Raw genomic sequence first — 144,179 nt, forward strand, 5'->3', positions numbered from 1 at the left:
CCCAGCGCTCGCAGGTGGCAAATGCATCATCATTTACTGGACTATCAGCTTCTTCTCCTCCGGCAAGCCACAGGCTGATCGCGAGACGAGACTTTTAAGCACCTGGGTTAGTGCCGACACGGAGCAAAACAGCAGCTTGTGTTCCGTGTCCATCAGACCACTGATCAAAGTCCATGAGCCCAGACCGAGATATTTATACCTGTCGGTACCACCTGAGGTGGTTTGACTTTGGTGGTTATAATTTCTTGATGTGACCAATAAAAGTGAATTATGTGATAACCATTTGAAAACAGTGTTTTTTGAAATCAAGTAATTTGTCCTCATTAGCCATGTTATTAAATCAGGGCTACTAAAGTTTGTGCTTCCTTTCGTGCTACCGATTTCTGCTGTGGCCCATGGGCAATAAAGAAATAGGATATTGTACAGCAAATATGACAGTTATATGATCTACTTCCAAGCCTCACTTTATATATCTACCTTGGGTTATTATTTCCTTTGAGCACCCCTGTCTGCTCTGACCTCAATTTCACGATGTCAACGCGGCAAATGATTAAATGTACTTCTGCCGACAGAAGCTACACTACTGAATCCTTTGATGTAAAATTACAACCAACTGTGTTGCAATTAGTTTTTTTTTTAAAGCATTACTAATTGCACTTGCTTTTTCACTTTTTATATTAGAACATGCAATATACTAAGAACAAGAGATGTGAGAAAAGTGGTAGATTTCTGCTCAAGCTTTTTTTCTAAATGGAAGCAGAAAGTGATAATATTATATTAAGCAATGATGCGTCCATGTATAATTTCAAATCAATTCTTAAGAAAATTATGGATATTCAAATTGACGGAGTGATAAATGATTGCTGTATTTACAATTTCTGCAAATTACAAACGAAGTTACATTTGGGATAATGGAGCCAACAAAACCATTCAAATGAAAAGAAGCAAAGTAAAAATGTAAAATTAAATACAGATTCACGACAGTGATTTTGCTGTGGCTGTTCCACCTGATGACGGAAGCTTGTGTTGCCTCCGAAACGTCGTGATTTAATTTAGTTATTTTCATTTTCTTATTTTTTATTATTATTTTTTATCTACGTGACTTTACCTAAAGAACCAAAGAGTAATATACAGATTATTTTTGGTCATTTTTTTTTTTCAGTGATGTTCAATTGGCATGAAGTCGCGAAACATTTAGGACCCCCCAAGATAGGAGTATATTGCCCTGTATCAGACAATGGTCATGGAAGATTCTATCACAAAACCTCTTCTGAAATCACTTCAGTAAGCCTCTTAATCCACAACAGGGGCCTCACCTCTGAACACACTGTCAACATTATTCATCTCCTCTCAATAAAAAATGTTTTGAGTCTCCGATCTGGAAGTATGCCAAATTAATTCAAGTCATTAATGACCTGGCCAAGTCTACTTGCTACACGTGTACACAAAATGTAGTTTGAATAGATAATTTGAAAGATATGCATAGTCTATGTATTGTATGCTCGTATGCCTTTAGGCTAAAACACATTTGGGAATTGATTCTCGCATTGAATCGTGACCTTAAATTGTGGAAATGCATTTAATCCTCAGGAGAATGACTGAATCATTAGAGGCTTACTATATAGAATGAATAATATATTATTTTAAAGTAAACTACTGTACTGTGTGTGTGTAGTATAACCGCGGGATATAAGAGAACACTGTATTATTTGACTCACAATCTTCAAATCAACTTTTTGTTTAATTCACATGTGAAGAATACAGAATATAAAAGACTGTATTTTGAAAACCTGGCAATTCAACTCCGGTAATTGCACAGTCGGCTGCATGTGGCCGCACATGCATTGTGCAATCACGCAGATTGGGTTGTGCACAGGAGATGAATACACTTGGAATATGATTGAAAAGATCCCGCTGTGTTATACAGTTGAATAAGATATTATATTCAAGCATCACACATTTCATCGTATCATCATCACTTCTTTCACACCGTACGTAACCAACCGTGCTAATCCAAGCAGTTCTAAAGGAATGAGTTTTCAAGATAGATGTAAAAGTGCATAGCTCCAGTGGCTTAGTAAATCCGAAGGAAGAACATTCCAGACGACCGCAGAATCCATGATCAATCTACTTCTGGACTAAGATCGCCCCAAGCCATCACCAACTCGCATGTAACTCTCCACCAAACACCTGCATTTCATTGCTCCATCTCCGCACTGGACGTATGTCTTGGGTGCTTTCTCTCCCTTGGCTGCCGCTCGGCGGTTAATTCGCGACCCCAGCCGTCGTTTCTTCCAGCTTTGCATGTGATGCCCAAGCCTTACTAATTTTTCTTAACAGTTTGAATTAGATTTTGATGTAAAGCTTTCGTGACTGCAGGGATTCATATTATTGGTTCTTTCGGTAAAGTCACGTAGAAGGGAAATAATAAAATAATAGGAATATAAAACTAATACAAATTCTCACGACGTTTCGACTGCAACACAAGCAATCATCATCAGGTGTGAAATCCACAGCAAGAAAATTTTCTGATGATGATTGCTTGTGTTGCAGTCGAAACGTCGTGAGAATTTTTTTTGTTTTATATTTATATTATTTTATTATTTCCATTCTACGTGACTTTACCGAAAGAACCAAGAATAGTTTTAATTAGGTAATTAATCGATGTATGTTCTCCATTCCATATGTGCCTCTTTCTATCTCAATGTAATCTCGACTTAAAACTAATTTCTTTAGAACTCGTTTTTGTGTTTGGTTTGTTGTTCTTCCCCCGCACCTCTTCATAGCACGGTTGGCTCCGTACGGTGCGAAAGAAATTCAACAAACAGGGTGGCCCAGATGTCTCGTGACCCCCAATTAATTGACGCCTTCTATATTTTTCTTTCGCTTATTCATTTGAATACATTTTCTTTAGTTGACCTGGCAATGTTGTGTAAAATTTCTCATAGGATACGGTACCAAATGCGAACCAGAAAATACTTACAAAGTTAGTACATGTCATTTTTATATTGCTGACATTACACACCCATTGGAATACAAACATATTAGGTTTTAGAGAATTAAATGGGGGTCACAAGAAATCTGTACCACCCTGTACAACTCTGCATACTTATTTGCACACCTTTCAGTTGTGTTTTCAATGACAGTGTCCATGTCATCGCAGGTAATGTCGTACGCATTCAGTACAAACTTTATTCTTGAGGCGTGTAGCTATATTGCATTTCATGATCAAGTGCAGCTTTACCAATGTTCTTCAACTTGGTTTCGTCTGCCTCTCATTTCAATTAGCTTTACTTTCGTCTACCTTCCATAATTGCCGTGGCACACGTACAGTACTCGACTTTGTTTACCAGCTGTGTCACCCAGACAGACATTTCCAATTTTTTCGCAAATTGTTATTACGTGACCTTTGTTTGGCCCATATTTATTCCCAGCCCACGTATAAAACTAGATACTTTTTTTTTATCTTAGCAGGTAAGGCCCACTGAACTATTTTAGAAGCGACCTGGCCACAAATGAAAGCTCAACGAAGTGGCTTATCGTCATGTGGAAATGTATAGCAGCCAAATACTCTAAACGCACGTTTCTAAATGTAGAGAAACCAGAGGACCCGGAGAAGAATCCTCACGACCACGGGGAGAGAGACGTGCAAGCTCCAAATATACAGCAGCAGGCGTCAGAGTCGGGATAGAACCCACGACCTCCTGCATACCAGGCGAGGTAGTTAACATATTCTTAGGTTTTTTCGGTAAAGTCACGTAGGTAAAACATTAAAATTAATAAAAGTAAAATAAAATAAAAATCACGACGTTTCGGAGGCAACACAAGCTTCCGTCTTCAGGTGGAACCGTCACAGCCACGACAGCTGTATCAAGTAAATGAGAAATTGCAGGAGCTGCCACTCCGTTTATATAATGGTTGGAGAAGGGGGGGGTAAGGGCCAAGTACAGCACACTTATTATTCATATGGTAAGGTGAGGCTTAAGAGGGTGAGCCTTTGTTATGGAGAGGTACGGTTGTGTTGCCTCCGAAACGTGATTTTAATTTTATTTTACTTTTATTAATTTTAATGTTTTACCTACGTGACTTTACCGAAAAAACCTAAGAATATGAATCCTTGCAGTCACGAAAGCTTCAAATCTAGAGGTAGTTAACATCTCGCCACCGTGGCGCCCTTAAAACTTCCTGCACGTACTTAATTCCCATTGAACGTTGTGATGAAAATGGTGGACGTTTTCAAGGCGGCAATAAACGCACAACATTCGCGAACCTATTTAGCTGCCACTCGTCACATTCTCCCCAAACTATAGACTCGCCGTGGGAGTACACTGAACTCATCATTTGTTCGAACCCTAAATTTAACTCCCAAGTATGAAACAAAGTGTGCAGATCACGGAGTCTCTGCTGCCTTGTCTGTGGCTTGAGGACAGGTGTCATGATGAGAAAAGCAGATAAAACTCGGCCGACCGAGTTATTCCTGTCTCTACGGGCATCCCAGCCGATGTAAGCGCATCAACAACCATCATGGTGCTATGTCTCACAGGGGAGCGCTAACAACTCTCATTAAGTAAAACTTATTGCCACTTTCATCTGTAAATGTGATTTTCCTTGACGTGCAGATGGTTTATTTTCTTGATATTCAACAGCATAAGGCATTCATCATTCATCACAAGGACGTGTAAGGGTGAAAGAGCACTTTACGTATAGTTAGAGGACATGCCAGCTCCTGCCAATACCAACGATGCTTTGCAACGTTTTCCTACACTGCATTACTGCTTTCAGCATGGCATTAATCCAAGCGGAAGTGTAATCTGTAGTACAAAGCTGCAACCGTAAATATAATACATGTTAACATATACCTTGCGAACTGTGCTATCGGCATCATATCGAGGGACACAAAATTCAGAATGCTCACACAGCAGAGCAAGCTGTGTGGTAGAAAACGGCGGGCGGAAACAGACGTTTACAGCCCGTCCTCTGAGATCTCTTTATGTGAACCTTTTTGTCCACAAAATCAAAGTGACTTCCCTGCTCATCTTCTGCTTACAGCCCTGAGCAAAGTGGTCGTAGGAATTCCACATTCCTATGACGAGGGTGAGTCTATTGACGTAAATCACTTTTGACTTTCCCAAAAGGTGGTATTCACTTTATAAACCCCCCCGAGGAATGATGGGCTCAGTCAAACACCAAGCAGGAGTTGACCTCGCAACCTTTCAACTGCGAGCCGCTCGCTCTACTGCTCAGCCATCTGGCCGGTTGTCACAATAAGGGCACAAAATTAAATAAATAAAAATTACAGGCCCATTAACCTCCTATAACCTGCATATGAATTGTTCACGAAGACTAGAGGGAATTAAATCATGGACATTTTACAGCAAGCTGGGTTTAGAAAAGGTGATGTATTATTGGCCATATAAGCACAATAAATCAGATTCTCGAAAAGACAAACATATGTCATGTACCATTATTCCTGGCTTTTGCAGACTATGAAAAGGTATTTGATCGTAGTTTTTTTTGTTTGTTAGCTTCGCAAGACCGTAAAGGATGGTGACAGTATGCGGTCTTCATTCGAGCAGTGGATTGGGAATTGGTGGTGGTGCTGATGATGATAATTATGGGGACTATTTATCATGCATCCTGCAACAAGAGAAATGTTTGTGTTCAAGTCAAACCAACATTTTTCAAATCTCAGAGCTGAAATTTCGCCAAATCAAGTGGAAAACTACATTTAACATAATGTTTTTGCAGCGGTCATTGGATGACGAGGCAAAGAGATCAACTCCCGTGACTTGTCAACCCATATTAATCATGGGTGATTGTCGAGATGTGAAACCACAAATCCCAGCAGCGCTGGCTCAGTAATCGAAACCCGTGAAACAAAACTACTCACTCTGTAATTATACTTTACTTTAGTACGCCTTTATTTTAGTACCACAGTAGTGCCCCTTTTTGTCTGCACTCACATGTAAGGATAACGATGCGATCACATCGATCGTTATACACACTGATGCGGCTTTGCTCCATGATGTGACGTGAATCACGTGATGTGATGGAGTAAGTGGGCGCAGTGGTGCCGAGTGTCGCTAGCACAATTACCGCATCCAATCACCTCTCTTTGGCCGCTCGTGAAACACAAAGGTAATTGCTTTCCTCTTAAGCACTGTGTAACACGCTGTGGCTCGTTTCATAGTTACAATGGGTGTCGCTCTTATCTGGAATGCAGTCATTACGAAAGATGTAAACCGACCAGAAGGCTTCAATGCCTGTCTCTCTCCATATACGGTATTAAGAGTTCCATTTCTGACAGTGGCCTCTTTTCACACATCCATTGCCGATGACATCATCATGCCACCTATTCATTAAACGGAACCTGTTTTGCACGATAATATCAAAAGACTGACTGACTAGGCCACATCCACCTACTGTTGTGAGCAATAAAAAAAAATGCTTCCCGTAGGCTACGTTCAAAGGGCTCAACATCTAAAATGACAGTACATTCTAATACCATTATAGTGACTTTGTAGAGGGCTGTCCAGACCTCCCTGGCGACAGACTCCAGCACTGCTACACAGACTCTCGCTCTTCCTGAGATATTCCCAGGCGTTCCCAGGTCCAGCCGGGCGACATAGCCAGCGTGTGCTGGGCCGGGTGTGAAAACAGAAGTGAATAAGCAAGGGAAGTAAATGTTAGGGGTCAATCTTTCGTGCCTCCCAGTTTGAATGTAGTTTATAGTCTCATTAGCTATGAATTTAAATTGCCTACTTTTTACTTGTTGAGCTGCATTGCCTTAATAAGTGCACACGTTATGTTTTACATCAATTTAAAACATGCCTGGACTAAGGACTTCCAAGTATTGCTGGCTCAGCCTTGTCTGGACTCCATAGTGTTAATGAGCAATCTTAAAAGCTTCCCAGATTGTCATGCCCATTAAAGCGTTCAAGATATGGTTGAAACACATCATTCCTTGTAATCTATATTATGTGCATTGTTTTAGAAGCATGGCTACAATCACCATCAGCCCTTGTTTAATCTACTGCTGGATGAAAGCCTCCCCAAGTCAGCACCCATCCTCCATGATCCCACGCAGTGCCGGATTATCCGAGTAGCAAAAGTAGCTACAAATGCTACGGGCACGGCACTTTAAGGGCCCCACGCTAATTGCTTTCAAGCTATCAATTCTGGTTCAGTGATTCTGCACTTGCTCTATTACTATAGTGCTATACAGTACTGCCTTCAACTTTTATGAACGACTGGGTGTTTAAGGTTAGCAATTTGTCGTATTATCTGGCTGTATAGCAAATGAAAAAATACAATTACTTGACTATACAAATAAAAAAAATTGTGTTTTAATATTTGTGTTTTTATTTATTTAGGGCCCCTTCCTAACATATGCCACATGCCCTGCACTAACTTAATCCAGCACTGGTCCCACGATATAAACAATCCTCCCATTAAATTTCGATTTAAAGCTTTCGTGACTGGGGCTATCGTCTCTTCTAGGGGTGCGTGCCAATCCACACGGTCCTATTCCCGTGTCTCCCCAATGCTTGCTTGTGTACTTTTTAGTTCATCATTTTCATCCGTGTCCATCTCTTTAATCTAGACATCATTGCAGGTAATACACACTGATTAATAACGTTCCGTTGCTTTCCACAATCAAGTTGAACTTAAAAAACTCCAAACCCGTTCTAATCCTAGTTTTGATTTAATTACTTTGACCTCGGTTCATTTTTCAATAACTGCCCTAGGTACAACACACTCTGTTGTGCTTTACAATTTTGTCCCTCTGACAGATGCATCTGATTGTTTAGCACACATTGCACATGAATGTTGATGTTTAGCTTGTACGCACTTATTGGGGTGGAGCGGTGGTATAATGACTATCAGGCTATGCCGTGAATGGAGAAAATAACCACGCAAGTATTCCCAAGGGCAACTAAATTGATAAAACATTTAAAAAAAAAACATTATTTTATTGTTTCAATATTCTCGTTACCTGGCATCTTAATTTTGTTTTATCTTAATACGTTGGTCATAAGCTACATATTGTAAATTGTTTAATGGTTATATATTGTTGAGATTAACTGGCAAATTGTATTTGTTTCATGTTACATTTCCTGACAGCAGAATACTTGCTTGGTCCCTAATATATTCGTGGCAAAGTTCTGTTTTCCATAAACGTACATGCTTTGGAAAGCACGATCATGAATCGAACAAATCATATTGTGAAATTATCACCTATTCTAGTATCAATTTTAATATACTCACGTTGCCGTTGTTTGAAAATATTGAAATGTGTCCTAAATGTTACCGTACGTATGTTGAACTTCTTTTCGCGCCGTACATAGCCAACCGTGCGAATCGGAAGAATAACCCAGACGGTCCTGATACATTGTTGTTCTTCGTCTTTAGGTGAGTCAGTTTTTTTTAATCCTTTATATTAAGTTCACTTGCTTGCTTACGACCGTGCAAATCTTTCGGTCGTTTTTTACCCCACTTCCCGTGATCCAATCGAGCTGACATTTTGCACACAGACTCGTTGTGCGTGACAATGTATTTTCGTGAAATTTTTTTTCCAAAATGTTACACCTTTTAGGATTTTTTTTTTTATATTTAATTACCAATTGCTTAATGGTGGCAGACAATCATCTGACCCATAGGTGGCAGCCATCTCAAGCTAGAGGACGAGAGGACTCTAGCCGCCCGTTTCAAAGACCAATGTGGGCTGGGTTGTGGCCCATTGAACACGCATATAAAGGATTTATAGTGAAAAACTTTGTTTTTACGGGTTAATTTTTTAATGAATGCTCTCCAATGCCTTGCTGAGTTTGCGTGGTTTGTCTGTAGAAGAACTCTGAACATCCTACACTGCTATTGGGTCGTGAGTGGGTGTGGAGCTAACCACTGTGCCTCCACTCCCCACATGCAAAAAAGAGTCAGAGAGTTGGATGATGCAGCAACACTGTACTGGAATATGTTTAAAGCTATGGTACATACAAACACAGTGAGTGCACGACACAGTCAATGTTATACGAGTTTTAAGCAAATGTTAAACACTGCAAAGAATGAGCAACGATATGATCTGCTGGTTTCCATCGTGAATATTGTTCTAGCTCTCACCAGCTATTGTACATAAGGAAAGGTTATTTATGTTGCTATGGCTGTTCTTCATTAAAGTAGCAAACTATATCAGAAAAACAACCGCGGCTGTTAAATATTGAGCCATTATTTTTGGACTTGACAATAACTGGCTATAATACAGGGCCAGTGATGCAGCCTGGGGTTGAAAATGCCACACTCCAAGTGATGGAGCGATGAAATCAGCTCATATGCGGGCGCTAAATGGATCGGTGAATCGCGAGACCCTGAGAGATGCTGACACATTGGGTAGACCGTCGTCCAGCAGCGGATAGATCATGACTGAAGACATGGACAGGACTACTACATAGCACTCCGAGCTGGGGCAATCCTTCACGTATGGTTTCAAGTGTGCAGAATAATAATAATAATAATACAGGAACAGTAATGATGTAATCAAAATTCTGTAGAAAGCCACTAAAGAATTCAACCCACTCCTTCATTGTCAAAGATAACCTACTTAGTTCCAATTTCATCATTGACACTCCTAGTATGACACCCTTGGGTGAGTGATATTGAATTATGCATCAACATGCCAAGAACATAATTGGATGAATGTAAATGTTAACATCTGTGTGCAGATATAATAAAGTACAAAAATTATCCATGGGCATATGTATTTTTAACTGTATGCATGTTGAACTTCTTTCGCACCGCACGTAGCCAACCGTGCTAATCGGAGGTGCCAATCGTGATAATTCAATGTACAGTAAATTGTATTATATAATGACAATATTAATGTCTGACCCTTTGTTAATTCACTGCTGGATGAAGGCCTCCCCAAGTCATGTCCGCCACCAGGGTTTGTTTGGCCATAATTCACTACACTGGTCAGTGTGGGTTGATGAAGGGGGCCAAGGACAGGTTCAGATACCACTTTGCCAGTGATGTTAGCCGTGACCAGGAATCGAACTCAGGTAGCCAGGCTCATAGTGTAACGCCACGAACCACTCCGTAAATAAATGTTCGTGAATTGTTTACTAAGGAAGATGTCAAAGTGTATATGGAACGCTGGGCAAATTTTGGGTCCAATGGTTTTCAACATTGCATGTTTACTGGCATAATGCACGATTGTGCTGTGTGCGCTCACAAGGGAGAATGAGATTCGGATTGGTTGTGAATTGAGGTCTTATGCAATGCTGCCACCCCATGGTACAATGCTACCACATCCAAAAAATTTTAGTCAACGAGAATTTCGGCGGTCCATGGCCGCCTTATTCTAGCTCCTGCCTACAAAAGAAGTCTGGACTCTATTGCATGTCGGTTGTGTAGGCACGTATGTCTGCAAAATACATTCCTTTTTTTTTAGTGCGGAGTGAAAATGTTGTTTTGGGGGTGGTCGACAATTTTTAGAAACCTGTTGGATAAACTTTTTAGCCCCGCATCTGGGAATGGAGGGTCCACTTTCTATAACTTTTTTATTCTGACCTTCTGAAATGCTCTAATACTTTAGTTGACGGACAAACGGACGGACAAACGGAACACATGGCTTTTATAATAGATGTTCGCTTTCAGGCCAAGCTTCTCAAAACCTCCATGAGGGCAGTGAATCGCAAATGCTGTACAATGTAGTGAACGCCTTTAAGATTCGTTCTCACTTGTTGAGGCTTAAGAGCAACAGCAGGAAACCAAAAGCACGTTAGGTACCAATCCATAGCTGGGTACAGATTTTACCTTATCCCCACCCGACTACGCTTTGGTTACCACCTGTTCGGTTTTTACCTGAACAGTCCGGGAATTGGTGTCGATGTTTGATCGGCATTAATCGATGTGTGCTGTACTGAGACCAGGTGTAATTGTGTTGAACTGCATTACAGTATGCTCAGTTTTAAACGAAACTTTTTGAAATATTTGACCAGGTAAATCCCACTGAGCTTTATAGGTATTTTCCCAAGCGACACGTCACAAATGATAGCTCGACGAAGTGGCTTATCACGTGGACATTTATAGCAGCCAAATACTCTAAACACGTGTTGATTCTAAATGTGGAGAGAAAAACCGGAAGACCCAGAGAAAAATACACGCCACCACGGGGAGAGAGAGATATGCAAACTCCAAATATACAGGCGTCAGAGTCGGGATCAAACCAACGAGCTCCTTATTGCAGGCAAGGTAGTTCGTTTAATAACAGACCTCGATCTTGATTTGAAGCTTTCGTGGCTGCAGAAATCCATACTCTTTGGTACGTTCGGTAAAGTCACGTGGGTAGAAATAAATTAAAATAAAACAAATCACGACGTGACTTTATCGAAAGAACCAAAAATAACAGACCTCGACTGACTGTTTCTGGCTTTGGTCAGTGGAGAAAGTGGCAGGCAGCCTTTGGTTACTTTACTCTCCACATGCATGTATGGTGATAGGTGTGTGAAGATCGCACTCGGAAGACATGGGAAGGGAGCATGTTGGTACTTTGCAGGGATGGGATGGTATACACCAGTGGCGGCTCCTGCAAAATCTCTCAGGGGGGGCAAATGTCTGGATGATTTATAAGGATAAGGTCCACCCATGCAAAGGATAAATTAACAGCTTAAGCATGTAAAGGCAACTTCACTTCTTTAATATTAATGAAAAATAAAGTGACTCTTACAATACATCTTGTTTGTTTCTATACTCACTATTAATACAATCCACTCAAGTTTATTTTATTAAAGATTCCACTAGGTGGCGACAAATTATATTGTTGGATGAAACGTGCTTACGTATGATGACGTAAGCACGTTAGTGCGAGCCCTCCCGGAAGCCATAGAGAATGCATTGCAGCGCCCCCCGTTCGAAAAAAAACATCTTTGAATGTAAGTCTATGGGACCACTCGGGGCGATTCTCAGCCGGAGTGAAATCGCCCAAAAAGAGGCGGTACTCCACAGAACGTGACATGACGCTGATTGGACTATATCCAGAGGCACAGTGACGGCTAGCGTGACTCTGTGGTTGAATGACATTGGTGGTGCGTCGCCCAATCGCCCTAATGAAGAAACCGCCCCTGGTATACAATATATAGTGTGACATGAAGTCAAACAAACATGCTACAAAAGGACAGAAGGCTGCCTTGTATTCAGGTTGATTACCGTTCATCTGACAGCACTGAAACTACACCTCACCTTCACTTAAAACGTAGATGTATTATTGAATTCTCGATAAACCTTATCCATGTTTTAGTTTCATATACGGCGTACGTCCTCACATTGTTTTTCTTATTAAAATTGGATAGTAAGGGCCAAACAAGACATTCGCATATACAACTCATTTTGTTTAAATGTCTCACGTCCATTACTCTACCCCTAGTACAAGGTTCAGGAATGTAGAGCAGCTGCAGTCCCCTTAGTTTCTTCCTATTCAGAATCATCATCTTGAGTTAGACTGCACAAATGTCCCGTATTGGTGGGTCGGCAAGTTATAGTATCGATATTATTGAAATTATAGAAGCACTTAGGCATGCAGACTCAGCGGATGATGCATTGACATCGCAAAAACTATTCTTCCCAAAATGCAATGTGCTAGTAACGTGTAGTAATTTTACTTTAAATACCAAATTGTTTATTTAGTTTTCATTACTGAAGGTTGTGTCTGTTACTCCACAACTACTAATAGGTAACTATTTATAAGCATAAAAAACTATGTTGATTAGGAAACATTTAAAATGGAATGCGTTTCATTCTGCATGGTGTAAAGTGCAGTCTGCAACTGGTATAGTCTGCCTGGCCTCCTTGTGCTATGAAGGGTCATAGCCTGAAACATCACCTGAGCATTGTTCCTTATAAAGCAGTGTAATTGATCTGTTTTTGTTGTTACAATATAGATGATTGTAATTACATAATTAATGTACGCACTCAGTTTTACCCTTTAGGCATTTCCGTTGAATCGAATGCATTTCTAGGAATCAAAATAATTATATGTAGAGTGTTGGGGAAGCGGCTTACCAGACAGGAAACATCTGGAAACGAGGCTGGCACTGTATTTGTGTGGGAAGGCAAAAAGGCAGCTCGCGACTGAATACTCGCCAGCACTCGGCAGGGTTTGCGGGCCAAATTTCGGTGGCTTTCCAGGTCGGATGTTTAGAAATATTCTGCACTTCCGTCAATTTAAATTGTACAGGAATGCATTATATGGAGCGTAACAAAAACCTTGCCTTGTTTTTCAATGGCCACAATATGTGACATGGAGACTGCAGACATTTTGAGAATTAAAATGGCAACATTCTTCGTCAAGAGTATAGAGGTTTGCAATAACACTTGGGAATGCTCTTCCAAAGCATCTTAATTATGCCGTGTGCTGCCAGCACTAAACATGTTGCCAACAATGATGTTGTTGTGGTAGTAACTTGTAATTAGCCATGCAGCCAATAGCTAATTTCAAATTAACGGGTTATATTATCAATTACAGAACTATAATTTGTAATTCTAGTTTTCTTTGGTTACTCTGTATTGGGTTTGAGTCACAAATTACAGTGCTGCAATGTGAGATCAGGATGTATTTTCCACTTGTTCAAATTCGCATAGCCAAATCAGAGTACTGGGTTATACATTGTCCATGGTTTCGTCTAGAATGTCGGCTAATAAATGCTTTCCACATAATTCTTGAAACACAATTCCTCCGTATTTTCTGAGTGGTGGTAATATGTATATGGATCTGAGAGGAGTAGTATTGCCACAGCCATGAAAACAAAACCTGTGTGGACCATCAGCGAAAGAGTTCCCAGTACAATATTTGAATTCATAAAAATACAAGCCCCCCTCTTTATGCGGGTTCAGTTTGTGCGAGTTTGCTTATATGCCGCGAACCTATGTCGACCCAAAATTTGAGCTATGCGGTTTGAATTCACACATATGCGGTTAGATGTGGGACATCTGTCCTGTATGCGATACCCGGCAAGAAACCTGTACTTAATAAATACTTAAAAAGTCGATCGAAGTTGCCTAGATGTTTAAAACGTATTATTCACAACAATCAGTGAAATGCAACGTCCCATCCATACTGAGCACGCCTGTGATCCAGTGCTTCGGAGGGAAGTGTTGGCGGATCACGTAGAAATGTGACTCTCACCCTGGGCAGCATTGTTTTACCCTGTGAATTGCAGTGATGTCGTGCCATTGACCAGGGCCAACCATTCCAATGAATTGTTCTCTAAAAGGGTTCTCAGCTACACGAACTGGAATCACTCTTAATGGCAATACATAGGTTGGAATTGGCTCAATTAACTGGACTTACTAATATCTAGGTTGCATTGACTTTTTTACATTCATCCAAACATGAGAATCGGAATGGGCAAATATTCTCTCCCAGTACAGGACTTTGTTAAGCCATATCTAGGTAACATTGTACACGTGACAAATCTTTACGATTTTTGGAAATATCCGAAGATTGGGATTAAATTGAAAATCGATTGTTAAAATTCAATGACCAACAATACAATTATTTAAATGATTGTATTGTGTATAAACTAATGGAAGTTAAGCTAGCCACTTAAAACCGAAATTACAAATAAAAGTCCGCAATTGAGTCAAAGGTTCCGTAGTCCCAAGTTATGTAGCTTTACGATACCTTGAGTCAACTAATTTTTTTTTATGTTGATAAAAAAATAAATTATGTATATTCAGGACTGTAAAATGATACTTGGGCCAATGAAGGCCCACTTGACACAACGAAGGGCCGAGCCGTTGCCTACTGTCTCACGTTTTCTTTAGTGCGGCGTTATTCACGAGTGTGCTGCGTGCTTTATTTAGTAGGGTCGCTGTTAAGATTCCATAGCGCCGTCCCGAGCAGGAAACACTCAGCCAGAAGTCCCTTCATTGTCAGCCTCCTGTGAGCAAACATAACCCAGACGCCGCGTGTCCCTGCCACGGCTGAACGTGAGCAATAATAGCAGCCCGGAATTGAAGCTTTCGTGACTGCAAGGATTGATACTCTTAGGTTTTTCGGTAAAGGCATGTAGGTAAAAAATAATTATAATAAAATAATAATAAATGAAAATAACTCAATTAAATCACGACGTTTCGACCGCTTGTGTTACGATCGAAACGTCGTGATTTGTTTTATTTTATTTCTACGTGACTTTACCGAAATAACCAAAGCGTACGCCTGGTTATGTTGTGCACCCCAAACACCCACCCCAATCCCAATCCGCCCCACGCCCACGTGCTCCCCCACCCACGTGGCTGCGCTTTCCCGCCATCCCGGCGTTTTCCCGCGTAAATGACGTCACGCGAACTCCACCTACGTCATCGCCATATGGTTTCGCCCGGGCTCGGGGGTCACGCACGCCGCCTGATCGCAGCCCCTCCCCCCCGTTTCGCCTCCTCTCGCTTTATTTTTTGCGCGTGTGGCTATTTGTTTTGGGTTGCCGCTGTAACTTCACGCGTAGTTTTTTTTTCTTCTTCCATATTCATTCCGCGGCGGCGATGTCCGACTTCAAGCTGGGCATCGTAAGGCTGGGACGAGTGGCCGGCAAGGTACGAGGCGCGTCTCCTTCGTTACGCCACGCGGTGCAGCCTTGACGTGTAGGCCCCATGCAAGCCGGCGTTGATATTCTCGCATATTCGCTGCGGTTGTTTTAACGAGTGCCCGTGGTTGTTGTCATTACGCGGCGCGACGTTGCGTTGCTTGCGGCTGTACGTTAATGTGTTAGCGCGGTGACTACAGTTTTGGGCGTTTTAAAATAAACGAATTCGCCCACGTTGGCCACGTGTAGTCGGCCATGTGTAAGGTGGACGGGAAGTCCCTATACACTTGTGTTGAGGCGTGCTATGGGCGTGCAGTTTTGAAGGGGTGTAGGGACTTCTCGCCCACATGTGAGAAACAAAGCGGATGTTGCGAGCCGGTGTTTTCCCCGAAGCGAGTGTCGCCGGCCTCGCCTGGTTCTCTTGCCGGGAAGCCTAAGCTAGGCCGCCGGCATGGGGCTGTACATACGAGACCCGATGTGTGACTCGCTATATTTCGTGCTGCTCTTGTCTAAATCTGTCACAGTTCGGCAGCAATCGTATGTTGCTTAACATAGCTTAACGCTCGGTGCATCGCCAATGATTTAACGGGAGGCAGAGTGAAAGTTGTTGGGATTTAAAGTTCATGTGTGCAACTCGTACACGTGCACCACGTGTACCACGCGCTTGGTTTGTCACTTTATGAGTAGACTCCTTTAATTAGTAGAAGGCCGATGAGTCTCGCCACGATCGAATGTTACTCGGCCGCATTTTAAATGTAGGTGGATAAACATAATAAGTTGCGTATCCGCATTTTGAGTCGCGTGCGTGTGTTTAGATAATAGCTAAATTAATTGTACCGGGCTTGAGTGGGATGTTATCATTAATGTGAAGGTTTTACATGGATTGTAGTGTATTGTTTTTTTATTCGAGAACATGGGCGCGCAAAACAAAATTGCGACACACGATCTTCTCGGTGGTGTAATAAATTAGAATTAAGTACGAGAATTGAGATGCAGATTCCTCCTGGCCTCGTGTGTCCTGTGCTAGGAAAGGGCCATTTCCCTAAAACGTCGTTTGTATGATCTGTGTAAGGAATTGGCTAATTGATGTTGCAGCGTTGTGGGATGCAATTACATGAATGGCTCTATATAAAATAATATGTTACGCATTTTTCGCACCGTACGTAGCCACCAACCCTGCTGATCGGAGGTGTTGGCATATTTTTCTTTCAGGGCTGTATTTTTATTTGCGTTGTGCATCACTGTTACCGGAGTATCACAATATTGTCATTGCCGTATAATTAATTAAGCCCCTCGTGTGGTCAGGAGGGTGAGTAGTATTGTGACATAGGGCGGAGAGGAAAGGCAGATGTATGCCTGCACTTCTTTCGCGCCGTACGTAGCCAACCGTGCTTTATCGGAGGTATTACAAACTATACAGTACAGCTGTAAATGAAGACGTTACATAGAGACACGGCAAGAGAGGAGGAAGACGAAAGCCTTTGGCTGGACGGGGAATTGCTACGATGCTGGTTAAGCATTGAGGGGTCTTGTAGCTTGTGAGCAGACACGTGGGCGCATGACTTGCCAATGACAGCATGGGAGGGGAGGGCCATTCACCAAAACGTGCGTCAAACGTTACCGCTTTTTATCGATGAAATCACGTGAACGAATTGTTTTGAATGTTGCCTTTTAAAGATGGCAACAGTTGGCGACACGATGCCGTGTTCACGTTGTCCCTTGTCTTCGCAGACCAAGTACACGCTCATCGACGAGAGGGACATCCCGCTGGTCGAGAGCTACGCTTTTGAGGTGAGCTTTGGCACATCACAATGTTGAACCCATGACTAGCAGCGCTCGCGATGCTGTCAGATCTTGGGAGCTAAGCAGGTTAGACTGAGCCTGAATATGACTTGGGACAGGCGACCAACCAGATGACATTTTGGCTGCCAGGCTAAGTTGTGGGCAGCAAGACGTCAATGCAGCGAAATCCATTGTTTCCTGCATTATGTGCACACATATCGCTCCCCACTTCACCAACTTGCACTGGCCAATGCAGTGAAGAATTGTCAAATTATCCTCCACGGAACTTGTAGAGAGGCCCTCGCCTAACAGTGGATTGACACAATTGCTTTATTTGTGCATGTTTAATATCAACGCAAAGCCTGCTTTGGCGGCCTACGCCAGTCATCTAGGGCATTTTTGGGCTGCGGATTGGTAGCGCACAGATTCGTGAATCTCCTAAACCTGCTGGGCTGTGAGGTGATCACGAAATGGTGGTACAGCAAGTGGGTTCACGAGCCAAGCTGTGCAGTATTTGAATGTTAGAATCAATTGCAGGTTTCGCCAGTTACTCTGGTTTCCTCCTATGTGCAAAACATAATTTAAAAGGAAATTGGATGATCTTCCAGAATATGGGAAACCTTTAAGGTCCTAAAATTGTGAGGCTTTCCTGTAAATTATGGGTTTTATATACATGTTATAATATCAAACATTTCAGTTTCTGGTTAATGCATGCATATACTGTGTATATGTATCTTATTGCTGTACATTAGTGCTTGCAATTTTTTTCACGTATTAATTGGAATTTTATAAAAGTGTTGATTACTTGGTTACAGTTCCTAATTTTAAGTTGCCTGCTGTAGTAGACGTGGAATATGTCAATGGCTATTAATAGAAAACGCCATTTAATGTTGTTGATGGTGTGTTGATGTTGATTGCTGTAATGACAGAATTCGATCTTTGCGATGCATGTGCGTATTTGTCAGTATGTAAATTAATTTTATTTGATCAAACCTCATGTTCGTATTCTGTAGGCAAAGATGGAGATAGACGCAGATGGGAACGGGGCACGAATCTTCGCTTTTGTCTTTGACCTGAACAAGGGTCGTAGTTCGGGCTGCTGGCTACACGAGATGCTGTGGTGAGTAGCACTGGGTGTCGCTGTTACTGTGGCTTGGAGCTAAAGCAGCTGAGAGTGTCATCGAAGCACGGTGCTATACCACTGACATTACAGCTCACTTTCACAATAATGCACTTTCACAGGATCACTTATCACCGTGGGATGAGAGTCAAGGCATGTAGCAACCTTGGTGAAATTCCATGAGAATTGTATACTCAAAAACACTGCTGCGTAGGTTTTACCGGATTGTGCTGTCTGAAGTGTTTTTGGGTTTGGTCCATGTGTTCGGCACGATGTCAGACGTTTTGCTGCACATTCCTGGAGCTCCTTCTTAAAAAGAAAACCTAGACAGCAGTACAGGCTTGGAGAAAAGTTCCCAGCACGTGGAATTAAACTTTGGACGTCATGCTGAACAACAGTCGGTTCAACGCTAAGAGGCATAATTGTGATGCTTTTTTAATGCTCTGGCGTGTTATTGTGTGAGCAGACTGCTTTGTGCAGCAGTCGTTAAGGTATAATTAAAAGTACACAATGTGTACACCGTTATCATGTAGGTAATGTGGTGTTTTACATTCGGTACTGTGTTCACTACAACAGATAACTTGGCCATAACCTTTTTGCAACTTACTGCCTAACGTAGTCTTTAGATGGAATGTGCGCAGCTGCAGTCTTACATTTGGCACACACACACACCCATATCCAAAAAGGCATGGGCTTAAACAAATGAGATCGAGCTCTTTATGCTTTTGTCAGAGTGGCAGATGGTGGGTGGCATGGGCTGTTTAAAGGCTATTTGTGTAAACTTTTACAGGGGCACATGGATCATTGCCAGGGCCAACTAATCCCTATTGACCAAAGAAAACAATGAAATGGTGGTGCATGCTTGGAGTGAGAAATAGTTTAGTGATTTGCAATGTGTGGTAGGGAATGTTTAGAATTTTATTTCTGCTATTTTGGCAACTTAAAAAATTGAGCAACCATTAGAAATCTGGCATTATGCTTTAGCCTTTTTTACAGGTGCATGATTTGGCTTATATTTCCCTCCTTTGGAGAAGAGTGGTGGGAAACAGTAAGATTTGTCAATGACTAATCATGCACTGGTTACATTAAAGGGGCAATATTTCGCAGTGGTGAGGACGTTAATGGTGTACGCACTGGTTAACAAAGAAGTGTTATTACTTGGACATGTAATTCCCAATATGTTATTTGAACTATATTTCTTCCTGCCTTAGCAGTCCGCCTGCTGTATTTTTTCACCTGAAGACGATAGCTTATGTTGCGATTGAAACGTCATGATTTTGTATTATTTTTCTATCTACATGACTTTACCGAAAGACCTAAAGAGTGTGAATTCCTGCAGTCACGAAAGCTTTAAGTCAAGATTTATACAGTACAGTTAAAGAAAATCTAGTATCTCAGAAAATAACACAATGTCCAATAAATACTATAAATGTAATAAAATGAAAACCATTTATATTTTAAAGAATGTCAGCTTGGAAATAGTCGTAAATATAAATGATAAAATATTCAAATAGTGCAACTACATTTGCTACAGTACATTGCGGTGTCCATGTAGATTATAACCTTAAAGTGAAAGATGCTATGACAAATGTGTGTGGAGTGCGTAAACGAACGACAGGCTGAAACTGACACGCTTGTGTGCAATAGGGAGAGGCACCAAGGAGGGATTGCCACGGGGTTCACGGTGGTGCACAAGAATGGAGTGACTGTGGACAACCGATTGGACAACTTGGAGCTGGTGCACACCAACATGAAGCCGGTCGTGGAAGAGATCCCTAGGAAGCAGAGGCAAGTACCTCGTGTTCGTCCATTGTATTACTACTGTAGTGGCATCGCGGATGTCACTGTGTGGTGCCGGCCCGAGAGGGGCACGGCGTGCGATGTACTCGCATCGCGGGCATCACGTACGTAGCGACATCGTGAATGTCACTGAGTAATGCAGGCTCTAGCGAGGCACGGCGTGCGATGCATCGTCATCGTGGACACCCCGTAGGTGGGTGTAGTACCAGCCCTAGAGGGGGCTCTTTGAGCGCTGGGATAGCGCTCAGTGGCACCACAAATGGCGTGCAGTGCTGACTCCTACAGGAGGGAGTGTGAGAGTGTCAGCCATGGGATGAGGTTACCCTAGGCTATGACACTCTGGTTGACCCTGGAAGGCATGTGACAAGTAAGATCTACACTGGGGCCCCAGGTGGGGGGCTAGGGGGTGGTCACGTGTCAGGGTAAGATCCTACAGGAAGGGTCGAGAAACGACGAGATGTTTCTCGAAGTTGGACGTGGCCAAGGGCGGGGCCAGCCACGACTCGGGAGCATATAAAACAGGTCCCCACAGCGACCGGGGCTCGGTGTTGCTGTTGCCATCTGAAGATGTACGATCTACGTTCTACGTCCAAGAACATCACCAACACGTGGACGAGGACCCAAGCCAGGGTCCTGTCCATTGTAGCTACTCCCAGTAACTAGCGTAGTTAGCCTGGTGATCCACCACCACAGGTTATCTGGTAAAGGGGCAGTAGTAACCCCTTTGTGTTAATGTGTTGGTGTTAATAAATGTGTTGCTTCTAATAAGTACATCTGAATCCACGACACTACTACTGAGCCAGAAGTCTCGTTATTGCATGGGGTGGTCAGCTGCTCGCATTTTTATTCTTCCTGTCTCTTTTCCGATCCGTTCCTGTTGTCATCCAATGTACTCATCTTCTTCCACCACTTCCTTCCATCGAGCCCTTCTAATCTGTAATTATACACTGCTCTTTAAGTCACATTAAGCAGACTGGGATTTTCAGCTGCAATTAACTTGTTTTTCGCAGACTATAAATTGCTATCTTGTCTCAGCAACTGATGAAAACATATATAACAATTTCATCACTGAATTGGTTAATGTCCTTGTGTGGTGCTGCTGTTGGGCTGCAGGGAGCAGAGTTTGTATTGGCTGGCCATCCAGCAGCTACCGAGTGACCCGATTGAGGAGCATTTCCCCGAGCTGGGAATCCTGCGGTACTACAACGCCAATGGAGAGGCAGTAACGGAGGGAGAGGAGGAGAGTGGGGCCTACTACGAGTGTCACTACCCCCCTTGTACTGCAATCGAGAGACAGGTGAGTTCGAAGCTGTTTTTGGGCAGGGAAATAACTTGATGTTGAAGATAGTCGTGTAATTTATTTTATTATTTTGCTACCCTCCTGGACCCTTGAGTTAATTTTGTGTATTTATTGCCTCTCCTGGTCTAAAAAACTGGTTTTCCAAAGTGCATGCCTTTCTGCTTGAGAAGAGGTAAACGACTAAAATATTTTTTTCCTTGTCGCTCTTTTCTCTTGCAATCTGTGTAGCTGCGAGAATTTCACATCTGCGGGCGCTGCAAAGCCGTGCGCTACTGTGGCTCACAGTGCCAGCAGCGCGACTGGCCGGCGCACAAGAAGCGATGCCGAGAGCGGAAGCGCTCGAGTCACCCTGCGCTGGAGCCCGAGCGGTGACTTCCCCTGCTGCGTATTTCTCCTTGCGTCGTTGAGCAAGGCCCGCGGAGAGTGATGGGAGGCGGCAGCGGTGCCCGCCCACCGTGCCACTTCACCCTTCCTGGACTCTGTTACTTTTAATGAGAAGAGGTTTTCGCTGGATTTACAAATGCTGCACTACTTATGTTCGCGCGTCCGGGTGGCCTCTACACAATGTGCGCTGTTGGATGAAGGATTTTAAGAATTGTTCAGCAGCCATACTGCGAAAGTTTTGAACTATTCGCAATTCCCTCAATTTCACAACTGCTACCTTCATTGTACATAACAAGCAATGGTTTTTAAGCCGAAATAATAAGTACAGTTTTTTCATACGCGTTATTGGGAAATGTTATTTATAAGTTTCAATTTGCATTCTGATATTTTCAAATGGAATAAATCACTTAAATTATTTGTAACTTGCGGATAGAACATCCAACTTCCTTTTTTATTATTTTAACTTGGGAGCAGTTTTGAATGTTGTAAGCTAGTTGTGGTTATCTTGGCAGTAATGGTTTTTTACTGCAGTGTTGATTATTGTCAAATCGGATCGTCATTTACAAATGGTGCAGTTGACGAAAGTGTTTCAGTCGGCTTATATTCCCTACTTGGATTAAGATGTGACCAAGTGAAACTGATTATAGTTCACTCGTGCTGCACAAATTGTGGCTTTTGACACTAAGCAAATGTACTTAAAAGTTCACAGCGTTACCGTTTGCCAAAGTATGTGTTGGGTTGTTGATTGTTATTCGCAGCCATTGACAATGTTGCATATGGCATCAAACGTGGGTACTTTTGCAGATCTGTTAACGATTTCCACTGGAAGCAAGAAGCAACAGTTTTAAGAATCGATCGCTGGATTTGAGCAATTTGATATTTCATACATGTACCATCATTACACAGTGCATACTTTCTCTGGGTAAAATTATGATGTAAAAACATAATCGGTAAGGTATGATGGCTGCGTAAGGGCAAAGGGAAAGTTGGCCATGCATAACGCATTGTCTGGTTGGTTGGAATTTGACTGTCAGGGAATTAACAAGTTTGTCTTGTTGACACGTGTCACTTTTTGAGCAGAAATCTGCACCTCTGCTGGCCACTTGAAAGGCTCGTAAACGCATCTGTTGGGCATTTATTTTGCCTGCACGGAGGTAAATAAATGACCTGTGATTTGCAAAAGGCTGGTGCTTGTATTGAACGGGAAAGTAAGTAAACGTTTCTTGCCGTTTTTAAACAAGGGTGCCTGCTTTGCATAGTGGTTTTCTTTGTGCGTATTGGATGTTGGCTCATTGACCCGTTGAAACACATTCGCTGCTGTGATTTTATTAAAATGTCAGTAAAATAAAGAAGGTAAAATATCTGTTTTGACTCTTTAAAAAGTAGAAATTTCAATCGAGTGCATATGAGGTTTGCTCTTGCGATTAAAAGTTGAGGGATATAACTGCATGGTCTTCTGGTGACTTAGCATGAGGGATTAGCAATGTTCTGAAAATATGGAAACCTAATAGGTTGTGGTAAACCCAACAATACTTTTTTTGAAAACAGTCTAGCGTTTATCATTTCTATGTGACGAGACACATTTACGTGAGGGTTATACGTATTTGGAATGTTTTTTTTTGTGCATTAATGTTAGTGAGAAGCCTTAATTACAACGTTTTGGAGCAAACGGAAAGTTAATGCCATCGTGTTGACACGATGTTTGACATGTTCAGTTCCTTAAGAAGCTCTTAGCAGGTAGAGTGACAATGTCGGACATCGTGCCGAACAGCATGGGCTAAAACCTGGAATGCATTGCGCAACTGCTAAAACCGACTTCAGTTTCATGTCATTCAGGGAAATTGATTGTTTGATTTGAAGGGTGGGACTTTGGCTACGTTTAGGTGTTGGCTTCCACTGAAATAGGTTACGCGTTAGATGCTCGTTTACTCCGCAACACGAGCGCTTCAATTTGACGTTTCACTTGAACCAAAGTGACCCAACTGGGAATATCTCGCACGTCTTGATAACAGTTCATGGCTTGGATATCCCTCCTGCAGAGTACTTTACAGAATAAGAAAAAAATTTACCCGTAAAAACAAAGTTTTTCACTATAAATCCTTTATATGCGTGGCGGCTAGAGTCCTCTCGTCCTCTGGCTTGAGATGGCTGCCACTTATGGGTCAGATGATTGTCTGCCAGCATTAAGCAATTGGTAATTAAATATTTAAATTTTTTCCCTAAACAGTGTAAAATTTTGGAATTTTTTTTCACGAAAATTAATTGTCACGCACAACGAGTCTGTGTAGAAAATGTCAGCTCGATTGGATCACGGGAAGTGGGTTAAAAAACGACCGAAATATTTGCACGGTCGTAAGCAAGCAAGCAAACACGCAAGCAAGCAAGCGAACTTAATATAAAGGATTTAAAAACATTGCGCGTATCTGTGTGACCGATTGGATAATGGATTTAGAATTAACTGTTAATACCTGTGACTGATAATTAATTGAATGCAACGATTAAAAATCTCGTTTGGTCAGTTGCGCATGTGGGATACACATTGTGGGTTTATCCAGTCACGAGCCACGCCTTGTGAATTTATGTAGCCATGCTTCTAACCACAAATGGGCGTTGTTCAAGGCGAGTAATCTTCCGTTCTGCACGGATATGCAGACATGCCTAATGCCTATGCTGTACTGTATACACTTGGATTGCGAATCTATTGACCTGATGGAAAATCACTTTAGTTACATTTGAAAACAATACGATTGTATCCCAATAATTGGCTTTGTAAAGTCCATTGCACACGTCACCACTTTTAAATGGGAATTGGATTGGGATCCGTGCCAAGTCTGAGTTAAACTTTAACAAGAATCCTAGCCGCCTATACCGAAATCACCGCTTCTGGGTTAATTACTCCAATTATGCAACACAAGGACGTAGTTTATGTTTGTGCTCTGAGGATCAAGTGGAATGCAAAACTGCGGAATCAATGTCAGATTGTGATTTATCTCGTCATTGAACATTTCGTATGTAGAATAATGTATAACTATTCGCAACCAACGAGAAATATGACTTGCTGCGCATGTCGGTCAACATGCATACTCTTTCAATAACCTGTGCACACTGTGATCGTCTATGTAGCTGGCATCAGCCTGTGAGATTACATTCGTGAGTGCAACAGTAAATGGAGAGGCTGTTGTGTCTCGTACTCTGTAAGGTAAAGGTGCAGCCCTACAATTGCTTTCTAACGCCACTGCTGGCGGAAGGAGCCTCCCACTAGAGCGAGCTCTGAAGAGCCAATCTACAGGATGGTCCAGATGTCTTGTGACCTCCAATTGAATGACCCCTAAAAAATATAGATTTGAAGTTTTCGTGACTGCAAGGATTCACGTAGGTAAAAAATTAAAATAAATTAAATCACGACGTTTCGGAGGAAACAAGCTTCCGAAACGTGATTTAATTTATTGTATTCTTTTTACGTACGTGAATTTTACCCAAAAAAATTGTTCCCTTTGCTTATTCGTTTCTGTTTTCACACTCGGTGGTATACAAAAAAAACCATTACGTTTTACAGAAATGGGGTTCCCAAGACATCCGTACCACCCTGCAGAAGGGCATTTGTCCTACTCCACACTGTACTCTGGTTTTTTCGTTAAAGTCACGAAAAAAACAAAGAGTATGAATCCTTGCAGTCACGAAAGCTTCAAATCTCGCCTCCACAGTGGCCAGACGACTTGGAAGAGGTTGGAGTTGTGTGAACATGGGGTTCGTTTTGACCAGAACTTCACCGCTGGTCATGGCGAGTCTGAACTGTCACTGACCCTGTCCTGTTTATTCCGTCTGTACGGGTGGTATAACCCACACAAGACGCTAGGGTTGTTTTATTTTCGTATTCAGTGTACTGGTACCGGTATGCAAAACGATGAGGAAATGGGACTTCCCTCGGACGGACGTCGCTGCCCACATGTTTCGAGGATACTGCGAGTAGGAAAGACGCTTGGTGAGATTCAATCATTGGCACTCAACAATTCACTGCCCTCTCCACCCACCAAGATTCGATTGTAAATATTCTGTGTAACAATATTATCTTGTGGGAGTCTATTAATTGTGTGTAGTAGCATCATTTTGGGGTGCATACACTTCTTGACAACACCATTGTCTCGATCAGAGGTGGGGCAAACTTTCAAAGAAGAAGAGATAGTCTTTGGTTCTTTCGGTAAAGTCACGGAGGTATAAAATAGAATAAAATAAATCCGACGTTTCGGGCGCAACACAAGCGTCCGTCATCAGGTGGGAAAGCATGCTTGTGTTGCGCCCGAAACGTGATTTATTTTATTATATTTTATACCTCCGTGACTTTACCGAAAGAACCAAAGAGTATGGATTCCTGCAGTCACGAAAGCTTCAAATCAAGAAGAAGAGACTTTTTTTTGTCTTTGACCAAGTTATTTCGAGAGCCTCATCACATGCGGGTCTATTTGTACACAAACAGTCGGTGTACAGCAGCTGACAAACAAACTCTGAATTAAACAAAATAGGTTATAGAATAATTTAGTATTCTTGGTTATTTCGGTAAAGTCACGTAGAAGGGAAATAATAAAATAAAATAAATATAAAACAATACAATTTTTTTTGCTGTGGATTTCACACCTGATGATGATTGCTTGTGTTGCAGTCGAAACGTGATAATTTTTATAGTTTCATATTCATATTATTTTATTATTTCCCTTCTACGTGACTATCGAAAGAACCAATAATATGAATCCCTGCAGTCACGAAAGCTTTAAATCAAAATAATAATTTCGTCTTTATTATTTAACAATACAGTTTGTACGTTTTGTCGTCACCAAAACGGCAACTTTGCGTCTATGGGACAAGGTCCGATTTACGACGGGGTTTTTCCAAAATTGCGTGTGGGGCAATGAAGTCGGATTTACGACGATCATATTTACGACGGGGTTTCAACATTGCGTATTTGGTGAAAATCGGGTCCTATTTACGACGATTCTACATATGACGGGGTTTCAACATTGCGTCTATGGGGAAAAAACTAAGGTCCTATTTACGACGGGGTTTCCAGGAACGCATTGTGACATCATGAAAGTGGGGGTAGGGGGCGTCTGTGCAAAATTTTAAGAAGCGAATAAATTTGATTTTAAGAAGCGAATAAATTTGATTTTAAGAAGCGAATACATTTGATTTTAAGAAGCGAATAAATTTGATTTTAAGAAGCGAATAAATTTGATTTTAAGAAGCGAATAAAGTGAATTGAGATATAAAAAACACAAATACGGCGAGCCCCCCCCCCCTGTTTGAGACTTCAGAATTAACGAATCTTCCCATGCGCCTGTTGGCAACTCCCCCTTCACTGAATCAGAATTATGACGTTTTTTTTGCTCGGGAGAAATCCGGTGTGCTATAAAGCTCTGTAAAAACTGGACAAGTACGTGTGGGGTTTTTTTTGTTGTTGTTTTGATTGTTAACGGGTGAACAATAAGCAGTTTGGGTCATCGAAACGCGTTTGAATTTTTCAATTCGCTCGCCTAATTAATATTCATGAGGTGGCGCGCTTTGCAATCGGAACACCTCGGAGCAAATGGGATTTTGAGATCCTCCGATTGGTCGTCGTTTAACATAAATTATTCCCGTGTTCAATTTGTGAGCTCATGAATATTAATGACCTCCAGCGCCTGCGTGAGATCCGATTGGTCGGCGATTAACATAAATTATTCCCGTGTTCAATTTGTGAGCTCATGAGTAACTAGATTTGAAGCTTTCGTGACTGCAAGGATTCATATTCTTTGGTTTTTTCGGTAAAGTCACGTAGGTAAAAAATTAAAATTAATGAAAGTAAAATAAAATAAAAATCACGACGTTTCGGAGGCAACACAAGCTTCCGTCTTCAGGTGGAACCGTCACAGCACGCTTGCTGTATCCATTTACTTTATCCATTTACTTGATACAGCAAGCGTGCTGTGACGGTTCCACCTGTTGACGATAGCTTGTGTTGCCTCCGAAACGTCGTGATTTTTATTTAATTTTTATTTTACTTTTCTTAATTTGAATTTTTTTTACCTACGTGACTTTACCGAAAAAACTCATGAGTAACATAAATTATTCCCGTGTTGAATTTGTGAGCTCATGAATATTAATGAGCTCCCGCGCCTGCGTGAAATCCGATTGGTCGGCGATTAACATAAATTATTCCCGTGTTCAATTTTTGACCTCATGAATATTAATGAGCTCCCGCTCCTGCGTGAAATCCGATTGGTCGGCGATTAACATAAATTATTCCCGTGTTCAATTTTTGACCTCATGAATATTAATGAGCTCCCGCGCCTGCGTGAGATCCGATTGGTCGCCGATTAACATAAATTATTCCCGTGTTCAATTTTTTACCTCATGAATATTAATGACCTCCCGCGCCTGCGTGAGATCCGATTGGTCGGCGATTAACATAAATTATTCCCGTGTTCAATTTTTGACCTCGTGAATATTAATGAGCTCCCGCGCCTGCGTGAGATCCGATTGGTCGGCGATTAACATAAATAATTCCGGTGCTGATGGGGTGTTCAGCTTCCTCGTTTCCCTTCGGTTCCCCCTCTTCTTATCACGAGTCGAGGAGGTGGCCGGCGGCAGCACTTTTGGTGGTTCGCGCTCTTCGTGAATTAAAAAACAAAACACAACAAAAATAACCAAACAACGAACAACAATTACTTAGTCGCATCGAATCGTCGAAGTCTAAGGAGCAGGTGGTCTGGCTTTGGCCCCAGCCACGGTTTTCTCTCTCTTCTTTTGGACGGGAGCCGCCTTTCTCTCTCTGGGGGTGGTGTACGGACGCTCTGGTGGGGACGGTGATGACCACTCGTGACAACAACGACAGCAACACCAGCAAGACGACGATGCCACTCGGCGAAGAAGTTGAGCAGGACATTAAACGAGAGGTAACACAGACTCCAGTGGCTGTGTGTTGTGTGTGTGTGTCGGTCAACACGCTTGCCACTACGGTGGGGATGGTGGTACAGGCAGAACATGTTGTGGGGGGGGGAGGGGTGTAACTAGCATCGCTAACTCTTACCGTACTTTGCATGTTGGGGGTCACTAACTAGGCATCGCTAACTCTTACCGTACTTTGTGTGTATGTTAGGGGTCACTAACTCACTAGGCTCTCTAACTCTTACCGTACTTTGTGTGCTGGACATGTGGGGGGGGGGGGGTCACTAACTAGGCTCGCTAACTCTTACCGTACTTTGTGTGCTGGACATGTGGGGGGGGTCACTAACTAGCATCGCTAGCTCTTACCGTACTTTGTGTGCATGTTGGGGGTCACTCACTAGGCTCTCTAACTCTTACCGTACTTTGTGTGCTGATCTTGTTGGGGGTCACTCACTCGGCTCTAACTCTTACCATACTTTGTGTGCTGAACATGTGGGGGGGGGGTCACTAACTAGCATCGCTAACTCTTACCGTACTTTGTGTGCATGTTAAACTTCCTTAGCACCGTACGTAGCCAACCGTGCTAATCGGAGGTGCTGTTGTAAAGGACAACAAACTAAACACACACACAACACAAACAGTTCTACGGCAATGAGTGTTCAATCGAGACGACTTAAAAGTTGCATCGCTACCAGCGGCTTCCTAATATCGGGAGTAAAGGAGCGTTCCAGACGGCCACCGCAGAATCTGCGCATCTGAGAGGGCGAGCGATGCTGCTGCGGTGACCACCGCCTTTGTGCGATGGCTTAGCCAGAGAATTCTGGATTTGAAGCTTTCGTGACTGTCAGGATTCATACTCTTAGGTACGTGACTTTACCGAAAAAACCTAAGAGTATTATTAATGCCTTAGAAGCCCGCTGCTGTTGCTGTTGCCGTGATGATGATGGCTTGTGGCTCTCATTGACGAGATCCGCAAGGTATCGTGGTTCATTTGTAGCAGCACTTTGTACTGGGTGCGACCTTATAATTATGATGAAGTACAGTAATAATATATATTCTTGGTTCTTTCGGTAAAGTCACGTAGAAGGGAAATAATAAAATAATATAAATATAAAACAATACTAATTCTCACGACGTCTCGACTGCAACACAAGCAATCATCATCAGGTGTGAAATCCACAGCAAGAAAATGTGAATAATGTTGTACTGTAGTATCGCCACACTCCGTGGTGGGCAGATGGCAGTGGGGAAAAACATCCTTAAGTCTGCTCTGACGTACCTTGCGTGTGGTGAAGTATGGTCAAATATCACGGTTCTAAGATGTTCATCACGGTTCTAAGGTGTTCATCTAAGGTGGTTTAACCTACAGTCAGGGCCAGATTAAGTCATGGGCTTTAGGGACGGCAAGCCCAGATGCCACCAGAGATGAAGTGAAAAGTTGTTTAATTTGTGAATGCTGGATTTTATTTGTTGTTAGCCTTGTAAAAGTAAATTTTATTTTTCTTTAACTTTGTTTTCTTTTTGAAAACATTACTGTGGGCCCTCCACAGTACGTGTAGCCCAGGGGCCTATAAAATCTGAATGGGGCCCTGCCTACAATGTTCACATTCGTAGGCAAAGTGGGTTTAATGTGTGTACATTATTAGTCCTGTTGGCTCGCCCAGTTTGCGTTACAGTACTATAGTGGAGTATAATACTTTAAACTTGTAAACGTGAGCGACCCCCCAACTGCAAGGCAGCAGCCAGTTGTTGAGCTGGAGCCAATTTCCCTCCCATCATCAAGATTTGCGCTTGTGTATGTTCAGGTGTGATCGGCCAATTAATTAGTGTTATGTCACGGAGGAAACGGAAATAACCGGAGAAAACATGCGACCATGCATGCGAAGGAGAAACTTTCTTATCCGATAGAGTTGGACATTAGTCCAAACGTGTTGCTTTACACTCTGCCTTCTGGCAAGACTTTATTTTAGCACAGGTAAAACCCATTGGGCAATAAATGCTCATTTTCGATGGAGGTCTGGTTACTACGGAAAAAAAAAATAATCCAAGGTGTGATAATCTCGACAGCCACGGGAAGGGATTTTCGGATGTTTGTGTGAACCACCAACTCTTGACTCCACGGAGTTGGATTACAGGCGTGTGCCACCGCTGTATCGTCATACGAATGTTGAACCTCGATTGAAAACGAACTTCTTTAGAACTGCTTTTTGTTTAGTTTATTGTCCTTCCTCCGCACCTCCGATTAGCAACGTTTGGCTGCGTACGGCGTGAAGGAAGTTCAATACACATACGTATTTTACTTTATGACGTTAAGGCTTTACCGAGTCAACTACTTTTAAGGCATGACCTTTGACATTGAAGCGCACTACAAAAAGCTCGCGCACCAACTTTCAGTAATACGTACTGTACTTCAACTCTTAATTCTGCAGTCACAAGCCGGTAATTGCCTACACTGTACACTTTCTAGGCTTATTAATGATCCTTGAGCTGTGTTGAATGAAAATGAGTGCAAGGTAGTTAGTGAGATGAATGGCATACAAAGCATTTACTTTTTGTAAACACTTAACATCGTGTCTTATTCATAATTATAGAACTCCTCAGCTCAAGGCGCTGTACATAGTTTACAAAGCGGCGACAAAAGAGAGTGACTTTGATTGCAAGAACCTAGGAATGAGTGACAACAAAGGGCATATAGGGGTCACGAAAGGATTAGTGTGGGGGAGTGACGGGATGAAGTGGAGGGGCGATGGGAGGGAATGAGCAATAATGGTACTGCTTTTAAATACAGTACAACTTTTTTGCACGTTTTGGGGTAATGAATAACACGTGGGCCAGAGAGATAGTGACTTTACCGAATGAACCAAAGAGTATGGATAATAATAGTCGGAGACTTTACTGTACACCATTTTTTGTTCTGATGACTAGTTTTTTGTAATTATCCTGAATAGTTACCTATTATCAGCTTTTGGGTAATAGCCAAAACGCGTGTCAATGGCCGAAGCAGTATTACTCCATAAACTAAGTCGTATGAAAAGTTGCAGGAATATTGCATTGTGGGAAGATGTCTTCTTGTGAGCACATGGCACAATCCACTAAGCAATTAATTCCTGGGCCCAATTATTACAGTAATTGGTGCAAAGTACAATTCTGTACTTCAACTCTTATCTACTCTGTTTGACCTTATTATCCATCTCTCTGGCCTTTTCTGTGATATGAAGAGGAGTTATTGCCCAAAGCATCATGTATTATATATATGTTTTAAGGCAGTGTTATTGAAGAATTCCTTTTTTATTTGGTTTATTGCACACCACTGCCAACGCAGCATCGAATTCTATAATTAATTGCTGTGTGTAATCCATATTGGAACTTAAACAAATAATCAACTGAAACACAACCACAGTTTACTTAATCGGAGTGTCAAATAATTAGTAACTGGTCCGTGGGGTGGCCTTTGGCCACTCGGCTATTGCATCATAGTCCACTACAGGTGAATTCACTTGGTTCGCAGATAATGTTTACGATGTAACAAATATTGCTTCTGAATGGGGTGAGCAGGGTGGCGCAGTGGGTAACAACGCTTGTTGTGTGAGTTTGTTCTTAATGCTCTGCGTGTCTTTCCTGTAGGTTCTGCGGTTTTCTGCCAAAGTTAATAAAAAACACAATTTGTAACTGATACTTACCAAACATCCCAATGCTGAAAAATTACCTGCAAATTGTTTGATTTGGATTAACATGGCAACAAACCACGACAAAAAATTGGCAGATCGCTCCTGTATACTTCATGAGGAAAAAAAATTGTATATAATCTGTTTAGCACAAGACTTGTCCCAACGCAGAACTTGAGGCTGACCCCACCCTATGAGTAATTCCAATCGATGTCTGCCCTCTGAGTTTTGGTGCCCGTTTTTCTTTTTTTTTCTTTTTGGAGTTATAAACATCTGACAAACTTAAATATGTGTGACATTCTAGACATAATTACAATTTACATCGGTCGCAATAATATGTATGTAAGAGATGCACAAGCCACCTTTGTTATCATGAGCACCCATTTGTCCACTGTTGGATGAAGGCTTCAGGCTGTCCACTATCCCTCTTGTCTTGTGATATCATCAGTGTCGCTCCTGCACATGATATAATTGTATTTGTGTAGTCTCGGCAAGCATTACAGTATATACATCTTCTACTTTCCAGCAATTTCTGCAGTGCACAATTAAGTAATGTTTTTTTCCAGTAAACTGTAGTACTGTAATAATTAGTATTGTAGTATGGGACTGCTATAGTGGTTCTGATGTTTGCACTATTGCTGTAATAGACTGAAATAATTTAACTGTGATATCCCACGCCTCTATACCTTGCACTTGCCATGAGGTTACACCCACCTGACATTCATTTCAACTCTGCCTCCAGGTGTTGACCAATCTCTTGGATTACTTGACTGAGCGGATTCAGGCCGACAGACACTTCGCCTTTCTGCGTGCACGCAAAGTGCTGAGCCGCAGCGATACGGAGGAAATCTCGTACCAGTCGACGCGCCGACGGCAGGCCGAGCGACTCATCGAGTTCCTAGAGCTGCATCCGTTCGGGTTGGATGGCCTGCTCAGCTCGCTTCAACACGAGGGCACGCAGAAGCACATCGTGGACCGGCTGAACAATGAGTGGAAACGGCTTAGGCTCACCAGGACTGCACAGAACCCAGGTTAGTGGTGTTGGAAGTGGTTAACTTTGGATGTGGAACCAGACAGATCTTTATAGCTTCATGTTACCAAATAACAACGTGGGTTACACGTTTTCATAGGTGTAAGCACAGTAGAGCCCCGATTTACGTCTCCCCTAAAAGGTTGCGTCGATTTGCAAATAAGTCGTCGCTTTATTGATACCACTGCCTGATTTGTGTCGCCTCAACCTCACACGTAAGTTGCTGACAGCATCGTCCGTCCTTTCTCGTATTTGTCGCCTCTCCATCTTCGCCTCTACCTACTGTGTACACGGACGACTAAAGAAATGTTACAATACTGTCGTGTACAATCTATTATTTCTGTAAGTATTTTGGTGATTATTTATACTGTACTGTATCTTATTGTACCCTGTATCATTTGTGTTAAAGTTAACCGCTGTACACTCGTGTTGAGTCCTGTATTTTTAGTAATTTTATGTAACGTTGTGGATATGTCTGGGATGAAGGTGCGCCCATAAACACACCGCATCACCGTGTACCCTCTGTTGTCTGGGTTTAGCGCTCGTGTGAAAATTGCTGTAATTTACGTCGTTTCGATATTCGTCGTCGCAACTTTCAGGAACGCATCCCCGACGTGAACCGGTGTATTACTGTAGTCTGAGACTTTAAATTAGCGTCCCAGAGAGCCAACCACCATGGGTATATTGCACATTCCTCTTGTCAACATCAGTGTGTTTAAATGTTTCGTCTAAGAATTTATATAGATTTTGCAAGAGGAATTATTATTTAATTTAAATATTTGTTACCAAAATATATCGTGCAACTTTACATGTCTCTTTCATATGTGTGTTAAATTATTATTTAAAAAATAATAATAATAATATTAATGCAAATTCTTTGGAAAGGAACATTTTTTTGTGTAATACCAAATGAACTTGAAACAATTTGTGTTCAGTAAATGTTATTCTGCATATGGCTAATACTGGCTATTTTCTTTTCCATGTGCTTCTCAATGCTCTCCGTTGGAAATGGACTCCTTTCTGGTGCCAATGGTTGTTCTTTATCCTCAACAGCCAACGCATTAGACCGCTCCTTCAGCAGCCCCAGCTGTTTCCGAACAGTGCATCCTGAGAGTGAGAAAAGTGATACATCACTGGGGTCATCATGCTCTGGAAGCAGCTCTTACCAACACAGCCTCAGTGTTCCGGACAACTTGACTGGGTTGTCCCCAGACGCGTTAAGGCGCTCTCCACAGTGCGTTGTTAAAAGTCCTCCGCAGCAGTACTTGCACGATTGTGACAAACATTGTACCCATAGCACACACTTTTCGTTCCAGATTTCGAATATAACTTCCAGGCCAGGTGGTGCGTCAGACCAACCGTCGTACTACAGCAACCCACATATGCACACCACCTCAACACACGGAAGAAGCTCTCCAACTGCGGAGTCGATGGCTTCAGTACAGCCATTAAAATCCCCCAATGCTGATATGCTGCACAGAATACAACCTGGTTTACAAAGCAATCTCGGTGCAGAATCTCCACAACTTCCCAGCTCATCAATCGATCATGCTGGCCCCAGCAATGACTGTATGCCTCAATCTTTGTCAAGTCAATCTGTTCCTTTGAGAGAATTTCAAAAAATGAATCTTAGAACATCTCCTGAAATTAGAAAACCAGTGGAATCTGATGAGTTTGGAATGATTTATCACCCTAAGAATGTCGCTCTTAATGCTGCTTCGACGGATAGTTGTGGGAAAAAGTCACCTCCGAGTACCACGACAGGCCTTGGTAGCTACATGAGCATTTCTAAGGTGTGGCCGAGGGGTTGTGAGCCAGGCCATTTGCCGAGGCCAGGTGAAGAGGGTGGTCCGCCACTGCCAGAGGAGGACCAAAGTGATGAGGTGTGAATGTATGCATTGTAACGGCAGTCCACATCTGTGCTCAGAGATTGTGCTCGGATCTACTGAAAGAAGACGTCTTATTAGATGCAGCAACAATTGTGCTGTCTCTTTATTGGTTCTTTTACGTTTTTTGATGAAATGCCCATTTCTTACCGGACTATTAGAATTGTGACGTCAAGTTTACTGACTAAAAGCCAATCTGTCGTGTGGGTCTTGTAATGTTAATTGGCTTCACATTGGCAACTTTTTACATAAATGCAGTTTTCCTCATGGAGTTTTTAGCATAAGGTACTGGAATTTGGATGCATACGGCTTGTTTTTTTTGCAACAAAACGTCTGTGAGTAAAAAGGGAATTACTTACAAAGCCTATATATTTAGGTGTGTCAGTAATTTATATCAGGATTCAATAAAATGTTCAATGCAGTCATTCTCAGTAATTGAATGAACGGGTTGGTCGATGGTGTCGTGCAGGAGTTTTAAATCATGCTAAGTCACTTGTTACCAGCATTTTGTCTAACTAATTTTATCACGAATTCCCCATTCAAAAAGTATTATAAAATTCAGTACTTGTGATTTGTTCCTGATTTCAGATTCTGAAAATCAGAAACTTGAGCCGAGATGCAAAATTTTGGATCTGACAAGGGTACATGCCTTTTGTGATTTTTTTTTTCACACCAAAGGTGATGTGAAGTGGCATTGATTGATGTCACTATCAATAGGACAAAGACATTAATTTGGTACATATTTTAACTCAGCGGTCCCCAACCTTTTTGGCAGCAGGGACTGGTTTCGTGAAAGACAGTTTTTTTCACGGACCGGGGGTGGGTCTTTCCCCCTTTTCAAAGAAGCTCTCCAGCGACGTTTGTTTTTTACTAAATTTGGCTAGGGTGAGCTTGTGGGCTTACGAAAACTGTGACTAAGACAAGTGCAGCAGTGCGGGAAAGAGGCGCGGACGGAAGTGGTGAATAATAAAACAATGGGGGCGGGCCACGTGCGGACTCACCGCTCACCTCCTGCTGCTGTGCGGCCCGGTTCCCAACAGGCCACGGACTGGTACCGGTCCACGGCCCGGGGGTTGGGGACCCCTGATTTAGTTGATTTGAGTTTCCAAGGACATTCGAATTTGTGCTTTGAAATCCAAAAAAACTTTAATCCGAAACACATCGCTAATATGTACACATTGTATATCGCCGTATATATTTCTCTGTAAATACCTTTGTCTTTATTTGACCAAAGAATGTTAGCATATCTATAATTTGGACATGCTGCTAGACAAACAGACTGTATTTCCCTTATCTTTGTTCGCCAGTTTTACACACTTTTTTTTAGCTAGAATTCAACGTTTTATATCTAAATAAACTGATTTATGAAATGTGTTTTTATTTGTCTTTGTGGCATTGGAAAGTGCCGCTGTGAAATACATGCTGCTGAACAGTCCAGGGAAAATGCTGTACAAGGTTTGATTATAAAGTTCCAAGAATAGTTTTCCTATTGGAATATCCTGAGGATAGACCTTGCACGTTTTACTCCAATTGCAATGGTAGCGATCTACAGGTAATGGAGAGATCACATCAGCTCATACTGGTGTGTGGCAGGCCTGCGCAGCAGAGGAAAATTTGCTGTATGCCAGGATTTCGATGCAGATGCTGAGAATTATCCAATTTTTCTTGAAAATCATAACGCAATGGAATAGAAGTGCATACATGATCCCAGTCACGAAGCAAAAGCTGCCAGTGTAAAACACTAAATTGACTGAGGCCAAACCTGTGAATATGCTGACCTGTTTAATCATAAAGCACTCGTCACCATGCATTTCTCCCAATGGTTCGCAAAGGAGACATTCCGACTGTCTATGAGATAGAGTTGACGCTCAAAAAAAACATTGATATTGCAGCATAATGGCAGGCACATGCCACACTTTCTGCCGTTCCAATACCCCCCCCATCAACATCTTGTACCATGTGACTTTTCATTTCCAAAACAAAAAATTGCTCTGAACATAATGATGTTTGAGTTTGCAATAATAATTTTTATAATTAAAGCAACGTTATAGGCTACAGAGGATCATGAAAGGACTAACAGATGCGTTTCCAGAAGTTAAAGGAACGCTGGAAAAAGTGTCCGTTAAAGAGACCACTTTGAATAAGGTGGCAACCTCATCGGGAAGTGTAAGGATACATTCAAATGCCACTCTTGAAACATTTGTCAGTCATCCTGCGTTTTAAGTATTCCAATTTCACATTGGATTAAATATACCATCAAGGAATGCTAAGCTGTGGCCCTCCAAATGCTTGTTCATGCCACCGTTGACAGAAGGGCTTGCAACAGAGAAAATGAGTATATTTGATCTATTCCATTTGACCAGAGGTGGGCCGACCCCATTCACCATACGTGACCTGCAAATTATACTGCTGGGTGGACAGAAACTGGGGAATTACGAAATTTGTCTTTCTTATTTATGCGCTTGGACATGGAGTTGAACCTGCAACCTTTGGATTGCAAGTCTAGTGTTCTAACGAGTACACCACGGCAGCTTAAAATTAATTTGGCATGGAAATGGAAATCTGAGATGACTGTTTAAAGTAAGCAGCTTTTTATTTGTGTTATTTTTACAACATTAAGACAACTGCACAGGCTTTTGCAATCCATCAGTTTCCAAAATGCTTCAGAGCAGAAGTTGAAGAGGAGTTTGTAATTATATTGTGTTTTTTAATCACAAGTTAATGTTTTGTGCACTTGTGTTTTCCATGTTTCGTATCAAATTGCTCAAAGATCCCAAATGCAGTCAAGTATAGTTTTTGACGGCATGTGTAACACCCTTGTTTGTGTATGCAGCGCCGCCCAGTAACAGGATTAAGTACAACTAACATTGGTATATTGTATTGTGTTCTATGTCTTGTGGAATGTATAAGATGCCTTTATATGATGATGTTGATATTGTAATCAACCTGATCCATTGTCTATCCATGATGCCAACATCCCCCTAAGGGTATTGCTATGCCATTATTCATATAGTTCCTGCACATAAGCTGATATTATCTCACCGTCTCCTACGGTAGTCATCCTCATGACATTACCTCCTTTGGTTGTCATTACAACACCGGTTTCATCCAGAAGCCATCCTCCTTTCCAGCAAAATGTATTGATCGATTCCACATATATAGATTGTATGGTGATAATGTAATGTGTACTACTGTATATATACAATTTTGACTCCAAAAAAGTTAAATATTTGTTTCAAAACTATTGCTTAGAAAGATGCAAACTTTTAATAAAACCACGTCTCAGGTAATTTCTGACATGCAGGTGCAGAAGGTTCAAGTCTGGAGTTCAACTTCTCTGCATAGCAGCAGTTCTATTCATAATGTAGGGTAGTGGTTTTCGACCCGTGGTCAGCTAGGTCGTGGGAAGTCGTAGTTAAATTACGCACAAAGTTATTGGGGCATAGCAGTCCGAAAACGAATGTTGACAGTTGACGGTGGGTTCAGAAGTGTTGGGAACCACTGTTGTAGAGAACTTGCTCAACATTCATTAAGGGTGCGGTTGACAACCGATGACGTCTGTGACAAAAAGCTTTATCGCTCACCAGATTTCTTCAGTATAAATATTCAGAAGCTGGAGATAGTTAATCGTGGTTATGCTGCCGAATCTTACTATCGAATTGGACATGCTGATCTGAAGTCCTGTAATATATTTTGGATACTGATTATCTGTACAAAGATGGACAGTTTACATCAAAATGTCGCAATTTAGAGAAATTAACAGTTGGATGGTACGTTTCTCATATCTATAGTTCTGCGATCTGGAGTTTATATTCTTGCGAATGTCTCTGTTCTGGAGCTTAATACCAATGTCGAGTTCTGCTGGCCACAATGAGAGGGCTTCAGGTGAGAGAGTTTGTGTAGTTTAGCTTTTCCTTCGTTGGAAGCGCAGAACAGTGGTCTACCACATGTTCCCTAGTTTGTGTTTACATGGCTACAATCACACTCTGATGTGGCTTGCCTTTCACTTCCCAATTATGAAGGTGTGCGCATCGGCCTGTTGATGTTCAGATGCGGTCGATGGTTCCCACCAGTATCTTCGAGGAGGAATTTCAAAACCAGGAAGGTGCGATTTTTGGGTCTCGATTCAGGTGTTTTTTTCTGGGCTTGAGTGAATCCCATATTCAGGGTAGGATGTGTCAGAGGCAGTACAGAAGTAGGTTTCTGACAGGTATGTATAGTATAGCAGTGGAGTTTTGAGTGTTATCCGTAAGTGTGTGTGCATTTTCTTTGGACAAAATCCAAGCAGGGTTCTTCCCTGAAATCCTGTAAAGCATAGTACAGCGGCAATCTTTACCGGATACAATGCAATCGACGAGTGGTTCTTAACCTGGGGTGCAAGATGCCCTTTCTGGGGTTGCGAGAAATTGGCAGATTTTTTTTTAGAAAACACAAATTAAGCACGGGGACGTAAGGCGCCGTCCATAAATGACGTCACGCGATTTTGGACGATTTTTGACCCCCCCCCACTTCGTCACACGGCGTAACAACAAGTCAGACCCCCCCCCTCAAATATGACGTCACAAAGCTCTGCCCCCCCCCCCGCCCCCAAAATAAAACATGTTCCAAATCGCTTTAAACTATTGTCATTGTAGTGCGTATTTAATGTGGCACTGCACTCTGATGTTGTAGGAGAAATCATTTATCAAAAAGTCAATTTGATTAAGTAGAACGTGTTGTCTATATTTATTTAAAGTTGCGCATTTTGATGTGACGTCACATTTCTCACCCCCCCTCCCCATCGTCACACATCGTCACAAATGTCTGACCCCCCCCCCCTAGGTGCGTGACGTCATTTATGGACGGCCCCTAAGTACAACTACTTAAATTTCGATTTAAAGCTTTCGTAACTGCAGGGATTCATCTTCTTGGTTCTTTCGGTAAAGTCACGTAGAAGGGAAGTAATAAAATATTAAAAATAAAACATTTTTATTTTTATTATTTTATTACTTCCCTTCTACGTGACTTTACCGAAAGAACCAAGAAGATACAACTACTTAGTCTCATCAAACCTATTTATTTATTAACACATTTAGCGACAGGCAGCAGTGACAGTTCAGAACCACTACAATAGAGTTTTACGTAACTTTAAACAAATTAGTCAGGATATGAATCACTTCCCATCGTCACATTCAATGAGTAACGAATGGAATGTTAACGCCTGGCAGCAGAGGGCAGTGCAGAACATTCCACATTACTGGTGGGGAAACCTCTTGGTTACACCAGCCTACAGGGGATTATTGTGTCCGTCGTGCAGGGAGGGGCTGGGTGGGGAGGGGCTGGGTCAGGAGGGTGGGGTGGGGCTGGGTGGGGAGGGGCTGGTCACCCCGTGGTGCCCTTATAAAACTCAACGTTTAACCTACTCACGCCGGCTTCACAGTCGGGCATATTTGCGGAATACACCACGCCGCCGTTGACCCTGGCCATTGACCGAGCAACCCAACGTTCCTACCAGCTCCCTCCGCAGGAATGTGTTCCTTGAACTGTGCTGCTATGTTCTCCGCCTGCAGCTACTGGCTTACTGATCAGCGTGGTGGTGGGATATGATCACACAAGCCCACACGACTCGCCAGGCGTGGGCAGGCCCTCATTCAGCAGTAGGTTGTGACATGAGCCACCGTGGCGAGATGTTAACTACCTCGCCTGGTATGCGTGGGTTCGATCCCTACCCTGACGACTGCTGTTTATTTGGGGCCGTCCATAAATGACGTCACGCTATTTTGTACGATTTTTGACCCCCCCCCCTCCGTCACACAAAAAGTCAGCCCCCCCCCCCCTCAAATATGACGTCACAAAGCTCTGCCCCCCCACTCTGCACTCTGATGTTGTAGGAGAAAACATCTAAAAGTCTATTTAATTAAGCAGAACGTGTTGTCTATATTTATTTAAAGTTGCGCATTTTGATGTGACGTCACATTTCTCAAATCCAACCCCCCTCGTCACACATCGTCACAAATGTCTGACCCCCCCCCCCCCCGGTACGTGACGTCATTTATGGACGGCCCCTTTGTTGAGCTTTCATTTGTGGCCAGGTTTTTTTTTTTAAAGCTAATAGCTCAGTGGACCTTATCTGGTAAGATAAAGAGTTTAGTTTCATTTCTATACATATTAAACTTTCACTCTACTTTGCACTCATATCGTATTGTTTATTGTTGTAACGTCCTGACCAGCCCCAACTGGACACCTATGAAAAAAACCTTTATAGCTCATCGGATTCCTCCAGTATGAATAAATATTATGATTCCGAAGGGCCACCTTGATTGACCTCGATGTCATATTTCTTGTGGTGAAACAGACCCGTTGCCTATTTTGTTTAACATGTTCACAATGAACACGAGAGAACAACCAACAACTGAAGCAGTAATAGCGCTGTTCCCGAACTGCGACCCACCGATGAACCCCAATAAATGAAAAATACAAAATACGATTCACTTCCTAATCGTATCGTACTAATCAACCCGATCGAATCCATTCGTCCTGCACTACATTTGCGAATCGACGATGAAGCGACACGTCCACAACGCACGATGTAATCGCACGAACACCGATTAACTGCAATCGGAATCGATTCACCACACACACACACCCCCACCACGATCAACACCATGGTCAATACCGCCCTCGTGATTGGTCGAGCGTGCCGCCCCTTGGCGGATGACGTCATCGGGGGCGGAGTTTGGGCGGGGACCAATCAGAGGCGCGCAGCTGTTGACAGGCAGAAGGCGGAGAGGGCCTTGAGGTAAGAGCGGCGAGTCGAGCGGTTGTCGATTTTCGCCAAACGACGCCGCGGCTTTCGCGCAATTCTCCACTGTTATCGTCCTCTCCCGCGTCTCTCTCTCTATAATGTAACTCACACGGCTCCGTGTAAACGTTCGGCGATTGTTGATGCCGTTGTCGCGCCTCTGGCGAGGTTGTTTTGGGGCGGTGGTTCGGTTTGTTCGCCGTGTGCCGCGTGCGTTTTGGCAGTGACTTGGGTAGCCGTGGTTCTATTTAAACGCAGCAGATCAACGTCGCGTTAAGAAAACATTGCGGCGAGATCGCTTACACTGACTCTTCACTTGTATTACGCCGGTAAGATATTGACAGTGCCACACACACACATATACGACGTGAGGTTGTTAAATGTGTGTCCGTGGTGATTGTATTTTTTGCCCTCAAGGTCTCTAAATTAAGCACCGCTTGGTGAGACGATCCACTTGGTTTTTAAGGAGAGCAGTGGGGTTTACTCTGGGATGTACAGGTTCCCGTCTTAAGAACGTGGAAGCTTTGCTGCTTGGCACGGGAATACTGTATCTGAAAACGGATACTACTGCGGTGGGTCGGCACAATATCATGTTAGGTCCACCTGTGCTAATAAATACATGACCAAAGGTAGAAATTAAATGTTTTTGTTGACTAGCCAAGACTAGGGGTCATGGGTGGTCATAATAAGATATTAGACAATTTACATATTCATAAACTCCAATTCATCTGTAAGTTTGATCCATTGACAGCATCGCATCTGTTTCCATAACAGTACGATTACTGTGACAATTTTAGACCAGTTTACTCACAATATACGGGATATCCTTAATGGACCACATTTTCACTTCAAACGGTAGTTTTAACTCAACTGCATTTTTATAATTGATCACAGTCGTTTACGTAATCGCTGTCACTCATTGCAAATAAACACCGCTAGCTTTACTTATTCTGAGATCATGACTTTATCTGCCATGTACATCAACAGGAATCCCGCAACTGTTCTAGGCAGGTCACAGTGGGGTCATGACTCAACTGGACACGGTGGCATACCGTGAAGCTTGCACTTATATCGATTTCATTCATGACCACCGCCCACCGTTTTCTAAAAAGCGTCTCCACCAGCTTGCAGGAAACCTGAGCCTACTGTGGCCTCACGTGATTCTTGTTTTGCTTGAGAGTGTGAGATTGTATACAGGCTGAAGCAGAGGTTTGAGGAAATGTAGTTGATGGTTCTTGAGATTTAAATGGTCCGTGGATATGCTTCGTAAGTCTTATGATTCGTCGCTTCGTTGTGAAAACTTGGGCACCTGAGTACAGTACTGTGTATGGTGGGCTTGAGGTGAGTTGAGGGAAGTGTAAGGTAAACATTGTTTAGATTGATTATAGATGCAAGTAATAGAGAAGTAATACAAATGTACAATGTATGTTTGAGATATTTGCCTTCTAGCACAAGGCAGTATAGCTATAAAACAATCTTGACACGATTGACCTTTAGCTCGTCGTACTGTGGCCCTGTGTTGGTATAATTCTCTGATTCTTTGGCCCAAGAGAATTGTTTCTCATTGACCTTCAAAGCAATGATATTTAACCGTTAGCATCAAATTCTCCATAAAGGGTTCAAACTCTACTACAAAACAAATTGTATATATTGTACCCTGAGTCATTAGAACATTTAAATGATAAAACAAGCATGTTTTGTGCAATATCAAAGTTTAGCATTTGTGATCACCATCATTTGTTTATACAGTGTATTTGCGTTATACACGGGTTATCATAGGCTGCTTGACTTAACTGTGAACACCAGCTAAAATCTGTCTTTTTTTTACAACACAGATCACCATTTCCTGCCACCATGGTTCTGGATGAGCTAACCAGTGCAGCAAATGCATTCAACATATTCTCACAGGTATTTTGTTTTAAACCACAGACAATACGAAAGCATTTTTATTTATCTTCTTGGTTCTTTCAGTAAAGTCACGTAGAAGGGAAGTAAATAAAAATAAAACATAATAAAATAATTATTTTATTATGTTTTATTTTTATTATTTTATTACTTCCCTTCTACGTGACTTTACCGAAAGAACCAAGAAGATGAATCCCTGCAGTCACGAAAGCTTTAAATCGACATTTTTATCTAGTATAACACATAGGCTTTCGCGATCAATATCATCTATAATACAGGTTCCTTTTTGGTTCGATCGGGTAAATATAAATGTGTCGTTAAACCCGCCATCACCAGACAGTCAATTAGTAAGGTTTCTCACGTAAACAGAACATGCCAATTCGTTATTAGTACAGCACACCGGTGTATTGGAGAACAAATCCACAACATTTACAGATTGTGTAAATATATAGATTGTAAATGTGTGACAAACTTTTCTTTACGTGACCTTACTAATGGGCTATGTTGGGTTGTGTCGGGTTTAACGACACATTTATATTTACGTGATCTAACCCAAAAAATACCTGTTATGCATTTTTATTTTTAGAGCACTAAAATGTAACAGCATTTAAAAATATTTTTGGTAAATGTTACATTTAGAATAAAAGGACATTAGGGATTGGACTTATTTTCAGATGTGTCAAGACATTTGTGGGGTTCATGTTAGGAGATGTCAAATGGAAGTGGTGGTGAGGCAGTAGAGCTATAAGAAGTCGTGTTGTATTTTGTTACAGCAACATTGTTCAGTTTAAGACATAGGCTTTCGCGACCAATGTCATCCATAATACAGGGTTTTTTTGGGTTAGATTGCATAAATATAAATATGGTGTTAAACCCGCTACCACCCGACACAGCCAGTTCGTAAGGTTTGTCACGTAAAGAGAAGAAACAGAACATGCCAATTTGTTACGAGTACAGCACACTGATGTATCAGATGGTGGCGGGTTTAACGGCATATTTATATTTACGCGATCTATCCCAAAACAAACCTCTTAGAGAGGAACATTGCTACAAATTGTGTGAGTTATAATGATTGGTCAACAGATTGTGTTAATGAATTTGCTCGTTTTTTTAAAGAGGGAATTGACAGTGTTATATATGATAGGTTATTTGCACCTTTTATCAGGGTAGAATGGAATTGATTATACGCTGGTTCTGATTGGTAAGATTTTATGTGGGTCTTCTGTATATGCAAGCAGACTTCAAAACCACATGTTTTCACTTCAACATAAAACAAGCAATTTTAACATTACAAAGGGCAAGGGTGTACCAAGGGCAGAAGGACATCAGAAAAAATGGGTTCAGTGGTGCAAGGCCATTGAAAGTGGTGGACAGGATAAGTTTGAAGGCTCAGTAGGAGGGTTCTGAAGATGCAATAAGGAAGAATCAATGGACAAGTTACATATTGTTATTTTATACTTTTCAAATGGATAATATAAGGAAACTTAAAATATGTTCATATCAACCTCTATTTCACAGCTAGACCTCTCTGCCAACAGCCCAGCCACTACATTGCGAATTCTCATGTTTATGGAAGAACAATTACAGATCACTATGGTAAGCAGTAGTGTACACTCCTTCATTTTCACCATTTACTGTATTGTGTGATGCCTTGGTTTCTGTTATATGAAACAGGATTGGTTAAGAGGTGTCTGCTTGACTATTGTGTCATTCAACTGTCAGTTTACCACATCCTTTATGGAAAGAACACCTTTGTTACAAATAACATTGGCTGGTTTCATGTACAGTATATTGAATGGGCTGGTTTCATGTACAGTATATTGAAAGGACTGGTTTTGTGTACAGTTTCTTGAAATGAGATTGAACCTACAATTAAATATACAGAAATATGTATAATATAACCTCAGCATCTACGAATTAAAATGACATTAGTTTGCAGGCATACTTGGAACTGAAACATGGGACATTTCCTGGTGACATGCTACAGCATTTATCTAATTACAGTTATATCTGTTAAAACGAGCGTCATAGCTCATCGGATTTCTCCAGTATAATTACACATTCTGATTCTGAATTAAATATTCTGATATGTTTGCATGCTGTTTACCATTTAACTTTTCTTAATCTTGTGTTTCAGGTGTATGGTATCCTTATTGGTGCTGCGGTGGCTTTGCTCGTAATTGCTGTGGTCATTTTCTTTGTCTACAAAAAACTCAAGCAGAGATGTGAGTATCTAGATTTGTTATATTGGATTGTTCTATTTTGAAAGGAATCATTTAGGGAGAACACTAGTTTATTTACAGATGCATTTTAGTGTTTATTTGTGTGCATTGGCAGACACATTGGCTCAGAAACAAATTTTAGGGATTTCGTTTTAAGATACTTTGCTGATCACTCGGCATACTGCAAGATATAGCCTATGGTTCATTTTGACGCTGGAGGCTGGTATTTAATTGCCCTTTCACGGTGGAATAAATAAGACTGTTGTTGGAATTATATATTGTGTTATCAATCACTGTATAGTAATTCATGAAATTGTAACATTGATCTTTATACCAACTAGCAACTCGGACATCCTTTTGACGTAACCGTCTGTCCATCCCAGCCAGCCAGGAAAACATTACATCTTATATAGAGCCCTGTCTCTCCACCTTTCTCTTGCCTTCTCTGTACTGTATATCTTGATTTATCTTCATATCTCACATTGGCTCTGTTTCTCTATTCCTCTTCCTCCTAATCTACTACCTCGTCCTCTATATTCCTCCCCTTCCACTGTATCTCACCCACTTCTCTCCCCCCTGTTTCTCTGTTTCTCTCACCTCTCACCCTTGTGCTCCTCATCCCCACCTCTCTCTTTCCCATCTCAATCTCTCTTGCCTCTCCCTAATCATCCTCCCACACTGGTTGTCGCTTTCCCTTGCTCTCTGACTTTACTCTCCGTTTCACACTTTCACGTTCTCCCGGTACCTCTCCTCTCATTCTCTTCATATATCTCCCTCTATTTGTATCATCGCATTTGTGTGGGATACACGACCGGGGTGGAAGGGGGGGTGGGTGATGTCAGCACGCACGATCCTTGCTCAACACGGGATGTGGGTAACAGTTGACATCATCAACGCAGAAATGTTGATGTCATCACCACACACGTGCTATTTGCTGTGCGCCAGGGAGCCAGGCACGAATCCAGCCAGCAAACTTTTTTGGAATATAATGGTTAATATCTGGGAAATACATAATTATCCCAAAATCTCTCAAGGCATTAATTTATTATAATAAATTATCAGTTGAACATGAAAGTGCTCTGTTTTGTAGACACTTCCATATGTATAACTGCCCACCGACTCCTTTTTCAAATTTGGTGATTGTGAAATATCAGGGAACATTCTGTTTTTTAAATTAAAGTTTCATTTGAAAAACGCCCTAATGAACAGTAATAGCTCTACAAGAGGGATCATGTTAAAATTCTAACAGCAATAATTTGTGATTATTATAGACCTTCAAAGGCAAGATGTTCCAAGGTATAGATTTCGCAAGAGAGACAAAGTCATGTTTTATGGTCGCAAGATCATGAGGAAGGTAAGACGTTTTGAAAAGCCAAAAACACATTTTATTGCTTGCTTGTGCGTTAATCATAATCAAGGACATTAATGTGTTATAAATACGATCATATTTTCTGTTTGGGTAAGCTCTGTTCATGTGTGTCAGTGTCCCTAGATCATGCACGTGTAACACACTGCTTCCTAATATGCCAATCTTAGATGTCTCAGTCAACCTCCGCACTGGTGGAGAATGCTACGACAAGCACACAGAGGAGTCGTCTCAGAAAAAGACAGAAGGTCCTCAATTTGGCGAAAAAGTGAGTCTCACTACAACTACCATATTTTTGCCTCTGATAGGTCTCAAATTAAACAGGTTTAAAGTGACAACGACACATGGCATATGTGCATTGCGATTTGGTGATCAGATGTTCAGTTCATTGATTGCATTTTGGGAATTGTAGAACATGGTAATGAGATGAAGCTTCTATTGTCAGAACAAAAACATTTAATTGCTTAAAAAAAATGTTTGGTCTGGAAGTTTTTGAATAAGGTTTATATATTATTTGAAATGGTGCATGGTGTTATATGTCTTACCTGTATTTGTGTTTTAATGGTGTTTGCCTGCCAAGTGGAATGAAAAGGTAATTATATCAGAACTGCTGTAATTACCATTTTTAAGCACTATACATGAACGATGAAAACATTCTCACACATTGTATGGCCGAATGTTAATTACTTAAGCAATTTTACTTGGAGAGTGTAAATGGTACAATAACCTATTTAACAAAGTCAGCATGTAAGACTAGCAGATGTGCAGTGGGCTGTATTGTATGTACGTTGAACCTCTTTCGCATCAAAAGTAGCCAACCGTGTTCATCGGAGGTGTGGGGGAAGGATGGCAAACTATTGTGATAAGTATTATAAGTGTCATTCGGGTCATGTGGGTGGTGGGTTCTGAGTCATTAGATGTAATATACACCTCCGTTGCTTTTAAAATCAGTTGTATTACACACCCACGAATTTGCAATGATTGTGTGTGTTGTGGGACACATAGTGTGCAGTCATTCTTAATATATACATGGATATTTAGTTTTTTCGTACACTGTAAACTCGGGGAAAGTGAAACCAATCAAACCTGTTTCGGAGATGCAGATGCAATCATGTCGTTTGATATGTTGGATTTTATGTTTTTTGTTAGGGGTCTTCAGCATTCCAAGACAATTTCGTACTTGCAAATGTGACCTTTATTATTATATTTTCTTCTTTTTATACCCCCTCCTATCCTTTCAAGTGCAACATTTTTTCTTTTACTTCAGGCACCAACTCGCAAAATGTCAGCAGATATATATCCTGACATCGTCAACCACTAGCCACTGCTAAAGTCATCACACTGTCGCCACCCCACATGGCCCCACGATGCCACTGTCCTCATTGCTTATTTAATTTCTCCATTATTTCCTTTGACTGCCATTCCCTTACAAGCCTTGTCCATTGGCCATCATCCTTCAGTAATGCGCCTTGCCCATTTGCTTTCTTGAATATGATGTCTGATTTGCATTGTTGTCTCTGATTTGTTCCCCTGAACCACATGTTGAGAATGTCTCTCAATGTAATTCACAGCGTCCATCTCTCTGTGCTTATTTGCGTATGTCCCCATTTTAGTTGCATTTTCTTTGTTGGTATCCATGTCTCAGTATTAATACATTTTACTGGTAGGAACCTCCTGGTTCCACCAGCCCACAGGAGATTATTGTGTCCGTCCGTCCGTCATGCATCCAAAAATGGGAGGGGTGGGGCTGGGTGGAGAGGGGAGGGTAAGGAGGGGCTGGGTGGGTGGGGAGGGTGGGGAGGGGCTGGGTGGGGAGGGTGGGGAGGATGGGGCTGGATGGGGGGTGGGATGGGTGGGGTTGGTTGGGGAGGGGCTGGTCACCCCGTGGTGCCCTTATAAAACTCAACGTTTAACCTACTCACGCCGGCTTGTGCCCGCCCTCACAGTCGGCCATATTTGCGGAATACACCACGCCGCCGTTGACCCTGGCCATTGACCGAGCAACCCAACGTTCCTACCAGCTCCCTCCGCAGGAATGCGTTTTGATAATGGGTAACATGCATTCATTCAAGACGTTCTCCTTCAGAGACTTGGGTATGTTGCTTTTTAATGGTCAAATTCAGTATTCATTCCATCCTGCTCTTGTTGCCTCTTCAGTTAATAATTTTCTATCCAAATATGTTTAAATAATTGCCATGGGGTGCTGTATTTTCCAATTGTCCTAGAGCAATACCTTTTCTTTATTTAGCCAACTTTGTTGAACGTGACTTTTGTTTTTTGCCCATGCTTATATTGAGACGAAATTTGCAGCCTATTTTGGCAACTTCCTGTCGGTCATTTATAAATGTCTTACGATATCAGAAAATCGGAGACCGCTAATACTTTTTAACACCTATGTTTATGCCTTCATTTCTGCCATCAATTTTTTTGGGAAACATCGACTAATGTTGCATCGAATAGCACGAGTGAGAGCGTATCTACCTGCTCATCTCCTCATTTTTAGTTTGTCGCTCTCTTTATCCAACCTCAGTGTAGCAGTTTAATTAGTTATAAAAAGAAGTAAATTACTAATTCAACTTCTGAAGCGCCCCGCAGCGGTGCGAAGTGAAATCTCGAGAGGAGAAATAGTCAACGTGCAGGCCAACGTGAAAAGCAAACTCGCATTACAAGCAGCTGCAAAAGCATACTTTTTTACATTTCATTTGTTAAGGCCTTATTTTTAATTCAAACTGCTTTAGTCATCTAAACTCTCACAAATGGAGGGTTTCATAAAATATTGAAATTATCAAACCATTTGTAAAAAAAAATATTTATATATTTCCAATTAAACGATTACATGGTATGTGGCATTGAGATTATTTTTGATAGTGCACACAAGTTTGATGTTAGGGAGATGAACATGAGAATGTATAAACACTACTGGTATGTAGCTTATGTAACATACTGGAGATGTGCCAAGTGCAATGTTCAAATAAGTTATGTTGAAAGGCATAGGCATTTTATGTGATTTGGCCTTTGGTCGTGTACAGTCCTTGACATCTTGAAACGTGTTCTTTTCAGTTATTTATATAACTTTTAAAAAATTGTGAATAGACTTGAATGGTATGTGACAATTTGAGGTTATAGACATTCACTTTTATTCCTACAGATCCTGCCACAGTCGATATTTCTCCAAGTGTACAAAGTTGGTTTAATGTTACCTAAGTGTCACTAACCTCTGTTGGTTTGCATTATTTCCCCTGGTCATTTTAAACATTACAAGCTATTTATTAAACACTGATGGCCTGTCCTGTATACCTTGTGCTTTGTGTGCTAAGGCACTGGAGACATTTTACTGGTAGGAACCTCCTGGTTCCACCAGCCCACAGGGGATTATTGTGTCCGTCTGCCGTGTAGGTTTTTTCTCTACCTCCCCTTATTTTGAACTTCAGAGAAAACTTGTTTTAACAGTTGGACAAGTATGTGGTTTGTCTGGACTGCTTGGAGATGGGCCATCTTTAAATCATAGGGAGGTCACGTTTGGCCACCTCCATGCTGTCTGGTGCAGCAGAAAGTGGCGCTGTACCTTGGCTTATTGGTTCATGGGGGAGTGTGTGCAGGCCTCAGAGTCTGGTGGTTCCCAAAGGCGCCCCCGTGCCCCCTGTCTCATGGGTCTTGTCTTCTGCGGTGGTGCTAGCTATTACTCGCATGCAGCTTTTGCTGTTGGAGTGTCACAGAGCTAGCTGTGTCCATTGCGGAACTTTTTTTCGAGCCATGCGAGTCCCGCGACTTTATCTACTGATTTCCAGCATCCATCATAGTCTACCTGCAATAGAAGAAGCATAAAAAAGGAACAAAGCAATCTAGAATATTGTGCCCTGGCTATATGAGTTAACGGCAACACGGACTGTAAGTACCTGCACCGTCAATGGAATTTCCTTCTATGCGGTGCACAGATTGTTTTGTCATCTATTGCCATCTTGCTGTTAACTTAGGATTTGTCTGAAAGAGTCCTCCCGTAAGTTGCTGTGCTTTCCACTTCGTGCCACTCAGGGGTATATCCACCCTTTAAGGCTAGAAGGGGCCAAGACTTGAGGGGCCGCCCATTCTCCATGACAGTTCTGGGAAAAAAGATCCTTAACTGAGGGAACTTTCACCCCCACTGACTCCCAAGTGCTGATGGTACGGTCACACAGTTTACCCCCCCACCCACTCCTGTTTCCCAAGATCCCTTCAGGGGGACATCTCATGCTATTTGCAAGTATATGGGATGTCAGTCTCTTTGACTAGTGAGTCCGGGCTACCGTGAGTGGAGGCTACTCTCTTCAGACACCAATCACATCCTGGTATGTCTGCCGAGGGCCATGCAGCCATCGCGGTTGCCTCCGCGATTGAATTCAGATGCCCTGTTGCATCTTCCCCTGGTTCTAGATCAGCTCGCAAGGCTCTCCCATTCAGAACAACTCCCTGCCCCCCTTTCCCTAAGTGGAATGGGGAGGCGGCTTGCAGTTTAATTTGGCAACTTGAATACAGTCTTGAATCACCCTGTGTCATGAGCATGCTGATAAACAGCTCTCCTTCTTTGTTACCGTGCACTCCACGAGGGTGGTGCTGACATTCTGGGCCAGCGCTAAAAAGGTCACCTTGGAATAAATTCATGGGGGAGCCACCTTGGCATTTGCTCTTTTATTAATCTTCCATTACAGACTCAACATCCTAGTCTCTGCTGATGCAGCCTTTTTGTCAGGCAGTGGGCTTTTCCACTTATATTAAAGGAGTGTTGTTTGCTATGTTAGGGGAGACCTATCGGGTACCTATCGGGTACTAATGTAGCTGCTACCAGGGCAGACAAAAATATAATATCTTTGTAGTTGCATGAAAAATAATTTGATTAGGCTATGGCAGCATCCACAAGGCTCCTGCCAACACCCCCCAGGTTCAGTAGCACGGCACTGGCCTGATATCAGGTTGTGAAGACTTTCCCCTCCACGACTGGTGAGGTCAGTGAATAGTTATTTTATATGCAAACACTTACGTTCATGCCTCTGGCAGCTGTAGATATGTGTATAGTCTGGGATATTTGTGTATGTATGCTTGGATCACCAAGCAGGGTGTGGTCGACTCCTCTCTCTTCGTGTGTATGGAGGGGATGGGAAGCTGGCCAGAAAAGATGCTCTTTCTGCAGTCTGGTGGTCTCCAGAGGAAATCCCTATCAGTAACTGATTTGGTGCTGCAAATGCCAAATTAACCTTTATGCTCGTGCTAAAAATTTAATTGTTGCCAGCTTTTGCCGAATACTGATTCCAGCAATAATACCATGAAATTTCACTGCACTGTAATCACAGTATATTGCTTACACAGCTTTTGTATTGTCATGTGTTTACCTAAGTTGTCGGTGTCATAGTTATTTTATTTACTGTACAGTATGCACTTTGGCCTGAATGATCGTGAAAATACTTGGTTATTGTTGAGCCATGGAAAATGTAAAAAAAACATATACAAGTTTTATTTTTAATTAAAATATTGTTCTTTCCACAAATAATTCTACGTTTAATGAAAGGCTGTTGATACCACCAGATATCTGTTGGTTCTTTCGATGAGATATTAAACTTCTGGTCTATTCTTTGCAGAATATTGCGCTTTAAAAAGGAGCTGCCAACGCTACAGCCGAAGGAACCACCGCCAGCTTTGTTAGAGGCTGACCTGAGTGAGTACGAGGTGTCTGACTCAAGGCTGCCCTCCGAGGTCCTCTACATGCTGAAGAACGTACGGTATGTATGTGTGTGCTAATCGTCGGTCCCAGGGAAGGACGGAAAACTAAACACAAAAATCAGTTCTAAAGAAATTAGTTTTCTTCATCGATTTAAAAGTGGATAGCTCCAGTGGCTTCCTAATGTCGGAAGGAAGAGTTCCATCTGTCTGCAGAACCGCATCTGAAAGCGAACAATGCAATGACCGTCTTTGCCGCTGCGAGGATAACCGGAGTTTGCGTGATGATTTATGCTCCTTGACGAGGAGTGCACACCATTAATTCTACAGTTGGTGGTTTACTGCCATAATGATTTGATGAATTGTCAAGCTTTGGCATCACAGGTTAATTTCAGAATAGATTGCTTTGTTGAACTTGTGCTGTATGTTGAATCTCTAGTTGTATTATCTTTTATTATTTGTACTGCACCTCCCATGTGGTATATTTTGAGGTACCAGAATAAAGGGATGTTTGAGATAATAACAAGAGAATCACTCGGTAAAGAAGTGCTTAAACAATCCAGTCTAGACAGTTTACACAAACAAGCATGACTATACAATATGTTGTGGGTTAAACATATTTGAAACATGATTCAATGCATGTATAATGAGGATAAGAGTTGATTATAATAAATTAATCAAATAATCTTAGCATCCCTAGTATTTATACGTGCAGTATATGAGAATGTTGATGATTATAATACCCTAAATTCAGCAATTTGTGAAATATCAATTGTGTGTTAATGCTGTTGTAATTTTTCCAATGAAGGGTGCTTGGTCACTTTGAGAAGCCCCTTTTCTTGGAGCTGTGCAAGCACATGGTGTTTGTGAAGTTCCATGAAGGAGAGCACATCTTCCGGCCAGGGCAGCCGGATGACTCCATATACGTGCTGCAGGATGGCCTGTTGGAAGTGTGCATCACCGAGAATGTGAGTGTGAGCAAGTTGCATTGGATGTGCCTTTTACATTGAGGACACGTATAGCTGGAAACAAACCACCTGAAAGAAACTTGCAACACAAAAAACTTTTTTTTTACGTACCTAGTCTGTTATATTATTATTATTTTTTCAAATTTTCTTGCTGTGGATTTCACACTTGATGATGATTGCTTGTGTTGCAGTCAAAACGTCGTGAGAATTTTATTGTTTTATATTTATTATTTTCTTATTTCCCTTCGTGACTTTACCGAAAGAACCAAGAATATGAATCCCTGCAGTCACGAAAGCTTTAAATCAAAACCTAGTCTGTTGTTGCAATGATGCTACTTGAGCACACTATGGTGACGTGGATGACCTATGGATATTTTTTATCATAAACAATACACCGTCCTTAGTCAATCCGCTGCTGGATGAAGTCCTACCCATGCCGTGATGGTTCTTTTACTGTAATTCACACTTGTCAGTGTGACGAGAGGGCCCAAAACTGATTCAGGTATTACTTGCCACTGATGTTAGTTGTGGCCAACAATCAAACTCCGATCTCTTTGAGTTCATAGTACAGTATGTGTTGAGGTACAATGTGTGAACCATTGTACCTTAACACAGCTTAAAACTCGTGTTGGAGATGAAATTGTAAGCAAAGAGTTTGTCTCTTTTGTGGTGCATATTTTTTTATTAGCAGTTAATGGTTAATTAAGACAGTGGCTATGTGTTGTGTGTTTTTGAGGATTTGACTATTGCTTGATCACCATTTGGAATCAGGCAGGTATACAGTGGTTGCTCTGCACTGTGATGCGCAAGTTTAGAATTTTGTTGCACATCTTGAAGACATTACCAGAGCAATGGAGTGCAAATTCAGGCAATCTGGCTCGACATTTATCACGTATTTTCCTTTACATGCGCTTTAAAAAAAGTTTTGTTATGTGATTATTTCATATTTTTTACATAGCCTCTCTGGTCAACAGCTTTGTTTTTTCTTTCCACACCAATGTGTTTTTGTGTACTGGACATTGAAGTCAGAACAGCGTTGCTTGTGATGTCTCTATGCATTGCAAACAAAAAAACAGATGAATGTAAATATGTTTGTGATCATTTTGTGTTTGATTTTTGTTTGGCCTCGGCTAGGATGGAACAGAGGCTGTGGTCAAGGAGGTACACCCAGGGGACAGCGTGCACAGTCTGCTCAGCATTCTGGACGTAATCACAGTACGTACCCTGCAGTAGGTTATGTACGTCCGCAACTGTGCCCGCAGTGAAATAGAAGTTTGATTTTGTGAAGATCAAGCAAGTTTTTAATTAATAGACCACAGAGAGTGTCAGATTTTGTACCAGAAAGAGCACCACTTATGTAAACAAAAATAAAATTGACTTGACTTTCTCGCATACTAAGTTGTAAACAGCATCGCTTTACTATATAAAAACCGAGTTGATTGTGACCCTTGGATTAACTTTTGGCACAACAGATAGGTAGTTGAATATTTTCATATGTGATCTGCATACCTCAAAGTTTACCACCTTTGTGGTTGCGGAGTTTTGTAATCATCTGATAAAAATGTCCAGCTTGGCTACTTGTATCAAAGTATTTGAAGCAGAACCAGATTCAAGCGACGCACATTATTTTTTTTTACGTTTCTTTAAAGCAGGAGGGAAGAATGTTGCACTGATGCCATCTTGTGTGTGGCAGGGTTACCCAGCACCTTACAAGACAGTGTCCGCCCGGGCAGCTGTTAACTCAACGGTTCTTCGTCTTCCGGCAGAAGCCTTCCAGTCCGTCTTCCAGAAGTACCCAGAGACCCTCGTCCGAGTTGTGCAGGTGAGAACTCCATTTATTACATGCTGATAATGAACCGTTGTCCTTTGGATATACAAAGAATGTTATGTTCATGTTTACACTTGGTGTTGTTGCACTGGCTAGCACTTTTCTTTTATTGTGCATGAAAGCATTGCTCCCTTATCCCTGATGCTTTATTGATGATGTGAAGTAAATTCAAGCATGGCTCATCATTGCCGCACACACGTTATTGTTTATTGACATCCTTGACTGATGTAAAGACATTCAACCATTTTTCTTTCCATCCATAGTGGTATAGTGGTAAGTGCACTGCATGATGAACCTGTCCACCTGAGTTTGATTCCCAGTTATGGATAACATCGGTGGCGAATTACATGTTAACTAGTCCTTGGGGTACCTCTTCACTCACCTGTATTAATCAGAGTGGTGAAGTATGGTCAAACAATCCCCATGATGAACGTGGCATGGGAAAGCAGCGGATTGACAGAGCTGTCAATATTTTTTCTAATATATAATTTACCATGAAGTGTTCTCGGCTGGGCTCACCTTGTGACTTTATATGATTATTTTTGCTCTCCTACGCATAACAGAAATATTAATGTAGTTGGTGTGGTGTTCACAGATTATTATGGTGCGCTTACAACGAGTGACGTTCCTGGCTCTTCACAACTACTTGGGGCTCACGAACGAGCTCTTCAGTGCAGTGAGTACTTATTTAAAGGCTGTTGAGTAAAGAATGACTTGTGTTTCGCACGGTTTGGGTAAACACATAAAAGTGCACATGACACAATTGTTTGTATAAAGGTAACTGCTGGTGCAGAGATGTGGGACAGTGTTTTGTTCAGGGCATGGTGACGCTCCGATTTAAACTCATTTAAACTTGCGTATATGTGAAATGTTGATGTAATTTTTTTCAATTGCAAAATAGGCAAATTAGATTTTTTTCTTTAACGTTCTTTCGCGACTTGAGGTATTACACATTCATTTCCTTGTTTTCTAATGTATTAACCTTGTCGAATTTTTCCACATGTCGTTCATAATACAAAAAGGAATGTAAAAAGATGTCAAAAAAGGTACGACTGTTTTATTTTCATAGCAAAACGAAAATGTCATGGTATGCAAATCATGCATTATGATTCCATTAACGCAGCACTAAATTTCCACCCGCTTTATTGTCTTGCTATAAGTTTTATTTTCATTGCGAGTATCTGGCGCACTTTCCGCAGCTGGCGAGAGACGTTCGTTGCTTTTGCAAGCCATGAATTGCAATCACACGGCATTGTCACTCTGCTTTTTCATGCGTAGTGCATCGCTGGGATGACCACATTTCCTAGTTTTACAGGCATAGGCCGAGGTTACTTAGGTAGTTTGTGGGAAAGAAAAAACCATGATTGCACCGGAACACGTGAATGAGTCACATGTCTCGTAAGCCACCGAATTCTTCATGAATTTCACATTTTGATCTTATTCTGGTTAGTATAGTTCAATAACCTCATGGCGTATTATCCATCTGTATAGGTAACGAGCTACCACCGGGTTACAATTATATATTTACCAATATTTTTGCATCGATTATGAAATATCTATTGTCAATCGTATAGATTTTATACAGTCCATCCAGCATTAAATGTGAATTTGTTGTCCTCTGCACGGTAGCCACCTGTTATTTTCATACCTTTTTGACCATTCCCAATTACTTAAAAAACACTTTATGCAATTAAATAATGGATTTATCAAGTATGTAATGCGACATCCTTTTAAGATGTTGTACAGAAACAATGGGCCTCTGTAGTTTATAAAGAGCAGGAAGCAGTAAGTTATGGGCAGAGGTCGGTAGCTGCGATTCAATGGAGGATCTTGGAAGATAAGCAAATACGATCGTGAACATTTTCCGGGATTGCGTTGGGAGCTAATGGAGAGGTTGGGAGTTGGTGCATATGAGCAGTCTGGCAGTAGAATTTAACATCATCTGGCATTTGGAGATGAGCGATTTGTGGAGGTTATAGAAGAGAAGGTTGCAATAGTTAAGTCCAGATGTGATAAAGGCACCTGGGGAGAGTCTTAGCACCAGCCTGGGTAAGGAAATTATGATTGTGGGAGATGTTGCACAGATGGAGGAATTGAGGTCCTGCAGAGTTGAGATATGTGGGAAGGGTACGGGAGCTCATAGTCAATGTCAACTCCAGGGTTTTACAAAGCAGAAAGGTGTGCTGGTGATCCCAACATAATTGTGGAGAGCATGGCTTGGTTTTGTGGTGTCAAAATCACCAGACGCATCTTGTAGAGTTAATGATTATGCACTCTCAAAGAGTGTAAGACAGTGGCCATAGCTTCTGCTTGCATTTTTCATTGCTTGTAGAATTGGCACACGTGCACATTTCTATTTGCTTTCACTATTGCAAAACTGTAAATGGCTGGTATCTTAAAACCGCTTTGTTGAGATTGCAACGCTCTGTTGATATTGCTTCTGAAGTAACGTTCTGTCTGAAGTTTCACGCTGGTAACACATCACAAAATACTTCGCTTGCCTGACTGTCCAGGAGAGTCAAGCCATCCCACTGTCTAACCTGGGCAGCCTGTCTCCAAAGGCCAGTCCGGTGAGGTATGGCAAGCGTGGCTCTGTCACCTCGCTGGGGACAGTATCCGAACAGCCCACCAAGTCTTCCGAGCCCCAGCCCACACCAGCTGGTGAGTGCATGTCATTCTAAGAGGCATTTACAGCTTGGTTGTACAACGCACAATGGGAAATGTACATTAGTTCTTGGTGGATGGACACTTGCGCGCATTCACAGAGAGATTTGTCGACAGTTCAAGTTCATTTATTAGGTATAGCCCTGTGAGCCATTCGGCTCTTGAATCGGGTGCAACCGCAACAAACAAAAAACAAAAACACGTACATGTACAGACCATATTACAATTACTTTTGATCATTGTTGGATGAGGTTCCCCCTCCATTTTGTGCAGGTAACATGGGTTATGTGACTTAGCCTTCACCATGCTAAGACATGCAATATGCAGATATAGTCAGGGTAATTTCTGCATGGGCATTGCAATGTTTCAGGCCCTTAATACTTGATGTTAAGCAGTTGGCACACCCACTTGCTTCAATCATTGTGAACACCACCTGTGGGTGGTGATTTCCTCTAGTATCTTTCTTCCCCAAACTCAACTGTGTTTTAAGGTCATGCAATTCCCATTGTAAGATTTGGTTAAAGTTTTACCACAAACCATTGTACCAATACTTATTTTTCAGGATATTTGGGTTGTTTAATAAAATTTTATTTAGAAGCTCTACAGTGTAAAAAAATAGTATAAACTGTACACAAACAACACGTTTAGATATACTGCGCAGACAACTCTGGCAATTGCTTGAAAAATTACATAACTGCACTATACTGTGATTATTTACGAAGTATATGTTTCATTCTGTACTGCAGGCTCAGAGGGTGCAAAAAATGCTGCTCAAGAGCGCAATAGTCGCTTAAACATAAGTCGTTCCATTTCCATGCCTGTGGATATCACAAGTAAGTAAGAATGCATTCGGATGTGTTATGAGCAGTGGCTGCGAATCGACAGTGATGTACTCAACAATATGAACAAATGAAAGCTCAAAGCCAATGTCAAGACATGTTTTTATTGGAATGGAATTTCTTGTGCTGTGACTGTTGTTTCTTGTTTGACCACAAATATGTTCAATAAGTACATTTTTCCTGTCTCTTTGGTAGTACTGCATGTTTGCTTTGGGTCATTAACAATTCAATGGTGGCTTTTTTATTAACCGAAGGCACACACTTAAATTGCATTTGCTTCATACATACCCTAATTTTTTAAAAAATCCTTTACCGATGTTTCACTTTTAGAAATTATATTTAGAAAACGTTGCTGTGGTGCTGCTGCGGTAGCATTAAAGCATATTGGATGCTTTAAGCTGGCCCTTTTGGTGCTTGTTGCACTGTTATGCTTGCTGTTATATCATTTCTCTGTCACAACAGGCACAGATCACAATCCCTCCAGTCCTTCCGCTTGTAAGTAAATGCTGCATGGCTCTATGGGCTTTTAGTCCACCTCATGATGTTTTCATGATAATGGTCCTGATCTTCAGAAAGCAATTGTTGCTCAATAATGCAGCACTGGAAACAAATATGTGAAAAAAAATGCAAAAATGTAACTAAGTTGTCTAAATTGCACATGCTTCAACATTTCATCTCTTGTCCTAGTTTCAGCTCACAGTGTCCCTTGTAGGAAATGTTTGAACAAAATTTGTCAAGAATTCTCACATCTATTCTTGCCGATTTTTTATTATAATTTCTGGACAATGTAAACTACGTCTTTATCAAAAGCATAGTTATAATGGAGAGATGAGTTGCCATGCAGCATGTTTATTTACTGGTTTGTTGGGTGTCCATGGCATGTTTTTTTGGTTTAGGCCCATCCAAAGCATCGCCTACAGACCTGGACATGGCATTTCAAAGGGCACGCATTGGTACATCTCCAGAGGAGGTGGTCCCCTCAGTGCCCGAAAAGGTACAAACATGACTTCTGATAGTCAGATATTTGTAGTCGTCCCTGAATAATATTCATCTTAGTATTCTTTTTTGAGGATTAAAAGCACCTAAATCTGAAAGTTTTCAAATGTACACCAATATATCTACGAATGCATGGTTTTGACATCCTTTGATCTGGAATTGTAAATATACATGTTTCATTTTGTACACACACACACAAGATTTTCAGAAAGTGGTGATAGACGTATGATTGTCTTTACTTTGGCTCAGCAGATGGCAGTACCAAAGGATGGAGTCAAGGAGAAGCGGGTGACCGTGATGGAGCTGCCCTCCATAGTTCATCATTACCCGGCATGCGTGGAGGGCGACGATTTCGAAATGAGTCCCAAAGAGAGCAAAATTGAGGGCCATAATGTTTGTGGCTGGGGGGACCGAGACAAGATGAACAGCAAGCTGGAAGCAGCCAAGAGAGACTTGCTAACTCTCGTCAAATTGCAGGTGTGTACATGTACTTTTCCTCGTACCTAGTCTGGCACAAGCGCTGTGGTGATGTTGCTGCCAGGTACAAGTGTGGATGGCCATGGTTGTTCGGTTGTTCATGTTGCGTTTGTCGTTGTTTGTGTATATGTAACAAAAATTATAATTGGTTACTTTGAAACATTCAGAATAGTCTACATTTGTATGAGTTCGATTGTGTATGGAGGTCACAGATACTTAAGAGACCTCGACAAAATTCCATTCAGTGAGTTCCTCAGGCAGATGTGTTGGTTTGGATATACAGTCCACATGCCTGGCCAATGTGTATGTCCATTCAGCTATTGTTTGGCCATGTCGACCCTAAATGGGCATCCTGCGTGATATACAACATGTGCGGCAATGTTGTGCAGGAGGATCTGGAGATACAGTATATGGACTTTATGACGACTGGTAACAGTTGTGTCAAGATTGGCTGCTATGGAATAAGGCTGTGAAATATGCTCTTTGTTAAGGAGCCATGAACACAAAAATGAACAAGGTGTCAGGTGGCTAAAACACAGTTGGCAGAGTACAGCATGTAGATGGTACATGTGCTAGTCACCTGAGCCACTGGGTGTCCTATAGCCTACCAGCGAACCTTTGCCCCTTCACATGTCCTTGCTATGCACCTAGCCTGGCACGTACCATGGTGAAGCAGCTATTTTTATTATGTACAACATGTAAATGTATCCTCAGGTGTATGGATGGGTCCTCAGGTTTAAAGAGCCTCGAAATAATGTTTAGCTTAATATATTTTTCTACAGGATCCCTCACTGCTCAATGATCGGGTAACCTTGCACAATGTGAAGGCTGGTGCGATGGTGGCCCGGCAAGGAGATCAGGTGAGGCTTGACCAGCGAGCTGTGCATGTATGTGACATAGTGACATAAGGAGATTCATTACTCTAAAATTACATGAGTTGGTACTCTCATTGGTGTCATTATAGCAGTGTGTTTGCTGTTTTATTTTACTGTCTTTACCACAATAAAGCTAACTTTTGTTACAGCAGCATCTTAGGTGATTAAACTGAGTGTACATCGTGCCAGCGTTTTATTAGCACATGTCAGCTTTTGGAAGCATAAACCCATTGCTTTGAGCGATAAAGGGTGCCCATTAATGTGTTGTTCTCATCGCCCCCATGTGGTGCAGGATGTGAGCATCCACTTTGTGATTTCGGGCTCACTTCACGTGTACCAGCGGCTCATCGGCCGCGAGGAAGAGGTGCTCCTCTTCCTGGCTCACCCGGGAGAGATCGTAGGACAGCTGGCTGTGCTCACAGGCGAGCCTCTCATCTTCACCATCCGTGCTGTCAAGGACTGCACCTTCCTGTGCATCTCCAAGGGCCACTTCTACGAGTAAGGTTACATGTCTCCGTGTTGTCGGCAGGCTTGAGATGATGTTCACTGCTTTGGCTGTCCCTAATTGCTATATTTTCTCGGGATGCTGTCGTGTAATGCTTAGCACAATGCAAGTACAATTCAGAGGTCACTGGCTCGATCTCCTGTCTCTGCCCTTCAACAGTGTACAATCGACTGTACAGTGTACAGTACAGTCGATTGGCAAGGTCACGTGGTCGTTTAAAGTGTGGGTAATCTCATCTCTTCCTAGACGTATTATCTGGTGTGCTATAGTAGGCCAAATACCCTCGAGAGCTCTCGAGTAGAGGCCATTCTGCCAACAGTGGCGTGAGCAAGTAAGTGCAGTTCTGCGCCTTTCCCTTGGTTTACGTTGATGACGTTTTTGAATTATGGGCTACAATTTTGCAATGATGGTCAGATATGAAATGTGTTTTTACCCTCTTAAAATCCTGGTAAGTTTGGTCATTAAGTCTGGTTTTCAAATTCACAGCAATATATTAGTTTAACTTCATATACTTACAGTAAAACCCAGGCAAGCTGGATGAATAGGGGGGAGCGCTGGTCCGGATAGCTAAAAAGTCTGGCAATCAAAAACCACTAATGTATTGCCGCGAGTAAATTGTAAAACTTTTTATCTAAGTATTTTACACATTATACCATGATGTGTTCTTGTTTACTATAGTTTGCATTTATATTACATAGCATATTGCAAAGCATATGCTAAGTCATTTATTTTAATATATTCTTTGCATTTAATATACATTTTAGATATGTTTTAAATGACCCAACCATAAGTGCAAAATCTGGTGAACTGTGATCTTTTATACTTTTTCAAACCTTTACCCATTGATTTATTTTCTATTTGGAATTATTGCAAAGTTTGGCTCTACACATCGCTTTTTCCATTCCTGTGTCCAGGATTTTTTTCTAAAATAAAAATGAATCCCTGTTGCAAAACTTCCAACCACAGTATTATTGCCATCTGCGTTTTGTCTTTCAGGATAATGAGAGAAGAACCCAGTGTGGTGCTGAGTGTGGCGCACACGGTGGTTAAACGGATGTCCGCATTTGTGCGACAAATCGACTTTGCGCTCGACTGGGTGGCGGTGGAAGCGGGGAGAGCTGTTTACAGGTCGGTCTTGTGCCCCACTCGCACTTGGCCTCTTGGCCCATGTGTGATCTTTCCCGATTATGAATTGCTTTGTTCTAGATTTTAAGTTTTCGTGACTGCAAGGATCCATACTCTTTGCTTTTTTCGGTAAAGTCACGTAGGTGAAAATAAAATAAAAATTAACCAGCTAAATTAAATCACGACCTTTTGGAAGCAACACAAGCATCCGTCATCAGGTGTGACTGCTCCAGCAAAATTACTGTAGCTCTCTTCATACGCTACAGTACATCTAATGACGGATGCTTGTTGCTTTCAAAACGTCGTGATTTAATTTAGTTGTTTTATTTTATTTTGTTTTCACCTACGTGACTTTACCGAAAAAAACAAAGAGTACATTGCTCTGTTATCGATGTTTTCTTTTACCAAGTGGCACTCTACAATACTGGTAGATGTATCTTCATCATTGCGCTAAACAAATCTGCGATGCATTTTATCGCACGCACCTATTTAGGATGCGGGACATTTTTCAAGTTACAGGGTATATTTTTATTATGTAGGAGAAACGTGTACAGTGTAGGCAGATACGCATTACTTCCCTTGTGCCTCGCCATACTCTTGATATAATTCCAAAGTCGGTGTGATCAGTATATACTTACTGGAATAGGTAGGAAAACATGAAAGACTTTCGTATTTCAATATTTTGCACCATACATGACCCAAGTGCAAACCTGTTTTGATAATTAGCTTGTATTGTTACGTGCGCTTTGCCACCCTTGAAAATCGAAACTTTATATTCTTGGTTCTTTCGGTAAAGTCACATCCACAGCAAGAAAATTTGAAATTTTCTTGCTGTGGATTTCACACCTGATGATGATTGCTTGTGTTGCAGTCGAAACGTCGTGAGAATTTGTATTGTTTTATATTTGTATTTTATTATTTCCCTTCTACGTGACTTTACCGAAAGAACCAAGAATATGAATCCCTGCAGTCACGAAAGCTTTAAATCAAAATCTAAACTTTCTTCAGGATACAAATTTAAAATGGTGCCCATATTTAAAACGAATAGCTTCTTCGTAACATTAACCCCCTACCAATGCGTTACAGACAAGGGGACAAGTCGGATAGCACGTACATTGTGCTCAGTGGGCGACTGCGGTCGGTTATCAGCAACGACAACGGCAAGAAGGAGCTGGCGGGAGAGTATGGCCGCGGGGATCTCATCGGAGTGGTACGTGACACAGTGTTCTTCATTAAGGATGGTTTGAGCTGCACTTAATAATAACACTGGTCAACACACTTTTTCTGGCATAAGGTATTCCAACGGTTTTAAGGTAATTTTGGGGTGCTGATTCCAAATCTGGCATCAGTTTTTGTCTATCACATCAGGGTTTTGAGATATCAAATATTGCATTTTCAATAAAAACTGCAGAAGAAAGATATTAAATAAATGTGGATATCTACATAAAATGAGATTATGAACAAACTATCCTAAAAATACAGCACCATATTTAATACTAAAGCAGTCACTGACTCGCAACAACTTGCAATCATAAGTGACAGAGTAAATTTTGGGTAAAATCAATGAAAGTGGGGTATGCCGATAGCATACAAATGAGATGTGATAGATCAAATCTGAGATCAGATTTGGAATCAGCACCCCGAAATTAGTCTAAAACAGCTGCAAAAGTCCAGGCCAGAATTTTTTTTTTTTGTTGACCAGTGTAATCGAGCGTTCACAAGTTCTACTGAGTTTATACTCGTGGTAATTTAAATTGTTACAAATGAATTGCACGTCATTTTACGTTGTCCCCTTTTCTTGCCGTCTGTTATATTTTTAGGTGTGCTCATTTGTCACGTAACATCGAGTATAATGTTGCTCATGAACTTGGGAGTTATCCTGTGTAAGAGGAGCTGACAGTGTTGTGACCATCCCTTGGCAGGTGGAGGCCCTCACGTATCAACCACGGGCCACCACGGTGCATGCCGTCCGTGACTCAGAACTGGCCAAGCTCCCAGAGGGGGCCCTCAATACAATAAAACGACGATACCCTCAGGTTAACCACACTACCATGCTCATTGCTACCCGATGCGTGCTAAATGTTTTGCAAGTGCACGTGGGGGTGGAGTCATGACGCCGTTAGTACACTGCGCTAGTCCTGGCACATGCGTAGTGTTTGTCAGTATTTTGTCGTCAAGCTGTATGTCATGTGCATCGGCAGGTGGTGACACGGCTCATACATCTTTTGGGACAGAAGATTCTGGGAAACCTTCAGCAAGGGAAAGGACCTTTGGGAGGTGAGCAGTGCAGTATGAATCGAGAGTCCGTTTATGAAAAAGCATGTTTTACATTGACACTTGGAAGGCTAAGTAATCAAATTCAAAACTTGATGTTGAAGTTAAATTCACTCGTATATAAGTGTCTTATATTTGCAAATGTGCGTTTGTTCGATGACAAATGATTGAGATTGCTTGGTTTTTCATGCAGGTGGTGGACTGGGCATTGCCACGGTGCCAAATAATCTGGACATGGTCGCAAACCCGGCCAGCAACTTGTCCACTGTGGCCATCCTACCAGCCTCAGACGATGCCCCCATCACCACCTTCACGCTGGAGCTCATGCACGCCCTCTGTGGTGTTGGTAAGCTTTGCGCTTCACTCTGTCGCATGTAACGATGCCTATGACCATAGCACTCAGAATTAGGCGAATCTCGTCAGATATTGGAAGTCAAGCAGGCTTCTGCCTTGGATAATGCTTGTCTGGGTGACCACCATGCACGCCATTGTTTTCTTAGGCAGCTGTAGGTTCTACCTGGTGTGCAGCAGAGGGCAATGCAGCAAAGAAAATTGTTGTGCTGTATCTATATATGCCCATATCTATGTTCCCTGCTTTCACAAACCCACAATACATCAATTTGGTGAAGTATGGTCAGTCCCCCATGATGGACATGGCATGAGGAGGCCTTCATCCAGCAGGAAATTGACATCAGGGCTACACATGTGTAATGTAGCTCTCAGAGACATTGTCTTGTTCAGTTATGTATATATTTATTATGAATAAAGTCCGCCCACTCACTGATAATTTAACACGTAACCGCGAGTTGACTATATATATAGTTGGGTAACTTCTGTGACTCTACGCGACGCTCCCTATGCAGTTGGCTGACTACGTAGGAGCGGACGCGTAGCAGTCACGGAGGCAATATTAACGCGATGACAGTTTCTTGGTTCCCCCACAGCAGTTCAGAGCCCTGTTCCATGCCGGCTTTTATCTACCCCTCGACCCGGCCACGCCCCTTCACCCCAACACTCTCTACCCTCATCTGCGCCTGTTTGTCCCTGTCTCAATTATTATTTACGACCACTTGGGTCCCGTGCTATCCTTACGCGACCCTGTCAGTGCCCGTCACGTCAATTAGTAACCACGGGCACGAGGAGCCGTACTGGCCCTACACGTGTAATGGTGATGGAGGAGTGGACGTTTGTTTCTTTGTTCCACTTCATGCCCACTAGTAGGTAATATTTTTTTTGCACTTGTCAACACGAAGTAGACTTCGTTCATGCCTTTACCTTGTGGTTCACAGGTCCTCCACTGCTGTTGAATAGTGACATCATCAAGGAGCGGTTAGGGCTGGCTGCCCTTGACAGGTAAATTAAATTATTCAAAGCTTAACTGAAAAAAACATGATGTCACATTCACCGCATACATTTTTTGGGGGGCAGGTTCCTTCTTGAATAATGACTAACATTTTTTGTAAATTTTGGTTTTGCCACATTGTTAAATTAGCCTGCACGAGTACCGACTGTCAAGCTGGCTGGGCCAGCAGGAGGACATCCACCGCATCGTCCTGTATCAGACCGATATCACCATGACTCCGTGGACCCAGCGGTGCCTGCGGCAAGCCGACTGCATCCTCATTGTGGGCCTCGGAGACCAGGAGCCAACTGTTGGCAGCGTGAGCACCCACAGCCAACCCACACCTGCTGTACCTGAGGATTGTATTATGGTTGCCACTGAGATGAATTGTCCCACTTTGTATGGTGGTTTTAGTAATACCAAAGAGCCCAGGGTATATATTTTCTTTTAATGCTGTGTGTTAAAAGTTTATTGCACAGAGATGAGACACGTATACATGCGTGGTGTGGAATGGAAGGATAGCGATTAAAGAACTGTACTTATCTCAGAATCTCTGGCTTTATAAATCAGTGACAGATGTTACCGACCTGGCATGAGCTTCTGTATGATCAACATTGCTTCAAAATGAGTGCATGATGTGGTGATGTCAACATTATAAACGGAGAGGCAGACTCTGTGCCACACCCTCAGTCTATGCCAGCTCTCGAAAATAAATTACCCAATGGTTCCCAACATCATTGCTTTCGTGCGTGCGCGATGGTGGGTACCGCCATCCGCCCACAGCTGGAGCGCATGCTGGAGAGCACGGCCGTGCGAGCGCTGAAGCAGCTCGTGCTGCTGCACCGTGAGGATGGGCCCTCCCCGGCACGTACCGTCGAGTGGCTCAACATGCGCAGCTGGTGCTCGGCGCACTTGCACATCCGCTGCCCCCGCAGAATCTTCTCTCGCCGCAGCCTCCCGAAGCTGGTGGGTGTGTAGTGCTGCGGTGGGCTTTTCATTTGTGTACTCTTTCGGTAAAGTCACGTAGAAGGGAAGTAATACAATAATTAAACTAAAACATAACAAAATAATTCTCACGACGTTTCGGCTACAACGCAAGCAGCCGTCTTCAGGTGAAGAATGAGACACTGCCAAGCTTGGAGCTCTTCTTCCACCGCCAACCCAGCTTATATATAAGCTCCAAGCTTGGCAGTGTCTCATTCTTCACCTGAAGACGGCTGCTTGCGTTGTAGCCGAAACGTCGTGAGAATTATTTTCTTATGTTTTATTTTTATTATTGTATTACTTCCCTTCTACGTGACTTTACCGAAAGAACCAAGAAGATGAATCCCTGCAGTCACGATAGCTTTAAATCGAAATTTGTGTACTCGTGACGTCATATTTAACGGCTGTGTAACGACGTTTCAATCCCTTCATTTGGAATTGTTCCTTTCACTTTCATCACTGTCATCATCATCAGCAGTGATCTATCCTCTGCTGGTGAAGGCCTCAAAAAACCATTTGGTTTTAAAACTGTTGTGCCCAAGATATAATGTCTATGTAACAATGTGTTGATTTATATTTTAAAATCGTTATTCTCACAATATATGCATCAAATCATACACGTGAGAATATTTTTTGTTATTCGTATACATGTGGTAGGTAATGCGTTCCTTTGACCCCTTCACTCACTACAAGTCCTACGTTCACTACAATGGAAAGAAAAACCTATTGATTCTTGAATAGAATCCCAACCCCGAGTTTTGACAACTCATCAAATTGCAAAGGGTCGGATCGTTTTCCATGTCTACAATTTTGTCTCTAACATGCTATCCAAATAGATATTAACTGCATTTTTTGTTATTCTGTTACAGAGAGAAATGTACCAGCGGTTGTTTGAGAAGATCCCTGACAGACACAGTGACTTTTCACGTCTGGCCAGAGTGCTCACTGGAAACACCATAGCACTGGTGTTGGGTGGTGGAGGTGCCAGGTGAGAGCTCACCTTTTGCGATTTAAAGCTTTCGTGACTGCAGGGATTCATCTTCTTGGTTATTTCGGTAAAGTCACGTAGAAGGGAAGTAATAAAATAATAATAATAAAACATAATAAAACAATTCTCACAACGTTTCGGCCACAACGCAAGCAGCCGTCCTCAAGTGAAAACTAGACGCTGTCGCCTCGACAGACCTGGTTTTGAAAGACGCTGTCGCCTCGACAGACCTGGTTTTCACCTGAGGACGGCTGCTTGCGTTGTGGCCGAAACGTCGTGAGAATTGTTTTATTATGTTTTCTTTTTATTATTTTATTACTTCCCTTCTACGTGACTTTACCGAAAGAACCAAGAAGATGAATCCCTGCAGTCACGAAAGCTTTAAAATAATTTTATTATGTTTTATTTTTATTATTTTATTACTTCCCTTCTACGTGACTTTACCGAAAGAACCAAGAAGATGAATCCCTGCAGTCACGAAAGCTTTAAAATAATTTTATTATGTTTTATTTTTATTATTTTATTACTTCCCTTCTACGTGACTTTACTGAAAGAACCAAGAAGATGAAGCTCACCTTTTGCCAACATTTCTTTTGAGTTACTGACTTCTTAGCGTTGGGAATACTGTCTGTGTGGTTTAAATTCTCAAGACCTTGGCCGACTATTGAACACAACTCTTGTTTTTATAGCACGTCACAAATGGGACTGCATGGTACTGCTTAGGTTGCCTACTGAGTGTTTCGGCCTAAAGCGAGTCCACTTCTGTGGGAATAACTAAATTAGTGCCTAATTGTTGGATTTAAGAGTGGCAGAATTAGTGTTAAATCCATAATTGAACACTTTCTTTGTCGAATTACTGCTCACTCGAGCCCCTTTACAGCCAAATTCTCTGTGGCCCAATTGGCATTACTTTTATAACTACTGGCCCAATAACTTGGGGTTTTTATTCCATCTCAAGAAGAGAATAGCATATTTGATCAATTTAACAGCTCAGCCTACCTGTGTGGGCTGGGATACACCCCTGACATTTTTGACATCCTTGGGCACGTGTGTATCTGTGTACAATGTAGGGGCTGCTCCCAGGTGGGCCTCATTAAAGCCATGCAGGACGTGAGCATCCCCATTGACATGGTGGGAGGCACCTCCATTGGCTCCTTCATAGGGGCCCTTTACGCGGAGGAGAGGAATGTGGGACGGGTGCGGACTCGTGCCAGGGAATGGGCCATGGTAAGGTGACACCATTGCTCGAGCTGGTCCAGCCCTTCAGAAATCAAACTTTAAATTTTCAGGTGAACAACTTTTGTACGACCAAATGATAAATGCACTCGGTCTGGTCAGATCTCAGAAACTCGGCAAGGCTGAGCCTGGTTTAGTACTTGGATGGGTAACCACCAGGGACCAGGAGATGGCAGTGTTGAGTTTATCCTGTTTCATTCAAAAGCCAGAAAGCTCATTAATGTTATTGGTCGAACATCCAAATGCAGGAACCTCCTGAAAAAAAAGTCTGGTAAAAAAATAGGCATTGTTCTTATTTCTAACTTGTGAACACATACTGCTGGAAAGCATTGGTACAACAAGTAATTAAGCTGCAGGACCAAATGTTATTTTTTTTTTACGCAGTTAAATGTATTACAGTAGTGCACATGTGGGTTTTATTTCACTCTCTCCTTAGTTCTTGTATTCTTTTCTCCGAATGCGTAATGTAGGAAATGAAGTCGGTGTTCAGAAAAGTGCTGGATCTTACTTACCCGATCACCTCCATGATGTCAGGACATGCTTTCAACCAAAGCATTAGAAATGTGTTCAAGGACAAGCAGATCGAGGTGAGTGTAAATTAAAGCAAACATGCAAGCGTTTAACCAATGTAATGGAAACTTTTGTGAAAGTTAGTGTTAAATACCCGCAATTAAAGTGTGCTTTCGTGGTTATACAATCGTAATGCATGTCATCAAAACAAACATTTCACTGTATTGGATTGTGCTTGTAAATTCTGATAACATTTCCTCATTTTATGACAGGACCTTTGGATTCCCTACTTTAATGTTACAACTGACATTACTGCCTCTACCATGAGGGTGCATACCGACGGTAGGTTCTAAATTATCATATGTTCTTTATTTAAAAATTCAACCTTTTAAAGGTAAATGGAAATAGTTAACTCCTCTCCTTAAAATTTGCATTCATTTGTTTTTTAAGTTATTGTTTACTAATTATTAACAAACTCATTTGGGGTGTTCAAGTTTTGCATTTCCAGGTCAGTTGCTTTCATGTTTACATCTGTAAGAAAAGCATTGCAGGAATGGAATTCGACTTGTGAAGGGGTAGAATCCACCATGGAGAAGCATCGGATTTTATTTTTCCTGTGCCCGTCTCATGCACTGTGACTACAAAGGCCGAATTTGTATGCACCGAGTAGCACAGTCAAAAAGCTACATTGTCTATGCTGATTTCAAAGCTAATGCAATGTGCTTCTGTCCCATTAACACTGGGCCAAGTATACAGAGCATAGGGATTTAACACTGGTGTATACATTGTGCACACTATATATTTATAAATTATGGTCACGTTTACATTGTGAACCATTTTTCTAATTATTTGCAGTCCGTGTGAATGCATTGAGCACTGACTGCTCAGTTTGCCCTATTCGCTGTCAACTGTTACTGCGTCAGTGGGTTGGTGACTCCTTGTTGAATTCCACATGTCACAAAATGTACACCCCCTTGGCAGCGCTCTCCAACCATTTGCCAATGGATAGCCATACCGTTCCACGCTGTGTTAATGGGCGTGCCGAGTTACAACCTCACCGTCACCCAACATCATACACCAAACTGCAAGATGCATGTGTTGCCGCTTGTCATTTGGATAGCCATGTCCTATATTTTTTAGAAGCCATCTGTCGGCTTTCATTTACGAGAAACATCGGTGACAGTGACTAAATATGCTGGTCACGCACAAAACTAAATATTAACCATTTTATAATTATATATATATTCATTAATAATACAAAGAACGTAGATATAAAAATATACATTTTCTGTTCGGTGCATCATATAGCCATGAAATGTTTTTGTACTGTTTGTTGTTGTAACCTTTTTACCTGCCCCGACTGGACATTTGTGAAAAAGAGCTTTATTGCTCATTGTATTCCTCTAGTATAAACACATTTTCTGATTCTGCAGTGTTTTTAATAGATAAGTTACTTGTGAGAAATAGTGAATGGTTGCACTAATGTTCAAAATTATACTTATAAAACGATGTTTATAACGCAATGCATTTTAAATAACATATATCACGAAGTGCTGCACGGTAACATTTTGTGATTTGGCTGCATTAGATGAAACATTTGAAGACATTTTAAGTGAGGCTTAAAATATATATTTCAACTTTTCTTATGTATACATTTACATTGATATAGAGTATTATTATTTGTGTATTTGGCTGAATTAGGTAAAACATTTAGGTGAAACATTTGAAGACATTTTAAGTGAGGCTTAAAATATATATTTCAACTTTTCTTATGTATACATTTACACTGATATCGAGGATTATCCTTTGTGTATTTGCAAACTCAGAGTAGTTTAATCATGTTATGACACAAGCCTCTAACCTATGTATAATGATGACATAAAATTTTACATTTGCGCCATTGAATCGTAATGTATATCATATTTATATAATATTAGTCTTGATTTGAAGCTTTCGTGACTGCAGGAATCCATATTCTCTGGTTCTTTCGGTAAAGTCACGTAGGTAGAAAAAACAATACGAGAAACACGACGTTTCGGTCGCAACACAAGCTTCCGTCATCACCTGTATTATTTTTTCTATCTCCGTGACTTTACCGAAGGAACCAGAGAGTATATGTATTATTATTTGAGAGATTTATCACAGTTTTTCCTATGACTGATCTAGACATGAAGTAATATTTTTTTGTCCTTAACATGCAATCATGACTGTTATTGAAATGTTTAGATGTACGTTAAGTGCTGTCACCTGGGACATAGTTCACTTAGTACATCCATAATACTACAGTATTACAATCTGTCTCTAATTTGGAATCTATTATACAAGCCGTTCCAAATTTGAAAATGTAGCAGGGGGTGCTTAAATTGCTTGATTGTTGTGGCATTTCTAACACTTCTAGCCTATTAATACAACAAAAAATCTGAAGTTCTATGCATCTAACCTTGTGTGATCTGTGAATTGTTCTAAGGGGATTGATTTTTACTAATGAATCCCGAGTTTCCATGGACAATTTAATATCTTCCTTGAGTTACATTTCTATGAAACAATAACTTGAAATTATATGCAACAATTATCAAATTTTAACACGTAGGCTTTCATGACCAATATTATTCATAATACAGGTTTTTTGGGTTCGATCTTGTTTTTTGTGTATTGGAGTAACTGTAAATGTGGATTTACTTTCCAGCACATCGGTGTGCTGGAGTAGTAACTAATTGGGACATTTTGTTTACATGACAAAGCTTACGAATTGGCTGTGTCTCGTGGTGGTGGGTTAACATTTATATTTACCTCATCTAACCCCAAAAAAGCCTTTTATCAACGGTAATCAAAACAAACGAGATGTCGTGATTATTGTCCATGGAGACAGGGGCGGTGCCAATGAGTTTTTCAACTACCTCTGTTCTGCTCTTAAAACAAACAGACACTGGCCCTTTTACCTGATATCAATATTTTAACATGATTAACTAAAAAAAGCAGATTCATGTGCTATTGTTACACTGTGATTTGGACTTTTGCTTTTACAATTTATTGAAATCAAATTTTGTGTATTAGAGCTACATTTTCTTTACTTTCGTATGATTGCGTGATATAATTTTGTGATTTATCCCCCCCCCCTCTACTTTATCTAGATCCTAAGTTCACTTTTTTGTTTCATCATAACATGCGACATCACTTCCGGTGCCCCAAACTATTTCCGTTATATTTTTTCGATCCGACAATTCTTTTTCATCAAGTCGCTCAAACATTCTACCCAAGTCACATTTACTCGCCTCATTAAGCACTCATTTCTCGCAGACTAAAGAAAAACCTGTGCGTTTGAAGCACAATGTGTGATTTGAAGCACACTGCGCGATTGCCGCGTAGAAAAATCGTGTCCTTTTAATGCCTTGCCTTTTTTTTTGCCTCTCTGTCTCGCGCTGATCCGCGCTCCCCTCCCCCCCACCCAGGCAGCGTGTGGCGCTTCGTCCGGGCTAGCTCCTCTTACGCCCCTTATGTGCCCCCGCTCTGTCACCCTAGGGATGGACACTTACTTGTGGATGGCTGCTATGTTAACAATGTCCCAGGTCAGCTTGTCACTCCGTCTGATGTTGTGGCCATTCTCTCTCCCCTGTGTCCGAAGAAAGCTTTATCCCCACGTGCTTCGTGTTGCGTATAGCTGCGGCCGATTTGATTGCAGTCATAGTTTCTCTCATGCTGCCAAAATGAGATGCCTCTAAAAATATTGTATTCTGCTGATGAGAATCTGCATAAGCGCAATTCAGATGTTCTCGCAAAAATCCCGGCCAAAATATATATTTTGGCCTCTTAAAATATGGCTCTAAGCAACTGGTTTATGCATGAGGAATTCCACCGATGTTTTTAAGAACACCAGATAATAATGGTTCTTCTTTAGGATAAAGCTTTCATTCGATAACAGGAGATGGAGAAGATGCCTAAACTTGCATCATGCAGTCAAGTCTACACTGAACGAGGACGTAAAAATAGCAGCATCGGAACAAAAATACTTACAAATGGTTGAAAATATATACAGCATTAACAAACTAAAATCAGGTCATCGACAATGAAATTTAACGACGACATTTCGGTGCATATGATCCTTATTGCTGCTTCAGTCCACACTCTGTGTCGACTTTCCTGCAGTGATGCCCACGTTCGTCTCGATGATATAGGAAGCGCTCTGCTTCTCTTCCTCTTCCTGGTTGGGTGTTTTCCCCCGTAGGCTCACTGTGGCGATACACGCGAGCTAGCATGTCTCTGTCAGGGTACCTCCCTCCTCTCTGTGACCCCAAGGATGGCCATTTACTCATGGATGGAGGCTACATCAACAACTTGCCAGGTAACAAGGTTGCCATTTGTAACGGAGGATGAACGAACAACGTGTCACTTCTCGATTGCCCATCGCAACTCTGCCCCATTTTTGGTAACCTGCGGAGGCACAAAAGGAGTGACCAGTCAGAAGGAATGAATGTAAGAACTTGTGTCCTTGCGAGTGAACACTGCGCCATCTAAATTGCGTCACTGTCTGGCTCTCGGAGAAATATATCTTCGTCAAACCACCTATGCACTGTATAGTAATGCTGGCCAGTACATTTTTTGTGGGAAGAACATTGGGTATGCTGATGTTATAGAAGCAGACAATCATAGGCAGAGAAAAGAGGCTGGACATCAACAGCGATGTGGAGGTGACAACACGGATGACTTGAGGGTAAGGATTTTCAGACATACAGGGGCAGCAGAGGAGAACGAGTGACGTCCCCACTGAGTGATGGTTCACTGGGTTTTGAAAGCCACATTGCTGGATGGGATAAATGCATGTTATGCTTTTTGTTAGTATTTTGAGATTTTCTATCATAGCAATCAGATGATAGAAAAAATAATAGATATCAAATACTATTATTGATAGATTGTTTTGATCGAAAAGTTCAATTTATTCTATCCTGCTTGGGCAGGTCATATTTCTAGAAGTAATAATGGTCGACAGTCAAGAATCACAGGAGTAGCAATGGTTGCCAAAGGAGGTAACTTTTGCCCGAATATACGTCCAGCGCAGAGACGGAGCAAATGAAATAAAGTTTTGTGCAGATGCCAGAAGGATTGCTATTTCGCAGGCCTGTGAGGGATGGCGACTACTTGAAGACTTTCATTCAGCTGTGGATTGATTTTGGATGACGATGTAGGGGCATGAGGCTGTTGCTATGATCAGTTTAGAGACTTATTAACCGTAAAGGAAAGTAAGCCTTGGGTAGAACACGTTGCTTGAAGGGATAATGGCCAATAGCCAAAACTGGTGATTGATAGGCAGTCAATGGAGATAACGCACCAAACAGGACGGTCACTGCAGGGATGGAGTTAAAGATATCGGCGCATGTGCTCGAGCGAGATGGATTGTAGCTTCGCATTGGCGTGTGGAGGCCTTCTAGCAGTGGATAGTTAACATACATATGTAGATAAGTACGTGAAAGGGTCCTTACATTTTTTTGGGAAATTTGGGGGATGTCCGTTATACTGAAAAAAACAATACATAACTAAATGTAAATGACTTATTCACACGTAATTAATGCCTAACAGATTTAATCAGCACAATAACAACACTTTTAAAGCAATCGCTATGATAGACTTAATCTGAGTCACTTGCCATCACCATGAAGCAGAGGTGAAATGCTGATTGTTGGAATGCTAAAGAGAGTTTCTAACAGACGTGAAGAATTAATTTTGTTCCAAAATGAATGTAAATACATTTTATAAATCAGAGTTCACTTTACAGGGCACTGGATGACCTGCTCACTGAATTTCGTACCATACATAGGAATATAGCTTAATAAATGGTCGTTCACATGCATAAAATTGTATTCACTGCAAAGTATTCGGAATAGCACATTTACATTTCAAAGTATTGCCAGGCACACATTGGCATAGAGCTGCATTCTGTAACCTTCCGACCACAGCTTAATTAGTGCAGAAATAGTGTCCTGATTGGAGTGTATTAGTTTATTTTCTTATTTTTTTAAAAAGTGTTTTTAGGTAGCCTTTCCAGCTGATTCTGAATTCTGCGTTACTCGAGTCTTGTGTCTGGGAGGTCTTCCTGTTTTTGCATTTATTTTTTTCCAGAAAGCGATTCTTCCTCGTGTTGAGACTTGGGGAGTGCTCTGTGTTCATCGTACATATTTGCCCCACAGCTGACGTGGCCCGGTCAATGGGGGCCAAGACTGTCATAGCCATTGATGTGGGCAGCAGAGATGACACAGACCTCACAAACTACGGGGACTGCCTGTCAGGCTGGTGGTTGCTCTGGAAGAGATTCAACCCCTGGGCTGAGAAGGTCAAGGTGAGGAGATGTTTTTCGTAAGGTTTTGGCATGTTACAAGGGCATGGCTGATGTCATGAGCTGCTGTTATTCTGGATTTCGTCTGCCCAAAGACTTAAAGGCATGCAGAGTTTGTATTTGGAGATACATTTGCACTTTGATGTGAGCCACGTGTACGTATGTGTGTTGAACTTCTTTCGCACCTTGCGTAGCCAACCGTGCTAATCGGAGGTGCGACATGGTCAACCTAGACGAGTTAGTGGGCCACATGATTAGCCCTCGGTGGGCCTCAATCTTGACATCGTGCTTGTGCATGAATCATGGCCCCACGCATCACCCTCGACAAACTTGGACCAGGCCATCACGATTGGCTCACCAAACCAAAGTGCTGATGATTTTGGTTATACTGTGATTCGTGGCATGTTTCCAACATCACTGTACATCGCTCAAAATACGTTTTTCCCAAAAAGTAACTTTTGCTATCAGTATCATATCTTGATGTGAAGAAATCACAATTCGAAACTTTCAAGCAGTCCAGCACATTGTCTCATAGAACAGGCTAGGATTATTTTGGACATCTACTTCTGAATTCATTCTAATTGGCATTTTTAATAAAACTCGAGGCACACATGAAACATAAGTAATTTTTGGTATTTGGTGCCTAGGCTTAATGCCATCCATTTGCTCCGCTTTAGAATCCAATTTGATCTCAATTGTCTGAAACCCAGATTCTCAGCAGTGCCAGCTCAGCTCAGCATTGACGATCTTCTTTGTATAGCTGATGTAGGTGTAGGGCAACAACTATAATTTTACATCGAGGTGATTGAACCAGATCATTGTGTCAGGAGCAGCGAAATGTATTGCTGTGATGATGCCTCTGAATTGTGAACCGGGCATTGAGCCGTTATACGTTCCACTGACGGGCCACCTGTCACCTGAAACAGAATTTAACGTGGACATGCCCTTGTGGCGGTTGATTCGTAGGTGCCGGACATGGCAGAGATTCAATCGCGCCTTGCGTACGTGTGCTGCGTGCGGCAACTGGAGGTTGTGAAGAACAGCGACTACTGCGAGTACATACGCCCACCAATCGATCGCTACAAGACCCTGGACTTCGGAAAGTTTGACGAGATTTACGTAAGTGCTTAATGCTATGAATGCCTTGACAGTGATTGGTGATTATCAGCTTCTCTTTAATATGATTTCTTATTTTTCCAATGCATTGTGAAGTATATGCTGTGAGCCTTCACTGTGATCTTCAAACACCACCTTGATGTAACAATAATAATCCATTACTTGTTTAGCGGCGGTGCAGTGGTTCATGCACTGCGCTAGGAACACAGACCCGAGTTTGATTTCCAGCCTTGGCTAACAAGCGACATCTGAACCAATCCTGGGCCGCTCCCTTTTACCAACCCGCACTAACCGGTGTAGTGAAGTATGGTCAAACAAACCCCCATGACCAACATGGCATGGAGAGGGCCTTCGTCCAATGGTGGATTACATCGCACAGTTTTAGCTTATAATATGAGGATAGAGAATAGAAACGGATTTCGATTTAAAGCTTTCGTGACTGCATGGATTCATATTCTTGGTTCTTTCGGTAAAGTCACGTAGAAGGGAAATAATAAAGTAATAAAAATAAAACATAATAAGATACAATTTTCACGACGTTTCGGCCACAACGCGAGGACGGCTGCTTGCGTTGTGGCCGAAACGTCGTGAGAATTTTATCTTATGTTTTATTTTTATTATTTTATTATTTCCCTTCTACGTGACTTTACCGAAAGAACCAAGAATAAGAGTAGAAACGGTTTTGCTACATCTATAATTCATTACAATGCAGGTTACATGGAAAAGTGCAAGTTGCAACACCTCTCCAAATAAACAACATGTTACGTGATATGTAGCGCAGATGTGCGGCTCAGTGACACTCTTTATTCACTGCCTGTTTCTGTGTTTGTCTCTGGCGCTGCGACACTGCAGGAGATGGGCTACCAGCACGGCAAGACGGTGTTTGAAGCCTGGGAGAGAGGCGACGTCATTGAAAACCTGTTGAAAGACGGACAGTCGGAGGACTTCTGCAAGAGCAAGAAGCTTGATGTGAGTGCCCTGGAAGAAGAAAAATCCATCTTCTATAACTCCTAACTTTTTATGTACAAACATTTTCCGCACACCAAATTTGTATTGTCTTTTAGACTGTGGGTTAACTTGTTTACACAGTAAGCAATCACTATTTGCAAAATGTATAAGTTCAAATACAACATTGTTTCACTAATGTGATTTGATTCATATTGCTTTATTGTTTCATAAAAACATGATAATATTATGTTGTAAAATACATTTAAAAAAAATCTACAATATGCTTGTATTATTTTCACAGGCGCTGACATGTCCAAATGCCTCATTCACTGATCTCGCTGAAATTGTGTCAAGAATCGAACCAGTTAAGGTCTTGCCCTCCGTGGAAGGTGAGAATTCCGTTTCGGGCATATACAAATATACGTGTAGAGTTCTAAATGTTAAGCTGTATATACTGGTACTTGACAACAGGAAAGTAAATGGAGTGTCTACTGCAATTTTTTAATTAATATACTTCATGATTTTTGTTACTTATGTTTATTAAGAGAGTAAAACCTTATATCACTCTATAAAAGTCTAATCAAGTGTTTTTTTTTCTTGTTCTGGAAAGCGATGTGCGGTTATTGTGTTCCAATACTGCCATGTACTTATACTTGCATGCCTCTTAAGTGTGAATCGTGAAAACCACGTGTAACAGGTGGGTCGCAAGAAGTGCTACTGCCTCCCGATAAAACACCTCATTCAAGACCCAAACATCATCAACCGCATCAGAACGTCAGCAGGGCAATGAGCACCATTTCCACAGTGCCATTGCGGCCTTGCAACTCAACTTGTGGAGCAGATAGTAAACCCCCACTGGTCTGCGCTCCTTCAACAGACGAATATCAAAACTGCACACAATTTCTCCTGAAGCCCTCTCTTTGCTAGCAGACCTCAACATTGGCGTTTAGCTCCTGAACGCATTGCCGTACGCAAGAATAGAATGAATGAGGATTTCTCGTGTCACTAGAATTATCCGTATGCAAATGTGGCACTAAACGCTACTTTTTCATCACCAGAGGTGCAAAACGGCGTTAGAGAACACCGTCACAAGGCCTTTATAGCAGAGGACTTAACAGTGCTTATTGCTAGGCACACGTTGAGAATTAAGCATGTCCTAATAGCTAATGCAGGGTTGCAACGAAGTTGGTGGATAAACTTAGCTGTGTTGTCTTCAGACGAACGGGATTATGATGCAGGCGATGAGGGGCTGGATGAGGATTACCTCAGTTTCCAAGCAACCTTTCATGGTACAGCTATCGGCTTGAGTCATTCTGCCTGAACCTCAAGTACTTGGCTTGCATGCGTGCCTTCTTTAACCTGCTCATTTGCTTTTGCAGTGTTTTTTTGAGTGAAACTGTGTGCGGTGCCTTAGTGTAGTCATTGCTCTGGTTCATAGCTTGTGTGGTTATTTTAGATGTCATGCATCGTGCTTGTGAAGGCGGTTAGTCTTGTGGAGAAAAATGGCTTCATGAGAAACTACTGGAGCCTAATTTCTGACACAATCTACCCCCTCCTATTTTTTGCAATAATTATTTAATGGATTTGAAATTGCACAAAATTGAATTCTAATACGTAGCTCGTAGTTTTGCCATTTTCTCAGAATGTTTTGAATGTAGTGGTGTTTCTTACTCGCTCCATTTAAATATGTCTCAGTGAAGGTGAAGTAATTATTTTTAAAGCACTATAATGGTAATGTCTTATAGCTCACCTATATTTCACATGAAAAAACATGAATTTTATATTTATCTTTTTCGTAAAAAAAATGTATGCACAAAACACCACCAGGTTGGTAACCAAAGGCTTGTGGGTATGCAATGCCAGTATATACAGAAATAAACCTGCATTGAAGCCAAAATCACAGCGTGCATGATACTGAAGTATGCTGGCAAGTGTTATCCAACCCATCAATCAGAATATTTGACACCTGGATCTGCTTATTCTTGAGATAGATTGGAGCATTGGTTATTGGGTGTCCCTTCCAGAGAGAATATGATCCAAGAATATGCCTTTCATGCTATCAGCCAAACTTAACTTGATAACATAAGGCTATCCCACTTCAAGGTAGTATTACACAGCCTTGTTACTTGGTGTAGGGGCGATTTGGAATGTGGTATGCCAAATGTATCTGCACGCTTCCTTAGGTAAAGCAGGTGTTGGCTGATAATGCTCTTTTCCCATCTGTTGGTTTGTGATGTGTGGGCTGAGTTTTTTTTTAACTCCAGTGGCTTGCTGCAGGATTTCACAACTGAACAACACGTCTTTGTTGTGATTGTTGTATCCACACTAATTGCAATGTATGGACAAATAGTAAAATTCACCCAGGTGGGACAAATCACTTATGGTAATGATGTTCAATGGATTGATATGTAGTATTCAAAAACTGTATCACTTAAATAAATTCATATTTTTGTGGGCCAAATAAGCTTCAGAATAGTTGGGCAGGCTCCTGGTGATTGGCGATATTGTGCGATTGGTTGGTATGTGGCGACACCGATGCAGCTCATTTGTCACGTTGGGGTGAGGTCACAGTTTTATTCCAATGCTTTTCATTTTTTCAATGTTTTTTTTGGACAGCGGACGAGTCGGACAACCAGACAGACTACGAGGACGAGTGTGCGGACCAGCTGTTGGCTGCAGAGATTGACGATTGCCTTGCTGAACACCAGGATATGTTTGAAACGGTACGACAGCCGTTCTGAGCTCAGATATGGTGAAAGAAGTGCCGATTGCCATTTGTGTTGATATAAATTTTATTTTGAAATTTAGCAAAATTGCTTTCTATTGCACATTCAACTGTTTCATATATGATGCAATACAAGTTGCTTTTATGGTGCCTTTGGAAACCGTTGCAGTTAAGGCCTGTCCGGCTGCTGGAGTTTCCAATCAATGATTACATGAAATATATCCAAGTAGTCCCCGACTTACGATGGAGATACGTTACGACGACCCCCATGGTAAGTCGAAAATATCGTAAGTCGAAAATGGCCTAGCCTACCCAGGAGTTTTAAAGAATGGTGATAATTTAGCAAAACAGAGTAATTTACAGTACTGTATAAACTATATACTGTATGTATATATTAATTACAATACTGTATTGCACAGTAAAATATAAAGTAAAAAAAACAAGGTAAATTCTTAGCCTACCTATATGAACTGCAATTTCATAGAAAGTTTTTTCAGGAAACAATCCTATCTGCTATAAAAACTTTTAACATGCATTGAACACTGAGACAACTTAACTCCGTCGACCGCTGGTGAGAGTGAGGCATCACCACACAAGGCGGGAGATGCGTTCAGTACATCTCGGCAGCGTCCCAACGTACAGCGTCGTACCTCGTACGCTGCTGCATTTGCCTGCCGCGCGAAATGTAAAACATTTTACAATTTTGTCATATCGCCATCGTAAGATCGAAATATCGTAAGTCGGATCATCGCAAGTCGGGGACTACCTGTAATTGGTACACGCTGACAGTTGGTATCAGATTCTTGAATTGGTGACGGTCCCAAGAACTGGGTTTTAAGTGTTCCCATTTCAGAGAGGGGATGCATGATATAGTTCCTGCTGTAAAATTTGAAAGCATTTGACCATTCGAGAGATGAGTACTTCAACAGGAACTTACATTCAACGTGTGTGTTCTGTTGTTTATCTCCAGGACGAAGAACAGCAACTGAGAAAAAGGAATCCTCATCATCTCAGAGGTTTTACTGAAAACGATGTTCAATAGAGAATTGCACTTGAGTGGAAGTGGTTTGTTTCAGCAATGCAAGCAGTCGGGAAATATCGTGTGAAATGAACAAATTGGTGAGAAGTTTATACGATCAAGAAAAAAATAGCCTCACTTCTTTGATTAATGAACATAATGTTCAGCTCCGCCTTTTTTATGTTAATGTTTATTTTGTAATTTTTATTTACTACTGATTAGTCCTGTAACAAATTGCACAGCTGTGTCTCTGAAAGGGTTCATTAAAAGTACTGTATAAATGGAGTGGACAAATCATGCCATTCCAGGGATTTAATGTCAGTGTACCTTTTTAAGCCAAATGTGCCTTAATATAGGTTGTCCAGAGTGTTCCCATCAGGCATTTATACAAGTGATTATTGAATATTCTGTAGTATCTGCTTGTATTTCTTCTTGATTGTCTTGATGCACTTTGACGAGTGCACTCTGCAGAACCCAACATGTCACATTTGGCTCGTTGGAGAGAACTTTAGCGTAGCACTTGCGTGCAAATGATGCAATGGGAATGATCATTTGTGTTCCGCCACAATTTGTCAAAATCTAATCATGGAGATTACGCTACCAATGGGTAACGCCATTCGCACACACATGTAGACAAGCGTGCACTCATTACATTTAAAATCCCAAGTTTAATAAAACATCAGGGGCATAGTGAATAGAGATGGTGAAATGCTACTGTAGAGTACAGTGTTCAGAAAGGATCAGGGCTACCCAATCCGTTCCCATAATTTTTTCCGCCTTCAGTCTGTTGTCCTTCCCCGCACCTCCGATTAGCATGGTTGGCTTCGTACGGTGCGAAAGAAGTTCAACGTACATCGTGTGGAACCCAGTGAGTGTAATTGGAAAACAAGCACATGTTACGCGCTTTTATGAAGGCACTGTGTGTGTGGTAAGCCCCATGTTGGCCCTGACCAGGAGCCAAATTCAGACGTAGAAATTAACTTTTCTTTGTGTCCCTGGTGCAGGCTGTTGATTTCATGGTACAGTGCAACAAGCAATGCAAACAGTAGTGTTTAGTTTATTGTCAGTAATGACTGTATTTGCTCATGTACTCACTCGGCTGTAATAATTGCTGCTCTTATGTCTTGTTGTACCATTTTATTTGAAAGACTACACACATCACACTGTATGTACTGCATTTGTAGCTAATATGTTTTTTTGCATGATACGTTTTTCTTTATATTGCCAATATATACTATTTAACTGGTGGTTTTAAAGTGCTGTTTATAAAAACCAAAGACGTTGTGCCAATACAGTGGATATATTTTGCCGTCTTAGCATTGACATTTCTTTACTGTTTTGCGATTTAGAAGTTACTTAGCTCTCACATTTTCCTCATGTACATTATGCTGTGATTGAAGGAATTTTTGACATTTAATTGTTTTAATTTGCAAGTCTACACGATGTATAATTTTAAACGTTCACTTTATAAAGTGGTGAATTGCTGAACGTTGTGCGTGTTTTTTTTATGTAAATATAGTTATATTCTTTGGATCTTTTGGTAAAGTCACGAAGATAGGTTCAAATTAATAAAAAATAATAAAAACTACGACGTTTCAATCACAACACAAGCGATCGTCATCAGGACGATCACTTGTGTTGTGATCGAAACGTCGTAGTTTATTTTATATTTTATTAATTTGAACCTATCTACGTGACTTTACCGAAACACCCACAGAATATTAATTCCTGAAGTCACGAAAGCTTTAAGTCAAGAAAATATAGTTTTATTTTGCTTTAAAACATTGGAGTGGATGAATGAGTCATTTTAATATTCTGCTGGTTAAATGAAAGACATTTTTGTATAGTTAGCAATGCGGGTCAATGTTTTCTGTATTTAACTGGGAATGCATCCTGCCTCAAAATTAGGTTTGACAAGAACAGTTAAAGAAGAAATGACAGTCCCTAAATATCCTTACATTTTTGGCAGTGAAATAGACATAAGGTACAGCTGTGCACAGTGGTTCTACGCTGCGCTATGGACCCAACAACATGCGTTGGATGCTCAGAAGTGGCTCACATTAGTGACGAATTACATCTGAATTCCCCTGCTGACCAGCACAGCATGGTGAAGTTTTGTCAACAAACCCGCAAGATTGATACTGCATGGATTGGTTGACCTTCCTCCGCACCTCCGATTTAGCACGGTTGGCTACGTACGGTGCGAAAGAAGTTCAATATACATACATGGAGAGATCTGAGTACAGTGCTGGTTTGCTAGTGGGCAGCACTGTTAAATAGCCATAACAACATGAAAAACACTCTTAAAATTGTTTATTGCATTGCCATTTTTAGATAATTGTATATACCATGAAATAGTGGTTCCCATGACCTTTTCCAATATAAATATCCACATATACCATGTACGTTGATGTTGGGTGTGTTGATGTTTTACACTCTATGCCTGTCGTTTAAAGTTGCCTAATTTTGTAAAGTTTAGTTTCATTGATGGGTCATGGAAGTGGAACACTAATTAGTTCTAAAGTTGTTAAGTTTGACATTTTCTGTTGATCACTAGGATTGTGTGCAGAATTTCACCGAGGTGGGTATACAGTATTTGATGACCTCTTCCAAGTAGATGGAGGAGGTAAACAGGAGGGCACCTAGGGGTTTTGGCTTTTGTGTTCATGAGTGATGCTGTCTCAATCACTTGGGATTTCAACATTGATGTTTTGACACATTGCGGAAAGATTTAATTGGAAAACAACTCATTTTGTAATTTTGGCCTCAGCCATTGCTGTACATTTTCACTTTAGGAGTGTAAAATTGAGCAAATGTAGCCACAGCCAAAGCACCATGAAGAGTTTTAAATGAGCAGTGAAAATGTGGGGTATCATGGTCAGGTGATGCAATTTGGCATGGCTGCAATACGCTTTTGTGCAATTTTAAATTATTTCCATTGAACAGCATCGATTGCGATCTTGGAAGAGAAATATTGGTCAAATATGCTGAATGCCTGGGAGTGCACGCTATGTTTCCACTAGGGGTCAGTCTTATACTAGATGAGTAGATGTAGCTTGAAGAGAAATCCCTGCTGCCCCACTCACTGGCTTGTGGTACTTGTTCGAGTGACAGACGATGAGTCTTTCTTAGCGTTTGTAATGGAAAATTGGCAAGCCAACTCGAAGTTTATTATTTTTTCACTGTAACCCTTATCAACTTGTCTGCTTGACAAGTGGTTTTAAGGCTTAATGGATACAATTTCTCACAGTTGTTTGATTGTGGACATGCAAATAACTTCCACAAATAAAACAAGTTCACCTCAGTTCACTTGGTGTCAGGAACCTTGAGTCACCCACAATCCCAGCTGGAAATCAGCATTGTATAACCCCTCTTTGATGGTGTTTATAATGAATGATTTTGGCCTGAGTTAATGCAAGTAAGAATACTGATGCATTATATCGGAAATGCAACGTGATAATTGTTTTCTGTATATTGAGTAGTTTATGGGGGTGTAAGATGGTTCCGAGCTTATAAATTCACAGACCACGACGAAGCGGTGGGTAGATAAACTGCAGAAGGCGTATAGCATTTCTTTAAAGTGTGATTTACAAACGTGCAGATTATATAAATAAATATTAAAGATGGCCAATTCTATCATTTGGCAAGCCTCATAGCGTGCTCGGTATTCCTGGTGTAATTCTCTTGCGTTTCCGATAGATTCGTAATCCGTTTTGTAAATCAAATCAATCTTGGTGCTTACGCCTTTTTTTTTACAAAAAAAACACGGAATGGAAAAAGGCAAAAAACTACGGATTCAATAGAGCAACATTTTAAGAAAACTCTGTAAAACCTATATACACGTGACTTTTCAAAATAAGGGTTGTTGCTTATTTTCTAAAATGAGTCCCCGAATGCGTTAATTTACATATTCGAGTTGTATCGGTTGTAATATAATCTGCATACGTAAAGCATTCGGTAACTTAACCGTAGTTTGAAAACGTTGCATGCTCTCGGAGGGCGTGTGCCAAGGTTGTAGCAGCTATTGTTTTTTTTAGTCGAGCCGAGAGGTCTCGCTCACATGCCACCGTGGGCTTTCCTGAGGCCGTGATTCGGGTGACTTGCAGAGAGGGCTGCCCTTTTGCGAACACAAGGGCGGAAATAACAAATGTCTTTTCCTGTAAACCCATTTGCCCTCTAAATTTAGACCGAAAAACAATTTTAAGCAATTATTACTTGAAAGTAATTTTTCAAAACGATGTGGAAAGCTTTCTTCGGATTTATTAAGCAAAGTTATTTTTTAACAGTGCTCTTTGGTCATGTAAAGTGTAAGCACGCTTTACGGTCTGTAATGTCGTGTGTGTTTTTATGAGTATTTAAACTTATCTTGGAATTTTATTTTATATTTACTCCACTTGTCGACATCATTTGAACAATCACGTCCCAACCGGTTGTTTAATATATGTGAGTAACTGTTGGCTGGAGCTTTAACAAGTTCGCAATTTCACCTTAGCCCGATGGGCAGTTGTATTTGACATGTGTGGAGGTTGAATTTGCCTATGTCATTGTGCGTGGCGCACTGCATCTGGCTAAGGTTCAGCATCTGCTGATATATTACCGGATGTGGTGAAGTCCAATGTGTTACACCTACCTATATTTGGCTACTTCCGTTCCACCCACACCACCCAATCCATCGCCCACCCACCACACAAACTCGGCACTGCTTTACTTCTGGAAACTGACATATGCGCGCATACTTTTTTTTTTACAAACTAATAATTTAGCTTGCATACGCACACATAGTCATGTAGTTTTAAATGTTGTCGACCTCACTTCGTACCACATACAATTCGTATTGAATGCTGAATGCAGCACTCTTGTTTAATTTTTCAATCTGATGAACTTTTTTCGGCAGTTTGTATACCAAAGGAATGCATTGTTGAGAACGAGATTACACAGATTAACTGCATGAGTAATCCGTTACATATAAACAGGAAGGAAGCTTTCAAAACCATTATTTTCACCACCTATGACCAAAGTACCTGGAATGCACCCAATCTTTTTTTTCAGATCTCGCAAGCTAAGCAGGTTTGAGCATTGGATGGGAGACCACCATGCCACTGAGGTCATTATAGGCTGCTCAGGAGCTATGTGGGGGAGCAGAGGGCTTTGAAGAACAATCAATTGTTGTGCTGTACTATGCTTCCATATCTGTGCTCCCCACCTTCAACCCGCACTGACCTGCGTGGGTGAAGTGTGGTCACATATAACCCCAACGACCCACGCAGTATATTTATGTTGAACTTCTTTTGCACCGTGCGTAGCCAACCGCGGCAATCGGGAGTTTGAGGAGGCTCTCATCCACCATTCGATTAACAAACAAAAAAAATGGGGGGGGGGGGGGGGGGTTGCTGTACACGTACGATATTTTCACCAGGAATTGTTTTCATTACTCTATTTATCATGAATGTTACACGTCAAGATCTCAGGACACGCTTCCCGTGTCGTAGAACTGTATGGCAGCGCTCTCCGTTACAACCGTGCGAGATGTCCAAGCGGATGTTTTTTTTTCTCTCCTTCCCCCCCACCACTGCCCCCACTTATATTTAGCTGGGCAATTAAAAGGCTGAAAGCCGCTGGGGTGCAGTGTGTGATTACGGCTTCCTTCCCGCGTGGACCCAGATAGCCATTAATAACCAGCTCCCAGAGATTTCAGCGTGAGGTTGTCATACAGATGTGGCATAGGTTTGGCTCTCATTCTTTTGTACGTGTTTGTGTAATACGTCTCGTGTGTGTGTGTGTGTGTTTTGGATAGTTTCATAACTCGTGCATGAATATTTGCAGACATAAAAACAAAACCCCACCACCATCAACGTAAGGAAATTATTACTAAGTAGCCCCTTTTGCCCGTCCAAGGACCGGGTGTATTGCGGTAAATCTGAAACTTGCAAGCGAAAATCAGACCACGACGTGACATTCGTTGCATCGATGCGTGTGCAATTTGTAAGGGCGCTGTGACACAGACCTATTTCATGTAAAGGTTATAATCCCTTGTTCATCATGACGTCCTTTTTACTTCGATGTCTCAACAGCATGGTGAGGGTTGTGAGTTGACGCCGATGAGGGGGGAGGAGGCGCCTCGCCCCCCCTCCATGTGGAGTGACGTCAGCCGCTAATTATTATTAATGGAGGGTTGGGTGTCCATTTAAAGGACGTCACCTTATAATGATTATTAATGAGGTGGGCTGTTCGATGTGGAGTGACGTCACCTGCTCATGATTATTAGATGGGGGGGGGGGGGGTACTCCGTATTGAGTGACGTCACCTGCTCATGATTATTAATTAGGGGGGCTGGTCAATGTGGAGTGACGTCACGAGCGTTAAGGACACACATTCCTGGGTGATTATAGTAGGTATTTAAAAAAGATATATTTTGAATAAGTAAAGGCCACAGCATAAAGTGTCCAGACGACCGGCATCAACATGTGTAGCGTTGGAGGTCCCCGGCAATGATCTAGGTAACGATGGAAGAGAGAGAGAAAAATGAAAGGGCGAAATGTATGTCCTGTACGTACACTGAACTTTCGGATCGTACGGAGCCAACCGCGCTAATTGGAGGCGCGTGGGAAGGAAAGGCCACAAACGAACACACAAAAAAGCAGTTCTAAAGAAATGAGTTTTCAATCGAGATTCAAAAGTGCAAAGCTCCAGTGGCTTCCTAATATCGGAAGGAAGAGCGTTCCAGACGGCCGCAGAAGCGCGTCTGAAAGCGCACGACGCAGTGACCAGCGTCTTTGTTCGATGACCGGCAGCCGAAAGGGGAAGAAGAGAAAAAGGAACGTGTGACGGGTGGATCAACTCAGAAGGGCGTCGATAAACAGGAGAGCATCTCGTTAAACTCGTAGCGATCCCTGCAATGTAAGGATATATTTTTTTGACACGAGATATGTTGAAATAACTTTCAGATTAAAAAAATGCAGTTTCATACAAACAATAAAAATATAAAGTCTTGTGTCTTCTTTAATGATAAGTGTAACGTAGTTTTCTGCTATTGTAAGATTGTAAGAAATCAAACTGCCTTGTTTTGATCAAATCCATGGACAGGATTTGGTTCCACAAGACTTCTTGCTAGCACTGCTTATAGCTAACTCGTCCGACTGCAGGGTTTCTCAATAGCTTATCCAGTATGCCATAAGTTATGTTTCGTTGAGGAATATTGCTAAATATTGTCAAATTGACGTGAGATGCTTGAGAGCGACCACATGCTCAACTCCTCACTTGCCGGTAAGCTTATTTACTTTAGTCTCTTTATATTTGCAGGCCAAACTGACAATGCATTGACAGTGTGATATTTATTACAGCATGGGAGGAAGTGTGTTTCAGGATAATGTTTGGAAGGGTAAAGTGAAACCTGTTTAATGCCAGGTCTTTCAGATAAGTGTGTGATTGAGTCTCAGTATCTCACCTCGGATGTGCTAAATATTAATGCAAATGAAGAATCGTTGCACTTTATTGTAAGGCCAATACACGAAACTCTAAAACAATGCTTCTTCAAAAAGTGGATACAATTTATTGTTCTTTTGCATACCTCAATCGGACTCCCATTGTCCATAACTCATGTTATCAGCAGGACCAGGCCATTCCGTGATTCTCCCCATTATTTTCGATGTATTTGTCCCATCACCTCCCGCCCATGTCTCAGAAAAGAGGAAGCATTGCATAGGTTCATACTCTTAGGTTTTTTCGGTAAAGTCACGTAGGTATTTTTTTTCTAATTAAAAGTAAAATAAAAAATCACGACGTTTCGGAGGCAACACAAGCTTCCGTCTTCAGGTGGAACCGTCACAGCACGATTGCTGTATCATTGCTGATATCATTGGTGATACAACAATCGTGCTGTGACGGTTGCCTCCTAAACGTCGTGATTTTTTATTTTACTTTTAGAAAAGAATATTTTGCCTACGTGACTTTACCGAAAAAACCTAAGAGTATGAATCCTTGCAGTCACGAAAGCTTCAAATCTAGAATTGCATAGGTTGTTGTGGGTAGATGCTATATTTATCCTATTATCTGCTGTGTTCATGGATAAAGATGGTTGCGTAATGACTCTTGAGAGATAGGACAGGAAGCTGCAAACTTATCCACGATGGTGTTGATGTACAGAGGGAGTTGTGGATTAATCTGGGAATCATTGTCAAACGCGAATAAGATAAGAGGGCCGCGTATGACAGCCAGCAATTCCGTTGTGTTCGCAATGGGGTGCACAACTTTTGGCCAAAAATTGTACATGGCAGCAAAGTCATCCTAGCTAAAACTGACACGATGTTAAGGCTTAATTTCTCACAAAAACTTTACGTTATGAAAGATAGGTGTGTTAGATGTCATCGTTCTTAAAATGAAAATAATATTTTATGTGGTCTTAAAATACATAATTACCTATTTTATTTTTGCCAAAAATTGTCCTGAAAACTAAATTCAAATTTGAATACATACACTTTTTCACATAAAGTAATTTTGTCTCATAAATTCTATGACAATCCGTGATGCAATCGTAAATGTAATGCCGTTTATAACCTTACGTGCCAGTTGGCAGTTGTGAGTCTTGAGTAACCACAGACGTACAGCCATGTTTGAACACAGCTGTAAACATCGCTTATTTAAACAAAAGACCACACGCTTCTCTCAAGCTCCTTATGGCCACGTTCTCTTATTTGAACGGGTAGGCGATCTCCAGTGACTCACTGCAAGACCACGAAACTCGGCAGCGTGGAAGAGACAGCAACTCTGACCTACTTACATACAGAGCGATTCTTCTTGCTTGTCTCTTGCATAACGTTTCTCTTGATCCAGTGCTCCTCTACATTGCACCCTTATCAGCTTTTCAATGCGCACACACACACGCGCTTGGCTAATCTGGTAATCGTTGTCAAACACAAAGGCGGAAATTGTAACAATCCTGTTTAAAAAAAAAAATCCCTTATCGCAAAATAAGCAACGCTCACGAGGAGCGGAGTCACAATCATTGTCATCCGATGCTGGTTCTCAGCTCCTTGAGATGTGGGGGAGGCACGCACGTGCGATGGCAAAGGGATGTTAGAACGGCCTTACCCGCGAACAGGTGGGTGTCTTCCGACATTGTTTTCTTAACCTTTTGATCGTGCATCACCCACACAGATGGACATCTTATATCCGGCACGTGGTTATACTTGCAGTGTCCGTACAATGTAGATGTGCCTATGACCCAAATGAGCAGGAATGTGCCCTGCTTTGTCAGGTCTCGGGAAGGTTGAAGGAGGGTTAAGCCTGGATGGTGCTGGGATGGACACCCACCATGCGTAACAGGTATTATAGGTTGCGGAGATGCATCGTGGGCAGCAGAGGACAGTCCAACACATATTGGCTCCCTGCATTTACCAACCCACACAGACCGGTGTGGTGAAGTATGGCTAAACCATCCCACTATCTGAATGGCATGGAGAGGTTTTCATCCAGCAGTGAACTGACAAGTTTAACATATATGCTGGCCATTCACTTAAATAACATTAATGAAAGTCCTCTCCTACAAATTGTATATTTACATGCATTTATAGGTACATAAAGACAATATCTTCCATTTAGTATTTTATATGTTTAGGGAAAGTGCAGTGGTTAGCACATCACGCTGTGAACCCGGCGACCAGAGTTTTATTCTCAGCCTTGTCTGTATGTTGAACTTCTTTCGCACCGTCTGCAGCAGTCTGGAACGCTCTTCCTTCCTATATTAGGAAGCCACTGAAGCTATGGGGCCGTCCACTTAGTACGTACGCAAAAATCTGTCAAAACTTGACCCTCCCCCCCTCCCTGTACTCACGCGGACTTTTTACCCCCCCCCCCCACCTGCGTACGTTCGTCTGACCCCCCTCCCCCAACCTCGAATCCTATAGAACGGCCAATATTTAATCCACGCAGAAACGATCAAGGATTCATAATATTAACGTGTTTAAGCAAACAGACAGTCCACCGCCGGCCTATCTAACTCATTTGAAGGCCAATGTAGACAAATTATTATCGAGGCTTCACCCCCCACCCCCCCTCCTATGCGTACATTGTCAGTAGACCCCCCATACACAAGCGTACGCGTTTGGGTCAACCCCCCCCCTCCCCCTCCATGCGTACGTACTAAATGGATGGCCCCTATGCACTTTTAAATCTATATTGAAGACGCATTTCGTTAGAACTGCTCTTTGAGTTTAGGTTGCTGTCCTTCCCCTGCACCTCCGATTAGCACGGTTGGCTACGTACGGCGCGAAAGAAGTTCAACGTGCATGCATCCCAGCAATTGACAAAGAGCTCCATGCTGGAGTGATGGGACCAGCACTGCACCCAGCCACATTTGTCTCCCTAACGTTAATACCACACAAGGCATCGTTTACGGTTAAGTCAACCTCAAGGAGACCCAGACACAAACTGATTATGCTTTGCCGTGGAGCATTATGGGTAAAAGCACACAGAGAATAAGCAGAACTCAGCAATTGTTTAGGAGAGCAAACTCTGGGCCAAGGTTTGGATACCACTTGCTACTGACGTGTGTTATGACCAGGAATTAAACCTGAGTTGCTGGGTTTGCAGCATACCGTGAAATGACTGTCACCACTACCCCAATACATACATGGCTAAATATAGAGAGTGGAGTGTGGCGCAGTGGTTAGTGAGCTCAGCTATAAACGCGGTAAACCTGAGTTCAGTTCCCGATCATCGCTAACGTCAGCGGTGAGCGATGTATGCACTGACCGGCATGGTGAATTTTGGTGAGATATGTTCAAACAACCACCTTGACTGAGAGGATACAGGAAGGCCTGCATCCAGCAGTGGAAGGGGTTTCATTTGTGGTGTTTATAAAACAAAAACCCATTGCACAGTGGAAAACATTTATGAAAGTGATCAAAATAAGATCGAGTTTCACTCTTCAAATATCATAGCCGCAGTGCCATTTTCTGTTCCAGAGGTGCCAGGTTCGTTGCTATGTTGAGGCCACAGGTAATTCAACATTTGGCAATTCCTTAGTAACAGATTTGATGTTTATCTGATGGAACAGTTTATCGCTCTTCACCTGCAAACTGACGGGCACATCAAAGGACAGCGGAAATCTGTTATCACTGCACAATAGCCTATTACAACTGCTGTGACTCACTGGACAGGACCGCTATTTAAATTCTTCCCTCTCTCACTGGACAACTTAACGTGATGCTTATCGCAGGCCTCTGTCTGCAAAACGATAGCATCTAGATGAGTACTCGGGAGTCCACAAGCGGACATGTGTAACTAAGTAATCTGCAGTCATTCCCATACACGTTGAGTTGAAGGTGGGAGAGCTATATGAAGTTCTTTGTTCAACGGGTGTCCGATCCATGCTCGGTTCTACAATGACGGAAACATTACAGAAAGTTACATAGATGCATTAAACAATAATTTGTAAACTCTTACAAAACAACAACATACTATGGAAGAGGGAAAAAAACTGGAATCGTTAACTGATGCAAACATAGGAATACAGTTAAAAGTGCCAATTTCGTAATTGTCAAATCATAGTTGCAAATCATTGCGCCAAACGTGGATGTCGTTGATATGAAGCGTGAGTTTTAAGGGCATTTTCTTGACAGTAAAATCCACCGAATTGAGAATCTCACATCCTCACATGCCTCTCTCTTCTCTATTTTCTACACGCGCTGTAATGATATTGTCCAGCACCTCTGACAATCAGCACAGGCCAAATAGAAACGCACGCGCACGCACAAAGACGAAAGCCAAATACAGAAATGAAAAGTCGACACCGCCACGCGCGTTCATCACCTGCAGTGGTTATTGTTAAAGTCGGTTGGCGGAAATTGAAAGCGAATGGAAAGAACAAATATTGTTATTTGATGATTCACGACGCCTGTCGAATGCTGTCTTGCTCACACGCATGGTCAGAAGAGTCCAGCAATTGACTCTCGTGAAATTCATGGGAGGTAGGGGTGTTTGTTTGTTGTAGTACAGAGTTAGACTGATGGCCTTAATCTAAGTTGTCTTGTGGTTGTTGTTGTTTGACTTGCATCCCACTGAGATTTTTGCACACAGCGTTGGTGTACGGTGCTTTTTCTGCAATATTTTTGCTGTCTTTTCTTGGATTTTCTGTTTGCACATAATCACTTTAAGATTATTTCTTGTTCACGTTTTTGTTTTTTTTGTTTGTTGCGGTTGCACCCGATTCCAGAGCCGAATGGCTCACAGGGCTATACCTAATAAATGAAACTTGAAACTTGAGGGGGGGGGGGGAGGGGCGGCTTCGACACATCCGATCACGGTGCTCGTCAGGAGAAGCAGATCACGGATAATCTCCTGAGATGCCCTGCAGCACCACAATGCCGCGCCTCAAGACGTTGGCAATGCCAACACCAGAAGCTGTCGTCTGTGCAGAAAGTCGGGAAAAGACCGCGAAAGGTTTGGGGCCGTCCATAAATGACGTCACGCAGCTAGGGGGGGGGGCAGACATTTGTGACGATGTGTGACACAGGGGAGGTTTGAGAAATGTGACGTCACATCAAAATGCGCAACTTTAATAAATTTAGACAACACGTTCTACTTAATTAAATTGACTTTTTAATTGTTTTTTTCCCTACAACATCAGAGTGCAGCGCCACATTAAATACGCACTACAATGACAATAGTTTAAAGCGATTTGAAGCATGTTTTATTTGGGGGGGGGGCAGAGCTTTGTGACGTCATATTTGAGGGGGGGGTCTGACTTTTTGTGACGCCATGTGACGAAGGGGGGGGGGGGTCAAAGGTCAAAAATCTACCAAAATCGCGTGACGTCATTTATGGACGGGCCCTTGGACAGGTGATGACGACAACGACGAAGCAATTTGAGTGCCAAGCTGGTCATGCAACCCTGTCCACATTTCCGATGCATATTGTCGTTATTATTTTATATACGTTCTACATGTGTCGATTGAGTTTGTGCTTGAGCTTACTACTCATTACAGTATCATGCACCCATCCTGTGGGAATCCTTCCGTGGGGTCGTCTTATATAATTAATAAACCAAATTATTTGAAGATGGATTAGTTGCTTCAGATTTCAGTTTCATTTATTAGGTATAGCCCTGTGAGCCATTCGGCTCTTGAATCGGGTGCAACCGCAACAAACAAAAACATGAACAAGAAAACATCTTAAAGTGACCACGCAAAAACAGAAAAATTCAGGAAAAAATAGCAAAGTCTTCCAGAAAAAAACATCGTATATCAATGCTGTGTGCAAAAATCCCAGTGGGATGCAAGTCAAACAATAACAACCATAAGACAACTTAGATTAAAGTTATCAGTCTAACTTTGTACTCCAACAAACAAATATGGCTAAACCAAAACGTTTTCAAAATCACCACAATAAAGCTATAAAAACAATGTAACAGTGATCATAGGAACTGTGATTGAAATTTTACAATAAACGATATACGTAACATGTACTACCAAACTTTGCAGCCATAGCTGGCAGCATGAGTCACTCCATAACAGTAGGAGTATCAGTAGGAGTATCAAACATTTTTCAATGCACCTTTAAGATCAGCACACTATAATCAAAACACAGATCATACTTTGCAGTGGTCATCCGGAGCGATACATTTGATTTGAGGCCACTGAATAGCAACGGCAGCTAAGGGTGTACAACTCCTCTAGAGCAGTATTGAGTGAATATCTCACAGGTAGTGATCCAAGTTGCAGTTTGTTAAATGAAGTCCTCCTTTATCTCTCTGAGTTTGTTATAAACAATCGTGTCAGTGTTAGAAAGAGGATGTTGTTGAAGCTGAATATAAACAGGAAAATATATATTTTTAAAATGTATGTCACCCATGAACTACCGCAGTATAATCAATGGTTTGTGAGGCTAAATGTTTACATTTCTACATTGTCTGATGCCCCTTTTTATCTACATCAACTCCAGTGCGTAAACAAACACGAGCTTTTATCTCTCGATGCTGCCGTCTCACGATGAATTTCCGCCACGATTCTGGCGGTCCAACTTGTCACATTTGGCAATCATCGGATGTGTGCCAAGCGCACTACGTAACCATGCCCCCCCCACCCCCCCCCGGATGAAGTCGACTGATGAAGACGCCGAGTTGAGCCACGTGTGGTGTGAGATTAGCGATGAGTGGAGGTTTGAGTCACGCTGGCACCTAGGACACGCACATTCATCTCTCCGTAAAGACGCCACCGGCAGGCGCACACGGGCGTGAGAGGCTCGGGCAGACGCACTCTTGACGCTAGACGTCAGGGCGGTGCAGCGAGTGCCTCCACGATTGTGCTTCGCAACAAGTTTCCACCCCGGGTTTGGTTCCTGATCCAGGTGCCTGCCTGCGTGGAGTTTGTACGTTCTCCTCCTGTTCTGCATTGGTTTTCCTTTTGTGAACTCCTCCAGTAGCTAAAATAAAATAAACATTTCACGTAACTGGTATTGGTCAAACATCCCAATGCTGAAAAAGACACAATTGAGATTACCCATTGCAACGTCATCCAAAACTTGGCAGGACCCTCCTGAATAAGTCTTGAGACTCCAATGATATTTCCCTGGGTAAATAATAATAATAATGTGGTAGTTCAAGTTGACTGCTTTTGTGAACTCCTCCAATAGCTCAAATGAAAAAAAAACATGCATTGTAAAATGGTATTGGCCAAACATCAAAATACTGAAATAATTACACAATTGAGATTATCCATGGCAACATAGTACAAAACTCGGCAGGACCCTAATGAATAAGAGTCTTGAGCCTCCGGTGAGCTTTCCCTGGGTAGACAATCATAATAATAATGTGGGAGTTCAAGTTGACTCCTTTGAAGTGTTTGTGAAAGCCAACGGCACAACCACGTGCGGGACCTAGCAGGGGGGTGGTCCCAGGTGACGCTTGCGGCAAAGCGTCCCCCGCCTCTTTCCCCGAGTGAGAACCGCACGGGATGCTGCTGGATCACATTGGTGTGAAAAGGTTTCGGTTTCGGCGCCGAAAGTTGGCAAATGGCCTCTTTCGGCATACTTCCGGTTTCGGCCGAAAGTAAATTTTTTACTTTCGGTTTCGGCCGAAAGTCAAATTTTAACTTTCGGTTTCGGCGAAAGTTAATTTTTTACTTTCGGTTTCGGCCGAAAGTCAATTTTTTACTTTCGGTTTCGGCCAAAAGTATTTTTTTTACTTTCGGTTTCGGCCGAAAGTCAATTTTTTACTTTCGGTCTGGTTTCGTTTTCAGCCGAAACCAGAAATCCAGTTTCGGTCGGCCTCTAGTGAAAAGCAAATCGTCCAATGGGCTCTAACCAGGAGCGGAACGAGTGTGGGGCAGGCAGGGGGTGCCTTGCCCCCCATGCTGACCAAAGCTACGAGTTGGGACCCCCTTGACAACCACGCACGAGTTATATTTTCAACAACAGTGTAAAAGAACAAAAACTAATGATGTGATTAGGTAAGAGGAGCCGCGATAGATAATAGCCTCGGTGCGACTGCGTGAGAAAAATCGAATATATTGGGGCCCCCACCTGCCCAATTGCCGCACCCCCTGAGCTGATAATGTAGTCACTGCGCCACTGACTCGAACATTTTGCTCTCAATCCCCCGCAACATCCGATGAGCACGGTTGGCCACGTACGGCGCGAAAGAAGTTCAACATACATTCACATAACGTCATCATATTTCCACGTAGGGATGGGCCACAGTGCTGCGCTCATATGTTGGCACTCGGCGGTGACCACTCGTGACGCCCCCAATTCTGGGTGAAACATCTGCGCCGAGGGCAGAGAGCTCAACGGGAACACGAAGTGCGAAAGTCTCCGACGCAACCGATCTTCGCTCGCGGCATTCACGACTACAATTTGCATAATTGCCGGTATTGCAGCTATTATGTTATTTTGTGAATTTCACATCTCATTTCGGCCGCGCGCACTCATTCATCATCATTTCTGGCTTCCTGTACAGGTCCCTAATGAGGCATGGCGTCAGCATTTGAAGTCTATTCATATGGTGAAAGAATTAATGGTACGCGCGCAGAGGAGTACGAGCATTTTGGACATCGCTTGTTTAAAAGTGCAGACCTTCCGGGGTCTGATAGCGCTCTGCGGCATAACACATGTCCAAGTGTGGTGTAGGATGCAGATGGAAAGAATGAAAAAGAAGGATCATGGGGGGTTAGAGAGGGAGCGTGCAGGATGGGCGTGTTGAGTGCTGTCACCCCATTGCAGAGTCCATCTGTGGCGCGCGGTAAATGAACTTGCACAAGTGAACAGCTATGTAGGTTGAACTTCTTTGGCACCGTACGTAGCCAGTCGTGCTGATAAGAGGTGCGGGGGAAGGACAACAAACTATACGCAAAATCTAGATTTAAAAGTGCGTAGCTCCAGTGGCTTCCCAATATTCGAAAGGAGAGCGTTCCAGACGGCTGCAGAAGGGCATCTGAAAGCACGCGATGCAGTGACCGTGTGCAAAACAATGCCTGGAGGCATTGTGGCACATTCATGAATTCTGCGAGTCAAAATGCGGTGTGTTTATTTTTTAAATCGGGAAGAGAAGTGCGGCTTTGCTATGGCAGATGCCATGGGTTTCTTCAATGCTGCCTTGCATTGCAACACTATTCCTGTGAGGTCTGACAATTAAACAGGCTATATTTAAAACGAATACCTCTTCAGGGTCATATTCGTTAAAGTTGATGTATTCCACACCGCGCTGCACACGCACACATACGAAAAAAATATATATACCGGACAAACTGCTCTCACCCAAGGAAGGAATTTTCTGTCAAAATAATGATAATTATATATTGGAGCTCATGTTCATCAACAACCTCATTTGGAACTGTTGCGCTTTTTATGCGGTCTTTGTTGACGCAGAAGTCAGCTCAATTAATTCATTCTAGAAGTCTCCCACAAGCCGTGCTATCTTGCAGTCGATTTGGGGGACGGGGGGGGGGCGGGAGGGGCGTTTATTTCACGCAACATGTCAAACATTTTTATATTCTTAGGTTTTTTCGGTAAAGTCACGTAGGAAAAAAATGTAAATTAATAAAAGTAAAAAATAAAATCACGACGTTTCGGAAGCAACACAAGCCTCCGTCTTCAGGTGGAACATTCAGGTGGAACAACGTCAAACATTGCCGTTGCACGACCGAGGTGTGTAACACGCGCGCGTAATCTGTGCGCTTTTCACTGCGCGTAATGGAACGGCTGCCACTCCGCACGGGAGGCAGAAGCGTCGTCACTCCTACAGCGGCCTTCAAACGATGCCAGACCGTTCGCAATGGACCCTCGTGTGAGCCGTTATAAGTGAAAGACCGACACCACCACCACCACCTCTTGGCATCGGTCTGCCATGTACGTGATAAGCGCGTCTCTTCTGTGCGGCTGCCGTGTCAACGGTCAATGGAACCTGAGGCTCTGTGACAGCTTCCATGACACGCGAGATGGAGCCACTAATTTAACCAACTCCCCCGCACGCACGCACACACACAGCTCCCTCGCTTTTATCGCGGAGTGAGTCGGAGCATTCCCGGCGGCGCTCACAATTGCAAGAATATTGTCACTGTCGCATAATAGCCGACTTGATGGCGAGCCCGCGTATCGCCACAATCCTTCAACGGAGAGAGAGAGAGAGAGCCCGCGGAGTCTCGTGATGTATCTGTTTACTTTTTGGGTTCCCAGGCTCCGGTCGCCAGGTCTGCGAGCCAAATGCCCTCCGGTGAAACAAAGATGACTCTGTATTCAGTCGAGAAAATGTGGAAACATCTGCACCGCATCTCCGCCACGGGTCTTCGAGAGTTCTGTAGATAACGTTATGGGGCAAAAATACATCGGGTGACCCGGGTGTGCAGAGAGGGAACAGCAGGAGAGGTGCGTGAAGGAGAGGTACTGTGGGGAAAGGGAGAAACAAGTTAATTACATTTCGATTTAAAGCTTTCGTGACTGCAGGGATTCATCTTCTTGGTTCTTTCGGTAAAGTCACGTAGAAGGGAAGTAATAAAATAATAAAAATAAAACATAATAAAATTATTTTAAAGCTTTCGTGACTGCAGGGATTCATCTTCTTGGTTCTTTCGGTAAAGTCACGTAGAAGGGAAATAATAAAATAATAAAAATAAAATATAATACAATTATTTTAAAGCTTTCCTGACTGCAGGGATTCATCTTCTTGGTTCTTTCGGTAAAGTCACGTAGAAGGGAAGTAATAAAATAATAAAAATAAAACATAATAAAATTATTTTAAAGCTTTCGTGACTGCAGGGATTCATCTTCTTGGTTCTTTCGGTAAAGTCACGTAGAAGGGAAGTAATAAAATAATAAAAATAAAACATAATAAAAATTATTTTAAAGCTTTCGTGACTGCAGGGATTCATCTTCTTGGTTCTTTCGGTAAAGTCACGTAGAAGGGAAGTAATAAAATAATAAAAATAAAACATAATAAAATTATTTTAAAGCTTTCGTGACTGCAGGGATTCATCTTCTTGGTTCTTTCGGTAAAGTCACGTAGAAGGGAAATAATAAAATAATAAAAATAAAACAATAAAATAATTCTCACGACGTTTCGGCTACAACGCAAAGCAGCCGTCTGAAGCCGTCTGAAGACGGCTGCTTGCGTTGTAGCCGAAACGTCGTGAGAATTATTTTATTATGTTTTATTTTTATTATGTTATTACTTCCCTTCTACGTGACTTTACCGAAAGAACCAAGAAGAAGTTAATTACATTTAGGGCAGGGTATAGCTGGGGCATGCATGCACCAGTGTGGCTACCTGGTGCGATGTGTAAAAACATTGCCACGAGGGAGACAAAGGCGGTCGGGTGTGGTGCTGGCCACCCACCCACTCCCTCGTGTGCCTTCATATGCGCTCATCGCTAACGGTACTTGGCTCAACAGTTTGTTAAGGATTTACTGGGGATCTTTGTCTTATACTGAGCCTGCATTGACGGTGCTGAGTCCATTTATCTACTCATCGCTGTGCTAGAGCCACTCAGTGTTGTGAGTTGAAACCACGTTTCACCGTTTTGCTTTTGATGAGGCCACGATGCTTTGTTAAGAGTGGCTACACATTTTGAAGCGAGCAAAAGCATTGGGCCGCCGTTGAATTGTTTTCGACGTAAAACGCGGACGTTTTTGCAAACATTGTAGACGGATGCGTCACGTGATTCACACAGCGATAACGTGATTCAAACACGCAGACTTGATGTCATCCAAATGTGATTTATGTAGACAAACAAACAAAAACCACTTTGTTTTCTTTACACACGTGGGTAATGTTGGCGTGAGTGAAGTGGAATGTGATACGCCTGCAGGTCTGAACGTTTCGACGGCAAAACGCTACACCTGGGGTTAAACTTGGCTCGCTTCGATTGCGATGAAAGATTTGGGGTACAAGATGATTGTATACAAAGCAAATATGAATATCAGTTGCAAAAAAACAACAACACCATGGTAAAAACGCATCTAAGTTTACCTCCGCAAATGAAATTCAAAACCATTTGAACTCTTTAGAATCTTTTTTGTCCAGAATTTTTGAAGGATTATTTTTTCTTGCTTTGCCATGAATTGAACATCACCAGTCCATCACACATGCCAAACATTTATATAGAACACAAACGGGAAAGTGCGGAAAGAAACCTGGGGAGGCGCATGCTTGGAAATACATTGTGAGGCAGAGAGAGAGAGAACCTACGCCGGTTAGTGACATCATTCAAACCGTTAAGAATATCGGGCGTGGGTAGGTCATGCCACGAGAAAGGATGATGGCCAACAATGATTATAATGATGTAGTAGCCGAGGGTTATCCACCAAAGAGATGGAGGCATGGAATCGCTTTTGTGTGCAGGTGCTGGGTGGATTATTACATCACAGGAACGTGAGAGGTGGCGGTGGCTTGGGCAGGCTTTCATCTCGCAGTCGATTGATCATGACCGAAAATGATGAAGATGATTTAAGCAAAAGGTTATTTATTTAGCATTTTTTTTTGCAGATACGTTTTCATTCAGTGATGACGTGAGAACTGTTTTTGTTTTCGAGCTATCGTCACCGCATCTGATTTGTCTCATACAGCTACGATGAGCGGGAGTGGTGCTGATTCCGCTGGGGGGAAAAAAAGTTACTTTCACAAAAAATAATTCACAGTGCAATGCTTAATTTGTGCCGTAACTTCTTAGCGTTTACAAAAAGGTCGCGTGACCCCCCCCCATACCCCCGTTGTATAAACTACAGCTTGTTCTTGGGGATTGGAACTTATCGACAGTCGCACCACGGGAGCTGCCGTGGTGCGTGATGGCAATCCAGAGGTCGCCGGTTCAATTCCACTCCAACTCCTGGGCGAGGCGGTTGAAACGAGGGACAACATTTCTCAAACCCCCCCCCCCCCTCCGTTCTCTGTCCCTCAAACAGCACACGCGTGGTTCACCACAGTCGATTGGCAGGTCGAGTGTGGTGGGGTAAAGTGTGGACAGCTCTCGCCTCGTCCAAGACGTCTGGCCAGCCAGGAAGTGCAGGCCAAGTGGGCAGATGCCCTCTCGAGGGTATCTCTGGAGCTTTCTCTCTCGAGGAGGTCCATTTGTTAGCAGTGTGTTGAGTAGGTAATTGCAGGGCTGCACTTGTACCTTCACCACAATGCTAATGCATTAAATGTAATAAATCCATAGGCGGGGTGCTTTTGGCATCTCACGCATTGAAACATTTAGCTTGATTATTCTTTGGTTCTTTCGGTAAAGTCACGTATAAAGAAAAAAGATAAAATAATAAATTAAATAATTTTATCTTTATACGTGACTTTACCGAAAGAACCAAAGAATAATTCCTGCAGTCACGAAAGCTCCAAAATGAAGACATTTAGCTTGAATCTGTCCGGTACTTTGTTTCATTCATCTCATCTTGTAACACCTACAAATGCAAGACACCATCGTTATCCAAATTGCTTTCTGTTCATGATTCACAATATGTGCTAGATTTGATTGCGTTATAGGCTTTAACCGGTCTTGGACGTGCAATCATCATTTTACGTCTTGTGAAATGTATTTGCCAGTCCACTGCTGGATGGAGGCCTCCCCATGCCTTTAGTCAAGGGGACTGTTTGACCATACCTCGCCATGATGGTCAGGGTGGGTCGGTGAAGGGGATGACCGAGAACTTGGTTCTGATATCCCTCCCACACTAGTGGTATATACTAAGCATCGTACGTCTTCCTGTTGTAACGCATCGGTATCATTACACTGCACCACCCATCTGCACATACTCTTAGTTCTTTCGGTAAAGTCACGTAGATAAAAAATGAAATAAAAATTAATAAATATATATTTTTATTTTTTATTTTTATTAATTTTAATTTCATTTTTTACCTACGTGACTTTACCGAAAGAACTAAGAGCATGAATCCTTGCAGTCACGAAAGCTTCAAATCTAGGACCATCTACACATCTTCGATGACACTGCACAACCATTCAAAAGGCACGACCATCACCACAGCTGAGAGAGAGAGAGGTTCCGATAGAATGAACGCAGACTCGGGGAAATCGCACGGTCCTCGGTCAATTCCGTTGGTTGTCACGGCAGAGATGCGCGCGCCCGCACTGCCCAGTGGGAGGAACGTGACGCTTGCTCCACGTGCGTCACTGAGACTGTTGAACCCAGGTGCCGGGCGGGATCCACGATGAACGCAATCACGCGAAGAACGAGGCCCTTGTTCCTACTCTTAGTTCTTTCGGTAAAGTCACGTAGGTAAAAAATGAAATTAAAATTAGTAAAAATAAAATAATAAAATCACGACGTTTCGGAGGCAACACAAGTCTCCGTCATCAGGTGGGACCGTCACAGCCAGATTTGCTGCATCAAGCGAGGCAGGGATTCCAAGATGCAAGCTCTTAAATACAAGTTAAGGGCGAGGAGAGGGGGGGGGGCTTATCAGAATGTGGTAGCCAATGAATGGAACGTATCGGAAGGGGGGGGGGCTAAAAGGGGGGGTTAACCCAAATGCGTACGCTTGCTCCTGGCCGCGTCCAATCAACGATCGACGGTTTAACAAGTTGGAGGGCATCAATTTGGTCCGTACGCAAAAAATCTGCCGAAACTTGACCCATCCCGCCCTCCCTGTACGCACGCGGACTTTTTACACCCCCCCCCTCCACACCTGCGTACGTACCCTTGACGCACCCCCCCCCCGCCCCCCCGAATCCTATAGAACGACCGATATTTAATCCACGCAGAAACGATCAAGGATTCATAATATTAACGTGTTTTAAGCAAACAGATAGTCTACCGCCGGACCTTCTAACTCATTTGAAGGCCAATGTAGACAAATTATATCGAGGCTTCACCCCCCCCCCCGTTTCCTATGCGTACATTCTCAGTAGACCCCCCCACCCATACACAAGCGTACGCATTTGGGTTAACCCCCCCTCCCCCCTCCATGCATACGTACTAAATGGATGGCCCTTAGTAGTAGTAGGCTTTAGCGACCAATATCATCCATGATACAGGTTTATTTGGGGGTTAGATCGCGTAAATATAAATGTGTCGTTAAACCCATCACCCGACAGGCAATTAGTAAAGTTTGCAGCGGTTAGTGCATTCATAGTAACGAATTGCCATGTTCTGTTTACGTGACAAACCTTACTAATTGGCTGTGTCGGGTGGTCGCGGGTTTAACGACACATGTATATTTACACGATCTAACCCAACAACAACATGTATTATGAACGATTGCCGGTTGGCACGACGCAGACTCGGGTGGCCCACCGTGACACTTGGTCCAGATTCCTTGCGGCTCGCGAGCCTCCTTTGGTGTCTTTTTCAACGGTTTTACTTAACTTGATTCCTCTGTTTGTCGTGGTCAAATATTGTCATCAAAAGTTCGTCTACTTCCTGTTGTCTAATCAATTCTAAAATTTTCGCACGTACCCAGATCCGGCGACAATGCATGCCTGTATCAAAATCGGCATCAATTAATCAATTAATTGCCTCTTTTAAAGCAATTTACATTTTGTACGGACGGCTTATTAATTAAATATGTATTTGTGTAGGTTAAAAACGTCGCGGTCCCTAAACTCTGGAATCGCCTCGCCCAAGAAGCAGGCGCCACGTGTCTCAGGCGCGCCTGCTCCGTGTGAACGAGTCACGGAAGTAATCAATTAATTCAAGTCAGCGTTGATGTGGGAGCAGACGCCGCATCATTGACGTACTTCTCGCCCGCGAGTTAAACGAAGTTGTTAATAAAACCGTTGTTTAAAAAAACAAAACTTTTTTAAAGGAGTTTATTTGTTTTTCAACAACGCGCATTCTCTCTTCGAGAAGCCACGCAGCTCCAACGTCGACGGAGGAGGGCGTGGTTGGGGGTGGGCGGATGACGCGGAGGAGTGCGTCACAGGGCTTTGGCGTGTGCCAGAGGTCGCAACCGGGTACCCGATACCCGTACCCTACCTGATACCCGGCTACCCGTACCCGGCCGGGTACGGGTACCCGTTTGCGACCCTGGTGCGGCCGGATACGGGTAGACCGTGAGTCACTGGTGAGTAACTGTTTGTCACTCATTTCCCAACGTCTTGTCTCTTCTCACAATTCAAGTTCCTAGAATCAACCCACCCGCGCCTGCAACATGGCTTCATCCCAGAGGTCGCAATCAGGTACCCGATACCCGTACCCTACCCTTACCCGGCCGGGTACGGGTACGGCCGGGTACGGGTACCCGTTTGCGACCCTGGTGCGGCTGGGTACGGGTACGGGTAAGGAATCAAAACCCGTTTGCGACCTCTGGCCGACAGTGCCCCACGTGGGCTTGCTCAGCAGCAGGCGAGCGTTCCTGCATTCGCCTGGACGTGCCTCGTTCACACCGAGTGCTGCCCCGCGCAGTTTCACAGCACCACGCATGTTCGTGCGCGCTGCGTCAAAATAAAGAAATGCGGCTTCACCAAATCGTTCGGACGTCACGCGACGCACTAGCTGGAGCGGGCCGACCCTGCTAGCCCTAACCAAGCATCTCCATGCTTTCAGGATGAAGCCGGTTCACGGCGGGTTGGTGAATAGATGTTCACGTACAAATATGGAAAATTAGGAGCTGCACGCATTTGGATGTTTTGCTATCTCTCCTCTTTACTGCTTTCTAACTCTGATCCATCCCTTGATGGAGAATCATCTCGACCAGTGCCTCCACATCAGCACTACTCACTGCTAAGGAAGGTATTTCCTGGGTATGCACACATCTAATAAATATATCACTAATATTACGACATTATCATGTTTTTTATAACCAGTGTTTCCTTTTCCCAATGTTGATTTCAACTGTGCTATTGGTGTCATGTCCAAGGCAATGCTGCCCTTTGTGGTCGAGAATGCCACACGGAAGCAGATGTCACAGAGCTACCTTTGACATCCCTTCAAGTGACCTCTTTGTAGCCAGTTTCTAAATTACATAATGCCGGAATAGTCTGCAATATCACATTTCACGCTACGCACCAATTCAAGTATTGAAGTTTGGCAAGTCGGAATAAAACACAGAACAGTGAGTTCAGGCGTGGATTTTGTTTGTGCGAGTTCCAGACGAAGAGGTTTTCATGAATTCACATTTTAAATCTGGTGGCAAAAACATATTTCCTGAACATATGGAAAGCAAATAAGAAAGGGGAATGGGAGGAGGTCTGCGAAAAATTCCAAAGGACATCAAGTGCGACATGAAAATGTACAAGAAGAGAGCAGAGTAATCCTATAAACGGTATAATAACGTGCTCCTTTTTTTAATATGATAGTACCTTTATTGTCGATAGGCACACTGTGCCATCAAACCAGCTAAGAGAACACCTGGCGTGTATTATTTGGGAAAACAGAATCACAGCTCTGTTAGTCACATCGGTGGGCTACCACCGTTCCCACTGGCTGTAGCAGGGGGAGCAATGGGAGCTTTTCTGTGCCCCCATTGGCTGGATCAGAGGGAGCAGTGGGAGCTTTGCTGTGCTCCCATTGGCTGGATCAGTGGGAGCAATGGGAGCTTTGTTGTGCTCCCATTGGCTGGATCAGAGGGAGCAATGGGAGCTTTGCTGTGCTCCCATTGGCTGGATCAGAGGGAGCAATGGGATCATCAGATGCAGGTTTCATGACCAACTGTTGAAGAGATTGCGCAAAACCTTATCCATTTTAGCAGGGCGCCAAACACAAAGCACATGACCACAGGCAGCCCCGTTGCATAGCAAGACCTCCGGCGTGCAGAGTGCCCTGCTGAGGGCTGATCCTTATTGGATTTTGTTTGTGATCCAAGATACATCGCGAGATACAACATAAACCTGCACATGTGCCTGATTTACGCTGTTCTTTTTGTTAAATATGCCATTTTGAGGCCAGACGTAGTGGGGGCAGTAACGAGTGCGCACAAAGACAAAGATCCCCCGTAAAGACTGACCAGACTGGTGGGGCAAGTGCTGTTATGAAGGCGGGAACGGCACACGAGGAGGTGGGTGGCCAGCACCACACCCAGCCGCCTTCGTCTCCCTTAGTGGCGATGTTTGCACAGCGCACCACCAGGTACTCATTTGAGACTGAGTCGGCCTAGGGGAGGTCCAGGACTGGTTCAGATCTTCACCACTTGATGTTGGCACGCATACAGACGTACGGACACACGCACACAGCCTATCGTTCTATTGTCCAAGAAACCACATGGAGGATATCTTAAGAAGTTCCTGTGGGATTCTATACTGGGGGGGTGGGGGGGGGCATAAAATGCAGCAGTGCTAAATGTTCACGTAACCCTATGTGTGGCATGAGTTATATATATATATAAAACGTCGTACATTTTAACCAGTCCATCAATGGAGGCTTATTCTTCATTCTTTCGGCAAAGTCACGTAGATAGAAAAAAAATTACAATGAAAAATAATACGTTGAAAATAATAAATGCAATCAAAAATCCCAAAGACGTTTCGATCGCAACACAAGCGTTCTCTCCGCGCCTGATGAAGACCGCTTGTGTTACGATCGAAACGACGTAGATTTTTTTCCTTTATTATTTTCAATGTTTTCTTTTGACTTTAAAATTATTATTTTTATCTACGTGACTTAACCGAAAGAACCAAGAATATGAATTCCTGCAGTCACGAAAGTTTTAAGTCAAATCAATGGAGGCTGAAACCTTTGTAATCGCTTATAAACAATATTAAATCGCTGTTTCAAGCTCTGCACTTGAAAACTTAGCAATGGTTTACAACATCAAGAGCTTTTATTTTTCGATTTAAAGCTTTCGTGACTGCAGGGATTCATCTTCTTGGTTCTTTCGGTAAAGTCACGTAGAAGGGAAGTAATAAAATAATAAAAATAAAACATAATAAAATGAAATAATTCTCACGACGTTTCGGCTACAACGCAAGCAGCCGTCTTCAGGTGAAGAATGAGACACTACCAAGCTAAGAGCTTATATATAAACTGGGTTGGAGGTGGAAGAGCGCCTTAAGAAAAAAGAATGTGCATATGAAGAGGAATTTAGCATATTCATGGAAAATGCGTAAGAGGTGGGCGGGGGGGGGGGGTTTCAAAGGCATATTATGCCCATGCATTATGCAGGATCAACAGCACCAAGGGGGGGTGCAGGGAGTAGCATTAACAAAGGAAAGGAATGTTATTGGAAAAACCACCTCTGCAGTACTAAACTCTACTGACCTGGTATCGACAATCAAGGGGATTGCCCTGTCCCCAGACGACCTGCTTGTCAGTTTTGATGTGGTTTCCTTATTCACCAAGGTTCCTGTACCTGACACCATCGCAATCATTGAAGACTTGGTTCATCAAGGACTGAATGCTGGGGTACCCCCCCTGGTGAGACACTGCTTAACCAATACATGCTTCACTTGGAATGAAACTTTCTACAAGCAAATTGAGGGCACCCCAATGGGCTCCCCCCTATCTCCGGTTGTAGCCAACATCTTCATGGAGAAATTTGAGACGGACGCCATCCAGACTGCCACTCTACGTCCGACCTTATGGAAGAGGTACGTAGACGACACTTTTGTCATCTGGCCACATGGCCGACCTGCTCTAGACCAATTTCTCGACCACATCAATTCCATACACCCAGCCATCAAATTCACCATGGAAGTCGAAAATGATGGCAAGCTACCCTTTTTGGATGTCCTAATCAAAAGGAGACCTGATGGTTCAATGAGCCACTCTGTCTACAGGAAAACCACCCATACGGATGCTTATCTAAAACCGGATTCCCACCACCATCCATCCCAGAAGAATTCTCTCATCAAGACTCTATATCATAGAGCCCAATGCATCTCCGACCATGAACACATTTCCAGTGAACTTAAACACGTACGCCAAGTTCTTAAGGCTAATGGTTACTCCGACTACACAATCCGCAAAGCCATCACTCCAACCATCAAGAAGGATCCTGTTGAGGAGCCTTTCAAGACCATCACCTTACCCTACATTGCTGGGGTCACAAAAAAGATCTCCAAAATCCTGATTAAACACAAGATCCAGGTCCGATTCAATACAGTACATAAAATCCGTGATCTGGTACCGTCTGTAAAAGATGTGGTTCCAGACATACAGTACACTGGTGTCTACAAACTAAGTTGCCTCTGTGGTAGCAGTTACATTGGCGAAACCAAACGACATGTCTCGGACCGCATCCGTGAACATAAAGCTGACCTGAAACACGGTAGGACAAACACCTCAGCCGTGGCAGATCACTGTTACAACTCAGTGGGCTCACATGACATTGACTTCTCCAAGACAGAGGTTCTCTGCAAGCCATCTGGCTATCATGAGAGATTCGTTCATGAGGCGATCCACATATACAAACACAGAGACAATTTTAACCGAGAAGATGGATTCTGGCTTAGCAATCATTGGAAGGACGTAATAAACCATTTCGATACACATTAGGGTGGGTAGAATAATACATAGTGTTATGTTGAAATGTATAAGGTATAGGGTGGTTTATAGTAATACAGTATATAATTTAATGTTGGGTTTATCTATGGCAGTATATAGTACGGTATATGCTCGTGTGATGTAAGAGAATAAAGTTTAGATGGAAGCATATTATATAATAATTTTTTTTTTTACGACGTAGAATTGTAATGTATTACTTGCTGTTAGTAACTCAGCTTATTGTAGAGTATAGTAAGTATACTGATGGTGCTATGCAGTTTATACTTTAGTTTTTTTTATGTAGTTTATACTTTAGTTTTCTACGTGGTTGTTTAGTAACTGCAGCTACATATCAATAACATTCCTTTCCTTTGTTAATGCTACTCCCTGCACCCCCCCTTGGTGCTGTTGATCCTGCATAATGCATGGGCATAATATGCCTTTGAAACCCCCCCCCCCGCCCACCTCCTACGCATTTTCCATGAATATGCTAAATTCCTCTTCATATGCACATTCTTTTTTGTTAAGGCGCTCTTCCACCTCCAACCCAGTTTATATATAAGCTCCTAGCGTGGTAGTGTCTCATTCTTCACCTGAAGACGGCTGCTTGCGTTGTAGCCGAAACGTCGTGAGAATTATTTTATTTTATTATGTTTTATTTTTATTATTTTATTACTTCCCTTCTACGTGACTTTACCGAAAGAACCAAGAAGAAGAGCTTTTATGTTATGACTGTAGGTTATACCTTTTCGTCTTCCCACTTTTATGCCTCAAGTTGTTAAATTATATGACTTGAAATGCATTCATGAGAGGACTGAAAGCACAAAGAGAAAATAAACGAATAGAAACCATACCAGCAATTGTAATGCACCTCATCTTGTCAGATCACAGAAGCTAGGATCAAAATATATATTAATAATGGAGGAATCCGATGAGTTATAAAGCTCTTTTTCCCACAGATGTCCAGTAGGGGCGGGTCAGAACGTTGCAACAACGAACAGTACAAACACGCGATAGGAGTTTTAAACTCTTCTTGGTTCTTTCGGTAAAGTCACGTAGAAGGGAAGTAATAAAATAATAAAAATAAAACATAATAAAATAATTCTCACGACGTTTCGGCCACAACGCAAGCAGCCGTCCTCACATTCTTCACCTGAGGATGGCTGCTTGCGTTGTGGCCGAAACGTCGTGATAATTATTTTATTATGTTTTATTTTTATTATTTTATTATTTCCCTTCTACGTGACTTTGCCGAAAGAACCAAGAAGATGAATCCCTGCAGTCACGAAAGCTTTAAATCGAGTTTTAAACTATAACATTTTTTTGGTATTTTACCAGGTAAGGCCCACTGAGCTATAATAGCTGTTTTTCACAAGTGACCTGGCCACAAGTGATTGCTCACGTGACGATAATAGTGGCTTATCATCACGTGAAAATGTATTGCAGCCAAATCCTCTAAACGCACTTTTCTAAACGTGGAGGGAAAACCCGGAGGAGTCGGAGAAAAATCCACGCGACCATGGGGGGAGAGACATGCAAACTTCACATATACAGGTGTCAGGGTCGGGGTCGAACCCACGACCTTTCCTGTATCCATAAGCAGGGTTAAGTCTGGATGGTGCTTGGTGGGCAACCGCCGTGCATGTAGGAGGTGCTATAGGCTGCTGCGGAGCTTCGTAGTTGGGAATCAGAGGCCAGTGCGTAACAGTATTTTGCTTCACTGTACTTGTATGTCCCCAAGTGCATACTCCGCGAATTCACCAACCCACCCTGACCAGCGTGGTGAAATATCGCAAATTACCCCAATTACTCCAACGATGTGGGGAGGCCCTCATCCAGCAGTGGATTGACACAAAAGGCCTGCGCATTTCAAGAGTATATGTTCAAACGAGCGATTGAGCGCATATTTGAAGCTGGCCAAACAAAGACGCCTCACTGTTTTAGAGATCCAGTGACTTTTATTGCCTTGTCATGAAAAAAAAATTACACGCGCTAAATTGGCTTCATTGTGTCAACATTCCGCCCGGAGGGGACTGGGACTCGCACGCAGAATATCCGGAGCGGTGCTGGCCACCTGCAAAAGCGCACTGGCACAGAGAGGTCCGTGCGACGGAGCGAGTTTATTTTGAAGACCGCCACACATGAGCGGCATATCAGATCTTTTTTTTGATGTTGACGAATGCAAAGGCACTCCGTGACGCACCTTGCGAAACCCCTCAATCGCAGCCCGGCGTTTCCACACTTCACAGTGACCTCCCATGTGTTTGTCGGTCTCACGGGAGGACAAGCAGTGCATCTGAAGACACGTCAAGCTGACCAAATCTCACATCTGTTGTGTAAGTAATATTGCAAGTGAGGATGAAGGGCTACTTTTGAAAAGAGCACAGGTTGTACAATTAAGGGCATGACAAAAAAAAATGTGACGATATGCAGATCCATTAAACGCCGCTTAAGCATCCATCCTTTAATTCCTCTTTTAGGCAACATTAGCACAGGCTCCTAAAATGTTTTTGTAGCCTATGGTATAAGCAAGCCACGATTGAATATGAAGTCAACTCGAGAAGCTAGGTCAAATGAAGGGCCCTGCAGGTTAAAGAACATGATTGATAGCAAAGAAACAGAGGGTATGTTTATGTTATATCGCTTGTGCAGTGCATGAGGGTTATGAAGTAATCCCTTGGGCTGCTGAAAATATGTAAACAGCACAATACACTGCCGTCTTTCACTCTAGTAGGAGCGAGAGTTCATTACTCTGTCAGCCACTATCTTGAAAGTTTAAAAGGTGGAAAGGAAACACCTTCACTGATAACCTGCTGAGTGGCATTTGGGACTGAAAAACTAATTGTTGGGTTTACGATGAAAAATTGTCTTTATGGAAAAGTCAACACATTCGTTAAGAGCACTGCCTTAAAAGGAACGATATAGGACATGAATGTATGTGCTATGAACAATGGGCTTTGCTCGAAACATTGCCTATTAAATATTTTCCTTCTAAGGCCACATTGTTGCTGTCGAATGCGTTGATTTTGTTGCTGTTGTTGTTTGTGCGTCTGCACCACTTACAACGCAGCATCATTACAAAATTGATTTGAATTTGTGGATTCGTGTTGCACGTGTCTCTCAATTTAACTTGTGTACACATATATATGCGAACATTCGGTAGGGTCAAGAATCAGCATGTATCTTGCTTGAACATTCACGATAATAAAATAATATCAATTTACAGCCCTTTATTAATCCACTGCTGAATGACCACCTACGTGTGACATGTTGGTCACCAGGGGTTGCTCTTACCATACTTCACCATGCTGGTGAGTACAGATTGGTGACGGCTCAGGATCGGTTCGAGATATCACTCACCACTACTGATATTCCCCGTGGCCGGCAATTAAACTCAGGCGGTCATAGCGCTCTGAGAAAAACACTGCGCCAACAATGCCACTGCTGGCATCAGCATCATCATCATTATTATTATACGTAAGTGATATGTGTCTCATGAACATTAACGTTCACAAGTACTGGCCCGGCCTCCACTGGGGACACATTACTAAGTGACCTGGTGGCAAGCGTCGGAATATTGACCGACCTTTACAACTATCACACGCGGCTTCATGGCGTACAGAAGCCTTACACAATTATGAAAAAGCCCCTTATGTTTAACTGTAAAGATGTATTTTCTTTCTTTTTCCCCCCCTCTGGCATGTTATAGGGTTACATTTTTCTAACAGGGTGCTGTTTTTGGTTATAATGGATTTATTTTGTAACAGTAGCTTAGTCAATTCATCAAGCTCAATGGAATTGAATATAGCGCTGCAGGATTTTTGTCCAAGTATGTGTTATTGGAGAAAAGCACACGAGGAGAAAGTGAGGCAGTGACTCGTGAATTATCTCGTAAACAGTTACGCTTTCGTGCCTGCATTTAAACCTTAAGAAACAAATGTTTGCAATATTTCCAACAGCTTCACAGGGAGTGCCAAAACTACGTACTCGTTATGTCAATAATAACACACTTGCTTTCACAAGCGCACTGGTTAGATACAGAGATCATAGCAGTTGAAGCAACCACCCCCACTTTGTTCAGCCAGCAGTATACATGTGGGCGCACCACAGTTTGTCGATCGGCAGGCCGCATTGTGGTGGGGTAAAGTGTGGATACTCCCACGTTTTCCGAAGTTAACGCCAAAAAATACTTCGTTGAGGGTATTTTTTGGGCCTTCTCTTCCATGCCGGCCAGACGTCTCGGAAGACTTTGGAGTACCCACACTGTACCCCACCGCATTCCTCCTCGAGTGGAAGCCCTTCTGCCAGCATGTGGCCCACGCGGGCAGTTGCAGGGTTCTGTACTTTTACCGTTGGTAGAACATGTTGTTCACGTCGTTTATTGTGAAAATTCGGTCACAGTTCCTATGACCACTGTTTCATTGCTTTTGTGGCTTTATTTTGGTGATTTTCGAAAAGTTTTTCGGTGTGGCCATATTTGTTTGTTGTAGTACAGAGTTAGACTGATGGCCTTAATCTAAGTTGTCTTGTGGTTGTTGTTGTTTGACTTGCATCACACTGGGATATTTACACAGCGTTGGTGTACGGTGATTTTTTCTGCAATATTTTGCTGTCTTTTCTTGGATTTTCTGTTTGCACATAATCACTTTAAGATGTTTTCTTGTTCATGTTTTTTGTTTGTTGCGGTTGCACCCGATTCAAGAGCCGAATGGCTCACAGGACTATACCTAATAAATGAACTTTGAACTTTACTCAAACTGCCACCGCACACCAAGTAGTGCTACCAGCGTGGACATTTCAGCGCTGCTGGACAGTGCCGAATCGCACTGAACTCGCCTTGGATGTTGTTTCAGTCTCCAACGCAATTTTGACTTTGGCACTAATTACGATGATAAACGGATTGTTTTGTTGGAGAAAAGTACTTTTAAATGTGCATTCCTTTCGTCGAGCTTGCAGGGGAGCTTTCCTTACCGCTGCAATGTCTCAGTCGTGCCCTCCCAAGGAATGGCCAGAGAGCTCTGATTTTAGTGGCAGCCTTGTGCCAAGGGGTGTAAATGAATACAAACGGGCACTCAAGGGTGAAAGGCAATCCACTGGAATGCACCAGACACTGGCTCCTGCGTTAGCAGCGGTAAAGGCGAAGCCCTGCAATTGGCGGCTCGTGCCACTGCTCGCAGAAAGGGGCCTCCCGCTAGATGGGAGCTCCAGAGGGTATTTGGTTTACTCTTCTACGCTAACCAGATGTGTTGGAAGGAGTGGGAGTGCCCACACTTCACCCCACCACACACATCCTGCCGATCGAACAACTGCGATGTACCCACTTGTTTATATTTCTGGGCGGAGAGAGGTCGGGAAGGATTTAAGAAACTCGTCCATCGCTTCAACTGCCATGCCGGAAGATGGAATCCAACCGGTGCCCCTCGGATTGCAGGTCCGGTGTGTTAACATCACACAACGGCAGCTCCCTGCTGCGTGAGTAACTCACCACGGTGGCGAGATGTTAACTACCTCGCCTGGTATACAGGAGGTCATGGGCTCGATCCCGACCCTGACACCTGCTGTAGATTTGGAGTTTGCGGTGTCTCGCTCCCCGTGGTCGCGTGGATTTTTTTTTATCCCGGCCCTACGGGGGTTCCTTCCACATTTAGAAACACGCCTTTAGAGTATTTGGCTGCTACAAATTTCTACGCGATAAGCCGCTTCGTTGAATTATAATTTGTGTTCAGGTCGCTTCTGAAAAAGAGCTATATAGCTCAGTGGACTTTACCTGGTAAAACAAAGATAGTATCGTTTTAAAAATAGTTTAGTTTTAGATCCAGTTTTGAACCTTCATGTCAAGGCCCAAGTGGACCACTCCCTCGTGCATTACGGAGCTCACTGTGGCTATTGGTTTCGGAAGAAAAATCTCCACACACACCTGCATTAAAAGGTCCCTGTTTAACATCTTATATGGTCATGCATCTGTGAGGTATGTTATTTTTCTCTTTAGGATCTTTGTTTTATTTCCATTCACTGAGCAGAAACACATGTTTGCGGTCACACGCAGTCACACGTACATTTACACGCACAAAACATTTGGTACAATGTCATCAGTTAACCATTGCTGTCTTTATAAAGTAGTATGCTTGTGACCTTTACTCTTTAAGGAATAAAAAAAGGGAATCTTGTTTTTCATGTTGATTCTATCAATCGATGTTTTAATTGATGGTTGGGGGTTATGCATTATTCATTGCTTAGCATTTCCTCATGGTCCGGCATGAGGGATTGCTGCCATGGTGTAAAGGTCAGCTCACTCGGCTTGCAATCCAGAGGTTGCCATTGCAATCTGACTGCGAGCCAGCTGGTTCAGTTTCAGTTTCATTTATTAGGAATAGCCCTGTGAGCCATTCGGCTCTTGAATCGGGTGCAACCGCAACAAACAAAAAACAAAAACATGAACAAGAAAACATCTTAAAGTGACTATGTGCAAACAGAAAAATCCAAGAAAAACTGCAAAGTCTTCCAGAAAAAAAGCACCGTACACCAACGCTGTGCAAAAATCCCAGTGGGATGCAAGTCAAACAACAACCACAAGACAACTTAGATTAACACAAACAACCTCGAAGCCAGAGGTTGAACATCGGTGGCCTTGGTGCAGTGTTAAGTTTTCAGAAACATTATCAAAACCCACCATATTTCATCAAGCCAGTATATTAAATCAATTCGCCTTCCATTGAAACCATTAAATATCCCACAACGCTCGTAAGCAACATTTGGACCGTCTGTGTTGGTGTCAGGACCAAATGAATCACCTGCAAATGTTGTAAAATAATAACCGAAATTTGCAGCGCCTTGAACGTAACACGCTGTGCCCGGGAACACATTGGACGGGGCGTCTTCGTGCATCTACTTAACTCCACGCGAAACATCATACGAAAGGCATCTGAAGCAAACTGGAATAACAACGAGGATCAAATGCAAACGGGTCACACGGAGTGTCACACTGACAAGGGTGTTCGTGGTGCGTGCTGATCCCAGCTATTCTCACGTTGTTCTCGCCACGTTCTCCTGTGATGTGCATCAGCTCTGTGAAATTACTCATCTCACCAGGGAGTGGATCGCCTGACCCACCGGCTGTTTAGACAGATTTTCCAGGCTGGGGTTTTCAACGTGCGGCCAACTGACTTAATGTGAACTGCTTTGGAAACCAACCAACTCACAAATGCAATGATGACTTGCCTGGTCACGTGGGCACCTTGAAAACCCCATGCCGATTAGATTTGTCTGATTAGAGATGAGTTCTTGATAATGTCCCACTCATGTGAGCTCACTGTCTCTCACCACTGACACGATAACCCCCCCCCTCATCAGATATAAATAAATAAAAACCTGCTTACATCTCACTTTATGCTCAACCTGAAACCATTTATCCTCACAATAAAGGGACGTTGTCGACACATATCACAGCATCGCAAGAATGGAAAGTCTCTGACGACTGGCTAAGACTGACCATTTAAGATGGGACGTGGAAAATATTTCAGTCAGAACTGTAAACTTTACATTATTTCGTAAGTCCAGGGCGGTAATCCCCGAGGTATGCGTGGATTGTGCAGTGCTTCTAAGCAATGTGCCACTTTCAAAAGTCCTCTAAGTGCAACAGCGGCTGTCTGCTCCTGCGCTAAATCTTTGGCGTGCAGATACAAGGAGACCGACCCACGTGGCACTTGAGTCGTGCACGGTGGAAAGTGACCTGTCATCACAATCCTCTCCTAAACACACTCGCCGCTGTTCCTTGTTTTATTTATGACCTTTACAGAGATAAGCTTCTTGTAGTGCCCTGAGCCGTGTGCTTCGTGATGTGTCTAACATTGAGCAAACACAATGTCACCCGTTTGCGCTAATCATTTGTAATGGGGAGCGTGTGACTGCTTGTTTTTGTTGTTTTATACAAATCACGTGTGTTCAATATGAAGTGTTGCTTTTCTATTAGGGAACAGACTTATTGCACTAATACAACTCACGGTCAGGGCCAGCTGGCTGGAAGAGCAGATAGTTAAAATAATATATATGGGCAGTGACATTGCACAGCGGGAGCTCGTTCATCCGATTGTTGCGGACGTTCACGGTTCGAATCCATGCAGCCACCCTGATTAATATTGTGGATGCTATAACCGTAAAAAAATATTACACGTCGTCTGCTTCCCAGTGGACGTTAAAGGCTCCATGTTGTCGTTCACCAAAGGAGGCCATTTCGTGCCAGCGTCATGGTCCAAATTCGCCCAGTTGAAAAATTCCCCGAAAATGACTCATTATGGATGACAGTATGGACCTTATGTATGTTGAACTTCTTTCGCACCGTACGTAGCCAACCGCGCTAATCACAAGGTGCGGGGGAAGGACAACACACCAAACACAAAAGCAGTTCTAGATTTAAAAGTGCATAGCTCCAGTGGCTTCCTAAACATCTATAAAGAGCAATTCATTGCCCCTATTGGAACACTTGTCAGGACCCTCCTGAAAAAAGCGTCATGAGGCTCAGTGAGGATTTTGTTGGTAAACAAATATCAAGATTAATTTAATATATTTCAAATTGATCTGAGCTACCTGTTAAGTAACTTTACATTCACCACTTTCTTAGGCAGCAAATGATAAAATGCCTCGATAAAACAAGGCTTCAAAACGTTTAAAAAGAAACAAATCTGGAAAAAAATATCAATATAAAACACAGATAATGTGTGACATTGTATGGAAATAAATCACGCATTCTTTGCTTCCCATTCATCTCCTCGTGTGCAGACAGCGCAGCCGTTAAGTTCATCCAGTATCGGGCTCGTGGTGACGACGACGATGATGATGACGACGACGATGATGACGATGATGAAAACGATGATGATGATGATGACGACGATGTGACAGTGCACAGCTCAGACCAATAGATGCTCCATTGGTCTTCCACTGATCACCACAGTCACATGTGTGTCAGTGTCCATCAGAGTAGCCCCACTTTCTCCGCATGTTGACTTTTGACCTGCCCACTCCCGCGAAGGTGATTTAAAAATGCAGGTGGACCGATCTTTCTCCGTGCCAGGGACCACTTTGATGTACGTTTTGACGTCCTTCATTATTGCGTCACATCTATTGCTGATTTATTCATGCAATTTAGGCAAGCAATATAATCTTATTAAAACCCACACAAAGCCTCAAGTGTCCTTTTTTGTCTTTTGACTGGCAGAAAAAAAAGTGGAGACATCGATCATTCTTGACGGGTCATGTAAATGGAAAAAATATAAAGTTACTCATTTTCCATGTAACTTTACTCAAGACTCAGAAACGCTGTCCGCAATGTAACGCCGCCTTTGTCAGCAGACTGGGCACGTGCTACGTTTTCCATGTGTTAAGGGCACTGGAATGAATCCGATCCACACTGTGGTCATTCCAAGATCGGCTGACAACAGCCAAGCTTTGGAAACACTGTGCCCATGTGGTAATCGTATTCCTGTTGAATATTTGAGGGTACCTGATCAGACGGTGCTTTGACAGATGAGTTGGCTTTTCCCATGACTAATAATGAACGACATCACATTGTTACAGAGTAACGTCATTCCTGTTATTAGTAACGATAATGTGACTCCATTCGATAATGTGCCACACTATAGCTATTATAGGGATGGAGCGGTGGCATAATGGTTAGCACAGCACGCTATGAACCATGGCTCACGTGACATCTGAACTGATCATACCCCACATCCCTTTTCCCGCTCCCCCCTTCACCAACGCACATTGACCAGCACGGTGAATTATGGTCAAACAGGCACAATGACTGACACAGTTTGGGGGAGGCCTTATCGAGCAGTGGATTGACAAAAGCCAGCAAAAAATACTCTTTTTTCTGCGTACAAAAAGCTACAGTGCTCCACAATACAGATTTTTTTTTGGGGTTAGATCGAATAAATATATAAATGTGTCGTTAAACCTGCCACCACCCGACACAGCCAATTAGTAAGGTTTGTCACGTAAACAGAACATGCCAATTCATCACGAGTACAACGCACCGGTGTGTTGGAGAGCAAAGCCACAACACTTACAAGTGTTGACTGTTTCGGTAGGATGATATTTCAATATTGAATGCGTGTACATAACAAATGGATGATATGTACTGACTGTGAGTAGTACACAGCACGAGTGTACAGGCTGTTAACACGTAACCTTTTTGGAAAAGCGCTCTGGGCTGCAGCGTCAAGATGGAGAACCCGTTCATCAAAGCAGATTCCATGGATCCATGTGGGATCAGCTCCCCGTCTAGCGCTTTCATCGACGGTTTTGGTCAAATAAAACCACACAAAGCCACACGCACGCACGTGCAGAGGTCGCAAACAGGTTTTTATTCCTTACCCTACCCGTACCCGGCCGCACCAGTCGCAAACGGGTACCCGTACCCGGCCGTACCCGTACCCATACCCGTACCCAGCCGGGTACGGGTATGGGTATCGGGTACCTGATTGCGACCTCTGGGATGAAGCCATGTTGCAGGCGCGGGTGGGTTGATTCTAGGAACTTGAATTGTGAGAAGAGACAAGACGTTGGGAAATGAGTGACAAACAGTTACTCACCAGTGACTCACGGTCTACCCGTACCCGGCCGCACCAGGGTCGCAAACGGGTACCCGTACCCGTACCCGGCCGGGTAAGGGTAGCCGGGTATCGGGTAGGGTACGGGTATCGGGTACCCGGTTGCGACCTCTGCGCACGTGTGAGGCGAGATTCATTTTTATTTTATTTTAATGAGTTTAAAATGGTCTCTGGGACGAAAAGCTGAGAAGTAACATCCCATTTATAATGCAGCGTCGGTGGCTGGTGGGGGGGCGGGGGGGCTCAGGACTGGCTTTTGGTGGCTGCTCGCCATTCGAGATCGGCGTATGCAACAGATTAACTGCGGACGTGAGAGCTGTTCTTCATGTGCTGATGGGAGGGTGGAATGCAAAACCCTTCCGCACTGCGGTGCCTTACCACCCAGACGGAGGACCACGAGGCCTCAGATTTGGATCATGAAAGGAAGGCTGGGAAAAAAAGGCAACATTCAAATGAATGTGTTTTAAATGCAGTGAGAACAAAAAAAAAAAGCCCACACCCTCTGTTTTTAAAATGAAATTTAAAAAACCCTGCCTTTGTTAAAACATTGGGAGCACCGATTTAAAGCTTTAGTGACTGCAGGGATTCATCTTCTTGGTTCTTTCGGTAAAGTCACGTAGAATGGAAATAATAAAATAATAAAAATAAAACATAATAAAATAATTCTCACGACGTTTCGGCCACAGAGCAAGCAGCCGTCCTCAGGTGAAGAACAGGTCCGTCGAGAAGACAGAGTGTGAATGAGACAGAGTCTGAATGAGACTGTCTTCTCGACAGACCTGTTCTTCACCTGAGGACGGCTACTTGCGTTGTGGCCGAAACGTCGTGAGAATTATTTTATTATGTTTAATTTTTATTATTTTATTATTTCCATTCTACGTGACTTTACCGAAAGAACCAAGAAGATTGGGAGCACCATTAACAAGTTTATGTTAAAGTTTCAGACATGCCTAATCTCATTTTGGCGAGAGATTTAGCGTGTATGTACTTTGTACTAATCCACATTCACTCTCCCGGCTCTCACCCAGAAGGGGACTTCTGCCTACAAATTTGTGTTTTCGCAGCTACTAGGGGGGGGGGGGGGGGGTGGGTGGAGATTTTTGTTTGGACAGCCCTTGTCCAGTGTGATGAACCTCGAGCAATCTCTTCATTGCCTTCAGAGTGCCACTCGCGAGACCACGATGTGCTGCTGCTGTTGCTGCCGCTGTGACAGCACGCCACCCGTTCGCCCCCATGGGCCCTTGCGGGACAGAGGCGAGGAGATAGAGCACTCGAGGCGAGGAGATAGAGCACTCGAGGCAGGGGCAGCATTGTGGCGGCGGGGTCACGTGCTCACCGGACCATTCACGTTTGGTGGAATGTGAATTTTGTCCTCTTTTTTTTTGTGAGAACTCAACCAGCAGATTTCGATTTAAAGCTTTCGTGACTGCAGGGATTCATCTTCTTGGTTCTTTCGGTAAAGTCACGTAGAAGGGAAGTAATAAAATAATAATAATAAAACATAATAAAATAATTCTCACGACGTTTCGGCCACAACGCAAGCAGCCGTCCTTAGGTGAAGAACAGGTCTGTCGAGGCGACAGCGTCTGAATGAAACGTCGTGAGAATTATTTTATTATGTTTTATTTGTATTATTGTATTACTTCCCTTCTACGTGACTTTACTTAAAGAACCAAGAAGATCAACCAGCAGAGTCAACCCTCAGCTCCTGCGAGCTCTGGTTTACTTTAAGGTGGGGGGGGGGGGCGGTGGGGACACACCACACTTTTATCGTTTCAGAAAACTACAGCTGCTCAATAGACGCCCACTCAAGGTACGAATTGCGTCCTCGCCGCCAGCGACGCAGGCTATTGAGTGTGCACAGGCGGTGCAGCATCTGAATCAGAATATTTTATTATACTGGAGGAATCTGACGGGCTGTAGAGCTTTTTTTGTCACCGATGCAGTTGTACCAGGGGGGAGGGGAGACCAGCCATGGAATGCCGCTGTCTCATTCGCCACCAGACCTCGTTGTCAGTCATTCAGTCAGCACAGAACCCTCGTTGCGACCCAGGTGAGAGACCCATTGAGGCCACAGGTTTCGCTTTCAAGGGAGACCTGGGTCACCGAGGCGCATACAAGAGATAACAAAGCAATTTTGCGACAGAAAAAAAATGTAACATTACTGCAAATAAAAAAATAGAATATTAAAGGTTTTTGGGTTAGATCGCGTAAGTATAAATGTGTCGTAACCCTCCACCACCCGACACATCCAATTAGTAAGGGATTTGTCACGTAAACAAAACGCCAAATAGTTACTACTTCAGCCCACCGGTGTGTTGGAGAGTAAATCCACAACATTTACAATTTTAGCAGTGCGACGTTTCGCTGGTAATTACAATCAGCATCATCGGGCGATTTGCCAAAATATTGGTCGCGAAAGCCTACGTGTTAAACTAACAACAACACAAACGGTTAACTGAGGTTAAAATGACCACAGCAGATTAGTTCAGGCCAACAAAAAACCGATGAAACCGTTCGTTCTCATCACGGTTGCTGAGGTCAGGCCAAAAGGCCAGCAAACAGACGGCACACCATGCAAGGTGCATGCTATTAGTACAACATCAATACTTGTATTCAATTGAGGGAAGTTACTATAAGAATTCATACTCTTAGTTTTTTCGGTAAAGTCACGTAGGTAAAAAATGAAATTAAAATTAATGAAAATAAAATAATAAAAAATCCCGCCCTTAATTTGTATTCAAGAACTTGCATCTTGGAATCCCTGCCTCACTTGATACAGAAAATCTGGCTGTGACGGTCCCACCTGATGATGGAGACTTATGTTGCCTCCGAAACGTCGTGATTTATTATTATTATATTTTTTATTAATTTTCATTTCATTTTTTACCTACGTGACTTTACCGATAAAACTAAGAGTATGAATCCTTGCAGTCACGAAAGCTTCAAATCTAGAATTACTATAAGAACTTGGACAAAGAGACAATGGGTGGGAATTCCGAAGTCGAGTAGAGCGGAGACCAGTAGGCAGCCGGAAGCGTTTCGATCCACTGCACGGTGGTGGAATAACAACGCGTGGATAACACGAATCAGTCAGTCGGCTTGATGGAGTCTTCAACATGGGAGGAGGAATCAAGGAGTGCAGTTTTTGGGGGACAGTAAGCATGGTGGAAGTAAAACTAATTAAAACTAAACTATTTTTTATTTCATTTTACCAGGTAAGCCCCCCCCCAAGCTATGTAGCTCTTTTTCAGAAGCGACTTGGTCATAAATTATAGCTCAACGCAGTGGCTTATCGTGTGGAAATCTATTGCAGCCAAATATTCTAAATGCATGTTTCTAAACGTGGAGGGAAAACCTGGAGAACCTGGCGAAAAAGCCATGCGACCACAGGGAGAGAGATATGAACACGTGTTAGGGTTGGGATTAGACCCACTGCCTCCTGTATACCAGGCGAGGTAGTTAACATTTTCTTGGTTCTTTCGGTAAAGTCACGTAGAAGGAAAATAATAAAATAATAAAAATAAAACATAATAAAATAATAGTGAGAATTATTTTATTATGTTTTATTTTTATTAATTTATTATTTTCCTTCATAATAAAATAATAGTGAGAATTATTTTATTATGTTTTATTTTTATTATTTTATAATTTTCCTTCTACGTGACTTTACCGAAAGAACCAAGAAGATGAATCCCTGCAGTCACGAAAGCTTTAAATCGATAGTTAACATTGTTAAAAAAAACATTTTTTACATCTCACCACCTTGGCGCCACAGTCTGCTCGACTGAGCCATCAGCATGGGAGGAGGAATCAAGAAGTGAACTTCTTGGAAACAGTAACCATGGTGGTAGTAGCGACGAGGGAGTGATGGAGGAGGCGACTGACTGCCAATGAGTGAGCGTCTGGAGTGAAAATCCGTGAGCGCTGGATCATCAAGCAACCTTCCGTTCAAAAACTCGCACAGAAACACCACACGACTGGGCAAACCGCGCTGGAGAATGAGAGTGAGGCTGGTGCTGGCCTGGGTGTTTGGGATTTTTCTCCGGGTCCTCCACATTTAGAATATTTCCCTCCAAATTTTGAATCCACTTGCGTTTAAAAGTATCAAGAGTATTTCCACGCGATTAAGCCACTTGGTTGAGCTCTCGTTTGTGGCCAGGTGGCTTGTGAAAAAAGGATATATCGCTCAGTGGCCTTGCCTGGTGAAATACAAACAAATTGTTTGAACTAATAGGGTTTTTCCCCTTTTTTCTGGCCACAAAACTGACACCTTTTGCAAGGAATCATGCTTACATTAACCACAATACTTGCAGTAAAATGCAAACAAAAAACAATACTCTGGTAATGTATGCATTGTCTTTGAAACTGATTGGTCCACACCAGAGACAGCTTTCTTTGGAGCCTAGTCTCACATGGTGTTCGACCAGATGACGCCAAAAGGCGCACAGTTTTGTTGCCAGAAAAAAGGAGAAACCCCCTACTAGTATATTTTGGTACTGGCAAAGGAGGTCCCATGATGATGAAATTGTTTGAATTTTTAGTTTTAGGGAGGAGCGGGAGCAATATGCACTCGCTATTTCCAAGCTTTAGGACTCGCCCACCCTCTCGGAATCCATTGAACGTACCGCAGCACAACACGTGATAGAGATACGTGAGTCGCACATCGTTGTGAAGGTAGCAGAACATACATTACATTGACTAAAATGACTGCTGTGTTGGCGTGAGAAACCACCAATGCGACGGTAGTAGCATCTCAAAGTTTTGAGAGCCACTCTTCTGACGTTCGCTGGGCTAAAAACACGATTTTTTTCCACCTGCTTTCTCGTCCGTCGAAGGCCTGGCATATTGAAACTTCTGCAGCAGATTAACCCTTCCAATTAACCCTGGCAGTTCGCACTGTGCAGTAGTCATAGCAATAATAATAATACGTGTACACGATTAAGAGGGCGTGCGTGCTTTTGTGTGTTTGGACTTCGTTGAATGCTTTCCCTCTTCTCTCTGTGTTGTGCCAGCTATGTTCTAGCCGGATGGAAATCGGGTTTCTCTTCAATCTGTAGCAGGTGCACATGAGAGGCCAAAACATCTCCAAAGATTCGCATTCAATTTCTGGCATTAGCGAATGTCCCGTGGATTGAAAATGAACTACATAAGCCATTAAACGTCTGGTGGGACGTCACATGCATTGATTGGCTACAGCTCAGATGCCGCACACGAGGATCCGTTCCTGCATGGCGAGAGGGCTGCATCTTTTGGCAGAGAGCTGCAAAGGAATTGATCTGCCGCGAATCCTTTGTAAATCGCTGAGCCCTTGATCGGAAGCTCATTTCCAAGAAGCAATAAGATGAGAAGGTGTGATTGTGGGATCTTTCTTTAACCACAGCTATGCCATCTTCCGTGCGTGTAAAGCTCCAAGTTTAGGAGCGAGGGTGGCCACACGTGCTGCTGTGGCCCTTCATCTTCCCCATTAACCACACGCAGCTGGGTTCCCATGCGCAAGCAGTGGCACTTTCCATGCAGGGAGGATGCGCTCAATCAAATGAAAGGTAGACAACAGCAAAAACTGCGCCTCCCAGAAATAAGTCACCTTCCTTGGGTGTGGACCAATCAACTTCAAGGACAGTTATGGTTTTTTTTTTGCATAATGACTGCAGGTATTGTGGTCTATGCAAACATGACTCCTCGTAAAAAAGGTGCCAGTTTTGTTGCCAGATATAAGGGTAAAAAACCAATTATCATTCCTTTGCGTTGACAATTGCCAGTGATAGCCAGGCAAAGTGGCTTAGCGGTAGAGGTGAGTGGCTCACAATTGAAAGGTTGTGAATTCATATTCTGGTTGGGGGATTGACTCAATAAAATTAGTAACCTTTTTTGGCGGGGAGGTCAATACTCTAGTGGCCGTCTTATGGAGAGATGCACCCCTGCCATTGGAATGTGGAATAGTCACCAATGGTTCAGGACTGTAAACAAGGGATTAGCACTGCCTTAATGCTCGTTTTAGCAGGAAATCACCTTCAATATAAACATCTCTCCAGTATTTTATTTTTGTGCAGGGCCATTTTGAATGGAAGAACTTCCTCTGTCATGGTCCGAGTGGCAAGTGAAAACTCATCAGGGTAAGTGAAAAGGAAGGAAGGCCACAATGACCGTGAAATATTCTGCTTGGAGGGATCACAGCGTGGCAATGTAGGAGGGGACGGGGGGGGGATGAGAGGCGGCATGATGCAGGGGCGGTGGCAAAGCTGTCAACTTACGCGAGAAACAGAATACCCTGCGTCAGAAGCACCGCATACACCTGTGTAGGAACATGAGGGCACGACACGACTGAACAGGTGCGGAGCCGATACCTTCACCGTTAAGAACTCTCATAAAGAGAAGCCCTTGCCAACCCATTCCTCTTCACCACGTCTGTCGGCAAACTTGTCACGACGAAACTTAAATAGAGGTCTTACAATTTTTTTTTTGGCAAACACGAGAAGTGTAATTGGTCGGGTAACGCACCGAGCGCGTTTGCGGTGGGGACATCAGGACAAATGGTTTGCGATCGCAAAAAAAAAGAGGAATGCGCCACTGGTGTTGTGGAGAGCCGGCGACAGGCTGAGAAGCACATGGCCACGACAATACGCCCCATGGGGTTTAGCGAGCATTACGTGAGTCGATTTTGTGGTTGTTGTTGTTGTGGGCGTGAACGAGAGTCCTTCTGTGGCGTCGTCGTCGTCGACATCATCATCGGCCGCGGTCAATCCGCCGCTGGATGAAGACCGCCGCAAGCAGACGCCACCTACTCTTTGGTTCTTTCGGTAAAGTCACGTAGTTAGAAATAAAATAAAACAAATCACGACGTTTTTTTTCCCTTGATGACGACCGCTTGTGTTGCGATCGAAACGTCGTTTTTTATTTTATTTTATTTCTACCTACGTGACTTTACCGAAAGAAGCAAAGAGTATGGATTCCTGCAGTCACGAAAGCTTCAAATCAAGATCAGACGCCACCACCTCCTTCTTCAATTCCCCGCAGTGCGAAAAATCTACCCTGAAGTTGCACGCGAGTTGATGCCATCGTCCCCATCTCATCGGTTGATGGCTCATCTGGCGCGAAACATTTCTTAGCAGCTGCTCTGTCATCCGTTGCGACCATCAACCATTATCCCTTCTCGCGACGTGTCCTGCCCAAAGCCCATTTGTCTTGACAGTTTTCATAATATCTTTAACCTATGTCCTATAATCCATCTGTTCCTCTTTCTGTCTCAGTGTTATTCCCAGCAGAGCCATTTCCATGCTTCTTTGCACGTGCTGAAGCTATTGTTGCATTTCTGTGAGTTAATGATCATGTTTCCAAGCCACACGTCACAGCAGGTAGTACGCACTGATTTAAAAAACACTTTCTTCTCGAGTAAAGTTTTGAATCGGCGAGCACATGATCAAGTTTGCTAAAAAATAATATATAAGGTATGCAATTTGTTAAAATGTTTCTATTGAATCTTGACCTAAAGCTTTCGTGGCTGCAGGAATTAATATTAGGTTAAAATAAAAAATAAAATAAAAACTACGACGTTTCGATCGCAACACGCTTGTGTTGAACTTATCTGCGTGACTTTACCGAAAGACCCAAAGAATATGTCTCTATTGCTGCTCCTCAATATTTGTATCCCCAGAATTCTCCCAGGAACAAATATTCGGCAAAATGTTTTACCTCCAGAGGAATAAACATTCGCCTCTCACGAGCACGAATGTGTTACTCTCCACGTGCTTTTTGGCTAATGTATTAATTTAACGTAGATTATGCAAGCGACATTCTATTAATTGGTTGGCATCTCCAAAACGTCCTCCTCGCCAGAGTCATTTATGTGGCCCCACCTCTCGCGAGCTCCTCAAACTTATTGAAGGAGCTGCATCGCTTACCGGTGCGTTCGAGAGTCGAGTTCAAGGTCCGCCGCGAAGACAACCGGTTAACCAACTTACCTCAGCAACGCCATCCACCCACACGTGCCGTCACGATATCTACGCTCATCTCGTGTGGTGGACCTGCTACTGCTGCTCCTGTGCGTCAAATCCATAGGGCTTAGCGAGAGCAGAACGGAGCTTTTCATCTGCAGCCCCGGTGGTCTGGAACAGTCTCCGCCAACTGATGTCCGGTCAGCCGTTGCAGTCGGTGCTTCTGAGACTCGACTCAAAACATGTTTTTCTTTTTCTCTTGCACTCCTCACAGTGCCATCTGCGCTTCCATCTCAGCTGTTTGCTGAATAGGGTGCGTTCTCAATCTTGGATAGAATGATTGAGGGTTAGGGTAAATAAATGGATTCGGGTGCTGTTAAATAAGGACCAAACGTATGGTATTCAAAATAAAAAATAAACTATACTGCAAGCGACCTGAGCAACTATACTATAAATAAGCGGAAATTAATGTTGAGTTGAAAATGCATGGGTAATGACGTCTGTGCAAACAATATTACTTTTTTGTTGTTGCAAAAATCAGAGGGTACAAATATTCATAAAGAGACCCAAAATTCCCAACTACAGGTTCCTTGGGGGAGGTAAACATATATATTATTTTTATCCTGGGGGAATGGATATCGAGAGCAAACATGTATTCTCTGACACCAGTTTGGACCAATAATGCCACTGTGGGAACCTGAGCTGAGCCCACTTGACCTCGACTAGCCTCCCTCCCAGTGGCTGATGGAACGTGGCATCAGTTTCAAACAAGACACAAAACAATGTGTAAAAAGCACAGGGCCATTGTGCATATGCAAAACAAACCATCGGCATTTCCTGAATAAGTGCATTGTGGACGTCTTGTCTTGGATCAGCATCAAAATAAAGTTTGAGCAAATTTGTCCCTGCTGGCAGCAGCAGTGATGCAAGTGATTGACAAATGTCGACCAGTTTCTGTCATAACTAGGCCTTCTCAGCACAGTGCAGTTAGCAACTCTCAATGTGGCAAGGTCTGCCTCCGGGAACCGTACATGTGGAGTGTCCATACATAAGACCACAATGCACTTCTTCAGGAAATGCTGATGGGATTTTGCATGTATGCGCAAATGGTATTTTTCATTCAACACAGGTTACACTATTATTCTGTTACGATGGAGTTTTCTTGCAATTTACAATTGTTGTGAATGTGGCATCGCAGGCTGTCTTCTCTTGGAAGCACTTAGCTGCCTCGTGTATTCAGTGATATTATGTAACAATGACGTTCACATGGCACGCGTTTGCATGCGCAGAGCCCATGCATGCTCTCAACTCGACATGTCAGCATCCTAATGTGACTTATTCCATTCAACTGCAGGTTATACATTCCACAATCATTTCGCAGACACTTTGATTCTGCCAGTGACTTGGATAAACGTGTGTAGTTAGCGCCTCCACAATACCAATGTGTTAATGTGCATGGCTGCCTTCCAGTCTGCCACCACAAGCAATTAAAATGAAAGAAGAAACCCTAAGATGTTTATTATTTTGGCACCACCCAGTAATCCCTCTCTCAAGTTAAAACAAGCCAAGTGCTGATTACAAACGTATTTAATTTTATTTAAATGTCCTCAGAAGGCATATTGTTTTTGTCTATGGTCCCATACTTGCCACTTTGCCAGACACGTGTAATGTATAAATCAGTTCTCAGCTCCCCAAATGAAAAAAGAAAGATACAATTTGTTTTGCTTTCTGGAATGCCACCACCTCTCCAGGTTCAGACAAACAAAAAATGGGAATAATTCCCGTTTTAAATTTCCATAAATGATCTTCAAAGGTGAGATATTTAAGCCATCCTCCAAATGGAGCATTAAATTCCAGTAACTTGACCATGAATGCAATGTTGCCAATCTAAATACAAAGCAGAGGCTCTGAGGTGGATTTATAAGTTGAATGCTTTGAATTTTGATATATATATTTTGGAGCTGTGCGCGTGAAAGTGTTGGTGCTTTAACAAAAGCGACTGTTTTCTTAGCAACAGAGCGGCTGGGTTTGCATGCACAGCTTGAATTATTTTATTTGTCATGAAGACGCCAAACTAAGCGCCTTCAAAAACAAAAGACAACAGTGAGATTAGCCATCACGAACATAAAAGCTACACATTTTGGAGATCTACAATAACATACAGTTGTAGCCTGGAAGCCAATAAAGTTAATACTCCACTCAATGACAATCACTACGATGGCCAATTGAAACAGAACATCATCATCAGTCATAATCTATCTACTGATGCATGGAATTATCTCCAGACTATCGTCATATATCTCTCCTCTCGAGATGTAACAATCTAGTTCCTACACACAAACGGACTTTATCGCTCCATCTCCATGGTAGATGCCCTCTTTGTGTTGTTTCTGATTGTATGTTGAACTTCATTCTTACCGTACAGAGCCAACCGTGCCAATCGGAGGTGCGCGGTGAAGGACAATAAACTAAACACAAAAAGCAGTTCTAAAGAAATGAGTTTTAAATATAGATCGAAAAGTGCACAGTTCCAATGGCTTCCTCATAACTTACACAGCATCAGCAAATAATGTGTTCATTTCTTTTCACTGTCAGGAAGATGTCTCTGACGTTCTCTGTTTTACACGCGTCTCTTTCTGTCTCGAAGTGTGATTGCAAATGTGCATCTCTCCGCGCTTCTTTGCGAACTTTTCATCTTTTGTTCCAGTCCATGTTTCTAACCTGTATGGATTAAACAGAAGATTCCTTACCCGTATTTCAGATGAAAATGTGGCCCACATTTACCCACAAAATACATTACACATCTCGCCGTTGCACATTTAAATAATTCATTTTAAACCTCTCACTTTCTATGGGTGTAATGAGGAATTGATTAGTCAGTTTCAATACATTGTGAGTTTCACGTTGCACACATCTATCGGTATGTTATGTAATGGTTTCACAACACCCTTGCAAGCCACTGGGGATGCTACCATTCAGCCACCAGAGATGCGACCATTCACCGCAATGTTGAAAAATAAAAATAGACATTCTAGATTTGAAGTTTTCGTGACTGCAAGGATTCATATTCTTAGGTTTTTTCGGTAAAGTCACGTGGGTAAAACATTTACTTGATACAGCTGTCGTGGCTGTGACGGTTCCACCTGAAGACGGAAGCTTGTGTTGCCTCCGAAACGTCGTGATTTTTATTTTATTTTACTTTTATTAATTTTAATGTTTTACCTACGTGACTTTACGGAAAAAAACCTAAGAATATAAAAATAGACAGCATATCATTCCACCACCATGACTTGCAAAACGTAATCAAAACACAAAGAGAGGAATGGGGGTTATATAATTACACGTCTAATTGTTTGAATAAATGCAATGAGGAGGTTTTTCAAAACATTGTGGACACCCACCCCCACCGTGAGCTTGTCGGATGGTATCTGGGTGATTGTAAAGACACTGCTCGCATATGATGCACGGTACGCGCATTCCTCCTCACTTCCTTTAATTCTCCGAGGCTTTCCCATAAACATTTACGACACCGGAGTTTACAGTAAATGCTGCTCTTTTCGCAAACATATGGCGCCTTTGAATAGAGAGCGAAGAAAATTAAATTGTGACATGAGACAAACGGGGCATGCGGTTCACTTACGCTCAGTACGAACTTTCTTCTGCCCCGGCTCGACACAGCCTCGGCGTGCGTGTGTAAGTGCTAGCGTATGTTTGTTCTGTGCATGAAAAAAATTGCGTTTGCATGACGATGATGAGTGTGATGCCAGTGAATATGACGATGGTGCTGATGCTATACGCTATTTTAGAACACATCTTTTTTTTTACCAGGTAAGGCCCACTAAGCTACATCGCTCTTTATCAGAAGTAACTTAGTCACAAATGATAGCTCAACGAAGTGGCTTATCACGTGGCAATGTTGTAGCAGCCAAAAACTCTAGACACGTGATTCTAAATGTGGAGAGAACAACCGGAGGACACGGAGAAAATCCACGCGACCACGGGGAGAGCATGCAAACTCAAAATATACAGGCGTCACGGTTGGGATCGAGCCCATAGCCTCCTGTGTAGCCACGTGAGATAATTAACATCTCGCCACCGTGGTGAAATGATTCAGGTGCAATATCTATGCAGATAAAAATACCCTCTAAATCAGTGGTTCTTAACCTGGGGTGCAAGCACCCCCTGGGGGTGCGAAAAGCTCTTTCTGCAGGGGCGTGTAAGTACAACCGCTTTGTTTCAACAAACCGATGTATTTACTAACATTATAATTTGTTTTACGATTGAGAACTGAAGGGGTGCAAGGCTGCAGTAAAGGTTAAGAACCACTGCTCTTAATGCACATCACGTATTACACCTTTGTAATGCGTTACATCTCTTTTTTTACATTACACCTTTGGCCACCCAGCAATATAAATGGGTGCAGCACAAGTAGTCGATTGTTAGGTCGCGTGTCGTGGGCTAAAGGGTGGGTACTTCCACCTCTTCGAAGAGATGGCCAAAAATTCTTTGTTGTGGGTATTTTTGGCCTTTCCCTTCCATGCTGGTCAGACATCTCGGAAGAATTGTGAATACCCACACTTTACCCCACCACACGCCTCTTCGAGTGGAAGCCCTTCTGCCAGCAGCGGACAGCGAGGAAAAGGAGACCGAATGCCCTCTAGCGGGACTCTAGGACAGTATTGAACTTCCTTTAATAGATTTGGTGATGCCTTTCAAACAGCAGTGGCATGAGCAAGTAAATGCAGGATGCACCTTTGTCTTTTTATGAAGACACACAAGGGTGTGGAGCAGTGACGCAGTAGTTAGCGCACAGCGCTGTGAACCCGTCAAGCTGACTACGACTCAGAGGTCGCAACCGGGTGCCCGATACCCGTACCCTACCCGATACCCGGCTACCCGTACCCGGCCAGGTACGGGTACGGGTACCCGTTTGCGACCCTGGTGCAGCCGGGTACGGGTACGGGTAGGCCGTGAGTCACTGGTGAGTAACCGTTTGTCACTCATTTCGGGTAGGGTACGGGTGGGGAACGGGTACCCGTACCTGGCCGGGTACGGGTACAGGTACCCATTTGCGACTCTGGTGCGGCCGGGTACGGGTACGGGTAAGGAATCAAAACCCGTTTGCGACCTCTGCTACGGCTCCTGAGCACTGCTAACCTCCGATGTTGAGTGGCATTTGACCTCACCCATTTTCACCAGCCCGCACGTGCCAGCGTAGTCAAGTATGGTCAGACAATCCCCATGGCAGACACGGGAGACCTCATTCAGCAGTGCACTGGCAAATGGTAGTAACTTATTATTATACTGACACTACACTTCTGAGAAGCGCAATACAAATGTGAGAGAGTATGTTAGGGTGTCCACTAAAGAAGTGTAAAAATGGATGGCCGTTGTAAAGATACAAAAAATACCCCGAGTGGTTTTGCCACTGTGGGAGACCTCAAGAGAGCAGCACTAAGTGTGACACCTGACCACTCATTGAAGTTAACTTCCCCCCGATTAGGGGATCAAGGCACAACTGGCCCGATGGAATTTGGGGCCCCAGCAAAACATTATATTCCAAGGGGCAGTTACGGGGGCACCGTGAGATGCTGAGCATTGCATCACTCACCGAGACATTGAATTCGTAGGCAGCGTCCACAAACTAAAACCGATGCATTCATTCACCACCACTGTGGGGCCTTACAGGTACACATTTAAACTCCACGTTCACCTATTATCAATGCCAGCACTCCTGCAAATGTTTCTTCCCACCAATGAATTCTTTCAAAAATCGGTAAAGAGCATATTTCGAGGCTGTTATGTCTCTTACTGCAATGGTCTTAAAATGTAGGTTTCCCTGGGGAACCAGACTCCACCCTTCACGGAGACTCAACGATGAATGAATGGCTGGGAATGTGCAATAGAACGTATGTCCTGTCAGAAGGAGCTGTTTTACACTCGAATTATATATTTTTACATAGAATGCATCATCACAACATTATAGATTGTCAAAATATATAAAGCAATGCTTAATTCAATTATGAACATGACATTTTGGGCGAGTTATTTTGGATTTGTTTTTGTTGACACGCGTCACAACAAAGCCACATGTTTTGAAACTGCAATCGTTAAGCCTGTCAAGCTTTTATTAGCGCCTCAATGCGAAATCCGCACCCGTGCATTACCCAATATATTTTTTCCATACGTGATTGCGTAGTGATGACGTCCTGCACAATGCACGCAAGCCTAATAAATTACAATGTTGGGAAATTCGAACATTTCGTACGTTGTGAAATTTGTCCTTAAGCACGCACAGTTAACGAGTGAAGACAAAAATATACATTGATGAGTTGTGAACTGCGCTGTAAAATAAGAAATTTACAAACATTGCTAGCCTCCAGATAAGCAACGGACACAGGTATATCTTATTGGTTCTTTCGATAAAGTCACGTAGAAGGGAAATAATAAAATAAAAAAAATAAAACATAATAAAAGAAAAATGCTATTTTTATTATTTTATTATTTCCCTTCTACGTGACTTTACCGAAAGAACCAAGAAGATAATCCCTGCAGTCACGAAAGCTTTAAATCGAAATTTGGACACAGGTATAGTTTGCTACACAGAGTGGTGGCGCGGTGGTTAGCGCACTGCACTTTGGAACCGGAAATCTGAGTTGAGTTCAGTTCATGCCCCTCCCTCCCTGCCCCCGCCCCTCAAGGTCATCATCTAGCAGTGGATTGCCAAAGGGCTGAGTATGACAAGTTAGATACAAACAGTTACCGCCCAAAGGAGAGGATGGCCATGTGTGAAATGAGGCAAAAGTGGCAATAAAACCCAATAAAACCCATTGTAACTATTTTTATTTTACCAGGTAAGGCCCATTGAGTTATATAGCTCTTTTTTAGGAAGTTGACCTGGCTTTCACAAATGATAGCTCAACGAAGCGGCTTATCTCGTGCACATTTATAGCAGCCAAATACTCTACCAAATAACACGCTGCCTTGCCCCTCCCCCCCCCAAAAAAAAGGCTCCCCCATAATGTGCTACCAAGCTTCCAGGAACCCGCGAGTGGCTCTGGATGAGAGGTCTCCTCCTGGCCATTTCCCCCGCAAAATACTCCTCTGACGTTGAGGCGCAGTGCTCATGTGATTGACAACTTCAAATGGAATTCCACCAGGTTGATTTGGTCACCGAAACATTTACTTTGGAACGTATTTCACTGCTTCATATATTTGTACGGTAGTAATGTCATCAATGGTAATGGTTGATGATGCAATTTAGAAATTTCATTATCTGCAGACAAATATTATTATATCAATATTATTTGAGGATTTTGGAAGCACACTGCATGTTAATATTTTCTCAGAGCTTCCCCTTTTTAAAAGTCCAATATACAGCTGTGAACATTCATCTGCAGGATGAAGACCTTCCCAAGCCGTCATCACATCTTCCGTATACAGTAATGTAATACGAATCATTCGTGCTGGTATACAGTAGGGTGGGTAGAATAATACTTAGGGTAATATTGTAGTCGAAGGTATAGAGTGGTGTATAGTAATACAGTATGTAATTTAATGTTGGGTTGGTCTATGGTAGTATATAGTACGGGGTAAACCCGTGTGACGTAAGAGAAAAATGTTTAGCTGGAAGCATATTATATTTTTTGCGACATAGAATTGTAATGTATTACTTACTGTTAGTAGCTCAGCTTATTGGAGATTATATTTAGTATACTGATGATACTATGTACTTTATACTTTAGTTTTTTACGTGGTTGTTTAGTAACTGCAGCTACATACCATTAACATTCCTTCCCTTTGTTAATGCTACCCCCATCCCCTCCCTTTGATGCTGCTAATCCTGCATAATGCACGGGCATAATATGACTTTGAAACCCCCCCGCTCACCTCTTACGCATTTCCCATAAATATGCTAAATTCCTCTTGATATGCAATTATTTTGTCAAGGCGCTCTTCTTCCCCCTCCAACCCAGCTTAAATATACGCTCCAAACTTGGTGGTGTTTCATTCTTCACCTGAGGACGGCTGCTTGCGTTGTGGCCGAAACGTCGTGAGAATTATTTTATTATGTTTTATTTTTATTATTTCCTTTCTACGTGACTTTACCGAAAGAACCAAGAAGATTTTATTTCACTGTCCATTTGGATGAAGGCCTCTTCAAGTTGTGGTGGCCACGAAGGTTGTTTCACCATACTTCACCACGCTCATGATGGGGTGGGAGGAGGGGAGTGGTGAGGAGTGCTATGTCGGGTTTTATCCAGGTAATCCAGTGTCTATCGTCATCGAGCATGTCCTTGCTCGAACAACAAAAATACCCCCCAAAATGTACAGTTTTATAAATATATAAAAAAAATCTATTAAACACGCATCTCATTTAATTATGAAATTAAATTAGATGCACTGAACTTTCTTGTTAAATACAATAAAGAAATCTCAATGTGTAATCTCATCTTGTAATTTTGATCTAGATTGCAGCAAAGAGCACCGCAGTGATAGTTCTGGGAATAGAGTAGTCGAGAGATCGGGGCTGAGGGGCGGTGAAAACATTTATCCTGGAAAGTATTTTTTTTTATAAACTCTCACTTAATTGTGGTTTATGCCCTTGCAGCCAACCAGTAACAGCCAACCTAAATGGATAAATGCTGCTAAAATTGGCTCCTGTTGGAACGCCAACAGTCGATTGCAAGCTAAGCAAGTCGCTGGCCTCACTAACCCTGTCGCCTGGCAAGCATTGCTCAAGCAGCTTAACCCATTCTGTCCCCCTCGTTTGATTGGCTTTTGTCCAATGCAACAGAAATCCAAAGTCAAAATGTAACACGGGATCGTACAACTCATGAGACTGCGGTGGAATTACTTTATTGCCCCGGGATTTTATTTTGAACGTTAATATGAGCGCTTGTTAACAATGAGAGTCAGTGTAAAAAAATTTACGTTGTTTTAAAAAAACAAACTAAAAAGCCAAATTTAGATTTAAAGCTTTCGTGACTGCAGGGATTCATATTCTTGGTTCTTTCGGTAAAGTCATGTAGGAGGGAAATAATAAAATAATATATTATTTTTTATATTTATATTATTTTATTATTTCCCTTCTACGTGACTTTACCGAAAGAACCAAGAATATAAACTACAAAGCAGTTTGTTCTGCATGGATCGGGAATTTAAAAGGCATAAGAGGTCATTACTGGGAACTCTCTCCCTAGGGAAAGCAGTATATCCTGAGCTGTTAATACATCTTATTTGTCTTTGTAATGATTGTTTCCTTCCTCTCTTGGGTCAACGACATGTTTGGAATTCCAGTCGATTCTCATACGAAAGGAGCAGGTTACAGGAATCCAAGGCTGGCAAGAGCTGGTATGGTATCGAGTTCTTATAAAAAAAAAAATCAAACTTATTTTGACAGAAGCGGTGTCTCATTTAATTTTAAGCAGTCAACTGCGAATATTAAATCGCGGCTGAATTACCGCTTTGGTTTATTGGGTCCAACGTGCTCAATAATAGCTTAGCCATCATTACAGCAGGTGGTGATTTCCTCGCCGGTCCCAAACGTCTCGAGAAAGATTGATGACGGTGTTAAAAATACCTTCAACAAAAATGCTGGTGATTGCTCGAACAGATTTTCCTTTTTCATAGACGTTTTTTGTTGATTTGTTTTTTCTTTAACAATGACCAAATATGAATAGTTTCCAAGTTCGCTTGCATTTTTGAAGGGATATGAAATACTATTTTTAGAAAAGAGTATTTAACCAAAATCCCGTTGGTATAAAAACAAAATTAAGTTCTGCCGTGTTGCATATGTAATCAACATTCCTGTTGAATATTATAACAGGGCTAATATTATATACGAGTAACTGGTAACAGGCTTTGCTAACTTTCCGTCGACATTAGCGTCACACTCCATTGGAGGCAAATTACTTGGTTCACTACTGATAGAAATTGCACATGTTAAAGTGGTCCGAGCCTAAATTTCGATTTAAAGCTTTCGTGACTGCAGGGATTCATCTTCTTGGTTCTTTCGGTAAAGTCACGTAGAAGGGAAGTAATAAAATAATAAAAATAAAACATAATAAAATAATTCTCACGACGTTTCGGCCACAACGCAAGCAGCCGTCCTCAGGTGAAAACCAGGTCCGTCGAGGCGACAGAGTCTGAATGAAACAGCACACGAGCTTGGAGCATATATATATAAGCTGGGCGCCTTGACAAAGGAATTTGCATATCAAAAGGAATTTAGCATATTTATGGGAAATGCAGGAATGTGATTAGTACTACATATGGATGTGCATTATGGTTTTCACCTGAGGACGGCTGCTTGCGTTGTGGCCGAAACGTCGTGAGAATTATTTTATTATGTTTTATTTTTATTATTTTATTACTTCCCTTCTACGTGACTTTACCGAAAGAACCAAGAAGATGACTTGATAAAAACTAAACTAGTTTATTTTTATATTTTACAAGGTAGGGTCCACTGAGCTATGTAGCTCTTTTTCAGAAGCGACCTGCCCACAAATGAGAGCTCAACGAAGAAGATTATATTATCATCATGTGAATATGCATAGCAGCCAAATACTTTAAACGCATGTTTCTAAATGTGGAAGGTGAAACCAGAGGATCCGGAGAAAAAATCCACGCGACCACGGGGAGAACATGCGAACTCCAAATATATAGGCGTCAGGGTCGAGATCGAAGCCACAAACGCCTGTGTACGAGGCGAGGTAGTTAACATCTCACCACTTGTCACATTCAAATGGATTATTTGAGCTGAGTGACATGCATATTCTAATGCATTTTGTAAACTCTAATGAGTTTACGTCTCAATTCGAATTGCAATAATGCTGAAATATGGCACAAATGTCGATGAAAGACAATGGTATCGTAACTAGAAAAATATGGCAAGCTACAATTTTTTATTTGGACCCTCAAAATGACAGCCTTGGGTTACTTGATTTCACTCATTGGGCATACTCAGAGGAAAGTAAAAACATGTGGCTGAATGATTGTTTAGGGTTATTACATTCAACACAATCAACAGCTTAACAATAATATCAATAGGCTCGGACCATCTTCTTGGTTCTTTCGGTAAAGTCACGTAGAAGGGAAGTAATAAAATAATAAAAATAAAACATAATAAAATAATTCTCACGACGTTTCGGCCACAACGCAAGCAGCCGTCCTCAGGTGAAAACCATAATGCACATCCATATGTAGTACTAATCACATTCCTGCATTTCCCATAAATATGCTAAATTCCTTTTGATATGCAAATTCCTTTGTCAAGGCGCCCAGCTTATATATATATATGCTCCAAGCTCGTGTGCTGTTTCATTCAGACTCTGTCGCCTCGACGGACCTGGTTTTCACCTGAGGACGGCTGCTTGCGTTGTGGCCGAAACGTCGTGAGAATTATTTTATTATGTTTTATTTTTATCATTTTATTACTTCCCTTCTACGTGACTTTACCGAAAGAACCAAGAAGATGAATCCCTGCAGTCACGAAAGCTTTAAATCTATTTTTTTTTTTATCAATTATCCATGATCTATCCCTTGCTGGATGAAGGGCTCACCAAGCTGCCATCATTTCATCTTTCTTGTGATGCAACAACAATCCACCCGGTTCCTGCATATGAGCTCATCTTATTGCTCCATCTCCACTGCGTGTGCAGTCATGCGAGCTCCCTCAACCAACGACTACTGTAAAAGAATTAAACATTTATGAGTAATGGCAATAGATATATAATATTACTAAAAGTAGTACAATTGCACGAATGAGTACGACAAAGGAAATTCGTAAGTCGTCAAGAATTTAGTCATCATTTTAAAATCTTGGAAGGTTCCTAAAGCTGCTATATTGGGTTCTATCAAACCATATAAAATGACGAATATATTTTCCATTGCATGTGCTTTTATTATATTACATTTTGTAATAAGACATGCATATTTTCTATTTGGGTGAGGTTGGAAGATATGCAAATAAACGGCTTTAAATAGTTAATAAGGTTTGTCGGGTGAGGTGTCTTCTATATACAGCACCGGTTTTTGTTTAAAATCCACGCAAGTGAAAGTTAAACACGGTCAATCAGAAATCCTTCCAGCTACCTCGTGAGCGAGACAAGAAAGCCGGCCTGCTGAGTAAGCAAACATCCCATTTAATTGGTTATCCGAACTAATGAGCCATCCGAAATAAGATCGTGATAGTCTCATCACACACACAGATGCACACACTTCACTTCGAGATAAATCTGGAGTTCATAGAGTGAATTCCAGAATCACAGAATGACATATTAATTCACTGATCCTGCTTATGAGACACTGAATGTAAAAAACCTGACCAGAGTTTGCATGTAATAAACCAATGCTACCGAAAAAATGCAAACCTAGCTCTTAAAACATAGCGTTATTTTTGATGTGCAGGGACAAATATATATGAAGGGTTCGGTGTATTGTCTGCTTATTACATTTATTTAACAACACACAAACGTGCGCTCACAAAACAACAAGATGCACAACTTCCATTGCACACGAATGTCATGTGACCACCATGTTGCACGCAGACAAGGCTGAGAGCATTGCACATGTCACGTGGTGCATTTATGACATAATGGAGGACAGTGCCTTCCTCTGCCGTTTGTGAGCACACCTTTTGTGTGTTGTTGAATCTACTGCATTTGTTTACAGCCTGCACGCATTTCCCCGTGGTTGGGTGTTTCCTTCATTAACATAAAGTGCAGAATTGTGTTATTCCACTAGTATTATGACGCTTGATTAACCAGGAAGGCCCCCCCACTGCATCTCCAGACTCTTATTAGGAGGGTCCTGTCAAGGGTTTTCAGTAGAGGGCGACGATTGCTGTGTACTTTCTAGATCCAATTGAGTAATTTGCGGGTAATTCTTCAAATGTGGCAACTTTTGTCTTTGACGTCCACTGGTGAGCGAAACACACGGTGCACGGAATTAATTTTTTTGGTTGATCCACCCACGGTGGACCGCTGGATTCGAACCGCGAACCTCTGTGAATGTTGTGCCACCGGCAGATTCGAAGACTGATACGAGTCGGGGCTCTTTGCGACAACACGGCCTTCCTCAACAGCGATGTGCCATCGACTTCAACAGTTTCTCTGCACACCAAAGTTGGCGGCGTTACTCTTGCTAGAGAGACAGGAGAGTGACATTCCTTTCCCTCTTCACGCAGGAACTCCGGTGGAGACGTTAAATATGAAATCCGTCAATTGTATTCAAACACCATATGGTTAAAGAAGATATGCAATGCCACTGTTCCCCAGATGTTCCCTCACTTGTGAAGGTACGTGCAAAAACAGTTTTATTAAGTGTGAGCACGTGTCTGTGTGTGTGTGTGTTGCTCAATGCCTTATATTGCAATGAAAATGGGTCACAAACCTTCACGAGCAAGGCTCACTTCACGGACAGAGGCATGTTAAATGAAACTCTCAGCTTACGAAAATAAATGTAATGTCAACACTAAAGTTCAAGTTCAAGGGCGACCTCAATAGGAGACTTCGCTGTTCGTCTGAAAACACTCACGTCCCCATATGTCTTAAAGATGACCAGATTTTAACTCCATCACCTGGTATGCAGGACAGCAGGATGGTCGTGGGTTCGACCCAGACCCTGACGCCTGCTGTAGATTAGGATTTACATGTTCTCCTCGTGGTGGTCGTGTTGATGTATCTCCGGTTCCTCCAGTTTCCCCCACCACATTTAGAATCCACGTGCGTTTAGAGTATATGGCTGATTTGCATTTCCACCTGATAAGCCACGCTTTGTTGAGCTATCATTTGTGGCCAGGCCGCTTCTGAAAAAAAGACCGATATAGCTCAGTGGGCCTTACCCGGTAAAATAAAAATACTGCACTTTAGTAGTTTATTCCATGAAAGGGGTATGGCCTCCCACCTTTGACCGATGTGCAAGTTGAGACCAAAATACCCTCTAATGAGGGTTGTCTAGAGCTCCCTGTAGTGGGTGTCCTGCTGTCAGCGGTGGCAAGGAATTTCAGGGTTGCACCTTTACCTGCAGTGTAAGTACGGTGCAAATTGCTGGATTTCTCGACAATATGCTGATGTTCTACTTCCAGCCATAAGAGGTCAGTATTGTTTAACTTTATTCATTTAATTTTCCTGTCGTTACAAAAAAGACTCCGAACCCATCCTAACGTACCCCAACTATTGTTATTACCGAGAACTGGCCACCCAATATTTTCACGTAAATTTACCAATGACAAAAAATTACTCGTTTTCACTCTGTCAGCTTCCACGAGAAATATTACAACGTGGAGTACAAGACGATTTGACGTCTAGCTTTTAACGACGGAGTAACATTGGGCGAGGAGACCACTTTCTCTCTCACCTCTGATAGCTTCTGCAGCTCACAAGTGAGGTGCTCTCATGATCGGTAACTATTTTATCATTGAACATCAAGAAACGTGCGACGATGGAGCAGCTGAACTGGACCTTGCTCTGCACCCTTCACGGCTATGTGAGTTGTACGAATGTTGTGCTAATGGGAGGTAAGTACTCCAGCACCGTTCACACACAAACTGGTGAGCAATACCAGAGCACCAGATATATGTATGTGTGAGCGTGTCAGCCACTTAAGTGGGACTT

At 42.5% G+C, this 144,179-nt stretch overlaps 3 protein-coding genes across 13 annotated transcripts; all 3 read left to right on the plus strand.

Annotated features, from left to right (window-relative positions):
* Nucleotides 1–15,363: 15,363 nt before the first annotated feature.
* On the plus strand, nt 15,364–23,322 carry ZMYND19 (zinc finger MYND-type containing 19). The gene is made up of 6 exons (XM_078603391.1): nt 15,364–15,585; nt 17,307–17,366; nt 18,371–18,477; nt 20,125–20,269; nt 21,395–21,574; nt 21,806–23,322. Exons 1-6 carry the CDS (start codon nt 15,535–15,537, stop codon nt 21,947–21,949), a joined length of 687 nt encoding a protein of 228 aa, XP_078459517.1. The 5' UTR covers nt 15,364–15,534; the 3' UTR covers nt 21,950–23,322.
* A 5,171-nt stretch (nt 23,323–28,493) lies between these two features.
* On the plus strand, nt 28,494–36,834 carry BCL10 (BCL10 immune signaling adaptor). Of its 2 annotated transcripts, none has more exons than XM_078603393.1 (3): nt 28,494–28,887; nt 33,287–33,575; nt 34,640–36,834. In XM_078603393.1, exons 1-3 carry the CDS (start codon nt 28,801–28,803, stop codon nt 35,461–35,463), a joined length of 1,200 nt encoding a protein of 399 aa, XP_078459519.1. In that variant the 5' UTR covers nt 28,494–28,800; the 3' UTR covers nt 35,464–36,834. The 2 variants fall into 2 exon arrangements, with proteins under 2 accessions (XP_078459519.1, XP_078459518.1); XM_078603392.1 differs by having other exon boundaries at nt 28,495–28,887; nt 34,628–36,834.
* Nucleotides 36,835–42,069: 5,235 nt separating this feature from the next.
* Nucleotides 42,070–84,653, plus strand: PNPLA7 (patatin like domain 7, lysophospholipase). 10 transcript variants are annotated; one of them, XM_078603395.1, is made up of 39 exons: nt 42,070–42,238; nt 44,077–44,149; nt 45,665–45,742; nt 46,284–46,371; nt 47,640–47,722; nt 47,905–48,002; nt 53,344–53,484; nt 54,231–54,390; nt 55,525–55,605; nt 56,084–56,212; nt 56,814–56,894; nt 57,241–57,264; nt 58,732–58,879; nt 59,629–59,715; nt 60,184–60,216; nt 60,618–60,715; nt 60,967–61,194; nt 61,977–62,054; nt 62,362–62,567; nt 63,571–63,702; nt 64,786–64,909; nt 65,622–65,735; nt 65,901–65,976; nt 66,167–66,319; nt 67,263–67,326; nt 67,466–67,634; nt 68,099–68,281; nt 69,169–69,287; nt 70,358–70,514; nt 70,994–71,110; nt 71,306–71,375; nt 74,483–74,599; nt 77,213–77,361; nt 78,325–78,477; nt 79,327–79,443; nt 79,724–79,811; nt 80,640–80,711; nt 82,039–82,145; nt 83,118–84,653. In XM_078603395.1, exons 1-39 carry the CDS (start codon nt 42,105–42,107, stop codon nt 83,187–83,189), a joined length of 4,401 nt encoding a protein of 1,466 aa, XP_078459521.1. In that variant the 5' UTR covers nt 42,070–42,104; the 3' UTR covers nt 83,190–84,653. The 10 variants fall into 10 exon arrangements, with proteins under 10 accessions (XP_078459521.1, XP_078459520.1, XP_078459522.1 ...); XM_078603394.1 differs by lacking the exon at nt 74,483–74,599 and adding an exon at nt 75,256–75,372; XM_078603396.1 differs by lacking the exon at nt 74,483–74,599 and adding an exon at nt 75,256–75,372 and having other exon boundaries at nt 60,970–61,194.
* Nucleotides 84,654–144,179: the final 59,526 nt, after the last annotated feature.

The sequence above is a fragment of the Lampetra planeri genome, chromosome 20 (assembly GCF_965212315.1).
Source record: "Lampetra planeri chromosome 20, kcLamPlan1.2.h2, whole genome shotgun sequence".
Taxonomy (NCBI): Eukaryota; Metazoa; Chordata; class Hyperoartia; order Petromyzontiformes; family Petromyzontidae; genus Lampetra; species Lampetra planeri.

Coding starts and splice junctions, on each gene's coding strand:
- ZMYND19 (XM_078603391.1), top strand. CDS start 15,535: ATGTCCGACTTCAAGCTGGGCATCGTAAGGCTGGGACGAGTGGCCGGC. Junction 15,586..17,306: donor TGGGACGAGTGGCCGGCAAG/GTACGAGGCGCG, acceptor TTGTCTTCGCAG/ACCAAGTACACGCTCATCGA. Junction 17,367..18,370: donor TCGAGAGCTACGCTTTTGAG/GTGAGCTTTGGC, acceptor CGTATTCTGTAG/GCAAAGATGGAGATAGACGC.
- BCL10 (XM_078603392.1), top strand. CDS start 28,801: ATGACCACTCGTGACAACAACGACAGCAACACCAGCAAGACGACGATG. Junction 28,888..33,286: donor AGCAGGACATTAAACGAGAG/GTAACACAGACT, acceptor CTCTGCCTCCAG/GTGTTGACCAATCTCTTGGA. Junction 33,576..34,627: donor CAGGACTGCACAGAACCCAG/GTTAGTGGTGTT, acceptor TATCCTCAACAG/CCAACGCATTAGACCGCTCC.
- PNPLA7 (XM_078603395.1), top strand. CDS start 42,105: ATGGTCAATACCGCCCTCGTGATTGGTCGAGCGTGCCGCCCCTTGGCG. Junction 62,055..62,361: donor TGGCCCGGCAAGGAGATCAG/GTGAGGCTTGAC, acceptor CATGTGGTGCAG/GATGTGAGCATCCACTTTGT. Junction 65,736..65,900: donor TAAAACGACGATACCCTCAG/GTTAACCACACT, acceptor GTGCATCGGCAG/GTGGTGACACGGCTCATACA.